Raw genomic sequence first — 116,557 nt, 5'->3', positions numbered from 1 at the left:
CGGCGTTCAGGCACCGTTATAATCGCGGACTATTGCTTCCAGAAGCACCCTGTTGACACTTTGAAGACCAGGCGTTGAATGAATGCACAGCAAAAACTGGAGCCGTTAAGTCTAACCAAAGGGCTCTCCAAAGACCCCCACAGCCCTCAATCCAGGGGTTGCAGGTACCCCCTCCCCTTCAACATCAAACCATTTGGCTGATAAGATGTGTGTATGATATCAAATTATGACAGCCCCCCCTCCCTTCCGGCTCCGGCCAGGTGTCTGTCATAAACGCCCCTCCCTCCCTTGTTCGCACTTAATTTGTCTGATCGTTCAGCCATAACCCCTATCATTTATCTGATAAGCTGCGATGTCTGATCTTTTCAAAATTATGACCTCGGGCCGGAGGTCCAGCCAGGTGTCTGTCATAAACTCCCCTCCTCCTCAAACACGGTTCCCAGGTTTTTCCAGGCGCCTTTCAGGTGTGAATGACCTCTCTTTGCCCTATCCGATCAGAATTTGCACTGAGAGCCGAGAGCCCTGAGATGTTTCACCGGAGACGGTCAGGAGCTGAATGACCCTCCGGACCCCTCAGACCACCAAGAGCGAAGCCCTGCCCCGGGACTCCGGGGCGCACTGACCTGTCCGGTGCGCTTATCCCGCAGGGGGTGCGAAAAGAGCGAATCAGCGACCGTCCCCAGGTAATGAGCTGGGAGCCAATCAGTGCGATGTCGTGGCGAGAAATTACGCTGTTTGTGTGTGTGTTTAATCACTGAAAATCTGAAAAACATTCCAGGCCTCAAACCAACTTTTCCAACAGTTGTAATTATGGTCCAAAATATCCATAACGTTTCTCTCATTAGCCAAACACCTGTTTATCATTTCAGAGAGTCGATGCCTCCGCCCGCCAAGAAGGACCATGATGATATGCCGTGTTAGAAGCCCTGCTGAGGGGCTTGTGGATGAGTAGTGGCATCTACCGTCAGGGATGTCTGGGGGTATGGATTCAGAAGCCTGGCCAACAAGATCAACTTCTACCAGCTCAAGAATGAAGAAACATTCGGTCCCGCAACAGCCACTGCAACCTTAATGTCATCCGACTGGGCTGTGGTGTCGCTGATCGTGATTCCTGAGATCCGAAAGAGCCTGGCAACACACCCATGTTTGGCTCTTCTACCCCGGTGCCGATACTTCCAGCCAAGGCAGGATCACATACAAGCGTGATCGTTTACAGCCTGTGGGAGAGCATAAGGGATGCCCTCGGTAAATGGGTTTTCAGAGCAAGCCAGCAGATCACAAAACGACCAGAACTACAGGACCTGTTCTTATTAGACTTTTTAAATTCACAGTCAGGAGTATTTAACAACGTCCTGAAGCTTCCTCTCCACCTCTGGCTCCAGCATATTGAACCCAGAATGTCCAAAATTGATGAGCTTTTCAATCACGTACAAAGAGAGAAAAATGCCGTTTTTGTCAAGAAAACTGTTACTCTGTAATTAAAGCCACACCTCTCGCCACAGCTCTTGCTTTAACCGTATAAAAGACCCCAGGACTTCATTTCAGAAAGCATCCGACCTGACAACATGGCCTACTTCAATGAGAGCGCTGACAACACACCGAGAGTGAGCCCGCCTGCAGCCGCCGCGGCACCGCAGCCAGAGCCGAAAACAGCCGCTACAGGGCGGGCACACTCTCACCCCTGGGCTGGAACATGGGGTGGTGTCCTTCTGAGATCTCGGACAACGCGATGCCTTTCATGGCGGAGGAGTTCAAGCCGGTGGGGCTATGCGCCCTCCCCGCCGAGATATGCCAGCTACCCCCGGTGGTTCTGGACCTTCTGAAGCTCACCGTGAAATCTGTGGTGAACATTGTTGTACAGAGGCATCGAAGGGATGTCTGTGAGGGCTGCGAAATTGCGCATCCTTCGCAAAGAAGGCACAGCTGCGTCTTCCTGCTGGAGAGACATTTTTTTTTGCGATACTACGACCAGCTGGCCAAAAAGTTCTGGAATGGGCATTTTATGCCCACGCTGTTGGAGGTGATGTGTCTGGAAGGTTTCACCCTAGATGCTTACAGGTTGATGGGAGCTGTCGAGGCCTATCTACATTGAACAAGCTCTTTTTGAAATGGAGTCTTGTGTTGTTGGGGTCAAACGTACCACAGTCGACCAGGTGTGTGTAAAATTGTTTTTCAAAAAGTTGTGTGTAAAATTGTTTTTCAAAAAGTTGTGTGTAAAATTGTTTTTCAAAATGTGTGTATTTTTTTTTCAAAATGTGTGTAAAATTGTTTTTCAAAAAGTTGTGTGTAAAATTGTTTTTCAAAATGTTGTGCGTATTTGTTTTTCAAAATGTTGTGTGTATTTGTTTTTCAAAATGTTGTGTGTATTTGTTTTTGAATTAGTATTAATAGTTGAATATAAATTACACCGTCACATCAAAAATTTTCTCATACTTTATCTGTCATGGCCGGGGAGGAAACGGACGAGGAAGGACTCACATGAAGGACTCCAGAAGCAAACATAACTAAAAAGGGGATTTATTTCAACGGGGAAACACAAATACAAAAACCTTGGAAAGGGAGGCACAGGGAGACGAAGGGCAGGCACAGGGAACACAGGAACATGCGGGCACAAAACATCAACGACGCAACAGAGAACAAAACAAAACTGAGGGCTTAAATACACACTGGGTAATCAGGGCAAGAGGAAACAGCAGGGAACAACAGGTGAGGCAAATGAAACTAATTACACAGGGGAAGCAAAGCTGAACACAAAGCACAGGAAAACCAGACTGTCAAAATAAACAGGAAGTGACAAACCAAGGAACATACTGACTAAACACGGGGAACAGGCACAGACTCAGGACAGAGATGCAGACATATCACAACACTAGGAAATAAACTAACACAAAACGCTGGGCCAACGGCCCAGGACATGACAGTACCCCCCCCTCAAAGGCCGGCTCCCGACGGCCAAAACCAGAAACAAAACCAGAGCAAAACACGGGGATGAGAAAACAAAAAACAACCGGACGAAACAAAAAGCGACGGCACAAGGCCGGAGAGCTCCAATGTCCAAAACAGGGGATCAAAACAAGGAACAGTTCAGGAGCTATGACAAAACAAAACAGCAGCCGGCAAGGGGAAAACAGTCGAAACAAAACCCAGGCGAAGAGGCAAAACAGTTCAGGAGGTCTGCTGGGAAATCCAAGGCGGAAAACAGACAGTTCAGGGGAGTCCATGTGAAAACCAAAACAAAAATACACACAGTTCAAGGAGGTCGACCGCGCTCCCAGCGGCGGCGACGACGAGACAGGCCTGGAGGCCGCCCGCGCTCCCAGCGGCGGCGGCGGCGACGAGGAGCAGGCACTGGAGGCCGACCGCGCTCCCAGCGGCGGCGGCGACGAGGAGGAGTCACTGGAGGCCGACCGCGCTCCCAGCGGCGGCGGCGACGAGGAGGGGTCACTGGAGGCCGACCGCGGGGCATGCGGCGGCGGAGACGGGCGACCCCGGGATCTGGTGGGAACCCTCGGGCGACGTGGAGCGCTCGGACTGAGCAGAGACCCCCACCGGCTCGGACTGAGCGGGGCCCTCTGGCGCGGAGCGCTCGGACTGAGCAGGACCCCCTGGCTCGGACTGAGCGGAGACCCCATCGGCTCGGACTGAGCGGGACCCCCTGGCGCGGAGCGCTCGGACTGAGCGGAGACCCCCTGGCGCGGAGCGCTCGGACTGAGCGGAGACCCCCACCGGCTCGGACTGAGCGGAGACCCCCACCGGCTCGGACTGAGCGGGCCCCTCTGGCGCGGGGCGCTCGGACTGAGCGGAGACCCCCACCGGCTCGGACTGAGCGGGGCCCATGGGCTGAACGGGGCCTACATAGTGAGGCACCGGATGCGTAGGCTGGGACCGCGGAACAGGACACACTGCTGCTTTATTGAGCAGCAGGGGCTGCTCGGGGAATAGCCGGGAGACGACTGGCTGCGTGGAAGCAGGCCGGGAGACGACTGGCTGCGTGGAAGCAGGCCGGGAGACGACTGGCTGCGTGGAAGCAGGCCGGGAGACGACTGGCTGCGTGGAAGCAGGCCGGGAGACGACTGGCTGCGTGGAAGCAGGCCGGGAGACGACTGGCTGCGTGGAAGCAGGCCGGGAGACGACTGGCTGCGTGGAAGCAGGCCAGGAACTAGCTGACACTGGGGACCGAGGAAGAGCTACTGGAACTGACTGAGAGTGGAGTGGACAGGGAGCGACAGGAGCTGGGGCTGACTGAGTGCTAGGGGGGAGCGACAGGAGCTGGGGCTGACTGAGTGCTAGGGGGAGCGACAGGAGCTGGGGCTGACTGAGTGCTAGGGGGAGCGACAGGAGCTGGGGCTGACTGAGTGCTAGGGGGAGCGACAGGGGCTGGGGCAGACTGAGTGCTAGGGGGAGCGACAGGGGCTGGGGCAGACTGAGTGCGAGGGAGAGCGACAGGGGCTGGGGCAGACTGAGTGCGAGGGAGAGCGACAGGGGCTGGGGCAGACTGAGTGCGAGGGAGAGCTACAGGGGCTGGAGCAGACTGAGTGCGAGGGAGAGCTACAGGGGCTGGAGCAGACTGAGTGCGAGACAGCGCTGCTGGCTGCGTGGGAGCAGCCTGAGGGCTAGGGAGATCTGGCTGCGTGGAAACAGAGAGGTGAGAGCTAGCTGACACTGGGGCCTGAGAGGGAGCTGACTGAGAGGGCACTAAAACAGCTGACACTGGGGACCGAGGGAGAGCGACTGGAGCTAGAGCTGACTGAAGGCGAGGGAGAGCGACTGGAGCTAGAGCTGACTGAAGGCGAGAGAGAGCGACTGGAGCTAGAGCTGACTGAAGGCGAGAGAGAGCGACTGGAGCTAGAGCTGACTGAAGGCGAGAGAGAGCGACTGGAGCTAGAGCTGACTGAAGGCGAGAGAGAGCGACTGGAGCTAGAGCTGACTGAAGGCGAGAGAGAGCGACTGGAGCTAGAGCTGACTGAAGGCGAGGGAGAGCGACTGAGGCTGACTGAGACCCTGCTGCTGCAGCTAACACAGAAGACCGATGCGAAGGCTTGGACCTGGCTGCCCCCACCCGCGGAACAGGTACGGGTGCAGAGGTCAGCCCGTCCGTGGCTGCCCCCACCCGCGGAACAGGTACGGGTGCAGAGGTCAGCCCGTCCGTGGCTGCCCCCACCCGCGGAACAGGTACGGGTGCAGAGGTCAGCCCGTCCGTGGCTGCCCCCACCCGCGGAACAGGTACGGGTGCAGGGGAAGCTGGAGCTAAGGGAGCTGGAGCAGGGTGAGCAGAGGGAGCTGGAGCTAACTGAGGGGTCTGAGACTGCGACTGAGGAGGAGCTGGAGCTACAGCTGACTGGGAACACTGCGACTGAGGAGGAGCTGGAGCTACAGCTGACTGGGAACACTGCGACTGAGGAGGAGCTGGAGCTACAGCTGACTGGGAACACTGCGACTGAGGAGGAGCTGGAGCTACAGCTGACTGGGAACACTGCGACTGAGGAGGAGCTGGAGCTACAGCTGACTGGGAACACTGCGACTGAGGAGGAGCTGGAGCTACAGCTGACTGGGAACACTGCGACTGAGGAGGAGCTGACACTGGAGGAACTGACACTGGAGGAACTGACAGAGTGCTAGGGTGAACAGACATTAGGGAAACCGACTGAAGGCTAGAGGGGCCTGAGTACGTCAAAACTGGCCGCGTGGAAGCAGGCCGGGAGACAGAAAGAGCAGACTGCGAGCTAGAGAGAGCAGGAGCTAAGGGCGTTAGAGCTGACTGCGAGGAGACTGACTGCGAGGAGACTGACTGCGAGGAGACTGACTGCGAGGAGACTGACTGCGAGGAGACTGACTGCGAGGAGACTGACTGCGAGGAGACTGACTGCGAGGAGACTGACTGTGAGCTAGGGAGAGGAGCTGACTGCGTGGAAGCAGCCTGAGGCACAGCTGACTGGGGAGACTGAGACACAGCTGACACCGGGCACTGAGAATGCGCTGACACTGGGGACTGAGAATGAGCTGACACTGGGGACTGCTGTAGGTGAAGGGTGGAGGTTAAGAAATCCTGCACTAACCCATGCAGAGAGCCAAATAACCAAGGGTAATCATCGACTAGCCCTTGCAGCTGGGCCGTGAGCTGTTGCTGTTCCTGCTCACATGGGTCAGCCAGAAGGTCCATAACCAGTGAATCCACCCAACAGATAATGGTCTGCTTTGCCACCTCAGGGAGGGGAAAGGCAGGGGGGTGACGGGAATAATTGTCCGCAGGCATAGTAGCGTTGAAGCCAGTGTTACTCACGGAAACGGAGGATTGGGTGTGAAGTGGTGAAGCGGTCCGCGGCGTTATACCGCTCGGGTCTCGGGGTGCCTTCCGCCGTTGCTGCCGGGAACTCCCTCCCTTCCTCGGCAGCCGCGGAGGAGAGGGAGGGATCAGCGAAAGGGGAGGCAGGTGAGTGACGATGACGGGGACTGTTCAAAGACGCCGGGCCCCCCAGCGCTAGACGAGTGCCGTCGAAAAAATTGGAGCCGGAGGGGGTTTTGTAATGGTCGCGTCGTTCTGTCATGGCCGGGGAGGAAACGGACGAGGAAGGACTCACATGAAGGACTCCAGAAGCAAACATAACTAAAAAGGGGATTTATTTCAACGGGGAAACACAAATACAAAAACCTTGGAAAGGGAGGCACAGGGAGACGAAGGGCAGGCACAGGGAACACAGGAACATGCGGGCACAAAACATCAACGACGCAACAGAGAACAAAACAAAACTGAGGGCTTAAGTACACACTGGGTAATCAGGGCAAGAGGAAACAGCAGGGAACAACAGGTGAGGCAAATGAAACTAATTACACAGGGGAAGCAAAGCTGAACACAAAGCACAGGAAAACCAGACTGTCAAAATAAACAGGAAGTGACAAACCAAGGAACATACTGACTAAACACGGGGAACAGGCACAGACTCAGGACAGAGATGCAGACATATCACAACACTAGGAAATAAACTAACACAAAACGCTGGGCCAACGGCCCAGGACATGACATTATCAGCACATTAAAAAGCACAGATGGGCGAAACTACTACACTGAAAAAACTATATTATAATCCCTCACAGCCTGCTAGTTTTGGGGGTGTCGAGAAACTGCTCCGGGGTGCACAGAAGGAATCAGGGGCTTGTTTCATCCTCTCAGGGGAGGATGCTTACACACTGCATAAACCTGCAAGAATTAAATTCCTCAGAAATAGAGTATTTGTTGTGAAGCCGTTGAATCAATGCCAAGCAGATCTCTGTGACATGCAAACTTTAGGGAGGCACAATAAGGGGTTTAAATATCTATTAACAGTTATCGATGTTTTTTTCCAAAAAAAGCATATGCTGCTCCTTTAAAAACAAAAAGAGGTGTTGAGGTGGCTCGTGTTTTTGAAAAAATTTTGGAACAAAGCGGTATTCCAGAGAAGTTACAAACTGATAAGGGGGGTAAATTTTTTAATGCAGCTTTTCAGAAATTGATAAAGAAAAAAGGTATTAATCATTTTTCGACTGCAAGCGAACTCAAAGCATCTGTTGTGGAACGTTTTAACAGAACCCTTAAATCTAAAATGTACAGATATTTTACAGCATTCAACACATTTAGGTATATTGACATCTTACCAGACTTATTGATGAGTTATAACTACAGTTATCATAAATCTATTAAGATGACCCCTGTCATATACAGCTATTGTTATTAAAGAGACGACGTGGACTATAGTCGTGCAGCTTGTCGAACTCACTCTTTATTCTTCCAGTAACACATCTGGATGTACAGCGCATGCTCACCAACAACTCCCGCACTACGGAAGCCTGTTGTGACATCTTACTACATCTCCCCCTTCCAGCAATAAGACACACATGCTTAACATTACATGGATGCTGTACACAAATACTAACCAGTTAGAAAATAACATTTCTGAACACTAGGACGTCGGGGTAGACTGCCCTCAGTCCGCAGTAACGTAGGGATTATTCTGCCCTCAATAGTTACTGTTCCTACCACTAGTATAAATTAATTTAAAGTCTTTTGTCCTTTTAGAGAACAGCTCACAGCTCCAAAATCTGTAATAAGTGAAACTTTATAGTGTACCAGTACAACTTCACTTTAACCCTTTTTTATTTTTCCTCTTTTTTTTTTTTTTAAACAAATCACTCTTCTATAGAAATAATAATAGAACTGTATGGCATGCAACAGGATTTGCCTTGTTAACCCCTGAATTTAGCAGAACAGTAAATTTAACAAATGTCTGAACTCAAGGTCTCACCTCTAAATATGTCAGTGAACCAGAACACATGAAATACAGGACTTTGAGTATCTAAGTGTCTCTGTACCTGAGAGGAATTCTCACTACTCTACCCCTGGATGTAACTTGTGAGCCCTTACATGGAGTGGAACCCTCCACCACTGGGCTCGATTGTCTCTGAGCAGGGCTTCTGGTCGGTTCCACTGGGGAACTGGGTGACCGAAGCTGATCCGATTGATCAATGGACTGTGGGACGGCTTGCACATGTCTCTGATTCCGTCGCAGCTCCATTCTCTGTCTCCACCAAATAGGATCGTGGCTCGTGGCATTTGGTGATGACTCTAGCTGGGGTTTTCCAACCTTTTTCCCATCCAGTTTTATTCTGACATCCTGTCCAGGTTGTAGTATGGGAAGGGGTTGTGCAGAGTGACGGCGGTCATGAAAAAAACGATAAGCTGTCTTTGTCTGGTCGTCCTTCTGCTGAACCTGTTGCCTGTCCACTAGAGTGACTTGCAATTTGTCCTCCAGCATTGGAAGTGTAGTTCTAATCTCTCTTCCAGTCATAAGCAATGCAGGGCTCACACCTGTGGCAGCACTTGGGGTTGCTCTGTAGCACAACAGGGCGAGATGTGGGTCAGGCTGCTTCAGGATGTTTTTAGCGGTTTGAACTGCTCGTTCAGCAGCCCCGTTCGCCTGGGGATAATGGGGGCTAGAGGTCGTGTGCACAAATCCATACTCACGACAGAAGGCCTGGAACTCAGCAGATGAAAACTGAGTTGCATTGTCACTGACCAGTTCCAGTGGTATTCCCCACCTCACAAATATGCCCTTAAGTCGACAGATGACATCATCTGGGTGTGTCGAGAATTTCAGGAGCTTCTTCCCCAGACTAGAACTGCTCCGCTGAGAGGACTGGACCAAACCCTCCACGGATTAATTCGACTTTGAACAGTTCTGCTGGATTCTCCCTGCCTACTGAAGTTGGATGTGACCTTGCTTTAGAATTTCTATCTTTGGACTTTGGACTAAGTCAGAGAAGAGTTCCGAATTAAGAAGTGAGGATTACAGAGAGGACCGAAGGACAGAAAATATCTTTTTGTGGACTTCCCCTTTTTCTCCACTTCACGGAGGCAGTTTAAATGGACTGGACTTTGGGTGTGGTCGCTTCAGCCGAGTGACTCACTTGAATGCAGTCTCTTCAAAAAAGGATTTAAGGACAGAATTGGACAATTTCAAGCCCCTTCTTCATCAAACCCAGCTCATAAGTAACCATTCTGATCAGGATTAAGTGATTGATTTATTCTGATTCTGAAGTTAAGATAGAGTTGATTGCTGACTTTTGAGAATTAATTAGGAATTGATTTTGAGCTAAATGGAAACTGCTTGAGCTGAATCCTGCATAATAAAATTTGACTCTAAAAAGTCAGTATAATTCTTTGAGAATTATTTTCCCTAACGGTATCAATAAGTCCATGCAACAGTAAAATTTTAGACAAGTTAAGCTATAACATCAGGTTCTGTTTTGGACACACTAGTCTCCAGTAATCCACTTCAACATTACTTATGTCCCTTGGGCTCACTGTCCGAGCCGATAAAAGAATCTGGTCGGTAACAAGCGCACTGATCAAAGGGGCTGGCTGCTATAACTAATTGGGCTGTATTCTGGAGTCAGCTGTGTGAGCCTTCTTGACCGACCGCATCAGGATACAGAGGAAGCGGGGCAGATGTTAGGATTATTAGCAGTTAGAGCCAGATGAGCAGCCCCGCCACAGCTTAAGTAGTATCACTGAGTTACAGGAGAGGGTAATACCCCACTGACAGAAGTGATCTGGACCCTATGAAACGGAGTAGCTGTCACAGAGGTAAATACCTGTGGGATCTAACAGGTTCTTTTCCACACACACCGAGGATGAAGATGAAATTTAAAGAGGGAGATTTAGTTAGACTGTCCAAAGTTCACGGTATATTTGACAAGAGATATGAACAAGCATGGACAAGTGAAATCTTTTCTGTGGCAAAATGTATTCCAACTACACCACCTGTCTATAAAATTAAAGATTGTGACGGTGACGACATTACAGGATCATTTTATGAGCAAGAACTACAAAGGATTAAGGTCGGCAAAGACAAACTCTACCAGGTGGAAAAAGTAATAGCTAAACGCAAACAGGGGACTGAGAGATTTGTTCTGGTCAAATGGAGGAACTGGCCTTCAAAATTTAACAGCTGGATTAACCCTCTGGGGTCCGGGGTATATTTGGCCGTTTTTGACTACTTTTGTTTTTACCTTTATAGTTGACCTTAGAAACTGTGTACCTTGCCTTGTTTGGTATCATTCTTTTCAGCACCACCTCATGTGTGTGACTGTATAGTTATTCTTTCATTTTTGCATATTGTATTAACACACTGGACTTAAAATCACATAAAAACATAAAATCCGATTAGAAAAAGATTTGATTTTTTTACTGTAAAAATCAGAAACATGCTTAACGAATTATTTTTAAAACTTAAAATGCAAATATAAGTTGTAAATTTTCAAAACTTGTGTAAAAATATAGTAAATAATCAAATTATATGCAGGTATTCACATTAAAATGCAGGAAAGGCCTCAGGCGTTTTTTCTGTACAACTATTGGCAGAGCAATCAGGACTCACATTAAGCTGCTACACAAATTATTTATGCCACCTCAAAAAACAGTTTCTGTCCTCCACAAGACTGAGGGGCCCATCACAGGCAAAACTTGCCATCAATATTGTCTCTCTTACCACTTTTTCACTTGTTCCTCAGGAGCCAAATGCACCCAAATGCACCATGGTACCGCATAATTTTCTGATTGGTTGAAATGGTGCATTTTTCCACCAATAGGAAAGGTGTTGTCGGGAGTTATTTTGTTTGGTTTTGTTTTTATTAGCTGGCACTTCCTGTTAGCGAAACTCACGTTTTCGCCGTTTATTTCTGCACAAAACGCGCATCAGAGGTGAGGAAACTATAAAGGAAAAAGCATGGCGTAATTCATTGGGCATAACTCTGGTTTTACTTGGCCTATCAACGAAATTTAAAAACTGGTACGTAGTTTGAAGTCTGCTCTTTAAATAAATGTTGAAATGGAGACTCAGCGCAGCAGCGTCCCAACGCTACATCATCTCAAATCGGCGATGTCATTTTCCGTGGACTCCAGAGGGTTAAACAAAAGGATCTTAAAACCAGAGTGAAGGAAGTAAAGTTGTCAGTGGATCCTTGTAAAACCTCAGAATGACTCGGCCAAATCAAAGTTTTTATGTCACATTACCTTCAAATGCAAGTATGGGGGTTTTCAAAAATAATACAAGCTCCAGCTTTAGAGTTGACCTAGTGACACATTTGGATTTAGACGGTGACTGGCAAGTGGCATTAACGGAGATTTCATATTCTAGAACCTGGTTGAATCTACCTGACGATGTTGCATTTTTCAAATGGAGAAAGCGAACAACACCCCACCAAAAACAACCAGCTATTCATAAAGCATATTTACCCAGAGGGTTTTATTCAGACCTCACACAGCTGAGAGCTGAGCTGAAGGTGGTTCTACACAAAATTGACCCAGAGACCAAAATAAGATTTAACCCCTTAGAGAGAAAATTTGAATTTTTAGGTAATAATTTGCTACAGATAAGACCACAGCCCCCACTGTCTTACATGCTTGGTTTACATTCAGGTAGCTGGTGGAAGTTTGACAGCATAGCTCCATACCCAGCGGATATAAACGCTGGTAGTTACCACCTTTATTGTTATTCTGACGTTGTGAGACTGCAACTGGTAGGCAACTCTTATGTTCCTTTATTACGTACAATTAAAGTAGAGGGGGAGTGCTGGGACATTGTAACACAGTGTTACCATAAGCCTGACTATGTGGCTGTTTCTAAAAACCATCTGGAGATGATTCAAATTGAGAGCAAAATGGATCAGAACAAACCGGTGAAGTTTACTTACGGAAAGACAATTGTGAAACTACATTTCAGGCCAGCTAAAAGCTTCTAGTCTTTTCAAAAATGATCACTGATAATAATAATAATAATAATAATAATAATAATAATAATAATAATAGCATATTATCAGGCACAGGCAGGGCATGGTCTGCCAGGATTCACAGGGGCCCCTGCAATGTATGGCAGAGGGTTGGCCTCCATGTTTGCAAAGCTGTTCAGGTTTGTAACCCCCTTTGTAAAAAGAGGTCTCAGTGTGGCTCAGCCCCACCTCAAGACAGCTGTGAAAAATATAGCATCAGATGTCCTCACCAAAGTTGTAGGTCATTTTAATAGACCTGAAAATCAGGAAGGTGCTGGAAAAGCCGTGTTATCCAGATGACTTCTGAAGCGACCTCCGTTGACGCGAGTTGCTGGGTATAAAAATCCTCCAAAGAGGCAGAAGAAACAGAAGAGGAAAACACTTGTAACCAGCAGCCACACCAGCAAGAAGTCTATAAAACAGCCGAAAGACATATTTTAGAATGGCCCTGCTCCATGAAAAATCCGCCGAGTGCACTCTGAGTGAGCTGGATCTTTTCACAGCACCGCTCTCACAGCTATCAGTGGATGAGAAAGCTTACATGGAGGTTAGACCAATTGCGTCACTGTCTGGGGGAGGGCCACTCGAATTCTTTATCCCTGGTAACGGGACTCAGTATATTGATCTGAATGACACCCTGTTGTATCTCAGATTGAAAGTAACTAACGAGGATGGCTCTGCTTTGGAGGCTGATGAACACAATTTTTAGCCAGTGTGATGTCACCTTAGGTGACCGGCTAATCTCGCAGGCCAGTTCGACACATGCTTACTGGGCCATCATTGAGACATTGCTGAATTACTCGGACCATACTCTAAGAAGTCAGTTCAGTGCTGGGCTTTTCATAAAGATACGGCCGGAGCTTTAGACTCCTATGTGGTTAACAACGGTCCTAATAAGGGGTTAGTTAAGAGGGCTACCTATTGTGAGTGTTCAAAGGAGTTTGAAGTCATAGTGCCCCTGCATGCGGATATTTTTTTTGCGAGAGACTGTTGTTAAATTCTGTGGATCTTAAAATAAAACTCACCAGTGCCAGAGACGCTTTTTGTCTGATGGCTCCGCGAGACTCTACCTTCAAGCTGAATATCACAGGAGCCTCCTTGTTTGTAAAGAAAGTCTCTGTTGCACCTGCTGTTAGGATAGGGCATGCTGCAGCTTTATTAAGAGCAAATGCCTTATACCCTCTCTCAAGGATTAACGTAAAGACCTATTCGATCCTTGAAAATTTGAGACTGTGTCATCAGGAGAATTTATTTTTGGGAAGCCTACCAAAGTACCTAGTGCTGGGTTTAGTGGACCATGACGCTTTCACAGGGCGCTATGACCTCTCCCCCTTCAATTTTCAGCATTATGACCTGGAGTACCTGGCTCTGTGTCTTGAAGGCCGGCAAATCCCTGCCAAGGCATTCCAACCTGACTTTACTTTACTTTACAACAGGTTGGTTGCCAGGGAGTATTAGAGCCTTTACACAGCTACTGGCAGAAATCTAAAAGACCTCTCTTTAGCTATTGATAGGGAGGAATTTCTGAATGGGTATACATTATTTTTCTTTAATCTGAGCGCCTCAGAAGACACAGAGGCGCTGTCGACCACATCAGCAGGCAACTTATGGCTGGAAATGCGTTTCAGAAGCCCTCTTGAACAAACTGCAATGCTGATTGTATATGCCTGCTACGATTCCATATTAGAAATTAATGACAAACGTCAAGTCTTGGTTGATTTTTACTAAAAATGAACAATCATCAGCTGGAGAGTATTCTGCACACCCTCATCGGGGATCAGTTCTGTGGAGTCTGGGTGTGTGATGAACTGGCAACCCTGAAAAAGACTTTTAGACGTCCTGCATATTTTGTGGTTAATACAGACCCCCGGCATATGCCAGGAACCCACTGGCTTGCTTTAAGCCTGATGAAGACGGCAGTGCAACTTTTTTTGACTCATTTGGATTTCGACCGGATTATACATTTTATCGTGGCAGTATTTTAAACTTTCTCCAGAGTCATGCAAAGACAATATCATTTCATGAGAGACAGCTTCAGCATGTAAATTCAATTGTATGCGGCAAACATTGCGTTTTCTATCTAACCCAGCGATCACACGGTCTATCATACCATACATGATAGACCATACATGTCTATGTACCACGAAAACCCTGTAAAAAATGATGTCATGGTTGCTAATTTTGTGAAAAGATATAACAGATGTGCAGTGAAATGTCGCTCAGGATCTTTTAATCATACATCGTGCTCTCTGAAAACATTTAACGATTGTTGCTGTGATTTTTAAAAACTCAATAAAGTACTGGTGTCTGAATTTATACTGTGTGTGTGTGTGTCTGTTTTTATATAAAAACAAGCAAAAACAGGTAACTTCAAAACAGCATGTCTTTTATTGAAAATAAATCTTAGCTCATTAAAGGCATACAGCTTTGTTTCATGAAAAAGTTAACCATCATGGTGACAGTAATATTTTCTTTCTCTTCCGAGGCTCTCCATTGGCCGGCTTGTGCAATGTAGAGTCAGAGGGCATAACCCACCTTGGCGACAGTAATGTTTCTTTCTTGCCCCGCGGCCTCCAGGCAGTTTCTGTAATGTCACCCGGGGTGCTGGTGATGTGGCATCAGGCTGTTTCGTATCTGAAATCTCCTGTCTAGCCTGGGTGTTACCCACCACTGAGAGTGGTATTTTTAATTCGGATAATAAATTTAAAAGCTCATGCCACCCTCTGGGTCTCTGTGTATGTTTAACAGCTCGAGCACTGGCTAAAAACTTCATTAAATCCAACATACGACTGCCAGGGACAGCTTCCTTGTTGAGCAACAATTCTCCGTGTGTATTCCAACCGCTCCGGCCATCAGACAGTTTCCGCATAATATATTCTGTGTTTCTCTTGAACCTAGGATTCATGTTCTGTAACACCTCGCTCAGCACATTGTTTTCCTCTGTCTCAGTCTCCGGGGCTCTTGCAGCCAAAGTGTCTCTTTTTGATTCCTCAGGCAACGTCACAGTTATTTGAGTGGTTTCAGGGTCCTTTTGTTTTTGCAAGTTCAAATATCTTTGTAAAAGCAAATTAAACTTTTTAATTTTTTCATCAGGTAATAGGCTATCATCATGCAGTATCTTCTCCATTTCCAGGTCCAGATCATCTTTCGCTTTCTGGCGAATGTTTGTAGCTCCTGAGTGTAGACTTTGTTCATGCAGATGTTTAATCTGATCCTGGGATACTAAGTACATTTTCTGCATTTTTCACTGTAGAGGTGACGTTTACCCCTTAACAGCACCTGTAACCAGGCTTGCTACAATAGGCAGGACTGTTGTAACGGTAAGATAAATCCTCCTTTCTGAGTCAGCAATGCTCGTTTTTGTTTGACACCTTTACTTTTGTCAGCCAGAAGCCTGTTTTTCTTGTGTGCTTTAAGCTTCTCAATTTGACACGCTGTTATAGGTATATTACCCTTCAGAAGGTTAAGGCACACTTCCCCTAAAGAGTGTATGAGCTCATTTGAGCAGCCTGCTAATACAACTGTGCGTTGTCTAGGTGTACATCCTATCAAGGTTTTCATTAGAGGGAGGTTTCTTTTTAGACGACTCGACATATTATTTTTGTTTCGGAATATAAACGCACAGCAACTGGTTTGGTAGCACACTAGACCGTAGTCTAAGGTGGTCTGGACATGAAGGTGTTAAATCAACCAGTAAATAACCGTGAGGGGGCCTCGTAGCATCCTCAAAACTTTCCATAAAAAAGTGTTTCCGCCCAGGGTAAATCTGGCTGGCTAATATATTCATCTGTAACTTGTCACGTGAGTTTTTAAATAACACAAAATAATTACTGTTTAAACTAATTGTTCGGCTATGTCGCCCCTGCAGAAACACATTTTGTGTAATCATTATAACACTCATATTTTTGTGGTGGCGATATTGCGTGAAAACTCTCACAACCTCAGGATGGTTGGCTGCTTGAAAAATGACATCATCCAGGATAATTAGATGTTTCAGGCCAGGTGGAAACAGGTTCTCATCATCAAATGAATCAGGCAAACCCTCAATAAATTCTTTTGTAGATCCACATACAAAGGTTGAAATGAGGTATATATCCACACAATATTTTCAATTCTCTTAAGTCATTACATGCATTGAATTGTCCAACAATGATTTTACAAAAAATGTTTTACCTGACCCACTCGGACCGACAATCAGACATAAAAAAGGTACTTGGAGACGATGCTCAAATTCTACAGTATTAAACATCTTTAATTCAGTACCCAAAAGGCAGTGTGCAACCATCTGCTAGCAAACGGCGTTTGACAAAAACAGCCCTGAACTTTTTCATGAAGGTTGAATTTCTAAGTGAAAAACAGGCTTTATCAAGGACAATATTGTGCTGTGGTACCTGTATAGAATCTGCCTCTTCCTGAGATTTAGCAATGTGTCGCCCTGCAAGAGCTTTTACACTCTCAAAATTCACTTTTTCACAGCATTCTCGTGTCTGGGTTATTCCTTTTGCCTTTAAAACAACTTTCAAATTTTTGGCTTTATACCCGTAACTCTTAGGCCCTGAGGAAACAAAGTCTGTGATGTAATCACCAGAGTCCAGCTCACTTGTTAACTGTCCGAGATATTTCCCGAGTGGGAGAGGAGGATCACCCTCTTTGTTCACATAGATTAAACTATCCGTGTCGAAATAAAGAACTTTTTCCTGTAGTAAATCTAAGTACTTGAATAGTTCTAATCTGCCATAAGCAGTTGTGAAAACAGCCACAAAGATGTTGTCTGTGCGGTTTGGGAGCAGTGTGAAGTTGTTGTCTTGCGTCCACTGCACGAGTGCTATCTGATCACTGACAAACGAGAAATATTTTACATTATATTTCTGTGAAAACATGAGATTGAAAAATTCCTCAGGCTCACGGATTAGTTTGGTTTGAGTTAAATTGTTTCTCTGACCAAACTTCCCCCACAGACTGTTTAAACACAGTTTAGCTATTTGTCTTTTAGCTTGATTAAACTGTATCTTATCAGGGTCCAAAGCAATCCCCTGATTATGCAGATAGTCTTCAATGTAGCTTTTTTTGCTGGCTTCATCAACAGCATCCGGGGGATACCCTGAAGCCTCCTGTTTACCTTTTAAAAATGTTCTTACATAGTCTTTAAACAATGTGTTGCTTTTCCTGTCAAAGTGCCAAACTTTTGTGTTTTTAATTACCTTGTAACCTCTATCGAGGGCCTTGTTAAACTCAGGTGTAACCCACACCCCTGTCAAAGCCCTTTCCTCATCAGTGTGTGTGTACGCAGAGTGCTGTATGTTTTCTTCAGCACATGTTCTGCAGAGCGTAAACACCAACTTTCCTGTCTTGGTTCTGGGTGGTAGTACTGGGAAAAAAAGGCCCCTTGGTGTTTGTACTACAGCTCTTATGAGTCCGAAATAGTTTTTCGGGTCCTGAAAGTCTTTATATATCAGCACGGGGTGCCCCAGAGGGTACAGCTTAGTGGCATTCACATAATGATAGAGAGAGGTGAAATCCACATAATGGATCCTTTCATTTTCAGATGCTGTATATCTTAATCTAGCGGGGCAAGTACGTCCTCCAAAAAGAGCCTCCCGCAGATGCAGAGGTTCTGGTGGGTCATAAGTTTTTAAGAAAGTTTTAACATCAGGATCTGTCTGCATCAGAGCCAGCCAGGTGTGCTCACAAATCACGCTAACTGCAAAACCTGCATTTTTTATCCTCTGTAATCTGTCTGTTGTAGAGGTATTCACATCTGCAAATGACAATCTCAGTATAGAATGGTTTTCATTCTGCTGGGGGAAGCACTTGATACAGCCATGCCAGAAACACCCTAGGAACTCAAAGACCCTGTTACCTCCCTCATCAGAATATCCATCTACATAAAAACCTTCAGCTTGTCTCTCTCCTAGATTCAGGGCATGTTGTATGAAAATTCCCTGCTTATAGGCTTGGTATTCTAGCCATTGGATTGATGACGAAGAGAACGACTTAAACTGACATCTGAAAAGCTCTGGGGATGTTATAGCTAAAGTATTTGCATCCATAAAGTGCGTCTGAAACGTTTTGATGCATGCAGAGGCAATAGTTGACCTTGTGAAGGGGTCAACTCCAGCGACTTCGATAAAGCCTGCTCTGAAAATGCCACACCCCTGAGCAAGTATGTCGACATCGTTTTGGTAGTAAAGAAGTGCTTCTTTGCTAAAGTTGAAAATCTTATTTTCCCTAGTGCCATATCACTTAAAGAAGTCTCTCTGCCCCTGCGCACTCGTTCGCTCGAGGCCATAAGCCGTGGGGGGTGGATACGGTCCTACATATGACAGATTTTCTCTGCTGCTAAATGAGTGAGGGAAATAACCTTTAATTTTATCCTCAAAACCTAGAGCTTTAGGGATTAAGAATAAAGGCATTGGCAGGAAGCTACAGGAATCAATATATTTATGGTTATAATCGGGGTCTGTGAGGCAAATAACTTTTGAGCCTTTCATTATAATAGAAGGTTTCAAGCCTTGTTGTGCCATGACATTTAATATTAAATAGGAATCAAAGCCTTTAGAGTTGTGGGCTAGGAAGACGCAGCCTTTAAAATAAGGTCTCCTAAAGTGTTTAAAAAATGCTTCAACGCAGTTAAAACCAAAGGCGTGCCACTTTTTCCCCTGCAAGGTTTCTGTACATACCAAAAATGGTTTGTGGTATCCATCCTGATCTACAAATGTTTCAAAATCATAATAAACTATTTTATCATTATGCTTCACCTCATTTTCAAGTACTTGAATGTAGCACAGATGGTTGTCACCTTCTGAGGTTTCTGCAGAGCAAATAACACACGTGAGATCCTTACATTTATGAGAATCACCTTTTTTGGACACATAATACACCACCCCACACCGCTTACATTTTTTATAAATTTGGCAGTTACTAACAAGCCTGTCCCCGCTCTGTTTTGGGGCTTTATGACGGACGAGGCAGGCTCTGGACCTGCAAACTCTGTTAGAGTCTGGGCAGGTTTCTGATGTGACGGGCTCAAGGACACAAGCTGGGTGTGCGCAGACTCCGCAATATCCTGAACAGTAGTGAGATGCGAGGTTATTAACGCCTGTGAAACAATGGTCGCATGTATGCTTGGTCCCTAGAAAAGCTTTTAGATTTTTAATTGCATAATAATGATTCTGAAACAGAAACATAAATAAAACTTTATCTCTTTTAGGACCGTTTGTCTGAAACTTCGCCAGTTCCCTGCTATCTCCAAGCCTGTAAAACACCACAATCCTACAATCCAAAGCTGTTTCAAATTTATGAATGTCACTAAAACTCACAGGGTGGTCTTCTGTGAAACCAGCCTTAGCTTGGATTTCCCTGCCTAAAACTTCAGCCTGTGAATCATTTAAGCCTGGTTTAAGCAAATGTGCTATGTTGATCGCAAAACACAGATTATTATTATTGCTGACAACCAGAGGTGGCAAAAGTACTGACATTCTGTACTTAAGTAGAAGTACAAGTACTTATGTTAAAATATACTTTAGTAAAAGTCGAAGTACTTTGGAGGTTCTTTGGAGGATGTTTCTACCTGCTATTTTTGTGTAAAACAAACCGAACCTCATTATATATTATTGTAATAATATAAAATAGTACATGAGAATACAAATGTTATTCCAATCTAAATTTTAATTCTAATGAATGTACTCAGCTTGAATCTGTTATGTAGGACACAAACTGTGAAAGGGAATTTAAACACAGCTCTGTTCTCTGTGTCCTCCATAGTAGAGGGTGACTGTGCCTCCACCTAAACTCCAACATGAGGATACTCAGGGGTTACAGTGGGATTCAGAAGGTGGAGGAACCCTAAGATCAGCTGTAGTGGCTCTGCATGGGGAGAAGAATCACAGCTTTCTATTGTGAGCTGCAGTAAATGATGTTGGTGTGCAGGCTGTGATCAGCTGACCTGCTGCTGCTCTGAGGTTTACTGCTCTGTGTGGATGAACTAAACTCACAAAGATGTAACCCAGTATTTCACAGCTATCTGAGCTGATCTCCATCCCCTACACTGACAGCATACAGGCTGTAGAAATGTTGGATTCCGTGAATGAATCTCAGCATCAGCAGCTTTGATTCAAACTCATCTCTGCTGCACTGATGTAACCTGTAACTCTGACCATGAACACAAACACTGTGCTCCAGTCCAACACAGAGCTTTACTGTAAATACAGTACAACAAACTAACCTATTTATTAAACACTAAACTGCAGCATTTTCATAGAATATTTGAATTACACAAAGTCAGCATACTTCAGTTTATTTTCCAGTCCTTACCTTTAAATCTAACCTCTCTTCTTCCTCTCCTGTCCTCTTTCTCCATCTCTGAGTGAACTTCTCTCTTTTCTCTCCCTGTAATACAGCAGCTCTTCTTTTAGCTAGCAGACACACTGTGTGACAAACTGCACACACTTTGTGTGTTTGCTGATATTTGTTGAGCATTTAGAAACGTTGCATTTCCTGCCACACGTTACTCCCTTCGTGCTCGCTCCTCTTCAGTAGCGCTAGCTAAGCTTACGGACTCGGTCCGGCCCGATTATAGCGCTATAAATGATACATTAATTATATGGGTTTGTGTATTTAATCCCTTTGTACGAGATAAGCCCCGGTGATGGAGGATACGCAGTACGATTGTCTCTTATATGTTATTATTCCTCCATTTAGGCTCAGATCGTTTTATGTTTGAAGGCGCACTGACCGGAAATGCAAACTTCTCTCTGTCGTTAAAAAGTAACGAGTCTGTTTGAAAATGTAAGAAGTAGAAAGTACAGATACTTGCGTAAAAATGTAGGGAGTAAAAGTAAAAAGTAGTCAGAAAAATAAATACTTAAGTAAAGTACAGATACCTGAAAAATCTACTTAAGTACAGTAACGAAGTATTTGTACTTCGTTACTTCCCACCTCTGCTGACAACATATACAAATCGTCTTTTTTTGTGTATGATTTCATTGTCGAGTGTTTTTTTCAAGGCTCTCTTACCACTGCCTCTTGGAGGTCTTACAATTTGTGCGGTCAGGGTCAAAGAAGCATCTGTGGAAACAGCCCAATTTGACTGAACCGCCCTAAGTAACAGCTGCTCAAATTCTGATAAGTTTATATCATCATTGCTTTGGACTCTGATAATTGAGGAGACATTATTCTGGAGCTCTTGCCCTTGTAGCTCTAACTGTACAACATCCCCTCTCTGTACATGTGTTAGAAGTTGACTCACAGCATCGTGAGCTGATTCCATGACACCTTGATAATATAAACCGTAATCCGGAACATTTTCAGGAGCGGGGAAATTTAAAATCTGTCTAATTTGGAGGCTGTTGAATTTAGTACGCGAAACTACATCACTGGACCTACCACCACCACAGCCTTGCTGGGCGCTTGTGCCCGCTGCTTCACCCGGGGCTGTCGAAGAGTTAGAGCCTGCGCATGCTGCAGGCGGCTGAGGTTCAGGAACCGATGGGGGCATGGGGGGGTAGTGTTGCAGGGCTGCCCGGGTGATCTAAACAAAGGTTTTGAGGCCCCGGCTGGTTTAGCATGTCTATCTCAGCTAATAGTTAGACATCATTGCAGCTAAAGCATTGTTAATAGCATCTAAAGACTCATGATTGTCTATGTGATTATGAAGGGTTTCAGGTTGGCTGTTTGTGTTCACCTCAGAATAAAAGTTAGCAGGGGGTAGTTGCAGATGGTTTAATTCATTCACAACCTCATAATAGCATCTAGATTGCATTCATTGCTTTCAGGGCTGAAATGACAAGCTGGTTCTGCATTTTCAGCCTCTAACAGGGCTAAAGCATCATTTAAACCTCTAAAAATAAAATATAAAAATAAAAAAAATCATTGGACATTTTTTTATCTGTTTGTAAATAAACCAACTTAAAACTTTTTTATAAGCACAACCTTATTATTTTATTAAGGTTATAAGCTGCCACATAAGCGAGAACGTTTTACACAAGAGGCTTGTGTGAAGATGTCTTGTTCTGGCAGCCCTCTCCTTCTGCGCGCGCCTCCGTGCACGCCTCCGCGCACGTTGTGCTTCCGTCCTCAGAATCCTCCGTAAATGTTTATGTCTGCACCGGTGTCCAAACCCTAAAGATTTTAAACACCATCAAACTCTATATGCCTGTAATAGTAAACAAACAAGCTTTAAATAATAGTTTTTAAAACTTACTTCGGGCGTAGTCGCGGCTCTCCTCCGTGTAGTGGCTCTCCGCCGGGTCGCTACAGTCGGAATTACCGGAGGTCGACATGCAATTTGCCGTTTACCCACAGATTTGCCCCTCAGTATCTGTTTTTGGAAAACTGTCAGCTTAATAAACTTTGTTGCTGTGCCGAGTCCACATTGCAGCCTTAAAGGGGTCGGTTGCTGGCCGTGAAGGTAGCGGTCCAAATCATCTATGTCTGTAAGGGGTTAAACACTTGTTTTTAAAAAACTTGTTACTGCAAATCTTATTCCACCTCAAAACAAAAACAAAACAAAAAAAAAACTTACCAATATCCTCCCTGACAAGCCCTTCCTCTGAAAGCGTTACAGAGAAAAAACAATTTTTAAATGGTGACTAGTTTTTATTGGAATATGGACGTTAAAAATAAACATACCAATATCAGTGTCCGAAATTGAGCCTATAAGCGTATTGACTGTAACTTCACAAAAAAAAAATGTCAAAAGTATGTTTTTTAAAGGAAGTACAGCCTAAGAAACTAGAAAACGTAGACTCACCGGTGGCATAATCCTCACCCGCCATGACTCCGTTTATGAGCTAAACTAGCTAAACCTGGCTGTTCTTTATACTTCACAATGTGTATTCATTTTAAAAACAAAGGGGGAAGACCTGGGACTGCTTTGATTTTCTTCACACATAGAGGTGTCTAAAAGCATACATTTTTTCTAATTAAGATCAAACCGCGGTCGGAGACGCCAGTCTGACAGACATCAAACACTTTTCTTATCAGTCTTTACTTTAAAGGTCTTGATCGGGAGTTGTAACTTGCAACCAGTGGCGGTCCTAGCCTGTTTGGCGCCCTGGGCGAGCATCCCTGCCGGCGCCCTCCCACCGCTACCCCAACCCCCCATAGCAATCGCGCAGCAGCGTCTACCGCACTACTCCCCTTGGGGGGTAATGAGCACCTGCTGTGTGGTGCATGTAGCTTTCTGCCATGGTCTGACAGACAGCTTTTAACTGAAGGTCTCCCCACCATCACAGGCACACTCAGAATTTCTTCTTTTAGCTCTTCTTTTAGCTAGCAGACACACTGTGTGACAAACTGCACACACTTTGTGTGTTTGCTGATATTTGTTGAGCATTTAGAAACGTTGCATTTCCTGCCACACGTTACTCCCTTCGTGCTCGCTCCTCTTCAGTAGCGCTAGCTAAGCTTACGGACTCGGTCCGGCCCGATTATAGCGCTATAAATGATACATTAATTATATGGGTTTGCGTATTTAATCCCTTTGTACGAGATAAGCCCCGGTGATGGAGGATACGCAGTACGATTGTCTCTTATATGTTATTATTCCTCCATTTAGGCTCAGATCGTTTTATGTTTGAAGGCGCACTGACCGGAAATGCAAACTTCTCTCTGTCGTTAAAAAGTAACGAGTCTGTTTGAAATGAAGGTCTCCCCACCATCACAGGCACACTCAGAATTTCTTTTAAATTTTATTTGAAAAAACATGGAAGAAACTGAAATATTACACAACTTCTGCTTACCTTTATCTTTGCTTATTTCTCCTGTTGTTCTTTTCTCTTTTTCCTAAACTGCACACCTGATGGCTTTGACCTTTTCCTTTCCATCTGCCGTAATTTGCACTAAAGCTGAATAGGTTAAAACCACCACCCATCCACAGGGTTGTCAGATCTGACTGACAGTTGCCAGCCCAACACAACAAAACCTCCATTGAAACTCATGTTAATAGCACCAGGTGTGATATATATTTAACTAGAAGCACTCAGAGAGCGCAAACCTCCGCCAAGGCCATAGGGTCACTGACGCTGTAATATGTGTATCTAAATACTTTGAAATAATCTTTCATCTTTCCCAGACAACAATAACCCCCTATCCTGCAATAGTGTGTTACCTCGACCAGATCGCGGCTCCTAACCGTAGTAGGGAGACCTCTGGTCTCTACTTCGCTTGGCTCGTGGCTGGTAACTAACTTGCTCATCCATGTGGGTCACCTTTAGCAAGGCGGAGAAATGCAGCAAGTCGAAGGATTTTAGCAACAGAACTTTTATTCCTTTTTCCACCGCCACCGAACACACTTTTTCCCTCGCGCTCTTCTCCCACGCTAGCCCGCATACACACACACGGGGCAGAGAAAGTGGGTGGTGTCTCTTAAAGGGGAAGGCTCTGCCTGTATCCCGCAATACTGAAGAATCCTTAAAAAAATTCCTGGATCCAGATCGTGATTTGGATCGCCGCCAAAATTTAATCACTGCTTCCTCTTGTCATTTCCAACCGCTCCACAAAATTTCAGTGACATTCGTTCATAACTTTTGGAGTAATTCTGCTGAAAAGCAGACAGACAAACAAACAACGCGACCGAAAACATAACCTCCTTGGCGGAGGTAAATATACAGAGCTTTGGGTGAGTTGCCTTTATTTATAATTCAGCAGTTACTGTTGGCTGTAACCAGGCCAAAACTGTACAGGCATGAATGAATGAACCCGGCTGACTGTCTCACTCTCACGCCATCACTGCTTCACTTGACTCGCAGGAGAAGGGGGCGGGGCAGCGCTGTGTGTGTGTGACGGTCTAGTGAAGCAGTGACAGCGAGACAGAGAATCCCCCGCCTGCCCCTTTCTTTCTGTTACAACCTGTCTGACCATTGCAGAAAGCTACATGCAATACACAGCAGGCAGAGGGCGCCCATTACCCCACAAGTGGAGTAGTGCGGTAGGCGCTGCTGCGGCGATCGCAATGCATTGGGGGAAGGGGAGCGGTCATGCTGCCCTAGATGAAATGCCGCCCTGGGCGGCTGCCCATGTCGCCCATATCAGAAACCGCCACTGCTTGCAACGCAGTACAATACAGACATGTAAAAAGCATGTGTAAATACATGGAACTCACCTTAACAAAGTCCAACTCAGTCAACGGGTTTTTCCTTTTTAGCCTGGTTGACCCTTTTTCACCGGTTAGGGTTTTTGAATGTGTTTTTTCACCCAACATGTGCCTCTTTTTAAAGCTGCTTCTCCCCCGAAGTCCAGAGCTATACTGAGGGTGATTGGCTCCCAGCTCGTTACCTGCGAACGGTCGCTGATTCGCTCTTTTCGCACCCCCTGCGGGATAAGCGCACCTGCCAGTTCAGTGCGCCCCGGAGTCCCGGGGCGGGGCTTCACTCGCGGTGGTCTGAGGGTCATTCAGCTCCTGACGTCTCCGGGGAAACATCTCAGGGCTCTCGGCTCTCAGCGCAAAATCTGATCGGGAAGTCAAAGAGGAGTCATTCACACCTGAAAGGCGCCTTGAAAAACCTGGGAACCGCGGTTGAGGAGGAGGAGGGGGGGGGGGAGGGGGGGGTTATGACAGACACCTGGCCGGTGTTGTGCCAAAAAGTGATCACTTGCGTGCCGCTGGAACGCGCAACTCCTTAAAGCTACGGCTGCCCTGCGTTCACGCGGTCCGCGGGATCACGCAGCTCCTTAAAGATGCAGCGACTAGCTTAAAACGCCTACCGTACATAACCAGCTGCTCATTTCAGGATTAAACTGACATAAAGTGCAAATAACTACAATTTTATGCTCTTTTTATAAGGCAAAGGTATGTATGTATGTATGGAACTTTAGTGTGTCTTGAAACCGAAAGATGACGTGGTTTACAGTTTACAGCCCAGTAACGAATTACACAATATAATTTATATCTATCGAATAGTATGTTTACTATCTTTGTTTACCTTGGTTCAAAGATTGTAGCTGTTGTAGGTAGGTAAATATATAAAGACGCCATGCGCATCCATACTTATGACTTTGTACTGTTTTTGAAAGCAACAATTGAGAATAAGGAGTTTAACAGCTGCCAAAATCTTATTACAGCTCATAAGCCTCATGTTAGACAGGCTATGCTTCAAACACACCCTCTATAACAGCAGAAATTACTGTAAAGGGACATTACAACTGAAAATATCCCATTTCCAGGCTGCCAGAAAGTGATTGCCTCTCATAACATGGGTCTGGGATCTTGTTTCTCCCTCATATTTGCTTCATGTCATTCAGTAGCATCATGTGAGACAGGTTATACCTCATACACACCCTCTATAACTGCAGAAATTACTGTGAAGAGACATTACAACTGAAAAAAACTGTTTTCCTGCTGCAAAAAGTTGCAGCAGAAACTTTTTGCTAGATAATTACTTTGACCAGTAATTATCTAGCAACCCTTTATATTTTTTATTTGTTTCATGAGTTTTTAGAAATGTTTGTAAAGTAATTTTAACTTGTTCTTCTTCAGAAATGTCAATTGATAACGTGCCACCCATACTATGTCACTACACTGTGTGTGTAGTGACATGCTGAGGGAGAAACATCACTGCACTACACATTAGTGTAGTGCAGTGATGTTATAGTGCAGTTTCTGGATGGGTGCTAGCACTCAACATAAACTAAGGAGCAGAGTGGGTAACAGCTGACAACACGACAAAGAACTGACACAGACTGAGGACTGAAATACAGACACAGGATAAGAGGATCGGGAACAAACACTGTTTATAATTATTAAAAGTAAATTACTGTCCTCTTGTTATAGATGACCTGACTGACCTCTGCCACTATTGTGGCAACCAAGATGGTGACAATCACTGGGTAAATGCTTATGTGTCCTTCTCAGGTTCTGTTTAAGAGATATGATCATTTACATTTACTGTATTTCAGTCCTCAGTCTGTGTCAGTTCTTTGTCGTGTTGTCAGCTGTTACCCACTCTGCTCCTTAGTTTATGTTGAGTGCTGGCACCCATCCAGCCCCAGTTTATTGGTGTTCAGTATTCCTTGTTGTTCCCCTAAATAAACATTGCTAAGTTCACTCCTGCCTTAAGAGTCCTGCATACTGGGTCCAACCTTGCCTGCCACACAGCTCACCATGATGGTTTAGGCCTGTTAGTGTTTTCATTTTTACTTTGATTTATTTTGTGAAATTTGCATTGCCTTGGACTATCAAATACAGTCTTGCTTTATGTTGGCAACTGTGCCTTCTGCGACCAGCAAAAAGAAATGAAGCAAATATGAGGGAGAAACAAGATCCCAGACCCATGTTATGAGAGGCAGTCACTTTCTGGCAGCCTGGAAACGTCCTATTTTCAGTTGTAATGTCCCTTTACAGTAATTTCTGCTGTTATAGAGGGTGTGTTTGAAGCATAGCCTGTCTAACATGAGGCTTATGAGCTGTAATAAGTTTTTGGCAGCTGTTAAACTCCTTATTCTCAATTGTTGCTTTCAAAAACAGTACAAAGTCATAAGTATGGATGCGCATGGCGTCTTTATTTATTTACCTACCTACAACAGCTACAATCTTTGAACCAAGGTAAACAAAGACAGTAAACATACTATTCGATAGATATAAATTATATTGTGTAATTCGTTACTGGGCTGTAAACTGTAAACCACGTCATCTTTCGGTTTCAAGACACACTAAAGTTCCATACATACATACATACATACCTTTGCCTTATAAAAAGAGCATAAAATTGTAGTTATTTGCACTTTATATCAGTTTAATCCTGAAATGAGCAGCTGGTTATGTACGGTAGGCGTTTTAAGCTAGTCGCTGCATCTTTAAGGAGCTGCGTGCTCCCGCGGACCGCGTGAACGCGGGGCAGCCGTAGCTTTAAGTTGCGCGTTCCAGCGGCACGCAATCAATTTCTGGCAGCCGATCACTTTTTGGCACAACACCGGGATTAAACCCTAGTTGCCACTCTTCAGAGAAGATGCAAAGAGGAGAAACACTTGCAATTGGCCACGTTAACCCTTTCTCATAATTGGATTCACCTGTGTATGTAGTGCAAGGGTCAATAAGCTTACAAAACAAATTTTGTTCCAATAATTAGTACTAAAGGTATTCAAATCAATAAAATGACAAGGGCGCCCAAACTTATGCACCTGCCTAATTTTGTTTAAATAATTATTGCACACTTTCTGTAAATCCTATAAACTTCATTTCACTTCTCAAATATCACTGTGTTTGTCTGCTATATGATATATTTAACTGAAATTGCTGATCCAAACAATGAATGATTTATAAAGAAAAATCATGAAAATTATCAGGGGTGCCCAAACTTTTGCATACCACACTATATGCCCAATGCAAAGACTTTTTTTATCCACAGATATCATGACCTGTCACGTAAAAGTAACTCAGGTGTAAATTTGAGGTATTTGTACTTTGAGTTTTTCTATTTTGAACTAGAATTCTAATTCATTATTTTTCTGATGCAGATCCTTTACCTAACATTTCACATATTAAAAACAAATGAACAATACAATCCAACACTGATGTGACCACATCAGTGTTTCTTTTTTTTTTTTAAAGTAAGGGCAGCATGGCTCACAGTTAGAATAACATCTGAAAGACCTAGGTTTGATTCCACCTTGGCCCAGGCCTCTCCCTCTCTCTGTGTGGAGTTTGCATGTTCTCCCCGTGCTTGCGTGGGTTTCCTCTGGGTACTCTGGTTTCCTCCAACATTCCAAAGACATGCACTTACTGGGGTTAGGTTAATTGGCTACACTAAATTGCCCACAGGTGTGAGTGTGAAAGGTTTTGTCTCTCTGTGTTGGCCCTGCAACAGGCTAGCGACCTGTTCAGGGTGTACCCTGCCTCTCGCACTATGACAGCTGAGATAGGATCCAGCCCCCAGCCCCCCCACTACCCTGAACAGGATGAGTGGAAGCGAATGGATGGATGAATTTAAGAATATTACCCATTTCTTTATTTTACTTCTTTATTTGAGATCAAAATGTAGACAAGAATTCAGATACATGTATCGTGCTCCTAAAACTACAATGCTGTTGGTCCATGTTACCAAAGAAGAAGAAAATGTGGACAAAAAAAATTACTCACTGCTTATTTTATTAAACTTAATTAAAAAAAACTGGCATGTGAAGCCATACCCGAAACATGGTAGACATTACTACAGTGCTGTGTAAAACTGTAGGACACGTAAAAGGAACATGGTGACATTTTGGAAGAGGTTTCTGCTTGCCGATTTACTCAAGGCTACATAAGAAAATTTCTGTCCAGATTGGATTTAAGCTAGCCTTGGCACAAACACTGGAAGCAGCTCTTTCTGGAGTGGAAAACTACCTCTGATAATGCAGACTTATCACTATGCACAAAGATCAAAGTAATACTAAACTTCTCTTACAGAAAGACCTGCTATAGGTGACCAAAAACAAGGATGCTTCCTAGTCTGTTCCTTTAAACATAATGATGAATCACAGAGGCTCTCTAATCAAAGCAATAAAAAAACTGGGTGGAGGAAAAGGAGCAGAGTGAGAAAACTACATTAAAAAACCTGGGCAGAAACAAGTTGCAATCATCATCCTAGTGTAGTACAGATGACAAATATAATAAAACACTTAAGACTTATCCTTCTCTTTCTTCTTCTTTTTCTCCTTCTTCTTCTTTTTCTTTTTGGACCTTTTGGTTTTAGGTGATTTTCCCTCATCATCATTACTATCACTGTTCTTATCTTTTTCACTGCCACCTTTTTTCTCCTTGGATGATTTCTTCATAAATTCCTTACCGTGGCTACTAGTGCCCTGCTCCTTGACCCTGATGTTTGGAGGTGGAGGTGGCAGTCCACGGGAGAATGTTATAAGCATTCGCTCCTTCTTCATCTCCTCTTTCATAAAGATGTTTTCTTCCTTGGACTTGACTTGACTTCTGTGGTCGCCCTCCTGGTATTTGCTCCTGTAATCTTCTGTAATCTTCTCTAAGTTCTGTTGGTGGTCTTTGCTGTTCCGGTGGTTTCCCAAATCTCTATGGTTATCACAATCCCTTTGATTGCTCCTGTCTGGGGGGTTAGAGTGTTGATTACTGGAGGGACTGTAATGATGTGGGTGTCCTTTGCTGTCTTTAGCGTGCATGCCCATCTGTTCTTTCTGTGACAAAAACATTGAGAGAGAGAGAGAGGGGGGGGGGGGGGGGGGGGGGGGGTTGTAAATTAAAAAAAGTTTTGCAATGTGAAAACAAACCAGAGGTTGTCCCAAGAGAGCAACTATCACATTTAAATCACCCAGATGAACATGGAAAGTTAATTTAACTAGAAAAAGCATTTCCTGAAGAAAACGCACTGTGAATGCTGCAAGCTGAAAGATTGCGGCTGAAATGCTAAGAAATGCTTCAAAGAGCTGAAACTTTATTTGCTGAATGAGCTTCAACAGCTGAACTGCTGAATTGCTGAATAGCTGAACAGCTGGATAGCTGAAAGGCTTGGCTTTATTTTAAAGCTTAAATGGTGTCTCTAGCTGAATGTATGCTGAAGTTATTCTATTTCAAAGCACAGCTGAACAGCTGGACTGCTGGACAGCTGAACAGCTGAATAGCTGAACTGCTGAACAGCTGAACAGCTGGATAGCTGAGCAGCTGAATAGCTGGACTGCTGAACAGCTGGACTGCTGGACAGCTGGAAAGCTGAACAGCTTAAAGGCTTGGCTTTATTTTAAACCCTAAATGGTGTCTCTAGCTGAAATGCCAGGAAATGCTCCAAAGAGCTTAAATCTGGCTGAAAGAGTTTAAGCTGGTGAATGAATGCTCAATGGAAAATTTTTAAAGTTTGGAGTAAAGTGGGACTTGAACCTGCTCTGTCTGCTTCTTGTGCATTGATGGTCCCCTTTTCTACCACTGAGCCAACAGTAGTGTCACACAAGCAGTGAGGGTTGCAAGCATACATATTGGAGAGTTCTGCCAAGCTGCATGCTTGTAAATGTGCCAATTGAAAACACCTGCCAGGTGCACTGCTTACCTGCTGAGATGCATGCACTCTGTCAAATTTGCCTCTGCACACCTGTCAAATAACTGCTTCTAAGTCAAAAACCGTAGCTCCTATCAAAAATCATTTTTGAACTGTGAGCGTCACAAGGACCTGCTCTAAACACTGGTGTAATTTTTATTTTCCTGGGCTCAAAAGTGTGGCTGTGGCAGCAGTTTAAAAAAGGTGCTCATTTCTGCTTTGGAGAAAATCACCTCTTCATTACTATGGAGGTTAATGAAGGAGTTGGAAGGTACTCTCTGTTTGAACGCTTACAGTTTAAAAAGTGTACATTTGACAGGGTTTAGAGACACATTGTTTGAAAGTAGAGAAGCAGCTCTACATTTTGAGCACAAAATGATGGCTGTAGCGCAAAGAGTGTGGACACAGTGGCAGTTTAAAAATAAATTTTCCACCTGAAAGTTTTGAAGTCTCCCACTCTACTAATCAGGCTCCCACTCTAGCAAACGCAATACACAACCATTATAAACTCTGAAACGGCTGAAAAAACACCTTAAACTTAAACGCTCACTGTGCTGAAACCATAAAAGATTTTGAAACACCAAGTAATAGCTGAATAGCTGAAAGGCTTGGCTTCATTTTAAAGCTTAAATGGTTTTTCTAACTGAAAGTATGCTGAAGTTATTAGCTTTTAAAGTCTGAAAGGATTTGAAAAGGATTTGAAACTTCCCCATTCATTTTGAATGGCAAAAATGAAGATTATAAAAAGTTCAATATCTTAAAAAGTATAAAGGTTACAAAAAAGAAAAGTAAAAGCATAAATCTCCAGAACAGGCTGAACGTTTTGATACCAGAACGGTGTCTGTAGCCCAAACGCTGCTTGAGCTTTTAGTGACCAAAAGTTTTTGGAGTACAAGAGCAATACTGTGAATGCTGCAAAGCATTCACAGTATTGTTCTTGTACTACAAAAACCTTTGTACTCCAAAAACCTTTGGTCGCTAAAAACTCAAGCAGCGTTTGAAAAACCATTTAAACTTTAAAATAAAGCCATGACTTTCAACTATTCAGCTATTACTTTTTGTATTGATATCTTTTATGGTTTTTGAACAATTACAGTTTAAGCATAAGAAGGTTTTTTGCTCTTTTTAGCGTTTATAATGGCTGTGTATTGGGCCGTCTAGAGTGCGCATTCCAAAGGTTAGAGTGAGAGACTTCAAATTCTTCAGCTGAAAAATTTCTCTCTAAACTGCCGCTGTGTCCACACTCTTCACTCTACAGCCATCATTTTATGATCAAAACGTAGAGCCGCTTCTCTACTTTCAAACGTGTCTCTCAGCTCTGAGAAAAGTAAACTTTTTAAACTGTGAGGCTTCAAGCAGAAGGAGCACCCTCCAACTCCTCCATCCGCCTCTATAGTAATTTTCGGGAGGTGATCTTCTCAAAACCAGAATAGAGCCCTTTTTTAAAACTGCTCCCATGACCACATTTTGAAAGCCAGGAAAATAAAAATTATACCACTGTTTAGAGCAGGGCCTTGTGACACTCACAGTTCAAAAACTAGTTTGATAGACGCTACGGTTTTTGATTTATAAGCAGTTGTTCGGGAGGTGCGCCAAGACAAATTCAACAGGGCTTTGCCACAAAGTGCCTGCATTTAAACAGTTACACAGCTGTTTTGAGTTGGCAGAACTAAATGTGTAGCAGCATTCTGATTGGCTCATAATACTTTAAACTGATTGGTGGATTTATCTTCTGCATGCAAGCTGTTCAAAGTTGAGCTGTTTCTTGTTCTTTCATAACTTCAGCACCGTTTATGCTACAGAAACCGTTCTGGTATCTGCTCAGCTTCTTCTGCAGATTTATGCTATTACTTTATGCCATTACGTTTAACAGCTGTTAAGCTGTTTAACAGCTGTTCAGCATTATTAACAGCTGTTCAGCATTATTAACAGCTGTTCAGCATTATTAACACCCGTTCAGCAGTTTAACAGCTGTTCAGCATGTTTAACAGCTGTCCAGCATTTTTAACAGCTGTCCAGCATTATTAACAGCTGTTCAGCATTATTAACACCTGTTTAGCAGTTTAACAGCCGTTCAGCAATTTTAACAGCGTTCAGCTTTTTTTAACAGCTGTTCAGCATTTTTAACAGCTGTTCAGCTTTAAAACAGTCCTTCAGCAGTTCAACAGCTGTTCAGCAGTTCAACAGTTTAGCGCTTCAGCAGTTCAGCAAATCAGCAGTTCATTGAAGCTCATTCAGCAAATAAAGTTTCAGCTGTTTGAAGCATTTCTTGGCATTTCAGCTGCAATATTTCAGCATGCAGCATTCACAGTGCATTTTCTTCAGGAAATGCTTTTTTTAGTTATGAAAATAATATTTTGATTGATTGAAGAAAAGTTTTTTGCTTGTGTATGCTGTAGGTATACAGCAGTAGTCAGATGTTTACCTACACTCATCATGGGCATGCCAAATTTAGGCTTTTAATGCTTTCCTTGAACTGTTCTTTTTCCACCCGGGAAAAAGAGAAGCTCGAAGAAATCATTAGTTCATGCCCATGATGACTGTATGGAGCTGCTCTGACCTCAACCTTTGTTTTTAGGAAGAACATCAGAATTTAAGAAAATTAGTATCGGCAAGTCAAACAGAAATTGGAATCAGCTGAGAAAATTGTAATTGATGCATCTCTGGTGAATAAAATTACAAACATAAGAAAATTTTGATGCAGGGCTGGGCAGTCTGGGATTTTCATACAGTTAAAATGCAAGGATATATATAATCTGTTTTGGTGAGTAATATGAAATATAAACACAATTAACATTAAAACTTTAATTTCAAATGTATAGACATGAAGTTGATGAGTTAATAAATCAAATACAACTAGGGCTGCAACAATTCCTTGGTTAACTCAAATGATTTGATTATAAAAAAAATCCTCAACACAAATTTGTTGCTTCATTTAAACTGCAGCACTCAGATGTCTCAGTGTAAATGGAGCTTTTCACCCACATTAGCAGCATTAAAGTTCTGCCACTGCGATGATCCTTTAACACTGAGTGGATCAGAATTTCAGGTGTTAAATTGTTCTTTACTTCAGCTGTAGCTACCAGAACGGATTTCTATAACCACAGTTTGCTTGTGGGCACCGCCATTAGCACTTGCAATTGTTCGGTACCGGAAAGGGACCCACCCCTAGGGCTGGGCAATATATCGAGTTTTTAAAAAACATCAATATATTTTCATGTGTGATATCAGATGAGCAAATATTGTTTATATTGATATAGTCTATGTCAACACATATGTCTTCAGATTTACTGAGATGGCTAGAATCCTGCAGATGGAATTTTGTTCATTCAGTCTGTCACAGTACTGGATGTACAGGAGTACACACAGGACGAAGCACTTTCAAATAGACTTCACCAGACTGTCTTTTTAACCCCTTAACTGGCAGCAAAAAAATCACCTGACAAAAACTACATAACGCCTTCTGGTTATTATTGGCTCTGAAAAACCCATTTCATAGCCTATTAATCGGCTGCGTCTGGTCCGCGGGCCGAATGAAGTGCATTTATATGGCAGGCTAGACCCGCCCATTTTGACTGACACCTCATTCGGCCAATAATGTTAAGAAATGGGTTTCCCAGAGCCAATAATACTCAGAGGGCGTCACGTAGCTTTGTCAGGTGATTTGGTGCAGCCAGTTACATGATTGGCCGAATGACGTGTCAATAAAAATGGGAGGGTCTAGCCTGCCATATAAAAGGGACTACAAACGGCCCGTCACCGGGCCCTTGCCAGTTAAGGGGCTACAGAATAAGTCAGCCTTTTGCTATTTTTGCTCTGTATTGTTTCTATTTACATTTTAATAGCACAGCTGTGAGTCTTTTTATAGAGGAAAAAAAAGCATTAATTTATTTGAGGAGCATTATTATTTAAATATGCCAATAGTAATATTATAATAATATAATAGTAATATAAAAATAGAGCAATTTCTCATGTATATCTACAGCTGAATGTTAATAAAAATGTCAATGTGACATTTGGGACATGTAGCTTTGACTCAGAAGTGCCTTTTTGTTTATACCTTTTGGGGGGGGGGGATATCGAGATATAAATCGTATATCGCCATTCAGCTAAAAAATATCGAGATATTATGTTTAGTCCATATCGCCCAGCCCTACCCCCAACCAAAGTGATTTTCCAAAATATTTTTATGCTTTAATTCCAGTGTGAAAAACATATTTACATATTTAGGACAACGCTTATGAATAAAAAGCATTACAACATTAAGCTCATGCAGCCAAAGTTTTTCAACAAAAACACTGATAACACAAGAGCAGTTTCATGTGCAGTCTGTCTGCGCCCACGCAAAGACACAGAGCCGTTATCAAGATGGTGAGCTCAGGTGGAACAAAAGGAGAGATTTTTCTGGCATCCAAAGCAACGGCGCTTTTTCTGTAGCTACCATTAAATATTTACTGGGAAGCAGCTGGAGGTCCTTCATCAACTGCCTGATCAGCAAGTGTCAACATGAAGAAAAGAGAACTTTGTCGCAGCTCCTTCAACCACCATTTGTTTCACACAGAGAAAAACTGCAGTACAGAAGTTAAAATATGCAGATGAATTGTTAATATAATAGTTGCAGCCCTAAATATAACTCAAAAAGCTCTAAGCTTGTTCCTTTATACAGGAAGTGAGGCACAATTTCCATCCATATGCAGCGTGTGGCAGCAGTAACTTTTGCGAGTTAAAATTCTGCATGAAGTCTCACAATCAACGTGTATTGCATCTGTTTTCACACCATTTGCAAGTGAGGGAGATATTTGCAAATTGCACCATGAAGCAGAAGCAGCAATAGTAGCAGACAGAAGCAGGGACCTGTTCATGTTAAGTTCATGACTGCTTTAAGGCCAAAGCAGTTGTTGCACACCACTTGCTCAGTTTGTCATATCTGGCTCCCTGTAATCATCGTCTATCAACAAAACAATATTCACGTGGTGCGTGAAATGCTGACTGAAGAACGCTACAATAGCTCTCCACCTGTGGCTGGAACCTGTGTGTAAAACACACACTATGACTATGTAAAAGAGATGGTAGCCAAGTTCAAATCTATTACACTCAATTCTTTTATGCATTTCAAAATAACAGTGTATTATCAGCCTTATCCACAATGAGTTATCTGCAGTGGGTACTCACAATAGAATTACTACGGCGGTGGATAGCTGCATGGTTTTCAGCAGAATTAAAATCTCCAATGAACTCCTCACATTTGTGGCAGTAAAAGCCAATCACTGAAGTCAAAAAACTCAGTCCTGCCAATGGAGAGGAAAAAAATGTAGTTAGAGTGCGGGAGACAGTAAAATGGACAAAAAATAAAGAACAATACATTACCTTCCTCTTTCAACAATTCATCCAGTTCTTTAGCCAAAGACTCCATTTTACTGATTTTGTCAAGTTTCTCTCTCTTCCTTTCCTCACTGTCACCTGCCTGTGAAACACACTGAGTTCAGTGCTCTGGCATTCTTTCTGTATCCAGCTTCATTACACAGATGGTATTTGGAAATTCACCTTATGTTGATCAGATGCTTGAGATATGCCATCACTTTTTGTTCGTTTCTCCTTTGTAGCTTAAGGAACAAAGAATAATGGCAATTAATGATTGACTATGTATTCTCTATCAAAAGTATTAAACAATAAAAACAGATGTGCAAGTCATCAGACCAGGAGACATCAGCTGAGTAAATGGTTGTCACAGAGTTTTGAGTTTGCTGCCATCCCTCAGGCAACAATAATGCTGGCTGTTTTATATGTTTCTTACAGGGTTCACCTAATGAAATTTAAGATGTTTTCATGACCTCTCTCATAGCACAGACACACAAAAAAAAATCTACTTCACAATCACACTGGCACACAAAATAAAAGAATTATTAAAACAAAACTGACACTGTAATCAGACTTTTTGCAGTAGTTACTTGCAAGTAACAACAATAATTCAGTTTATCTTACTAAAGAAACTGGTGGTAGTATTGTTTGTTTTGGTCTTTCCTGAGCAATAAACTTTGAAGATCAAAAATTAAGCCAACATCAGAGTCCGACTAAGTGGAGTTTTTTAAATGCCTCTAGAACCAAGTCAATAGCTACAGACTCCCATGTCAAAATGTCCACCTTCACAGCAGAAATAAACATGTTTATAGACTGCTACAAAAAATGGTTTGGTCTGCACAGGTTAACCTTTATAAGTGCATTTTTTTTAAAAAAGAATATCAAGAAAATGTTTATTTTGTTAGCAATTTATTTCAAAAAAGTAAATTTTTATATATTCTATATTCATTACACAAAGTGAAATAATTGAAGCTGCTTTTGCTAATTTCAACAATTAAGGCTTACAGCTCATGAAACAGAAATCCAGTCTTTCAGACTTTTAGAATATTTCCTGTGATCAACTTAAAAAGGATTTACAATATAGACATGTCCAACTTCAGAAAAGTATGTTCATTTACAATTGTAGTCAGACGTTTACATCCATGTGCATAAATATCATGGTAATTTGGGGCTTTTAATTATTTCTTTGAACTGTTCTTTTTCCAGGGTGGAAAAAAGCATTGGGTGCACAAGTTTGAATTTATTTTGGAAGTATGCATACATCCTCAAATATATACATTGAAATCTTTTAATAAATGGTACTAAAAATTCTGCAATGTCTTTTAACTTAACAAGCCCAAAGGCCCATTGACTCCTCATTAGTGATTACAGCTGGTAGTTTCTCTTCACAAGCATAAAAAGGATATGTTTGACACCGCTCATTACACTAATGAATACACAGAACAACAGGAAAGTCCAAAGAACTCAGTGAAGATCTAAGGAGGAGAACTGTAGATTTAGACAAGTTGGAAGATCTTTTTTAACATTTTTAAACAACTACAGATTGGATTCTGCTCCTTCCTGTTCATTGACCAATAGTAGAGCAGCTGGAGCAAGAAGGCAGCCCTCCTCATTTGCATAATGAGGCAGAAATGCATACTGTAAAGTAAAAAGATTTTATTTTTAATTATGTCAGTTTTGGTCCTCCATATTCCCAAAGCCCTGCCTTCAACCCTGTTGAAAAATTGTGGACTATGCTTAAAACTCAGGTCTGTGCCAGGAAACCACCCAATTTAAAGGAACTCAAGCAATTATAACAAGAAGAGTGGTCAAAGATCCAGCAAAAATTATGGCAGAAGCCTGCTAGTGGGTAATAAAAGCATTTGGTCCAGGTGCAACTTGCTAAGGCACATTTAACCAAATAATATGGGGGTGTATGTATATATTTGAACCTTTATATATAAATTTGACCCTGTATGGATTAGAGAGTGTACCCAATTTTTCTTTTTTCAAGTCATTAAAAGAGGTATGCTGAAAAAGAAAAGTTCATTATAAGCCCAAAATTACCATGGCATTCATGGACATAATAAGTGTATATGTAAACTTATGACCATAACTCTATACATTCTCGATTGTGGGTTTTTCACCACAAATTAAGTCCAGGTTGCTCTAACAGTAAACTTCATGCGTATTTTGAGGTTGGTTGTTTCTCATCTTCCTCCTGACACTATCTCTGTGGGTTTCAGATCAGATGAGTTACCAGTCCAATCAAGAACAGCAATAACATGTTCAGCAAATCATTTTATAGCAGTTTTGTTTTTTTAGTAGTAGTTTTAAAGAAGTTTCTAGCTAGAAGTACTGCAGAAAAAGGAAACCAGCATCTCCATAAAGCTTGTGAGATGGAAGCATGAAGTGCTGTAAATCTCCTGGTAGATAGCTGTGTTGAAATTGTACACAGTGGACGAACAACTACCAACTCCAGCAGATGGCATGGCATCCCAAATTATCACAGACTGTAGAAAATTTATACTGGACTTCATAATACCTTGAGATTCTGTACCTCTTCATTTTTCCTCCAGAGTCTCACGACCTCCGAATGAAATGCAAAATTTAACAGGAAACTGGAAAACTAAGCAACAGCTCAGTTCTTTTTTGTAAGCTGCTTCTGACATCTCTGCTACAGGAGTGACTTAATATTAAGAATCCAAAAGTTGCAGCTCCATTTCCTAAAGATGTCTGTGCATTCTAGCTCTTGATGCACTGACACCAGCCTCAGTCCTCTCCTTGTGAACAGTGTTAATTTTGACTTAGTTTTAGTCAGTCTTTTGACAAAAATGTAATTTAGTTTTAGTCATAATTTAGTCATCTGAATAGTTTTAGTTTTAGTCTAGTTTTAGTTGACTAATTAGCGTAAGAATATAGTGGACTAAATCTAGAGTCAATTCAGTCGACTAAAATATAAAGGGTGTAAAATGTCAATGCTTCTTCTTCAGTTCACTTGAATAAGTCATTATACACACTTACACAAAATTAAACATTTATTAAAAGTTATAGAATATTATTAATGCTTGAAAGACCAATACACACACAAACATTGAATAAACATCTTTATTTACCTGACCTTGGTTATTGAGCATAACAATAAAATATTGAGGAACAGGCCTGCTTAAAAAATTCTCATGCTATTGTGGCCTTCCCAGGTTTAGATCAAATTTCTGCAACTGTGCATTTGATTGGATGGTTTCCTAACTTGTCCTGCCCTGTTACAAAATTAAATCCGCTCTGATTGGATGTTTTCCTAACTTGTCCCTGCCTTTCATAAAATGAAATAAGTTCTGATTGGATGTCGTCCCCGCCAAGCATTTTCGTCTTTTTCATTAGTTGACGAAAGTGTCAAATAATTTCATCATCTTTTTTTATCCTTTTAGGTAGTTTTTATTTAGTTATCAACTCATTTTGTCATGAAAAAAAAGAGTCGTTGACAAAAACTATGATGAAAATAGTTCATCAACAAAATTAACACTGTTTGTGAAGCTCTTCAAAGTTCTTGAAATCACTTAGCAGTCCTCACAGCTGCAGTTATCGCTGCTGCATTTGCATGTTCCTATTAGACTTTTCTCTTCCAACTTCAACTTTCCAATAATATGCTTTGAACAGCCTGCTTTTTCAGCAGTCAATGATTGTCATCTGAACAATTGTCAAGATAGCAGCTTTTCATATGATGTTCCATATGATGTTCTTGCATGTAAATACTGTGACACAGTATTTACAGTGTCTAAACAGTAATGGGTTTTTGAGCTGTTTACCATAATTTTCAAAATTCAAACAGAAAGAATGCTTGAACTATTCTAGGATCTATAATGAATCTAGAATATATTTTCACTTTCTTACTGAATGGCAAATATTTAACACTTTCACAATATTCTAATTGCAAACACTTGTATAGAAGTCAACCATATATACTGTATTTGGGTTTAAACTTTGGATTGGTGGGAGCATGACTGCTTTGAAAATGAATGCCAACAAAGACAGACTGGACAAAATTCCTGTATTATTTGTTTTTATATGTTTGTATGTCAATTATCAGGTATTTCTATCTCTGCAATGCACCCATAGTCCATGGATGCAGCTTGCTAAACAAGCTAGCAACTTAGCACTTTACTCTTTCATCCAAACATAAAATCCAAACAATTTCTGGTTCAAAAACAGAGATGAAGCTGGCTAAAATGCCAAGCTCAAGACCTGAAAATAGTCTATTAATTAGTGCATCATTATATTGGTTATGTTTATTTAAGGTATACAGGACATGATTTGCATTCATTCACAACAGGAAAAATTTACTTTTTCAGTTTTAAACTTTAAAACTCTCTATGTAGTGACTACATGCTACACTGCTGCAGTTGATAATTGAAATAAACATTTAATGACAGAGTGCCATTGAAAATATTAGCAGCTACATGCAGATTCAGATTAAATCTGGCTGCATAAAGTCAATCAAAAACAGTGTAAGGCATGGTTAGTAACATTAAATATATTTAGATAAAATATATAACTTAGCAAGGTGAGTAATGAGGCTGAATTTTTCATTCAACAGAAATTTCTCACCTTTGATCAGAGACTGCAGAGACTCCAGAGCCTGGCGTACATTTGGGTTATTGAGTGCTGGCAGTGCTAAGCTTGCTGCTGTTTTGTCAAAATTGATAAGCGCGGGAGATGGCTCCTTCTGCTCATTCTGCCTCTGCATCTTCACCTTGATCTCATTTGATGAGCCCAAACTTTTTAATATGGCTTTCATTTTCTCATATTCCATGTTGTCCGGATTGGAGTGGACTAAAGTTGAAGAAGCCAACTGCAGAGACTGCTTTGGATCAAGGAAATGTCCAAATCTAGAGAAAAGGGAACTATTCACTTCCTTTAGTTTGGCACTTTCTTTGATCTGAGACGATGCTTCATCCCCATACAAGAAAGATTCTTCATCTTCAAGTTCATTGGCTTTCTGGTCTGAGGACTTTTCTTCACTCTTCCCTTGGAGCCATGAAAAGTCACCACCTACTCTTTCATGTGGAAGCAGCATGCTTTCCCTTTCCAGCAATGATAAACTGTCCCCATCTTCATGTTCCATGTGTGCAGGCTCATCAGATAAACACTCCACTTTTTTGCTCTCCTCTTGGGCCTGTGTGGAAGAAATCACAATTACATACACTGAACATGTAGTTCCTGCATAATTACACTGCTCAGTTCAAAGGTTCAAGATTAAAGAGATCAATAGTTCACCAACGAGCCTTTGCAGGTCAATGTAAGTTTGATTTCAAAACTCAGAATAAAACCCAACCCAAACCAACTGAAAAACATCTAAAGTTCATGCAGTGTTTGGAAGAAACAGTAAATGAACTATTAACTGATGTTTTTCCCCAGAAACAAGAAAATCTTAACATTTAGTTTAAGATTAGCATTCTTTTCTGGACATTATAGTCTCTATTGAAACCTTCCTAAATAAACTATAGCTATTAATAGTTATAACACCTCACATTAAGTCTAAATTGTCTATGTGTTGTATTAGGAAACCTCAATTTATGCTGAACTGGGACAGGGCCGTACTATAATATAAAAGCGATTTGTAAAAAGATGATAAAGTGAATGAAACCAAATCCCTGAAAGAAACAAGACCAAAAAAGAACAAGAGTAAACATCAATGTAGCTTTTCACCACTGGATACAACCCTTGTACATTAAAAGAATAATGTGGAGAATGATGTATAAGATTCTTCTAGATTAAAAATGCTGTTGTCCAAGGAGCAATAGATTCTAAAGGGAGCTAACTGTCGTAAGTTACTGACAGTGGTATAATGTGGGCTAAGTTATGTTTTTGCTGATAAGTGTTTCAGACTAGGGTTTAATCCCGGGACCCGGGATTCCCGGGAAATGCGATCAGAACCATTTCCCGGGAAACGTTAAGACGGGAAACCGGGAAAAAAGTCGTGCAAAAGACAAGAAAGAAAAGAAAGCTTCAGAATGTTAAATTTAAGGAAATATTGAGAGAAGGGTTCGTTTAATCCGAAAAGCATTACTCTTCATTTCAGGCATGTTCAGCCTCCGTTTAAGGCTGTCTTCAGCCTTCATCTCAAGCATTTTAATAGAGGTATTACACAGTTGTACTTTTTTCCTCTTTAATTTGTTGAAATCGTAGGCAATGTGTTTAGGTATTTTGTATTATATAATTTTATATTATTATTAGGGGTGGGACTTTAACGCGTTAATTTCGATTAATTAATTATGGGGAAATTAACGCGTTAACAATTTTAACGCATTTAATCGCACTTTGCACTGTGGAACGTTTCTCAGTGCACGAGTTCCAGGCATACAGATTATATCGACGCACAATGTCCAAATTAGGGGCCGCATCCTGCGAAGGACCCGGCCCACGTCTTTCGGAGACCACGAACACCACAAAGGCCGGAAGTGAGCGGTTAGCCTTCATATCAGCTGCCGTCACCTCTGCGTAGCTCATGTCGCCTAGCAACCGTGAGTGCGAAGCACAGCTGTGTAAAAGCAGCTGGTTAAACAGAGAACGAACTTTTTCTCCTTTTTGTGGTTTAATTTTAAGTCTTTAATTCAAAATAAGCTGTTAAAACAAGCATAACACATTTCAACATCAAGGAATACAGCTGAGAGAATGATTAATTTCCAACTATAACAAGTGAGACATTAATGATGAATAAAACTATCCAGTTATGATGCTTAACTTTAATTTCAGGAGTTTGCTTATCACAGGAGCACTTCCACCCTTCATTGGTCTGTGTAGTAGACTGGTGGGAAAATAAACAAAATTTTGAAGTTTAAGCTTATGTATATTGATTCATTCATCAACTAAACTTAAATTAATATTTCTCATGTCAAATATTGAAATGCGATTTAAATGCGATTAATTTCGATTAATTAATTACAAAGCTTGTAATTAATTCGATTAATTTTTTTAATCGAATCCCACCCCTAATTATTATATATTGTTATATTGCATTATATAGCCTATAAAATATGCCTGCCCTGAACAATAAAGAAACATCTGTTTAACTTCAAGTGTTTCTTTTCCTTGTTTGCAGCCGCTTACTAACAATCATGAATTAGGATACGGCCTAATGTGTGAAGAAAGTATCATGAAATAGATTACTTTAACATATTTCGCTTTTAAAATGGAGTTGAGTAAAATGTATATTTTTTAGGCTATAAGGATTGGCGGCCAGTTTTTCAAAAGACAATTCACAACAAACCTACTTTAACCCTTAGACACGGCGTCATAAATTTGCTGTTGCCAGAATGGAAATGACCAAGTCGTAGTGCATTACTCAAGGCCCTGTGTTATGTCATGTTATAGTGAAGTACGGTAGTTAAATTTTCAATGACAGCGTTCCACTGCTGGAACGGTGTACATTGTGGACAGCGCAAGTAGCTGAGCCTTTATCAATGCTGTGTGGAGATGAACCGTATTGTTTTGCACCAGCAATTGTAAAATAGCTTGGTATAATTCCATGTACAATGCAGGAATATTCGAATTATATTTGTTAAGGGAGTGTTGAGGAACGATACAACACCGCATAGCTCGAGCACTTGAATGCCGAGATGTAGGTTTTATTGCATTAATCAAGCCAACATTGGCCCCTATTGGGCATGACAGGACATAGCTGGAAAGCTACCTCTACAATATCAAAATAGGTTAAGCCCGACACAGGCTACAGAAAGCCTAATTAAAATAAAAAAATTAAAAAAAACTTTTTCCCGGGATTCCCGGGAAATGGCTCGTCTTTTCCCGGGATTTGATTCATGTCATTTTTGGGAAAAATATTAAACCCTATTTCAGACAAATCACTATAGATCTGCATTTTCCTGTTTCATAGAAAACCACACTGGTTTAACTTCCTGTGTAAATGCTGCCTTATGGTAATGAAAACTTTAGCTATATTTTACAGACAATTATTTAAAAAGTACCTTTAAACAATTGTTGTGGTATCTTCTGCATTTAATATTGTTGGAAATTTATTGCTACTTTCATCCATCACCTATACTTTTTCCCTCCATTTGTAATCGATATCTGCCACTATATACAGGTGCTGGTCATAAAATTAGAATATAATGAAAAAGTTGACTTATTTCACCAATTCCATTCAAAAAGTTAAACTTGTATATTATACTCATTCATTATACACAGACTGATATATTTCAGTATATGAAGTTGATTTGGGCAACTGAGAAGGGAGAGAGAAAAAGTACAAGCAGTGCAAGGGGTAAGAAAGTACAACCAGTATAAGGGGAGAAAGTTCAAAGAGGGGAGAGAGTGTATAGACAGTATAAGGGAAGAGAGAGTTCAGAGAGTATAAGGGGCTGTTAGGGGCAATATGGTACAGCCAGTGTATGAAATGTATACAGGTGCTGGTCATAAAAATAGAATATCATGAAAAAGTTGATTTATTTCAGTAATTCCATTCAAAAAGCAAAACTTGGATATTACCATATTTTGCAGACCATAAGCCGCGCTGCATTATAAGGCGCAATATCAATGTACGGGTTTATTTTCATACATAAGGCGCTCCGGGTTATAAGGCACATGATAAAACATATGTAGGGCGAAACAAAAGTGTCAGGTAAGTCGAACTTTATTCAACTCATTCACAATATGACATTGCCTGTAGCCACTAGGTGGCGCTGCGACTGTCAGTAAATATTATATGTATGGGTTTGGGGTAGGTTTGAATGAGAGGCAATCAAAATTTCCTGGCGAATGATCGAAATTCAGGTGCCGTTTACACGAGACCGTTTTCATTTTGAAACGGTGTCGTTTTGATGCGTTTCGGCCTTGTGTTTACACGACAACGGTGTCGTTTTGATGCGTTTCGCCCTTCTGTTTACACGACAACAGAGTGAAAACGATGTGTTTCAGAAACGGGGTCCAGAGTGGAGCGTTTCAGAAACGCACCGGCTTGCGTTTTCGTGTAAACACTTGAAACCGGGGTGATTTGAAAACGCTCGACTCGCACATGCGCACTATGGTTGCGACGGCCAGTTTTTCGCGCACGCGCAAACTGATAAACAGTACTCGCGGATTCACGAGTGCTTCTTATGCTCTTCCTGTGTTTTTACCGTTTTGTAATTCAGCGTTGTGTGCAGCAGCGATCCAACCTCATCATCGGTCCACACAAAACCTCTCACATTGGCCGTTTTTTAAGTAATGAACAATTTGCCGCACTACCTACTGTGTCACTCCACGCATGCGCGTCTTGCGTAAACAAACTGCAAAGAGAAAACCAACGCCAACTTGTGGCCTGGCATGGGAACTACATCGTTTTCATCGTTTCACATGTCCTCGTGTAAACGCGGATCGTTTCTGAAACGCCATCGTGTAAACGAAAGGCTGAAACGCATCAAAACGACACCGTTTCCAGTGAAAATGGCTTCGTGTAAACGGCACCTCAGTGTGGTGTCACAGCCACGCCCTCTCGTGAAAACTCACCATTTTTTAAATTTAGATTCCCCTTGGTGTGTAGATAAGACAAAACAAATATGAAGTTGATAATATCCAAAACCTATGAGTTATTAGAGAAAGTACAAGGGCAAGAAATTGCTAAAATCACCCATTTAATTCAAAGTGGTGGACTTCCTGTTGGGTCTAGGGCATTAGACCCAGTGGTCTTTTTTGTTCATCTGGTAATGTTACATATGTGTACCAAATTTCATACATGCACTTGAAACACAGCAGTTGGAATTGAAATAAAGGTGGCGCTGTAGAGCCATTTTGAAAGGGCGATGCCTGAAACCATTAAAATACTTAAATTTTCACCAGACCTGACAGGTGTGCAAAATTTCATGAGTTTATGAGCATGTTTAGGCCCTCAAAAAAGCAATTCATTTGCCTAAATGTCCAAAGCAATTACAACAGGGCCTTCACACAGGTTGTGCTCGGGCCCTAATAAGCACTTCTGCTTAATGACATTTTAGATGGAATTTGGTCACTTCTTCATATTCAGCAATGAAACAACCAATAATCCTGCTGAAACCTCTGTCCATGGCTGTCACTTTCACACACCACAGCTGTCATGTTTTAGATCAAGTTACATAAAGCACGTCAAAGATTTTTTCAATGCAAGACTGTCTTAATAAAAAAAAAAAAAGAACTTCCATTAACGATTTACCGTATAAATGCTACCAGTCATGCTACTACTTTGAAATTCTTTTTCAACAGGTGGGGTTGGTTGTTGTGTACTTCAGATGGAAAATAATCTGTAATGCTAACTTCTGCTCTACAAAGTTCAAACACCTCTTCTTGTCTGAACTCTTATTGTTGATGTATTATTACAATGCTCACTTGAATATACCAAAACAATCATCTTAAAATGATTTGTGGAATGAATGATAAGCTCTACCTTAATAGAGAGGATGGCATCTTTGAGAGAGGGCAACCGATCTTCCAAATCTTGGCTGCTCATGACCAGCTTCAACCCTTCTAACAGGCTATTCCCTGGCAGACGATTACAGCTCTCAACATTGCTGAGTCCAGGGCTCCTGTTTCTCTTTTTGTCTTTACCTCGGCTCTTTTCACTACTGTTACTTCGCGATTTGGACCGCCTGGCTCGGCTCTTGCTCCGTATATGACTCTTTTTCTCACTTCGACTCTCGCTCCGACTTCTACTGCGAGGCCTGCTTTTGCTTCTAGCTCGACTTTTCCCACAGGCATGGCTTTTGCTTCTTCCCCTGCTTCGGCTGCGCACTCTACTTTTGCTTCGAGCACAACTCTTGGCTCGAGATCTTCCACGGCTTCGACTACGGCTTCGGCTCTTGCTCCTAGCCACATGCTTCTGGAATTCATGATCTGATTTGACGGCTTCTTTCAGAATACTAGCTGACTTTAATGCCTCAGCCAGGTTATATGCCATATTGCCTTTGAGATAGTCTGGCAGAGGTTTATTGGCTGCAATGCATCTTAGGAATTCCTCACCAGCGAGGTCACTGGAAACAAACAAGCATGTGTCTATAAAACTGTGCCACAAACAAGAAATATTTTAATCCTACAAATATGATTTATACACACTTCTTCAATAAATACACACACATACACACCTGTTATCTTGAGGATGATGTTCCACAGAAGGGGGATTCCACTGTGGTACCGGATGTTGTGGTGGTTGAGCAGGAGCAATGATCTGCTGGCTTCCTCCTGAAGCAATTGCTGTACTACGGTCTATGGAGAAGCGGCTACAGTGGGGCTGAGAGCATTCAAAATTCATGTTATAGTGCTGTACAGCTTATAACTTCAAAAGAGTATCTATGGAATTTTCATTCTGTGTGGAATAGTTTCTAAAGATATTTGAAATACACATTTCCGGAATAATTTTTATCTTCAAATGAATATTTTTTGATCAACAGGAACGACAAATGAACTTGTGCAGCTTTGGTTTGTCACACTTTAATAAATGACTGCACTTTGAATGCTTGAGATTTTTTAAAAAAAGATTAAAGCAACAACCATGTAAGTGGTCTAATTATAATAGGCGATTATCAACTAGTTTTACAATTTTTGACAAAATCATACAGCAACTTATGTTGCTGTAGGACCTGTGGCATCTTGCCACAAATTCTTCTACAGAAATCAAAGTGCTTCGAACGGCTATTCATGCAACATTTAAAGACCATCTTCCCTGCCTTCCTGTACCCCTTTCAGTTTGGATATTGGTCAAATCGCTCGACTGATGATGCCATTTCTATAAAAGCTTGTTTCTGCCACAAAAAAAAAAAAAAAAATTGCAGCACGGGCAGCACAGTGGTTACCACTGCTGCCTCACAGTTAAAATAACATCTAGAAGGTCTGGGTTTGATTCTACCTTGGCCCAGGCCTCTCTCTGTGTGGAGTTTGCATGTTCTCCCCGTGCCTGCGTGGATTTCCTCTGGGTACTCCGGTTTCCTCCCACAGTCCAAAGACATGCACTTACTGGGGTTAGGTTAATTGGCTACTCTAAATTGCCCATAGGTGTGAATGTGAGTGTGAAAGGTTGTTTGTCTCTCTGTGTTGGCCCTGCGACAGGCTGGCGACCTGTTCGGGGTGTACCCTGCCTCTCGCCCTATGTGAGCTGGGATAGGATCCAGCCACCCCGCGACCCTGAACAGTTTCAGTGGAAGAGAATGGATGGATGGAGAAAAAAAAAAAGAAAAAAAAAAAAAAATCACATTTAATAACTTGAAATTTCGAGAAAACAACTCGAAATTTCAAGTTAAGTCGAAATTTCGAGTTACACATCTCAAATGTTCGTGTCAATAACTCGAAATTTCAGCTTAGCACTACCAATCAGGAAGCTCCGAGAAAGAGGTCACTTCATTGTTACCCAGAAGCACATGCGCACTAAAAATGGGGTAGCGACAGTATCAGTGAGCTAACAGTTTCTAGCAAACGTGAACAAATTGTTGGTATGCTTTTGACCGTCAACAATCAAAATGTCTTCTAGAGAAAAAAAAGCTGTACAGTGGTTTGCAAAAGTATTCATACTCCTTGAACTTTTCCATATTTTGTCACATTACACAAACATGAACATATTTCACTGGAATTTAATGTGAAAGACCAGCACAAAGTGGTATACAATTGTGAAGTGGAAAGAAAATTATACATGATTCAACTTCTCTGAGTGCAAGCAGAAGTTGCCTGATGACTGCTAATGACTAAAAAGAGTCCACCTGTGTGTAATCTAATCTCAGTACAAATACAGCTGCTCCGTGACGGCCTCAGAGGTTGGTTAAGAGAATATTGGGGATTAAACAGCATCATGAAGTCCAAAGAACACAGCAGACAGGTCAGGAATAAGGTTGTGGAGAAGTTTAAAGCAGGCTTAGGCTATAAAAAGATTTCCCAAGCTTTGAACATCTCATGGAGCACTGTTCAATCCATTATCCGGAAATGGATAGAGTATGACAACTGTAAACCTACCAAGACAAGGCCGTCCACCTAAACTTACAGGCCAAACAAGGAGAGCACTGATCAGAGATGCAGCCACGAGGTCCATGGTGACTCTGGACAAAATGCAGAGATCCACAGCTCAGGTAGGGGAATCTGTCCACAGGACAACTATTAGTCGTGCACTGCACAAATGTGGTCTTTATGGAAGAGTGGCAAGAAGAAAGCCATTGTTAAAAGAAAACCATAAGAAGTCCCATTTGCAGTTTGCCAGAAGCCATGTTGGAGACACAGCAAACATGTGGAACAAGGTGTTTTGGGCAGATGAGACCAAAATTGAACTTTTTGGCCAAAATGCAAAACACTATGTGTGGCGGAGAATTAACACCGCACATCACTCTGAACACACCATCCCCACTGTCAAATATGGTGGTGGCAGCATCATCCTCTGGGGCTGCTTCTCTTCAGCAGGGACAGGGAAGTTGGTCAGAGTCATTGGGAAAATGGATGGAGCTAAATACAGGGCAATCTTGGAAGAAAACCTGTTGGAGTCTGCAAAAGACTTGAGATTGGGGCGGAGGTTCACTTTCCAGCAGGACAACGACCCTAAACATAAAGCCAGGGCTACAATGGAATGGTTTAAAACAAAATATATTCATGTGTTAGAATGACCCAGTCAAAGTCCAGACCTAAACCCAATCGAGAATTTGTGGCAAGATCTGAAAACTGCTGTTCACAAGCGCTCTCCATCTAATCTGACTGAACTTGAGCTGTTTTGCAAAGAAGAATGGGCAAAAATTTCAGTCACTAATTCAATTTTATTTATATAGCACCAAATCACAACAGTCGCCTCAAGGCGCTTTGTATTGCGGGTAAAGACGCTACAATAATACAGAGAAAACCCAGCAGTCAAAACAACCCCCTATGAGCAAGCACTTGGCAACAGTGGGAAGGGAAAAACTCCCTTTTAACAGGAAGAAACCTCCAGCACAACCAGGCTGCACCGAAGTCCAGTTTGGGAGGCCTCCTGCATTAGGCGCAGCTCTGCTTCATACCACCTGGTGGGACTTGCTCTTTAAGTTTGACTATGCCGTGCTGCAACTCCAAATGTTTCTTCAAATTCGATGTAGTGTTTTTGAAGCTAGATAGCACTTTGTCGCCAGCACAGAGTGGACAACTAACCTTGATAGTGTCCGCTAAAGATGACAAACTCAAAATAGTGCCTGTATTTCCAGCTAGAAAACATGCATCTCTCTCCTCCCTCCATTGTTTACGTTTATGGCACTGTTTGCTATTATTGTCCTCATGCTGAAAAGGGGACTTAATTGTTGCATCAGTCAGACATCACTGCCCAAGATACAAGAAGAAAGCAAATATATATCTTTTTACTAAGGAAAATGTCAAAAATAGTAATGCACAGTAACTTGGATAAGTAACTTTAATCTGATTACTGGACTGCAAAAAGTAACACGTTAGATTACACATCCATCCATTGTCTTGCGCTTATCTGGGGCCAGGTCGTGGGGGCAGGAGCCTAAGCAGAGAAGCCCAGGCTTCCCTATCCCCAGCCACCACCACCAGCTCATCCGGGGGGACCCCAAGGCGTTCCCATGCCAGCCGAGAGATATAATCTCCCCAGCGTGTCCTGGGTCTACCACAGGGACTCCTCCCGGTGGGACATGCCCGGAACACCTCACCCAAGAGGCAGCCAGGAGGCATCCTAATTAGATGCCCGAGCCACCTCAACTGGCTTGTTTCAATGAGGAGGAGCAGCGGCTCTACTCTGAGCCCCTCCCGGATGGCTGCACTCCTCACCTTATCTCTAACGGAGAGGCCAGCCACCCTTCAAAGGAAACTCATTTCTGCTGCTTGTATTCGCGATCTTATTCTTTCGGTCACTACCCAAAGCTCGTGACCATAAGTGAGAGTAAGAATGTAGATCGACCGGTAAATCAAGAGCTTCGTTTTTACACTAAGCTCCCTCTTCACCACGACAGACCGGTGCAGCGTCCGCATCACTGCAGAAGCCGCCCCGATCCGTCTGTCGATCTCCCACTCCCTTCTCTCTTTTAATGTCAAGCTCAACCTCTAGGACAAAGATTTTTATATTCTACAACCACAGAGGTAACAACCCTAACACTAGCCAGATTTACACATGAAAACATATAATCTTCATCTATTTGACAATTATAGAGAAAAATTATTTAACTAGATTAATAGACTAAACAGTACTAAACAGCTGTACCTTTCAGGTCTTTTTGGTAGTGCAGGCTGTAAAAAATAAGTGAACCACTGTGGAAATTAAATTTTTAAAGCTACCTGCAGTCACTCTAAATAAAAAAAATAAAACCGGAAGAGCTGAGTCTCAATAAAAGTATGCAAAGCCAGTTCTACTGTGGAAACACCGGTTAATGCAAACACTATCTCGACCACAGTAAAGACAAAATAGAGTTTAAAAATAAAGACAGGACACGGGGGCCTTTTTTTTTTTTTTTTTAATTTGCTTTTTGAAATGTTTTGTACAGTTTGATTTATTTTTTTTTTGACAAGTCATAGCAAAGGAAGACAATGTGATAGATTAAAAAACAAAACAAAAAATACTTATTAATCAGCATATAACATCAAGTAAATTAAACATCTGGGATATCGATCTGGTCAGTTAAGTATCAGAGGGGGTTGTTAATCAGTTTCAGCTGCTTTGGTGTTAATGAAATTAACAACAGGTGCACTAGAGGGGCAACAATGAGACAACCCCCAAAACAGGAATGGTTTTACAGGTGGAACCCATCCGTCCGTCCCATACATCCATCCATTTTCTTCTGCTTAACCAGGGCCGGGTAGTGGGGGCAGCAGCCTAATCAGAGAAGCCCAGACTTCCCTCTCCCCAGCCACCTCCACCAGCTCATCCGGAGGGACCCCAAGGCGTTCCCCCAGACCAGCCAAGAAATCTCTCCATTGTGTCCTGGGTCTTTCACGGGGCCTCCTACTGGTAGGACATGCCTGGAACACCACACCCAAGAGGTGCCCAGGAGACATCTTAGTCAGATGCGCTAGCCAACACATTTGGCTCATTTCAATGTGGAGGAGCAGCAGCTCTACTTTGAGCTCCTCCTGAATGGCTGCACTCCTCACCCTATCTCTAAGGGAGAGGCTAGCTACTCTTCGGAGGAAGCACATTTCTGCTGGTTGTATTCATGATTGCATTCTTTCGGTTACTACCCAAAGCTCATGACCACAGGTGAGGGTAGGAATGTAGACTGACCGGTTAATCACTTTTATGCTCAGCTCCCTCTTCACCGTGACAGACCATCATGCAGCACCTGCATCACTGCAGACACAACTCCGTCTGTCGATATCCCGTTCCTTTCACCCATCACTCATGAGCAAGACCCCGAGATACATAAATTCCTCCACCAGGAGCAGCAACTCATCCCTCAACTGGAATGGACTCCACCCTTTACAACCGTCAACCACTGACATTTTCCCCTCATCTTTTCTGTTTTTCCACTAGTTTTGCATTTAGCTAGAGTTACTCTGTATATACTGGTGGCATGAGGTGCTACCTGGACCCTACAGAGGCTGCACAGGTACTTCAACTCCTCCAGGATGGCACATCATTACGTGCCTTTGCTAGAAGATTTGTTGTGTATCTCAGCACAGTCTCAAGAGCTTGGAAGGGATTCCAGAAGACAGGCAGTTACTCTGGGAGAGCTGGTATATGCCTGTACAAGCAGGAGGAACAGCATGGTGGCCAGAGTGCCCGATGTCCTCTGGTAGGCCCCTGTGCTCACTGCCCAGGGCTAGCTTGGCTAGCACTTGCCATAGGACACCAGAATTGGCAAGTCCACCACTGGTGACCTGTGCATTTCACAGATGAGAACAGGTTCACTCTGAACATGTGACAGACGTGAAAGGGTCTGGAGAAGCCGTGGAGAACATCATGCTGCTTGTAACATCATTCAGCATGACTCATTTGATGGTGGTGGATCGGTGACGGTCTGGGAAGGCATAGCCACGGAGGGACGTACAGACCTCTACAGGCTAGGCAACGGCAACCTGACTGCCATTAGGTGTCAGGATGAAATCCCTGGACCCATTGTCAGACCCTACACTGGTACAGTGGGTCATGGTTTCTTCCTGGTGCATGACAATGCCCGACCGCATATGTTGAGAGTATGCAGGGAGTTTCTGGAGGATTAAGGAATTGATACCAGTGACTGCCCTGCATGATGGAGGAAGATCATTAGGTGCTTGCCCCAATGTTTTCAGGCATACAAGCAGATGAGTACCACTTTGAGTTGCTGCAGTACAATGTCAGCAAAATGGACTAGCCTGCTGAATCTTTTTTTTTTTTTCACTTTGATTTTTAGGGTGTCTGTAGGTTGATCATTTTCATTTCCATCAAACAATAGAGCTTCCTTCCATTTCTAACACATTACCCAGTCCATATCAGTACAGATATCTGGATCTGATGCATTTTTAAATTGATCTTTTCATATTTTTTTTGAGCAGTGTATATGAAAGCTATGAAAATGTGTGAAATCAAAAACTGCCATTTCTTCTGTATTTTACCACTAAAAGTGCTGTACCGCCATTTTATTACCTACTTAGATGACATTCCCAAGCCTATACATGTGTTTTTAAATTTTTAAGTGTTCAATTACATTTTAAAGACGTTTTTTCAACAGGTTCACAGCAAATTAAACTTTAATATCACTATAATATAAATTGACAAAATTAAAACATAATTTCAAAGCGCAGGACTTCATATGTTCATTAATGGTGTAATGTTAACCAAAAAATAATTAAATTCTGCCCTGAAATCAGCCAATGGAATGGCCCACAATCATCGATGTTCTTACAAAGATGAGCAGACTCGTGTCTGCATGCCTCCAATAGACTACTGTGTAAACATTTATCTTGGCAGCTCTGGTAGCTTACTAAAAAAAAACACTGCAAGCAGACTTTAGGCTTCTTGAACCCTCTAATACAGTAATGTGACTGGAGTTTTATAAACTACCAGGATATTTCTTTGGTGAGATTTTTGGCTTTTGTAAAACTAAACTGAAACTGCAAGTAGAATATATACAGTTTCCTCTGCTAAACTTAAACATAACTAATTAAAAAAGGAACAAACATGTCACTGAATGTAACTTCAACAAAGTCAAATTAAAGTGATTAGAAGCCACAGATCCAGTTAATTTTTTTTCATTATGTCCAAAGTATGAATCACCAGATTACTCAGAAGCTTGGTTTTGAATGCTGCTTTGAAAGTCTTTTTGCTCTTCACTGTTAGGCATCTCCATAAACTCAGCCGGGCATCCTCTCTTTCCTATCTGCATTGTCAATTCACTTCACTTCAATTCAACTTATATTAGTGCCAAATCACAAAATACAGTCTCCTCAAGGCACTTTGTATTGTGGGTGAAGACCCTACAATAATACAGAGAAAACCCAACAGTCAAAACGACCCCCTATGAGCAAGCATTTGGCCACAGTGGGAAGGAAAAACTCCTTTTTAACAGGAAGAAACCTCCAGCAGAACCAGGTTCTGGGAGGGGCAGTCATCTGCCGTGGCCGATTGGGGCTGGGGGGAGAGAGACAGGACAAAAGACAAGCTGTGGAAGAGAGACAGAGATTAATAATAATTAATGACTAAATACAGTGTAGTATAAACAAAGTAAATAAGGTGAATGAAAAGAAACAGTGCATTATGAGAACCCACCCCTTAGCATAACTAAGGGGTGGTTCAGGGTCACCTGATCCAGTTCTAACTATAAGCTTGATCATAAAAGAAAGTTTTAGGCCTAATCTTAAAAATAGAGAGGGTGTCTGTCTCCTGAATCCAAGCAGGGAGCTGGTTCCACAGAAGAGGGGCCTGAAAGCAGAAGGCTCTGCCTCCCATTCTACTCTTAAGTATCCTAGGAACCACAAGTAAGCCAGCAGTCTGAGAACGAAGTGCTCTATTTAGGTGACATGGGACAATAAGGTCTTTAGATGGGGCCTGATTATTCAAGACCTTGCACGTGAGGAAAAGGATTTTAAATTCTATTCTAGATTTAACAGGGAGCCAATGATGAGAAGCCAATATGGGAGAAATCTGCTCTCTCTTTCTTGTCCCTGTCAGTATTCTAGCTACAGTATTTTGAATCAGCTGAAGGCTTTTCAGGGAGCTTTTAGGACAGCCTGATAATAATGAATTACAATAGTCCAGCCTAGAAGTAATAAATGCATGAATTCGCTTTTCAGCATCAGTCTTGAGTTTCTAATTGTTTCTAATTTTAGAAATATTGTGCAAATGCAATAAAGCAGTCCTACACATTTGTTTAATATGCACATTGAAGGACATATCCTGGTCAAAAATGACTCCAAGATTTCTCACAGTGTTACTGGAGGCCAAAGTAATGCCATCCATAGTAAGTATCTGGTTTGACACCATGTTTCTAAGATTTGTGGGGCCGAGAACAAGAATTTCAGTTTTATCTGAATTTAGAAGCAGGAAAGTAGAGGTCATCCAGGCCTTTATGTCTTTAAGACATTCCTGCAGTTTAACTAACTGATGTGTCATCTGGCTTCATCGATAAATAAAACTGGGTATCATCTGCATAACAATGAAAATTGATGCAATGCTTTAATAATACTACCTAAGGGAAGCATGTATAGTGTAAATAAAATTGGTCCTAGCACAGTCCCTGCGCTGCGTTGTGTCCTTGGGCGGTGTGTCCTTGGGCAAGACACTTAAACCACATTACCTAACGGTAGCGCCGGTCCCTGGCTGCATGACCGCAGATGCTCGTCTCTGGATGAGTGATCTGGAATGATCATTTCGTTGTGCGCCTTTCGCCTTGTGAGTTGAATCTAATCTAATCTAAAAAATTGGAGTCTATTAGATAAATGGAACCTATGGAATTCTCTGTAATAAAATGTTATGGTCAACAGTATCAGAAGATGCACTGAGGTCCAACAGGACAAGTACAGAAATGAGTCCACTGTCAGAGGCTGCAAGAAGATCATTTGTAACCTTCACTAATGCTGTTTCTGTACTGTGATGAATTCTGAAACCTGACAAACTCTTCAAGTACTGTTCCTCTGTAGATGATCAGTTAGCTGTTTTACAACTACTCTTTCATGAATTTTTGAGAGAAAAGGAAGGTTGGAGATTAGCCTATAATTAACTAAGACAGCTGGGTCAAGTGATGGCTTTTTAAGTAGCAGTTTAATTACAGCCACCTAATAAAGACAGATTGATCATTTTTAAGACTGAAGCATCAATAATTGAAAAGACTTCTTTGAACAAGCAGGAATGGGATTTAATAAGCATGTTGCTGGTTTGGAGGAAGTAACTATTGAAGTTAACTCCAAAAGATCAACAAATACCAGCAGTGCTGAAAGCAGCTGAACATGAAAATAAGTCTTTAAGATGGTTTTGAGTAATTTTTTCTCTAATGTCGAAAATTTTATTTATAAAGTAATTCATAAAGTCACTACTAGTTAAAGTGAAAGGAATACTCAGCTCTATAGAGCTCTGACTCTTTGTCAGCCTGGTTACAGTGCTGAAAACAAACCTGGGGTTGTTCTTATTTTCTTCAATTAATGATGAGTAGTAAGATGTCCTAGCTTTACAGAGGGTTTTTTTATAGGGCAGCAAACTCTTTTTCCAGGCTAAATGAGCATCTTCTAATTTAGTGAGACGCCATTCCCTCTCCAGCTTTCGGGTTATCTGCTTTAAGCTGCGCGCTTGTGAATTATACCACGGAGTCAGGCACTTTTGATTTGAGGCTTTCCTTTTCAGAGGAGCCACAGTATCCAAAGTTGTACGCAGGGGCTTTCAGGGAATACTGTTAAGTCTTCAGTTTCTATGCCATATGTCAGGACAAGATCCAGAGTATGATTAATATGGTGGGTGGGGCTCCTTTACATTTTGAGAGAAGCCAATTGAATCTAATAATAGACTAAATACAGTGCTGAGGCTGTCATTTTCAGCATCTACATGGATGTTAAAATCACCCACTATAATTATTTTATCTGAACTGAGCACTAAATCAGATAAAGAGTCTGAGAAATCAGACAGAAACTGAGTAAGGACCAGGGGGACGGTAGACAATAACAAATAAAACAGGTTTTTGAATTTCCCAATTAGGGTGGGCAAGAGTAAGAGTCAGGCTTTGGAATTAAAACTTTGTCTGGGTCTTTGATTAATTAATAAGCTGGAATGGAAGACTGCGACTACTACTCATCCTCCTCCTCGATCTGTGCTTCGAGCTTTTTGACAGTGTGACTCGGGGGTGTTGATTCATTTAAAGTTATTCATCCTGCTGTAACCAGGTTTCTGTAAGGCAGAATAAATCAATATGTTGATCAATTATTAAATCATTTACTAATAGGGACTCGGAAGAGAGAGAGACCTAATGTTTAATGATCCACATTTAATTGTTTTATTCTTTGGTGCAGTTGAGGAAGCTATATTGTTTATTGTTTTTGAATTTTTATGCTTAAATTGTTTTCTGCTGATTTTAGGTTTATTTTTGGTTGTCTGGGAACAGGCATTTACTCTATGGGGATGGGGTTTTGGGGGGATGGCAGGAGGAGAGAAGCTGCAGAGAGGCATGTAAGACTGCAACACTGCTTCCTGGTCTCAACCCTGGGTAGTCTTACTAAATTTGGCCAGATTTCTAGAAATGAGAGCTGCTCCATCCAAAGTGGGATGGATGCCATCTCTCCTAACAAGACCAGGTTTTCCCCAGAAACTTTCCCAATTATCTATGAAGCCCACGTCATTTTTTGGACACCACTCAGACAGCCAGCAAGTCAAGGAGAACATGAGGCTAAACACGTCGCTCCTGGTCTGATTGGGGCGGGGCCCAGAGAAAACTACAGAGTCCGACATTGTTTTTGCAAAGATACACACCGATTCGATATTAATTTTAGTGACCTTTGACTGGCGAAAAATTAATCCTAAAAATTCACCCGCTGGATTGGAGGATTGAGTGAATTTTCTGTTGTGCTACTTTCTTTCCAAGAATATACATGCTGTGACAAGAATATCTGAATTAGACAAGGAAATAACAGGCTAAATAAATAAAAACAGTTACACATTTCTTTAGAAAAATATAATGAAATAATACAATTAGACCTTTATATCTTTTGCTTATCCAGAAAAGCAAATATGAGGTAATCCAAATCACAGTAGTCATTCAATTTCTTCTATCCATGTGCAAGACTTTTCCTCTTTGTAAACCAAGATTAACGTCCTGCAAAATATGGGAAACAATACAGAGTAAATAAACATTATCAAAGTGCATATTAATAAAAATTTGTCATTGATAACCTGAACAAAAAAAATGGAGTCTTAAACTAATCTTAAAATTCTGCATTCACAAGTCTTTCAGGTCGCATAAGATTAATCTTATAATACTAAAAATAACAGGGTTGCAATCTCCAGGTCCACTGGTTCAACAAAACTCTTGGCAGTGGTAGAACCACACTGTCAGTTAAGTATTCTGCATTTTCACAATTTTAAACTCATCCAAACTAAAGAATCCTAAATGTCTGTGTAGGTTCGCAGTCATCCAGGTCATAGTAGTCTCTGGAGCTTGAAAAGAAAGGGCGACTGGACCTCTTTTTGTTTCTTGAAGAAATTTTACCTTTCATCCAAAGGACTTATTCAGTTCTTGAACCAAAAGGTGGAGAGACTCAGGCCCGTTTACACCTTTTCCAACCGTTTGATGCATTTTGGCCTCCCATTTTACACAGACGTTTCAGAAACGATCTCCGTCTACACAGAGATGCTAGATAAGGTGAAAACGATATAGTTCCCGTTGCCAGGCCACAAGATGGCAGTGTTTTTATTTCTGCAAAGCTTGTTTACACAACATGTGCATGCGTGGAGGGACTCGGTAGGATGAGCGGCAAAGATTTGTTCATTATTTACAAAATGGACAATGTGAGAGGCTTTGTTTGGACTGACGAGGTTGGATTGCTGCTGTACCCAACACTCAATTATAAAACAGCAAAAACACAAGAAAATATCAACTGGGAATTGTGCTACTCGAAGTATGCTGAAACACTCACGAATCCGCCGCTGCAAGTATTGTTCATCTATTAGCATATGCGTGGAAAACTGTGATGGTCGCAACCATAGTGTGCATATGCAAGTGTCCCCGTTTCCAAAAAGCATTATATTCGTCCGCTTACAAAGGTTTCAGAAACGCTCCACTCTGGAGCCCATTTCCAAAACATATCATTTTCACTCTTTTCTCCTTTAAACCTGAAGTCAAAATGCATAAAAATGACACCGTTTCCACTGGAAATGTAGTGTAAATGGCGCCCAGATATTTAAACTCCAGTGGGCATAGCCCCCTGGTGTGACCCACTATTGTTCATGCACATAATCACACGTGCCAAGGCATGTAAGGAGGCATGGTTATTACAATCAGTGGTTTCAGGTGAAACCAATTTGGGACTTCGCCTCATTGTAGCAAGTGACCTATTTAGGTCACCTGAACAAAGGTGTGAATGGACGTTGAGACACCTGGGGAGGGATTAGACTCTTAGCAAGGGAAAGCTGGTGACCTAATCCACCTCCTCTGTTCAATGATGGTTGTTCACAGTGGACATAGATGCTTCTTTTACTCCTCTTTCAAACCATCTGTCTTCCCAGTCCAAAATGTGAACACTTGCATCCTCAAACGAGTGCCCTTTCTCCTTTAGATGCAGATGTACAGCTGAGTCTTGTCCTGTCAAGGTGGCTCTTCTATGTTGTGCCATTCACTGCACTTGACAGCATACACTACGTTGCTTATCTTCAGTTTAGAGGTTTTGTCAAGAAATTCATGTTTGAATATGAAGATTAGTAATCCATCAAAGTAAACTAAAAACTAACTGAAAGCATGCAAAACAAGTTGTTGGTTTGGCTGCATTTTGTTCAGATGGATGTCCAAAAACTTAAGTATATATTCTGCAGTGGTTTGCCAATAAGGCACAACTATCTAAAAAGAAAGTGAATGTGCCTACATTAAGATGCTTTACCAACTTTCCTGTTTAAAGCTTGATAATCTAAGTAGGAACATATCATACTTGGTATAATTCCATGTTTGATCTAATAAAATCTAACAACAGCAAGCATATCCAGTGACCTTTTCAGCTGCTAAATCTACTACTTGGTTCATGCTTTCTAAATACTTATGCTAAGATCACCACCTGACACAAGGAGTGAAATGCACTCCAAATGCTGACTTAGTCTATATAATACAGATATAGCTACAGAACAAGACAGTGGAGTTGGAGTACAACTGCAGGATGGGAGACTCACGGGAGATACAGTAAATCATACTGCTTATTGTCATAAAGTAATTAGCAAATAAAACATGTTTAAGTACTACTATTTACAAACAATCTGGGCTGTTTTCTTTAAAAGTAACAAAGTAAGTGCTTGTGCTAACTCACCTTTGATGATGTGGAGCAGGCAGATAAAATGCTGATCCAAACAGTGCTGACAAATGAACCACAAAGTCTCCAGCTTCTCATTACTGCGTAGCAGTCAGGATTTAACCGCAGAACACTAATGTGAGGTTTGTGACACTATCACTTTCACATGGATGAAAATCACCTGGCGTTAGTGTTGTAATGATAAAGAAAAAGCCACATGCATAAGAAATGGCTCAAAGCTAGCCCTCTCTGGCTTTGTGCCATGTACGAAAAAAATAAATATCAATGAAATACATTAAAGCTAGCCTCAGGGTCATAAATAAGCTGACCCATCCATTTTAGGTTGGTTTTTTTTTCCCTTGTACAGCTTTCCAACAGTACTTTTAATAAAGCACGTAACATCAACTGTTATATTAATGAACAAAACCTGCCCTACAGGTAGCTTTGACAGACCTGTGGCACCTTTTCAAATTCTTCATTCTGTGTTAGTGGTGAGTTGAACGTAGGCTGAATCTGACACATGAAAGAAATGCAAACGGAGAACGTAACCTCGCATTCACAGGTGGATGATGAATACGAAAACCCAAAGGATTGGTATTTATTTTAAAAACATATAGATGTTAATAATCGCTGTACATGTGACAATGTTTGTCCAAAGTTTCGTTCAGAATGAGCAACTCGTTATGGAGTAGATACAGGGGTTGGACAATGAAACTGAAACACCTGTCATTTTAGTGTGGGAGGTTTCATGGCTAAATTGGACCAGCCTGGTGGCCACTCTTCATTAATTGCACATTGCACCAGTAAGAGCAGAGTGTGAAGGTTCAATTAGCAGGATAAGAGCACAGTTTTGCTCAAAATATTGCAATGCACACAACATTATGGGTGACATACCAGAGTTCAAAAGAGGACAAATTGTTGGTGCACATCTTGCTGGCGCATCTGTGACCAAGACAGCAAGTCTTTGTGATGTATCAAGAGCCACGGTATCCAGGGTAATGTCAGCAAACCACCAAGAAGGACGAACCACATCCAACAGGATTAACTGTGGAAGCAAGAGGAAGCTGTCTGAAAGGGATGTTTGGGTGCTAACCCGGATTGTATCCAAAAACATAAAACCACGGCTGCCCAAATCACGGCAGAATTAAATGTGCACCTCAACTCTCCTGTTTCCACCAACACTGTCCATCGAGAGCTCCACAGGGTCAATATACACGGCCGGGCTGCTATAGCCAAACCTTTGGTCACTCGTGCCAATGCCAAACGTTGGTTTCAATGGTGCATGGAGTGCAAATCTTGGACTGTGGACAATGTGAAACATGTATTGTTCTCTGATGAGTCCACCTTTACTGTTTTCCCCACATCCGGGAGAGTTACGGTGTGGCCCAATACTTGTGCTAGATGGGCGCGTCACTCCCAAGGACTACCGAACCATTCTGGAGGACCATGTGCATCCAATGGGTCAAACATTGCATCCTGAAGGCGGTGCCATGTATCAGGATGACAATGCACCAATACACAGCAAGACTGGTGAAAGATTGGTTTGATGAACATGAAAGTGAAGTTGAACATCTCCCATGGCCTGCACAGTCACCAGATCTAAATATTATTGGGCAACTTTGGGGTGTTTTGGAGGAGCAAGTCAGGAAATGTTTTCCTCCACCAGCATCACGTCATGACCTGGTCACTATCCTGCAAGAAGAATGGCTTAAAATCCCTCTGACCACTGTGCAGAACTTGTATATGTCATTCCCATGACGCTGTATTGGCTGAAAAAGAAGGCCCTACACCATACTAATAAATTATTGTGGTCTAAAACCAGTTGTTTTAGTTTCATTGTCCAACCCCTGTTGATACACACAGACATATATACATACATTATGATCATTATAGTTATGTTATGAGTAGCATGATGAGAGCACAACAAATCTAAGGGGGAAAAAAACTGTTGCTTTGTAGACTGCAATCTAGCCTGCACTAATTACTTCTACCTAGAAAGTGAATCAGTAAAAGATGGCAGCACACATTTCCACCATATCCTAGAAAGAAATAAACAGGTGGACTAGCATTTGCACATTTCAACCACTGTGGAAACTAGAGCTGGGCAATATGGACCAAAAGTAATATCTCAATATTTTTTAGCTGTGTGGTAATGACGGTGGTAATGGCGGAGGAGAGTGGCCAAAACGTTTGAAATAAGACTGTTTCTGTGACACAAAATAAACATTTAGAGATGTTTTCAGGGGACAATGTAGATTGTAAACCTCAAATATCTGCTTGATTTACCAAGATATCACTTAATTGCAAAAAGTGCTCATACATTTTCGGAGATGCCCATTCCTGCTGCTCTTCCAGCAGCTCGCCTTGCTAGCTGTCAGATGACCGGCTGATCGAGGGTCACTATACTCGGAGATAACGCCTGACTCTTGACACATCCTTTTCAAACACTCGCTGACTTTTGCCGCTGAGTGGAATTTAAACACAGATATAATTCACTCAGATGATCTCTAACGGCTGATGTTTGGTTTATTTCAGCGTTTCATTTGTTCCTGAGCAAATCGGTTTGGCTGTGATTAAAGTTAAGCATCATAACTAGTTTTTTTTTTTTTTTTTAACTTAATGTTAAGTAAAACTAAAGCTAAAGAGCTGTCAATATATTTGGAAATGAATCATTGACATAGGTGAAGTAGATTAGTTCTACTTGATGTAGAAATTAGGGCTGCAACTAATGACTATTTTGATAGTCGATTAGTCATTGATTATTGAAACGATTAGTTGACTAATCGGATTATGAATCATAAATATGAAATGGCACTTATTTAGCTATCAGCGTTTACATTTAGCATAAGGTTATTTAAAATGTGGTAGTAAGCACATGGAAGATGGATACTTCATTCAAATGTTTTAATCAGGTTTGCTGCTGATACAAATTAAACGGTCCATTTTTCCAACCATAAAAAAATATATAGTACTTTTTCTTCCCTGTAAAACAAAGTTGGCACAGTTTCACCAGTTGCCACCACGTCTAAACATGCCACTGAATGCTATCCGGTTTTTAAGTCTGACGTAATTTCCGGGTCCAAATACTCCTAAATAAACAGCAATGGCATAACCAATGACTGTTCACTATTAAAGATGATTGTAACATACCTTATCAGCTGCAGCCATTTCCGCTTCTCTTTCTCATCGGTAAAATGACAGCTGAGTGTGTTTTTTTTCGAGTCGGATCGGTTAAAACAACCAGAGACACAGCATTGTGACATATTGACCACATGACAGTTTGGACACAAAAATGCATAGACATATATAAGTCTGTGCCGAAAATGGAATTCTGTCATCACTTAACCAGATTGGCATGTGTGAAGCTCACCAGAGATAAACGGACAGGACGACGTCTCACTCCGTTAAAAAAAAACAAAAAAACATCAGTAATAAAAAACGACTATTATCGACAGTTAAATTCGTCATCATCTATTTTTATTGTCGACAATGTCGACTAATCGTAGAAATGTAGTGTTTTAACAGCTTATTTTCAATTAAAACCTGACGTAAAATTAAAGAAAAAAAAGGAGCAACAGTTAGAAGTTAGGTCTCCATTTATACAGCTTCTTTTCCACAGCTATGCTTAGCACTGTCACTGTTGCTAGAGCTATGCTGAGGTGAGGGCGCACAACACAGATTTGAAGGCTAGACCGTCCAATTTCACAGCCGCTCAATTCCGGCCTTTGTGGCCCATAGACATATATCCACGGGTTTCTGGAAGAGCACACGTAGGCTGCCATGACAGACTGCTACTTCCGCTGTACGGTTTTATCCTTCCGGTTACCCAAAGTTAGAGCCAGAGTTAATGACAAAATTCGGTTACTTTGTGCTGTAACGGGCGGCTTTATTAGTTGGAACATTAGTTCGAATTCAACTTGTTCTGTTGTCGGTTGTCACTACATCAGTCTGTACATTTTTTCCAATTATTTTATTCTGTAAATCTGTTCTTTTTCCCCAAAATTATACTACCCAGTTGCACATCCTATTACTATATTTTTTCTTATGTTTTAAGTTTTCCTTTAATGTACAGCCTCTTATTTTTTTACATTATTTTATCTATAGTGTGACACTACAGTATACAGCCTACACAAAGCTTAAACAATGTGTGCCTTCATGTAAACACGTAGCAGCTAGCAAGATGACAGCTGCGTGTCTCCCCGATCCAGTCCAGTGTTTCTGTTTCAGTGATCTGAACACACTGATATCCAGATCAGTGATTTACCTTCCACAGAATAGCTGCCGCATCACTACATGATTTCCCTAATCCATGATACAGGAACAGCTGACTGTCTCCACCACTCCACTTTCCCTTAGCATGACCCATGCTAAGTGCTTAACTTGGCCGATGCTCTGGCTCAGCTCTACAGCTGCTTTAAGGAAAACAGTGTTGCCTTGTTTGTTCAGCATTACTATATTGATTTTATTGCTTTGAAGGTAATCTGGTGCTCTTATAATTACGTGATTCCTCGCCATCAACACCTTCGGAAAAAACAAGGTAACTGATAATGTCGCTGACTTTGAGCCATAATTCATCATTTACACAAGTGACGGGTGAGGCACTGTTACTGAATTGTCCTCGCTGCTTTTTAAAACATCCTTGCAGTGTATCCACCTCCGATATGGTACCATTTAGGCCAGGTAAAAGAAACTGCAGTGTCAAAATGCTTAAATGAACGGCAAGTGTGTAAGCCTGCAACCGTAAACAACAGCGCAAACGGAAGTAAACTACCAGCTTCCGCTATGAATTATGGGTAATGGCGCGAAGTCAGGAATACTGTGGATACAGAGACACCGCATTGAGCGCTGACTCGTACGTCAATGTCGTCGCCATATTGGATGTGGCAAAATTGGCAAACATAATAACATGACAGAGACGCTTCACTCTTTTGTTGCGTAGAAATTTTTGAACTGTTTAACACAATTGAAACCAGATCACATGGGATTACCTTTCACAGTTAAGACTGAAGAATTGCTTTTTTTTTTTTTTTTTTTTAAATTGTATTTGACCATTATAACATTTCGAAAACAGAATTTGCAGACATTGCAGTGATACTATGTAGTCTCGCGGTGCACCTCCAAACAATGAAGTCAATTACTCTGATACAAATAAAGACTGATTAAGATAAAATCCAGACCTTCTGTTTGCTGCTGTCTACATAAGTCTATTTTTGCATTTTGTCCTTCTTGCCCCCTTGTTTTTGTATAATAATAATAATAATAATAATAAATTTAGCTGCAAGTGGCGATAATAGGCCCTCGCGGGCCGCAGAACAGGTTCTGGTTCCGACATGAACTCATGGTTGCCAAAATTTCCAGTTTTAGGCATTTAAATAGCTGCCACATGTGAAATATTGCAATGGATGTATTGCCTACCCATTGGAATGAAATAGAGACCTTTCGGGTATCGCCATGGCAACGGCTTACATATTACAGAAATTTTGTCTGCAGATTTTTGTTCAGGGTGGGGTGAAGAATGCTTGTACCAAATTTCACGCATTTCTGAAAAATTAAAGGGTCATTTTTCAATCACAGAAATGTCACATTTTTTCCCATTGGTATAAAATGGGACATTTCTGTAATTGCCATGGTATTGACTTTTTGATCAGGATGAGGTCAAGAATGTTGAAACCAATTTTCATGCATTTCAGAGAAACAAAGTTTTTGGACCTCCATACAAATACTTGTTTGCTTCTGTAGGGGGGGCGCTATTGCAGCTACAGACTTCTGTCCCTAGTTGTGGGTTCAGGATGGTTCAGAACATAAGTGATTAAATTTTTAGGTTGATCGGACAAGGAATGTGCAAGTGATTGCACAAACAATTTTGCTGCGTTACACAAAAATGAAGGCCAAATTCATCAAGTTCCAATGGCAATACTATTAAATATTCTATACAACACCAAATAACTTTTGATGCCCCGCTTGTCTAGATGATCCTGAGAACATTCATTTTTTTCATTGGGTTAACCTCTTAACTGGCCACTCCAAAATCACCAAAAACGCCTGAAAAAGCATACCCAAATTGAATCAGCTGCTGTTCCTGAACTCTTTGGAGTACATGCAAAAGCTTGGTCTCTTTGTGAAGAAGACAAGCTATATTTTTCATTTTTGCAGTCAAAAATGCTGTAACTGTAATGAGTATGTAGCTATTAAGTTTGGAACACAGAAAAATTAGAAAATTTTTGCCTCACCTAGATTTTTCCTGTTTGTTTTCATGTAACTACACACTGAGTGTAGAAGGTATTGACTGGGAAATATAATGAAGCTGTAGAATGAAGTCTTTTTACTGTGTGTTTCAAATTTCATCAAGATAGCACAAAAACCTACTGTTTTTGTCTGTTGGTGTCCAGGCGTGGTCTTACATGTGCCATTTGGAGACTCCAAGCACCACATGTAGCGACCTTTGTTATACAAACTTCAAATGGCTGTAACTCCTCAATGCTTCAACATACAGTCATCAATGAGGGCTCTAATCAAAAGGAATCCTCTGCTATACACAAATTTACTGATCGTAAAAATTAATTCTAATTATAGACATATAAATCAGAGGTTGCCCTAATTTGTAAAAGAAGGAAAATGTTAGGCCTTCATTCAAAAAAAAAAAAAACCCAGTCTATTTTCAGTGATTCCTTCACACACAAAATAAATAAATTGTATATTGATCAAAAGTTACAGTAAATGTAAACACTACATATACCCATAAAATAAAAAAAACCCCACAATCCTCCCAATAGTCCTTCTCTGATACACAACTTACAACCCCCTCCCAAACAAATACCCCCACCCCCACAAACAAAACTTACACAAAGCATAAAGCTTTTTGTACAACTTTAGGAATTTACTGGTTAAAAAAAGCCCCGAGCCATTGTCCTGTAACAACCTTCCCTGCCCCCAACACTGCTCTTGTAAATTTCCATATGTAAACCACATACACAATATAAGTGGCGCAACAACAGCGTACGGTGACATTTTCTGTGTAATGGTGCATGTCAAGCTCACCATTACATACACATTTACATCTAAACGGCATATAATACGAGGACGAGCTGAAAATAAAAAGTTACACGTACCATGGATCCCGCGGGCCGTTTGTAGTTAATAGGTTTAACGCCTTATGACAAGTTTCTTCAAATATGAGTTGTGCAAAAACCCAGACTTGGTACAATTCCAAGCCAAAATGGCTGACTTCCTGTTTGTTGAGCAGCATATCCATAATATAATTTTTCGATGGTCATCTCATTATGGAGACACCACTCAATGCAGCATCTACATATATATAGCCACGTTTCCATACACAATGACTCAGCGCGGGTCGACTCTCCATTGCAATTGAGGACCATCACAGTGTGGGTGGAGTCGATATAGCAGCGTGGGTAGTAGTGTCTTGACATAATTTGTATGCGGCTCAAAACAAAACAACAATAGATGAGATAGAGGCAACAGCTAATGACAGTTTAATATCATCATCATGCATAAGTCCCTGTACAATGTTTTAATGGATGAAGGTTATCATTAAGTATAATCCTATATCCCCGAACATGTCATTATCAGCTCAGTGTAGTTCAAAAGTGCCACCATTCACAGACTTACGGCAACAATTACCATAAAAACACCATAGTGATACCCTATTTTGGTTGTGAAGTACAGTTTCTCAGCATTCAGAAACCATTTGAATTTTTCCAATAGGACAAATGGTCACATTATTACAGTAATTCAAAATTTCTTTGATTAGCCGCCTGAGGCTCTGTGTTAACCAGCTGTTCGTCAGGTAATGGGTGCTTCCATGGCAATTGCCTGGCAGTATAGGGTTATAATATGTATGCTGTGCGTATGTTTCAAACTACCGCTGCAAACTGTCGGTCTGGGCATTCAACCTGTGCTTTGCGTGTCTCCATTTTCTTGCTGTCAGGTTTTAAAAATTACATGCTTGTTTCTAATGGAGTCACTCTCATAACTCCACTAGTGACGACACTCCCTGTCCAATCAGTGGCATGCTGTTTTTCTGCGTCACATTTTCAGATCTCCAGGTATCGCTTAGAACCTCGGGTGAGTTGAGTATGAAAACAAGGACTGCAACCTTGTCCCTGATTCTAATGGAAATGCCATCAAATCGTGGAGAGTCAAGTCGACCTGTGCTGAGTCGTTCTGTATGGAAATGCGGCTTATGTCTATCCAGTTGTTAAGTGACGACGTAGAATTCCATTTCTGGGTCCAAACTGTCACTTGAGCAATATACCCCCAATGCTGTGTCCCTGGTTGTTTTAACCAATCCAACTTGGGAAAAAAAACAAAACAAAAAAAACACACTCAGCTGTGATTTTTCCAATTAGAAAGAGAAGCGGAAATGGCTGCAGTTGATAAGGTATGTTACAATCATCTTTAATAGTGATCAGTCATTGATTATGCCATTGCTGTTTATATAGGAGCATTTGGACCCGGAAATGAAGTCAGACTTAAAGACCGCCTGACCCGCCTGACCTGCCTGACCTACGTAGCGTGGGTCCTTTGAAGGATGCGGCCCCTGAATTTGGACACAGCTCAAAAGTCACCAACATCACCAAAATAAAGTTGCTAATTTTGTTACTAGTTGCTTTTTTGGGGGAAAAAAAGTTTGTTTTTTTTTTTTTTGGGGGGGGGCTGAAAAGTCGCTAAGTTAGCAACATTGAAACCACAACATATCATTTTATGATGTTAATCTCCTAAACTGCTTATGGATTTATGAGAAAATCTAAAAACGTATCTGTAATTTGTTAAATAGTATCCATGAGGCTAAATATAAGAAATCCCTCAATCACATACATATTTTAAAATTATTTTTAAATAAAGGTTGACTTGCCATGAAATACCCGAATATGGCTGCAGTACACCTCGGATTTAAGGGTGAAGCCAGAAGTGTTAACAGTTTCAGTTTACTGCTTACAGGCCTCGATAGGAGATTTTACATATGTGCCCACAAAAAGTGTCACGGAAGATACAGGCACTTGTATTTGCGCTTATAGTAAGATGATGCTGTGCACCGAGGCCTAGTGCAAAAACTCACACATACTCTCACACACACACACACACAGTTTAGCTGCATCTCAGTGATAAGTGAACTTCTCTGCTAGCGTTATGCTAGCTAACTCGCTTATCCCAATCATGTTACTTGGCCAATAAGCCGGTACTAAACTAGTCTCTGGTACGTACACTGACGAAATGCCCGCTCGGAGGCCTGCTGTGGCGATAATTCAGTGCGGATGCCGGATATGGTCCACAAGGTCTGGGAGGTAAGTGTCCCGGAGGAGGAACGGAGCAGGGCCCTGAGAGTCTAAACGGAGGGCCATGAGGCGGTGGAGGTCCGAAGGGCGGCGGCGGGTGGCGGACGGGCTCATCTCGGCGATACATGTTCGTATTCAAGAGGGCATGCTAACTGCAGTAGCGTTGGCTGAGAGAAGCTCCCTTCAAGCAAACATGCAGGCTTTGCTACACAGCAATGTGTGCAAATCTCCCCGACTGTCGCTACCGCCGGAAGTACAACCAGTATACATCCGGAAAAAATGTTTAAATTTTTTTCAAAAACATTCAAGCGCCAGAGACCAAAATACAGGCAATTCACTAAATGTTTGCCCCATTTATACCTTATAAAGCCTTTCACAGTTTATAAACAGTGATGACGTAGACGTTAACAAGTTCACAAGTCCGCATATTGAGAAACGGCCTGTGTAAATGCAATAACTGCAGTGTTTACAAAGTCTGAGTAATCCTATCGTGATTTCAATATTGACCAAAATAATCGTGATTATGAATTTTTTCCATTATGGACCAGCCCTACTTTAGGGATATTAAAATTTCCATATTTATTTAAATACCCCTGGGTAAAAATATCTTTACATGCTGTAAATGAACTAAAAGTCCTTCAAGCTTTGTCTTGCAAATCAATGCCAAATGCACTAAATATTTTTGCATTGTTATGGATGTATCATAAATGTGTTAATCACTTTTAGTTAGTTATCTAACTAACTGAAAGTGATTAACACATTTCAGTACACAACCATCTGGTTAGTGTACTGACTGTCGTGACCCCAACTTGACACTATCAGTATTTACTGGCTATATAACTGTGAATTGCTGTCAGTGGTGATGAGTGTGTGAATATCAATTAGTAACCTCCAGGGATGAGTCCCAAAATGGCCCCTTGAAGCTGGCATCAAATGCCCAACATTTAAATGCATTTTTACAGCCTACAGTATAAAAACCATTATGGATTACTTTTTATAACAACTGCACAGTGGGTCATAGATTTTCAATCTCATCCATTTAGATGCTGTTAGGGATTAAAGTAGGGGGTATATAGATATATTAAAGTAATTATAGACATGATCAAGATGCTGATGATCAAAGCGAGTATTAGAATGGGAAAGGTGATATAACTTGTATAATGATTGATTTCGTTGTATGTATAATGACAATAAAGTTCTATTCTATTCTAAATGTGGCACAGTTGTTGGTGCCAAACAGGCCGGTTTGAGTATTTCAATAACTGCTGACTGAGATCTTCCTGCACAACCATCTCTAGGGCTTACAGAGAGTGGCCTGAAAAAAGATAAAAATATACAGTGACACTTCAGTTCTCTGGGTAAAAATGCCTTGAAGTCAGAGGAAAATGGCCAGGCTGCTTCAAGCTTGTAGGAAGGGAACAGTAATAAAGTAACCACTTGTTACAACCAAGGTATGCAGAAGAGCATCTGTGAACACATCAAAATTTGAAGCAGCTGGGCTGCAACAGAAGACGACCCACACTGGCTGCCACTCTTGTCAGCTGTGAACAGGAAACTGAGACAACTATATAACTCATACAGGCTCAGTGAAATTGGAAAAACATTGCTTGGTCTGATATCTTGATTTCTGTTTCAGCATTCAGATGTCAGGGTCAAAAGATGCCACAGCCTGAAGTCCAGAAAAAAGTTTGCCTGTTGGATAAGGTGGAATAGGAATTTTGCCTGATGGACATGCAGCCTGCAAATTTGCAGCAACTGCAGCTGCTATCGTCAAACTGGAACAAGACCTAAATGTCTCAAACACCTCGTTCAATCTATGCCTGAAGAATTAAGGCAGTTTTGAAAGCGAAAGGGGGTCCAACCCAGTACTAGAAAGGTGTACCTAATAAAGTTATTATACAGCAGAGTTGTGAATAACTGGCAGTGATGCTGAGATTTTGTGATGAAATGTGCAGATGTGTCTATTTTACAACTAAATTCAAATGAGATCTCTGCAAAAACTAAACTGAGCCTTATATCATTTTACAGTCATGATGAAAATAATCAAGACCACTGAGAAGGTAAGATTCTCATTTCAGATTTTATTGCTCATTCACACATCCATGCAAACCTTTCACATCCATACCTGTATGCACACAAGCTTCCATGAGCAGTACAAGATGGTGTTTTTTTTTTTTTAAATAAGTAACAAAGGAACCTCCAGTCAGATGAACTAAAACAAAATTAAGTGACTGGAAAATTGCTTTTATTTTTTAATTCAAGTAATTCTCATTCATTGAAACTATAAGAATTTCACTAATCCTGTAATATCGGTGTGCATGTCTAATTTCAGGTACATTGGAAGTGTGCAAACACTGAGATGTTGGGGACCTTTTGTTTTCAAAAAGAATGTCCACAAGAAGGGTAATTAAGCAGAGTCCAACTTATCGACTAACCACTTACAGCAGAGCTATCTGACATAGATGAAAATTCAAAAGTCTACATTAGAACTGCCCTGTAGAATGACTAACAGTCTATGGTGAATGGATATTATTTGTATACTTTTATAACTTGCCAACTTGTAACTGTGTTGACAACTTAAGTTCAGGTGATAAGGCATTTTAGATGAGTTCATGAATGACAAGCAGTCGACGTGGACTCTGCTGTGACGCCCCGCACTGTCTTCAACTAGTATAATGTCTGCCTTGATTAAAGCCAGCCTGGCTGTAATGTTGCCCACCATGTTGGAAGAACTGTTCAAACTGTCCTCCTTGGTTAAAATTCTGCCCCCCTCTCCCTCCCCAGCCACCTCCTTGTCCTCCTCCTCCTCCTCTGCCTCCTCTTCCTCTCCCCCCCCGACCTCCTCGGCCCCCACCTCTGTCTTGGTGATGACCTTCGTGGTAGCCACCACTGCCGCCTCCTCCATGGTACCCGGGATCCTGGAAGCCCCCTTGGTGATTTCCTCCATAACCTCCTCTTCCTCCTACCCCCTGATGACCTCCAGCATCCTGATAGTAGCTCTGGTTGTAACTGCTTCTCCCTCCTCCACCTCCACCTTCCCAGCCTCCCTGTACCTTCCCCCCTCTGCCACCTCCTCCTCTACCTCCTCTCTCTCCATGTCCTCCTCCCCCACCTGCATAGCTTCCGCGGCCACCTTGAGAGTTGTGATCGTATCCCCCTCTGCCACCTCCGTGCCCACCGCCACCATAGTGTCCTCCACCTTGGGGAGCATCCTGACGCTTCTGCCAGGTGGGCATCTCTGGAGGTGGGGGCTCGATCTCACATGGCCGGCCTCCCCTGTCTGGCACTCGGCCCATCAGAACCTGAGGAAAAGACACATGCTGAAATGAAACGGCTCCAAGAGACGTGTAAATGAAATGTAAAGATGTAGCCTGCATGTTGCAGCACAAGTACTCACATATTTGTGAGTATTTGTGCTGCTCCGAATGACTGGAACTTGCTTCAGAAAACAATGAAAATGACTATGTTTGTTTCAGTTCCCATTTTTAAGAGCCATTTGAAATCTCTTGTTAAGGATGTTTGTAGATGTTTTACCTAGTGTGGTTAATGTGATTTTATGATTATCATTTGTTTTGTACTATTTTGTAATTCATTGTTCTGTATTGTTTGATTCTCTCTATTCCCTTCCCCTCAAAAGACTTTGTCTTTTGCAAGGCCACAGTTGTAAATAAGAAATTGTTCTTAATCTGTTTGCCTGGTTAAATAAAGGTTTAAACAAAAATAAATAAAATTTGTTGAGACAGACAAACAGTCAAATCAAGACCTTTCGCAATGTAATAAAAACAGACTAGAAGATCATAAGCTCATATGAAAAAGAACAAGTTTAGGTGTCACTACACTGAGCAACCCACCTTGTTGATGGCACAGGCTGTCTTCTCTCTTATCTTGCCACTGCTTGTGCGGAGGATCTTTGAGAAGTCTTGTCGAGCAGCAAGAAGATGAGCAACAGAGACTTTACTTTTGGTGCCAAGAGCAGAACGCAGTGGAGGGTAAACTTTACTTAACTTATCAGCATGTGTCTGCAGAAAGATAAGCACAATAACCAACAATGGGAAAGTAGTTCAATCATATTAGTCATATACCTTAGAGAATATGGTTAAAACACAAGACTGAGTACTAACAATGAAAACACATGTTTTCATTGCACACAGGCAGAATGCACAAACAAGATTGCACATTCTCAGAGTCTGAAAGGAGAATTATTTGGTATTGGGGTGGCTGTACTCAGGTCAGAATATGATCAAGTTTATGGCTACAACAATTTGTTGATCAGCACTCAACTGACAGAAAAGACAAGAGCAATTATTTGGATGGATCCATCCATATAGCATGGCTGTTTAGTCATTTGTTTCTAGTAACATAAATAGTTTTAGGTTGTATCCATTCAGGAAACATCTAGAATATGGCAGGAATTTATCACCGTTTTTGATGTTTTATAGACTAAAAAATAAAGGATTACTTATGTAAAGCTGCTGTTGTTAGCTGTAGCCTAACAAAGTTATAACTTCAAATAAGACAAAAAATAAAAGGCAGAAAAGTTCTAAGTTCTGCTCAAATGGTGGATGCAAGTTTAAATAATGACGATGTACAAGTAATCCCCATGAGCCAAAAGCTCAGGCACAAACTCTCAGGCATATCTGTTTATCCCTACTCTTGGCTCTGTATGACTTCAGTGAGAGCATATGTCACTAATGTTACACACTGTCACTGTGAGTAAAGCAGACCCACCCATCTTGTCAAACCTCCTCTTTGCAGGGGGAAGCCAATCAGAAGAAATATTCCAGACACAGGATGAAGTGATTATGCTAAAGCCAATGACCAACGGTGATAACTGAATTCAACATAAACATCCTTTTTTTTCCCCAGGCAGGCTGCCACGCCCACAGCTGAATAAAATCTGATCAGTTTTAACTTCATGCTTTCAGAGTACATTTGGCTTTTTTTAGTGCATGTCTGGGAAAAGAGCACTGGGACCACAACGGCCCCTCTAAACCCAGAGTGTTCCTGTTTAAAAAGCTCTACATGTGCTTTGCACTGTCAGAGTTAGGAGGATTCCAAGCTGCTGCGTACCTTTGCTCTATCAGACCAACCAAAAGACTGCACTGTCACGTCGAGACGTTTCAATAACATCTTCCTTCTCACTTCATACTCGTTTACTAATGCTTGGTTTATAGCTTCAATTTTTTCCTGAAAAAAATAAATAAATAAAAAATGTGAGAAGAGTCATCACATACTCAGTGTTTCCTTGCTGTTCTGTATTTCTTCATTATTTTTTTTTTTAGCACTTACCAGGTGCACAGGTCCAAGGGCCCTCTTTAACAATGACTCTCCAACATGATTTGGTGGAACTCGGCTGAGGGCTTCTTTCAGCTAAAAGAAAAAATGATGACAGCATGCACAAAGAAAAAATACTTTTACTACAGAAGCCACTTTTCCATGTTTCTGTCTCACAGTTGGTTGTTTCTCTCAGTGTTGTTAGAAGGCAGCTCACTTCCTGTGTGTGCTTATAAAACTTAGATTTTAAAAATGTACACAGCGTAAACTTCTGTGTTTTAGAACATTCCAAAATGAACTTGAGCAATAAACAGAATAAAGAAACAGGTGCCATGACTATACACCTGAAACATTTATAGGGTTTTTTAATGTCATATGTTAAAGAAATTGAAACAGGAGTAAAAACAGTGCTGAGCAGTACTTTCATGTAAATCAACTTATACCAGATGGTGTAGCAGTCTACGTAGCATCCAGTCTGCCTTGAGTCTCAACAAGAGGAAGAGCACCAGCTCATGGGAAGCATCCATGCTTACAAAGCATGAGACCACCTCAGAGCAGCTCTCTACTGCTGGAAACAGCATTTGGAGCTTAATACAATCAATGATGATGCTGCTGATGACAAGGTTTCTTCTAGACTGGTAACAATAACACATTTTAGAAAAAAAAAAAATACCCTGCATGTGATTAGCTCAATTAGAGTTTCATAGCCACCTTTCATACTTAACTGGGGGGGGGGTCTCAGACCAAATAGTGCATTTTCTTTCTTCTTGCTACAGGGTGGGGGGCAGCCTTGCATGAATGCTGGAAGGTCTGACTCTTATAGAAAAGTAACCAGAGTGCCAGCACGCCCAAAAGGCAACAGATTGAGTAAACATCTTAAACATTTATACGGAATTTAGGCCAAAAAATTCCTCTAAAAGTAGACAAGGAGTATGGTGTAAAAGTACAGTGAGGAAACAAATTCAAGTCATCACAATACAGTACTCATGATTTAACCCATTAACTGGCAATGGCCCACCCGCAGGCCGTTTGTAGTGCTTTCCGAATCTGAAGCCTCATGGCGTCACAGTAACGCTGCAGTCCGCCCTTACGATGCTTTTATATGACAGACTAGACCCGCAGAATTTGATTGACACCTCATTTGGCCAGTCATGTTATGACAGACAGACAATAACCAGACAGTGTCATGTGACTTCTCTGGACAAATCCAAAGCCACAGATGTATGGCTAATACATCTGTCAGCTAATTCCTGACACGTGGGTATATGGCGCTATGGGGTGTGTTTTCACATTAATCCATAAACTCCCTGCATAGTCAGTGCGTGAAACTGAGCAAGTAGTAAGAGTGTGTGCGCCGTCGTGCATAAACAGTGTTTACAATACCTTTTCCTCATCAAGAGATTGACAGAATGCATCAAAAACAGGCTATATTTATTCAAAGAAGTGACTAAATGACTCACAAAAGTGGATTATTATTTATTAGAGAATTTTGTCGCTGATTCGACCGATTTTATCGCTGCAAAATGCCACGAACGAACAGCTGTACTCTGAAAGCGAGTCATGTAATGGTGAGCTTGACATGCACCATTACATAGAAAATATCACTGTAAGCTGTTGTTACACCACTTAAATTGTGTGTGTGTGTGTGTGTGTGTGTGTGTGTGTGTGTGTGTGTTTTGCATATGGAAATTTAGAAGAGCAGTGTTGGGGGCAGGGAAGGTGGTTACAGGTCTCGATAAGGCTTTCATGGGAATCTTTATTACGTTTATTACAGCAAGATGAAGAGGACAATGGCTCAGAGCTTTTTTTGACCAGTAAGTGTCTAAAGTTTTACAAAAAGCTTTATGCTTTGTGGTGGGCTTTGTGTAAGTTTGGGAGGGGGTTGTAAGTTGTGTATCAGAGAAGGACTATTGGGAGGATTTTGTTTTTTTATTTTATGTGAATATGCAGTGTTTACATTTACTGTAACTTTTGATCAATATACAATTATTTATTTTGTGTGTGTGAAGGAATCACTGAAAATAGACTAGGGGTTTTTGTTAATGAAGGCCTAACATTTTCCTTCTTTTACAAATTAGGGCAACCTCTGATTTATGTCTATAATTATAATTAATTTGTACTATCAGTAAATTTGTGTGTAGCAGAGGATTCCTCAGGGTAGTATCTTTGATTAGAGCCCTCATTGATGACTGTATGTTGAAGCATTGAGGAGTTACAGCCATTTGAAATTTGTATATCAAAGGCTGGCTCACATGTGCCCCTTGGAGTCTCCAAATGGCACATGTGAGAACATGCCTGAGATCAACACACAAAAACCTTTACAAAATAGTAGGTTTTTGTGATATCTTGATAAAATTTGAAAAACAGGTAGACAAGACTTCATTCTACAACTTCATTATTTTTTCCACTCCACACCTTCTACATTCAGTGAGTAGTTACATAAAAACAAACAGGAAAAATCTAGGCGAGGCAAAAATTGTCTAATGTTTCTGTGTTCAAAACTTAATAGCTACATACTCATTGAAATTACAGCATTTGTGACTGCAAAAATGAAAAATATAGCTTGTCTTCTTCACAAAGAGACCAAGCTTTTCCAGAGTTCAGGAACAGCAGCTGATTTAATTTGGGTATGCTTTTTCAGGCATTTTTGGTGATTTTGGAGTGGCCAGTTAAGGGTTAAAAAAAAAGCACAGCATGATGCAGCTCCACAGTAGCTCTTGTTTAGAGACCGCAAGTCAACTTTAAATACAGGTTTAAACCTATGTCATAAATGCACACCACCTGTGTCTAACTGACCTTCTTCTCAATTCCACTGAAGAACTGGAACATGGTGATGTTGGCTGGAGGCTTGGACATGCCCAGTGCCATGCAGATACCCTTAAGTTCCTGGAACACAGGACTGCTGGACTCCTGGGCTTTCTTCTGAGGCTTGTTAACCAGGATCATCCTTGACGCCTCCAACTCAGAAACTAGAAAGGCTGATACACAAAAGATGGATTTGGGTAAATTCTTATTGCTGGGACAACAAGATCAAGTTTCAGAAAGTAACATTTAAAGCAAATCAACAGCACAAGTGTTTTGCAAGTGAGTGTTAACCACTGGTTAAGGGCCAAACCATATTTTACTGTAAAAAAATTTGTACCACAAGATGGTGAAGCAATAAGCCACCTTCATTTAATTCCTTCTGGAAAATAGCACAGAAAACTGACTAGTAGCTGCTCAGGTCAATCAGTGGTCAATTCATTCCAAAGAGCTTAACACAACATGTGGTGAAAATCAGCACCTATGGCCGTATTCTATTTAGATAGGTCAGCTCCAGTATCCACTAGTGATTTTCTTGCTATCATACTGCTATGTTCATACTGCAAGCTCAATTTAGATTTACTGCTCAGATTTGATTCTTGCCCTGTGACAGACTGGTAACCTGTCCAGAGTGTACTCCACCTTTCATCCTGTGACAGCTCAAACTGACTGAGCTGACCTGCATACACAGGCAAACAACAGCAAAATCATGAAGCCTGTTGATGTGAGTGTTTATAGCAGAATTAATAGGTTTATATGCTGTTGAAGTCAGCAAGTTCAGATAATATAGACAATGATAATATAAACGATAATAGAAACGATGCAAAATTCCAATAACTATTCAGATAGAGCTTGTAGACTGAGGCTACAAACAAAATAAGAAATACAAAAGTGCAGATTTAAGGATCACGTATGAGAGAAATTCAAAGTGTAAGAATTAAAACTAGATGGAGGCACATACTGGAATACTGACTTGTCCATCTCTAAATGCAGTATATTGTTGGTAAAGGTGCCTGACCCACTCCGGGCCAACAGGTAAAACTGACACCAGCTCAGTGGAAGCATTTAAATCAATAGCTTCCACAGGTGTGGGACCTTAAAGCTCTTAAACACGAGTGGAGCTTATTGTGCCTACAGTGTGAGCAGAGTGTACAAGATTAATATCTTTCCTCTCCTATCACCTTTTATTGCCTTCAACTGCAGTCATTTAGATACAGATGGCACATTGATATTAGGTGGGCATTTATGACAACTCGTGTGTGGCTCAATAGTTCACATAATGTGTCACAAATTTTAACTTATTAGCCTGTGTGTCAGTGCAGCTTAAATGGTTTTAGTTGATCTTTAAACATATGTGTGGTTACAAAAAGGCTTTTATCATACTTATAAGCAGCAGGCAGTCTGTACTGTTCAGGAACCTCTGGGTAATGTCTCCAGTGGTGAGAACAGGGTATGGACAGGTGAGCTCTGACAGCAGCCCGCTCATCTCCAGCTGGAAGCCCTCTGCCTCACTTGGGCCTGGAAAGGGTACAAGAACAAAAAAGCACTTTGTGGGATTTAGACCTACAATTTGTTCACATCTCACACAGAGAAGCACTTCATTAAGTAATGCATGATACCCACAATCCTGCACTGAAACTCAAGGCTGGAAATAAGCAAAAGTGGAATAGGTATTCATTTATCTGCTGTGCAACTATTCTACCATTATACATATAGAATTTTTGAGCATCAGGAAGCGCTTGACTTCATAATGAATGAGCAGATATTACAGTTGGTCGCATGGACATTTTCCTCCAGCTTGCAGTAGAGTTTAAGCTCTGACACGATCCAAGCACAGAGCTTGGTAAACTCAGGCAAAGCTGCTCCTCTGCTCACAGCTGATTCCAGAGCTCCTTCCTCCAAAAGAGGGCCTTGGTATCTACAGACAGACAGACACACAGACACAGACACACACACACACACACACACACACAGTTTTTAGACACAACTCTCATGTGGTGACTCCCTTATCAGGACAACATGGCAGCGATGATAAGTAAAAATTAAGCCTGGTTTAATAAGAACACCGAGACCGCAGCATCTGCCAACAGAACCAAAGCACATTCTGAAATCTGGTTATTTAAAGACTACCTGCTTATTGCTACGCTTATGTGGAGCAGAGAAACTGCAAGGAAATACCCAGCGATTATGGAGAAACTACGAGAAATTTCAGCATATAACAAATTAATCATGAATCATCTTCTCTATCCAAGTCCCACTTGTTCAGAAAAATAGTCTGAACTGGTTAATACAAAATAAGCTAACCTGATGTGCATTTGCAGCTGCTATTGACGCAGCTCGTAGCTTTAACATGCCAAATCATTCGGTAGGTCGGTTTACAGGAGTGTGTACACGCATAGCTATGACACCTGTAAGCAGCAATTTTGAATAAATAAATAAACACACAAGGTTAGCTACTACAGCAATGTAGCCGTTCAGCTAAAGCTATATTTGTGTTGCGCTGCTAAAATAAGAAAGAAATGGCAAATCTGCTCACCGCAACGTGACTTTAGCACAGTGTTCCCACAGTGGCACAGAAATCAGTACTTTCACTTACCCTAAGTCTTCCAGAGAGACTAGAATGTCATTCTCCATCCTACTGCACTGCTGTTATCTACCAAATTCACGAAATAGAGGTTTCACATCAGCCAGCTCAGCATACACGTTTAACTTCTTCTACTTCTTTGGATTCATTAACTGCTGTCACGCCACCTTACATGGAGCTTTTCCCGCCACCTACTGGAATGGAGTGCAAACAGTGGGTCAGTCGTTGTCTACTTAAGGCCGTTTCATACCGGATGGGTTTTTTCCCCTGTTGTTTTCATTCATCACACTTTTTGTTTTATTTTTATACACTCACTGCCCACTTTGTTAGGTTTGCATTTGTAGAATTGGACCCTCCTTTGTCTTCAGAGCTGTCGTAATTATTCATGGAATAGATTTAACAAGGTGCTACTAATGTTCTTTGGAGATTTTGGTCCATGTTAACATGATAACATAATGCAGTTTCTGCAGATTTGTAGGCTTCACATCCATGATTCCAATCTCTTGTTTCACCACATCCCACTAGATTGAGATCTTATGACTGTGGATTCCATTTGACTACAGTGAAGTCTGAGATGATTTGAGCTTTATTGTGCTAGAGGCAGCTATCATCAGATGAGTACATGTGGTCATAAGGGGATGCAATTCATCCACACTTTGAAGGGATGCACAGATTGAACTAAAATGGACTGAGGTGATTCTGACGTCTGGAAGAGAATGAAGATGGGTCCAATATGAACTGTTGTGTTTATTGTGTGTCTTTGTTGTGTGTTGTTGGTATTAATCTCCGAATTACATTTGTGATCACAGTAACACCTGGTTTTCTTGAGTAATTCATTGTTCACATCAGTCAGGCTCCACAAAGGACAGTTTTCTGCATACAGTTAATGCGTCAAACTATTCTCCATTGCATATCTCTTGGTCTACCTCTGTTCTAGGTTACAACTAGGTGAGAGTGGGAATTAAGAAATGCCTCTTAACAGGAAGAAACCTCTAGCAAAAACAGGTTCAGTGAGGGGCTGATATCTGACTCAACCAGAATTTTGCCATGCTTCTTTTTGACTTTGCCTATCTGTACATGCCTAATGTCAAGCTTCAGAATGAATTTGAGATGTGACCCTTTCTTAGTGGTCCAGCATGATGTGCAGAACACACTATGGAACTTAATAACCTTTTATAATGTTCATAGTTAGCTTTGCTGATTGGGTTTTGCCTTTCAGTGCTAGAGAAGACTAAGTCAATGAAAATGCGATAAGCAATCAGTTTGACCCTGGCTTTAGTTTGTGTGGTTGTTTCTAGGTCTTGACTATGGAAAAGTCTTGTGTTACCCCATGTTTTTCTTTGCACATTGGACATTTTTCAATTTTAGTAAAGTCCTTGTACCTGACCATTTTTAGAGGAATGTTTTTTGATTGTTTGTTTGCATATTAAGCCTCTTAATACTGAATGAATCATTCAAGAATAAAAAGGCACCTAATTCAAGGGATGAACCAGTATTGTGTCCACGCATAACAGACAACTTAACAGCAGCTAATTTTTAAATTGTATTTTTAGGCACTTTTTTAGGCAGCCTGTTTTAAAAACACAAAATGTCTTCACATTTCTTTAGTTGAATCTATAAAAAATGCAGAACACAGTTCGACAGGCATAAAATAGCATTTATGCACCAACAAGGGGATTCCCAAATAGCTGTTAGCCGAAGCAGATGAACAGTAAAGACCTGACACAGGACTTGCGAGGTGCATATGTCCCTTCAGTAAAAGCATTTGCTTTTGCCTCAGCCAGTAATTGCCTCAGTGGAAAAGTGACTGGCAAGATGCAAGAGAACTATTCCTGAAGACCATTTAAAGAAATGAAAAGAAAGCTTGCCTAAGAAAGTTAAGCCTGTGTTAAAGAATAAATATACCCTACCAAATATTGACTTTTAGCCTTGTTAGGACTGTATAAACTATGCAGGCTGTATTTCCATCTATGTTTACACATTTAAGATAGTGTTTATTTGTCACATGCACAGTTATACACAGTACAATGCACAGTGAAATGTATTTTGTACCTGCAACCATATATACACACACATATAAATAAGAAGAATAAAAATAAAAAAAGTAATTCACACTATACACTATACTCTATATACTATACACTATACACACTTTTATAAATTATAATATTTACATTGTGCAATAATGGTCCAGTTAGGGCTCAGAGTTGAGCAGACGGATGGCTTGTGGGTAAAAACTCTTCTTCAACCTTTCAGTCTTAGCCCTCAGGCAGCGGTAACGCCGGCCTGATGGGAGCAGGGAGAAGAGAGAGTGTCCGGGGTGGCTGGGCTGTTTTAGGATCTTCATGGCCCTCAGCCTGCACTGCTTGGTGTAAATGTCCTGCAGGTTGGGGAGGGTGGTTCTGATGGTCCGTTCAGCTGAACGAACCACCCTTTTTAGGGCCATGAAGTCCTGCTTGGTGCAGTTTCCCATCCAGGTGGTGATGCTCCCACGCATGATGCTCTCGATGGTGCAGGTGTAAAAGTTCCTGAGCACCTTGAGTGGGAGCTTGAAGTCTCTCAGCCGCCTGAGGAGGTAGAGACGCTGTCTGGCCTTCTTCACAGTGATGTTTATGTGATGAGTCCAGGACAGGTCCTGTGAGATGGTCACTCCCAGGTATTTGAAAGTGTCCACTCTTTCCACCTCAGCACCACTGATGACAAGTGGATGGTAGTCCCTCTGCTGCTTCCTGCTGAAGTCCACGATCAGTTCCTTTGTTTTGCTGACGTTGAGCAGGAGGTGGTTCTCCTGGCACCAGTTCTCCAGGCGGGAGACCTCTCTCCTGTAGGCTGTCTCCTCATTGTGAGAGATTAGTCCCACAACAGCAGTGTCGTCAGCAAACTTGATGATGACGTTGGACTCTGACGTGGCCTCGCAGTCATGGGTGTACAGTGAGTACAGCAGAGGGCTGAGCACACAGCCTTGGGGGGATCCAGTGTTGAGGGTGAGGGAGGATGAGGTGAGGTGACCCACTGGTACCACCTGTGGTCTGCTGGTCAGGAAGCTGTGAACCCTGTAATCTACAAACAGCACTCTCACATAGTTCCCCTTACCAGTGTCTATGTGTGAAAGGGTCTTGTGGAGGAGGAAGGATATGGCGACAAACAAATCATTTCAACAAATCATTGCACCTATTTCCCATTTTTCAAGCAAAATATAAAGACTTCAAGTCTCAAGACTTTTACACAGTACTATAGTTCATACCAAGCAGAGACATTTTGAAATAAGTATGAAAATATGATATTGCCCAATGTCTCAACAACTGTGAGATTAGCTGAAAACTGAAATTTGAAACAATTCTGAAAAATATTACTGTAACTCTTTGCTTGTTTACTCCATCCATCCATCCATTCGCTTCCGCTCATCCTGGTAAGGGTCGCGGGGGGGCTGGAGCCTATCCCAGCTGTCACAGGGCGAGAGGCGGGGTACACCCTGAACAGGTCGCCAGCCTGTTGCAGGGTGCTTGTTTACTCTCCCTTCATATCACTGATAAGAGATTGCTCTGTATTGTTCACATTTGAGTCTCGTTTTTATCATATGACTATGTTATGACAGGCAAAAACGTTCTTAATGTTGTGTGTTAGGACAGGACTTTGTTAAGTCAGCTCACCATGTTGTTATTGAGTGGAGTTAAAGCCACAAGCTCCGGACCAATAAGGGTTTCTCAGCTGGAACACGTGATGTGAAAGTTAATGTAGAGTTTGTTTTTGTTCCTCTGGTGTGCTGTGGGGGGAAGGAGGCAGTGTCAGTGTTAAGCTGGGAAGTAGTGCGGTCTTCCTCTTAAAGTAAAATTACGGGCATTTTCACGAGTATTATTTACTGTAGTACTTTTATATGGTGTGTAAAAAAAAAAAAAAAAGGTTTTTGGAAACAGTACAGATGAGTACTGAATGTAATTTCGATGCTTGACTCCGTCTTGACATCAGCGTTAGGTATTTTATTTTGAAAAACACCAGAAGCCTTCTCTTCAAGCGAGTCGTTTTACTTAGGATGAGAAGTCTGAAACTGGTTCTCACAAGAGTTTGGACCATGAGGTAACTGGCACAGGACGAGCTCTTTTCGCTCGCTTTCCTCAGCTGACACAGTGAGAAGAATGTTTTAACGCTCACAGCTTACAACAACCGAAAATAATGTCGAAATGTTGCTATAATGCTCTTATATATTTAATAAGTCAACGGAGCAGTGGGATTTTCTAAAGCCAAAGTGGAATAACGAACACTCCGTAAGAGGTAAGCAACGTTAAAGTTAAGGTACCTGCTCTTTGTGTAACTATTGTGTACGAGTGAAAGCGTGTTTTGGCGATTATATTCCATTTCCAAACTCAAATGTATTTTTTTTTCTGCCGAGAAAAGCCGGCAAACTCACTGTCTCTCAAACAAAGCAGCGCTCTGCACGATGAATCCTGCGGGACGTGTTGTACAGCTTAACCACCACCTGTCGCGCGGCGTTGCCTGTACCCAGTCTACAGAGCCTACGTTCTGATTTCACGCATTTTTAGAAATTATACGGTTTTCAGCGAAAGCACATGGAGCAAACTTTGTTATTTAAGGTGGCCGTAAGTCTCAAGGAGTCGGTCTTCAATCCGGTTTGCACCTCCCCCTCCCCAAAACAAACAAACAAGTAATTTACTTACATTTGCGCTCAGTATAAAGTGGCTCCTAACTACAGCCCACTCTCACCGCTTCAGCGTGAAGCATCACAGTGATATTTCAGCTCATCTTCACAAATCCTCTTGTGTGTATTGTGACTCATTTGCCCCCCCCCCCTTTTTTTGGGGGGGGGGGGGGGGGTGGTGGGGTGGTGGCTTCTGAAGATTTCCAGCTCAGAGGCTGTCATCTTGTCTATTGTTTGCCTGGTAATTGGACTGCTGTTTGAGTTCTAGCACTGTAACCTTCCCCATCATCCTCAGTCTTTAACAGCATATCTGTTTCCTGTCTGTTTCTTTTTCCTGGGAGAAGTTTGATGGGGGGGGGGAGCTAAAGCATTTCCTGGTACCGGCCAAAATCCTGCTTTTCCAATCTTTTCAGAAATCTGCTAATGTGCTTAGTGCTCAGACCCAAAGCAGACTGTTGCTGTACCTCAAACCTGAGTCACAGGGCAGGAATTCAGAGAGTGCTTTGGTTTGTTGCTGGAGTACCACAGGTATAAGAAGATGGATCGTATTGAAAAATAAGTTTTTTGGATTATTAAAAAATACAGGGAAAGGTGGGATTGTGGCCACTGATGAAGTGTTGCCATAATAGAAAACTGCTCTGCATCCAGTTGGGTAATATATTTTTGAAATAGTTCTCTGCACAGACTGGAAAGCAAGTGAAGTGAGGTTCACTTTGAGGAATCAAACCAGTTGGTTCAGGTGTGCTGTCATACCAGTGTGACATACTGCAGTTCTGTAACATCATCAGAACCAGACACCCATCAGTGTGTTGTCAAAATGTTGTTATCCTGACTGAAGGCCGTTTCACACCGGATGCGTTGTGTAGAAACGACACGAAATTCTGAATCTTTCTGATGTGAACTTGTCATGTAACCTACATACACACCGGACGCGTTGCGTTTTTGCAAATAAATCGTCCTCATAAAATGCACTGTGAAAGAAATGAAGTCGACATCAAACGATGATGTAATGAGGTTGTGATGTTTCTAAACAAGAGAAGGAAGAAACAGAGATTCTGGGTTCATCCAGCTCACAAGAAAGCGGCAGAAGGTTGAGTTTTAAGGTTTGATCCCGGAGCTGAAGCTGCATATTTCAGGATATCAGTGAGCTCTTGTTGGCAGAGTTGGGATCACATGTGAGGAGGCAGAGAATAATTTCAGAGAGCTGACTGACCCGGAGCAGTGTGTAAAGGCCTTTTATCTTAAAGGCCTTTACACACCGGACATGTAAATTTAAAAGAAAGTAGTCATTCAAATTTACAAGCATGGAAAACTGATCTGCAAACAGAAATCTCTGAGGATGAATGGAATAACTCATGTCTACTGGCACAACCTCAAACTATTAACACAAGGTTTAGATTACTACAATACAAATGGTTATTTAGAACCTATATCACTCCTGTAAAACTTCACCATTTCAATTCAGATATTTCTGATTTTTGTGCTAAATGTAATATAGATAAGGGTACTCTTTTCCATTGTATGTGGCAATATACAGATCTTTTGGAAGGCGATTACTATGTTTATCTCTCGTCTGAACAGGATGTTCCACAGGACTGCAAACTTTGCTTACGGTACATTTTCCTGATGGTTTTAAGGGATATACAAAGAGAAACAAGCTTGTTAGTTTCTGCCTTCTTCAGGCTAAATATGGGATCACTTTGAACCGGAAGGACACAAAGACCAGAGATGAACCAATGGGTCAATCTAATGTGTAACACCTTGGCGGTGGAAAAACTGACTTGTACAGCTAAAGGGAAGCTTGAAGACTTTAAAGTTATTTGGGTACCCTTCCTACATCTTTTTTAAACACAGTGACATGTGAACTCAATTCTATTGTGACAAAATGAACTCTGGGTTGGTTTTTTTGTTTTTTTGGTGGTGGAAGGGATTAAAGTTTTTTTTTCTTTCCCCCATATTTTTCGTATGTCTATATAACAGAAAAATTCTAATAAAAATATTTGTGGAAAAAAAATCTATTGACAAAGTTGCTACGTTGACAACGCTGCCATGCTGTGGCTTCCTGCAAGATTTGCAGGTGAAGCGGTGAGGGATCTACGAGTATGTAACGCAGCATAGACTATGTCAATATAAGCGATATTGTCTCATCTTATATTGCGTATTAAAATATTGATATTTCAGAAAAATTTGATATATTGCCCAGCCCTATCTGCAACCATAGTGCGCATATACAAGTGCCCCTGTTTTCAAAAAGCAGTGTTTTCGTCTGTTTACACATAAATGGAGGCCTCCACGAAACACGCCACTCTAGAGCCTGTTACCAAAATGCATAGTTTCTCGTGTAAGCAGGAGGCCAAAATGCATCAAAACTCAGCCGTTTACATTTGGAAACAGTTTCGTGTAAATGGGGCCTTAGGGGCCACAGCTGCCAATCAAACTTTTGGTTCAAACTAGGGCTGCAACGATTAGTAAAAATAGTTGATGACGAATTTAATTGTCGATAATAGTCGTCTATTATTACTAGTGATTTTTTTTAAACGTAGTGAGACATCTTCCTTTCCGTCTGTCTCTGGTGATCTTCACACATGTGCTGAAGCTCACCAGCGCATGTGATGACGTAGAATTACATTTCCGGGTCCAAACTGTCACGTGATCAATTTACCGCAATGCTGTGTTCCTGGTTGTTTAACTCAAAAAAAAAAAAAAAAACCACACTCAGCTGTGATTTTACCGATGAGAAAGGGAAGCAGAAATGGCTGCAGTTAATAAGGTATGTTACAATCATCTTTAAAGTGAAAAGTCATTGGTTATACCATTGCTGTTTATTTAGAAGCATTTGGACTCGGAAATGACGTCAGACTTAAAGACTGGATAGCATTCAGCGGCACATTCAGTGATGGGGGATACTAGTGAAACTGTGGCAACTTTGTTTTACAGGGATGAAAAAGTACTATTTTTTATTTATTTATTTTTTTATGGTTGGAAAAATGGACTGTTAAAGTTATATCAGCAGCAAACCTGATAAGTTTTGAATGAAGTATGTGTTTACTACCACATTTTAAATAACCTTATGCTAAATGTAAAAGCTGGTAGCTAAATAAGTGCCATTTCATAATTATGTGATTCATAATCGGTTAGCCGACTAATCGTTTCAATAGTCGATGACTAATCGACTATCAAAATAGTCGTTAGTTGCAGCCCTAGTTCAAACTGAACTAAACTCTGAGTGAATTTGGACATCTCTAAACCCGTGTAGTAAAAATTAATGCAAATAAACATATTGATTTGTTTTTTCCTGATTTGTTTCTTTATGTTCTTTGAAGGACAGACTCAGTTTGAACAACATTTCCCATAAGCTGTGTGGCTGCCACCCCTCATCCCCACATCTTTCATACTGAACAAAAACCCAGGTAATTATGTGTTATTGGACTCCTGGAGCCCTGAATATTCAGATTTTAATATGTTTTACTGAGACTGTACCAGTTAGGCACAGGTTACTCTAGCAACTCTTTCTCATCACTTTTTTGTTTACCATATTTTTCGGACTATAAGGCGGACTTAAAATCCTTAAATTTTCTCAAAATCGGCAGTGCGCCTTATAATCCAGTGCACCTTATGTATCAATTCTTGTTGTGCTTACTGACCTTGAACCCATTTTATGTGGTACACTGCGCTCAAAAATCTTTCAAAATGTTTTAGTGCGACTTTGGCAAAGGACGCTTCAGAAATATCGACATTTTCCAGAGCATACAAAGCGTACGCTTTTTTAGTTGAGCGCTGCGGTCTGATCGCCGATGGCCGAGGCATCCACACCACTGCACCATTGCGTGGTCTGCAGCGATATGGCCTCCAGTCTGGCGGATCAGATCAAAGGCCTCATTAAATTCTCTACTGACGATATTAGATGGGAACAAGCTGTGAGTGCAGCGCAGCAGGTGTGGAAAGCCGCCAAAGCCGCTGGAGATAAATTCAACAAGGACATGGAAGCATTGTTCCAAAAATGGAAACCGTATGCAGTAAACCTCAGAAAACGATGATGGATTTGGCCTATTTTCATCTATGCTGGCCCAAACATTTGTGCATAATCTGGTGATCGGCGGCTGGCACTGTTAACTTTTGTGCAACAAAACTCGTTGCTGGCTGTCTCAAAAATTGCTTGAAGTAGCTAAAGGACGAATCGAGGTTTTTTTTTTTTTTTTAATGTTTTTTCTTTGCTTATCGGTAAATATATTGGTGCACAGGATTTGTGAAGGGCTTATATACAAACTGAAGAAATTACTTGTTTTTACCCTCATAAATAAAAGAATATATTACAGCGTCTGTTAAGACGTTGAAGAAGATGGCGAGAGATTGCCAGCAAAAGTTGCCCTTTCATTAACAATTAAATGGTTGCTGTGTGCCGCAACCAAAACAAAACAGTAACAACAAGACTGACTCGGATAATAACGAGAGGGAACCCGGCATGCTTGATGCCGAAATCGCCCAACTGTTCAACTCGGACACTGAAGATGAATGAGTTGAATAAAGTTCAACTTACGTGACGCTTTTGTTTCATTCTACATATGTTTTATGATGCGTCTTATAACCCGGTCCGCCTTATGTATGAAAGTAGACCCGTTCATTGATAAGGCGCACTGCATTATAAGGCACACTATGGTTACCTATATAATCCAATCTGGATCAAACTTTCTCAGTAAGATGAGCATCCGGCCCGAACACATACATATGGCAATATTTTATGACAATCGCAGCGCAATGTCATGTTTTACACTTTGAGGTTCAGCGCCAAGGTGGTTTAGCAGAACCATCTCAAATTTCCCCTGGAAAGCCTTAAGGAGTTGGGCTTACACTGTTTTCAAAACTGTGAGCATTTGTCAAAGGGCGTGACCCTGACGGGATGGCAAAGGTCAATGTTTCACAGTGAAGACATAAATAGAAGTAAGTCAAAGCCACATTGCCCAATCTGCCTCAAACTTTAGTGTTTTGATAAGCCTCCTGCCCTGAACGCACTGATATGCATAAAGTCCATAAACGTTAGAGCGCCACCTAGTGGCAGCTCAAAACATCATAAAATGGCATGTTTTTTGCGTAGCCCCGGAGCTACATTTTATCTACAGCTCTGAATTTTTTCAGGCTCATGTAACATCCTAAGACATACAAAAAAGTCTCTTGGACCCATACCCGAAACCCTACAGGAAGTCAGCCCATCTTCAATTGAAGGTGTCAATTTTTGTCATTTTCAGACCTGCTATTTGGCAACAGCAGCTGTGATTAGGTGTTGGCTCACAATAACAAGACAGCCTTTTCTGGCTGTAGAAAGTCCTTGACCTGTTAAACCACACTCTCACTATCCTACAGTGAGAGCAAGCATTTTTACATTTATTTTTTATTTTTTGATGGACAGGCAGCACTGTAACCACAACACAGAGGAATCATGTCCTCACTCAGACAACTCAGAACATCAACACTGACTCATGGACTTGTTCTCCATCAGAACTGAAGGCATGGTAAATGGACTAGTTCTTATATAGCGCTTTTCTACTCAGTCAGAGCACTCAAAGCGCTTATACAACATGTTTTACATTCACCCATGCACTCCCATTCATACAAGCACTTCCATGTTTACTAAGCTAAGTGCTTTTAATTAGCTAACATTCACACACATTCATACTCCGACAGGACGGTCGGAGAGCAACTTGGGGTTAAATACATTTCACTGTGCATTGTACTGTGTATAACTGTGCATGTGACAAATAAACACTATCTTATCTTATCTTAAGTATCTTGCCCAAGGATACATTGGCATGTAGCCTGGAGTAGCCAGGAATCGAACCACTGACCTTCCGATCAGTAGGTGACCTGCTCTACCTACTGAGCTACAGCCACCCCAGGCACATAAAGTTTACATCTGGTGCCAACTGTGGAGAATATTTTGAGCTTGAACTGTGATTTAGGTCAGGTGTTGCACCATCAGCACTTTTATTGAGGCACTGCAGAATTTGGTTTGGTGTAATTAGTGTATGTGGTACCAGTGGTGCAGAACAAGTGTTTGATAGCTGACGGTTGTGTGTGTTGTGTGTGTGTGTGTGTGGTGTGTTTACGTAGACTGTGGCTGCAGAGAACTCTCTTCTCAGTCCAGATGTGTGTGTTTGTGCATGTTGGTGATCTCTGTGCTGTGTGGTGGGTTTTTCACAGAATAAATCTGTGCCCTGTGGAGAGGAGACACACCCAGCTTAATGTGAATAGGAGTGCATCTGACTCAGTTTTAGGAGCTAAACATAGGCCTTCTAAGTGGAAGCATTTGCATGGCTGCCAGCATAGCGCATGACCTGCAGGAAATCCCATCAGATTGGGAAAAAGTGCTCAGGAATGACATGCCAACAATGTCTGGAAATTCATTTTCAAACTTTTTTTTTTTTTAAAACTGCTGTTGCAATGCTTCACAACACATCATGGATTTAAAGCACTGGCAGCTATTCTGTGCACTGCAGTTTCATTCCTTTTCATAGATTGTAGGATTTTGTCATTTAAAGGAATGCCTGAAATTGTCTTCTTGATAACATAAATTGGGAAAAAAACCCACATTATTTTGTGAACAGGTCAATGTACTTCTGGAATTGTCTCCTAGCAGCTCTGAACTGGAAAGCACAGGTAGCTGTGGTCATGCTAAGCTGATGCTCGGTGACCTTAAAAGATAGGGAAGTAGAAAAATTCTTAAACAGCTTGAATTTAGTAAAGATATCAGGATTTATGTCTGTATTTATGTGTGTGTGTGTGTGTGTGTGTGTGTGTGTGTGTGTGTGTGTGTGTGTGTGTGTGTGTGTGTGGGCGGAAAAAACATTTTTTTTTTTTTTTCACTAGCCTTGCAAAAATGAGTAAAAATAACAGCACTATGTGTCATGCTTGTGGGTCGGTGGCCCAGGGTTTTTGTTTAGTTCCATTTTGTTGTAATTTTTTGGCTGGTGGCTGTTACTCTTTAGATCCTCAGTTTGTTTTGGTTAGGCTTTCTGTTAGTTTATTTGTTTGTTATTCAGGGTTTATTGTTTGGTTTGGTTGTTTTGTTCCAGTTCCTGTTTTATTTTGTTAGCGTCCTGTTCTGTGTGTGTTGTATTCAGTTTTGCTTCCCCTTGTCTCGTCTGCGTAATTATGGTCAGCTGTTTTCCCACCTGTTGTCACGTCATTAACCCTTATGTATTTATTGTCTGCTCTTGTCTGTCCTTAATACATTTCACTGTGCATTGTACTAGGGTTTAATCCCGGGATCCGGGATTCCCGGGAAATGCGATCAGAACCATTTCCCGTTTCCCGGAAACGTTAGACGGGAAACCGGGAAAAAAGTCACGCGCGTCGATTTGACTTTCAGAAAGAAAAGAAAGTTCAGAATGTTAAATTTAAGGAAATATTGAGAGAAGGGTTCGTTTAATGCGAAAAGCATTACTCTTCATTTCAGGCACGTTCAGCCTCCGTTAAGGCTTCAGCCTTCATCTCAAGCGTTTTAATAGAGGTATTACACAGTTGTACTTTTTCCTCTTTAATTTGTTGAAATCGTAGGCAATGTGTTTACCCTAAGGTATTTGTATTATATAATTTTATATTATTATATATTGTTATATTGCATTATATAGCCTATAAAATATGCCTGCCCTGAACAATAAAGAAATATCTGTTTAACTTCGGGTGTTTCTTTTCCTCGTTTGCAGCCGCTTACTAACAATCATGAATTAGGATACGGGCCTAATGTGTGAAGAAATTATCATGAAATAGATTGCTTTAACATATTTCGCTTTTAAAATGGAGTTGAGTAAAATGTATATTTTTTAGGCTATAAGGATTGGCCAGTTTTTCAATAGACGATTCACAGCGAACCTACTTTAACCCTCAGACACGGTGTTATAAATTTGCTGTTGCCAGAATGGCAATGACCAAGTCGTAGTGCATTACTCAAGGCCCTGTGTTATGCCATATTATAGTGTAGTACGGTAGTTAACTTTTCAATGACTATTACAGCGTTCCACTGGTGGAGATATAGTGCAACAGATGTCGCCACGACAGCGTGGCTGAGCCTTTATCAATGCTGTAGAGATGAACCGTATTGTTTTGCACCAGCAGTTGTAAAATAGCTTGTATAATTCCATGTACAATGGAGGAATATTCGAATTATATTTGTTAAGGGAGTGTTGAGGAACGATACAACACGGCATAGCTGGAAAGCTACCTCTACAATATCACAATAGGTTAAGGCCGACACAGGCTACAGAAGGCCTAATTAAAATAAAAAATAAAATAAACTTTTTCCCGGGATTCCCGGGAAATGGCTCGTCATTTCCCGGGATTTGATTCATGTCATTTTCGGGAAAATATTAAACCCTACATTGTACTGTGTATAACTGTGCATGTGACGAATAACACTATCTTATCCTTTGTCGGGTCCTAAGTGTTTATATGTTTAGGTTAATGTTCGTGCTGAGTGTTTGTATTTTCGAGTCTCTAGTTTTCAAGTCCTTTCCTGTAACTGGCCTGTCAACTTAGTAATTTGTGTTTATTTGTTTAAATAAAGTTGTTGTTTAGTTCAGCTCTTGCCCGCATCCTGCTCTGAGGTCCTCCCTGCCCTGCCTGCAGCACCCAGCTGTGACAGTAGGACCCGACCCGGAAATGGACCTTGTGGACTGCGAATGACAAGTGCGTCAGAAGGTAATTGATTATCACCAAGATGAGGAAATGAGATGGAAGCCTTGGCTCACCCCAGACCGCGCTCTCTGCCTCAGCCCCGAGCCTCGCCACTGTAGCTGATCGCTCCGCCAGCTGCAGCCCCTCCGCCAGCTGCAGCCCCTCCGCCCATTCCGACAGCGATCACGGTGGGCGGCTACTTCTCTTCATTCCCACCGCGGATTATGCTGTCCTTCACCTCGCTGCAGCCTCCGCCAGCTTCTGGGAGAAGGAAGCACGGTGTTCGACAAGGGAATCAGCAGCCTTCGCCTGCCGCAACCATTAATACAGCACAGCCCCAGCTTGGTTTTGCTGTGAGGTCTGTGCAGCCTCTGGACTTGGCTTTAGCTTCTTTGTATAACCCTATATCCCCGAACATAATTGGCTGAGTGTACTTCAAAAGAGCCACTATTCACGGACTTACGGCAACAATTGCTGTAATAACACCACAGTAATACCCTATATTGGTTGTGAAGTGCAGTTTCTCAGCTTTCAGAAACTGTTTGAATTTTTCTGATAGGACAAACAGTCGCATTATTACGGTAATTCAAAGTTCCTTTGATCAGCCCTCTGGCCGGCTCTGTGCTAACCAGCTGTTCGGCTGGTAGCGGCAGGTAACGGTGCTTCAGCGGCGATCGCCCGGCAGTATAGGGTTATAATATGTATGCTGTGTGAGCGTTTCAGATGGCTCTCATGTTGCAAAACTACTGCTGCAAACTGTTGTCTGGGGATTCAGCCGGTGCTTTGTGCCTCCAGTTTCTTGCTGTCAGGTTTTAAAAATGGCACGGTTGATTCTGGTGAAGGAGTTGCTCTCATGCCTCCGATAATGACGACACTCCCTGGCCAATCAGTGGCATGCTGTCCTCCGCGTCACATTTATGTATCGCCTCGTATCGCTCAGAACATCGGGTGAGTGGGTACGAAAAAGTACATGTAAACTTGTACCAGTTACTAATGGAAATGCCGTCAAACCGCGGCGAGTCGAGGCGACCCGTGCCGAGTTGTCCTGTATGGAATTGCGGCTTTAGTATCGGTCCCCTCTGTCCCTTCTGCTCCCTTAGCTCCCTCCTCTGCTCCAGTCCCCTTAGCTCCTCCTTCTGCTCCCTTGGCTCCTTTAGTGTTGGTCCCCCCCTGCAGCTTCAGTGGCTTCAGTCCCTTTAGCCTCAGTCCCCACTCCGGTTCCCTCAGCTCTAGCTTCGCTCGCCTCGGCCCAGTCCCTTTAGCCTTTCAGCTCCCCTCGGCCCCAGTCCCTTCAGTTCCCTCGGCCTCAGTCCCTGTAGCTTCGGGCCCCTCAGCATTAGTCCCCTCCTCAGTTTCGTTCCCCTTTGTTCTCTCTGGTCCCCTCTGCTTCGGACCCTTTAGCTCCCTCAACCTTGGTCCCCTCAGCTACCTCAGAGTCACCCCTGTCAGACCTTGCTTTAAAGCTGCCCACTCTGCACCCGCAGTCGTTAGAGGAGACGGCTGGGTGCCCTGCTCAGTGGTATGGCTCTATCAAGTTTTTTGCCTCTTTTGAGTTTTCTGGCTCCTATGAGTGTCCTGAGCCTTTCGAGTACCCTGAGCCTACCTGCTTTTGTCATCGCCGCCGCTGGGATCGCGGTCAGCCTCCAGCTTCGCCTCATTGCTGCCGCCGCTGGGACCGCGGTCGGCCTCCTGCTTCGCCTTGTCGCCGCCGCCGCTGGGACTGCGGTCAGCCTCCAGAACTGTTCAAAGACCTTATAGTCCCATGTCACCCAAAAAGAGCATTTCATTCTCAGACTGCTGGCCTACCTTTGGTTCCTAGGATACTTAAGAGTAGAATGGGAGGCAGAGGCCCCTCTTCTGTGGAACTAGCTCTCAGTTTGGATTCGGGAGACAGACACCCTCTCTATTTTTAAGATCACGCTTAAAACTTTCCTTTATGGTCAAGCTACAGTTAGGGCTGGAGCAGGTGACCTCGAACCATCCCTTAGTTATGCTGCTATAGGCCAAGACTGCTGGGGGGTTCCCGTAATACACTGTTTCTTTTCATTCACCTTATTTACTTTGTTATACTCCACTCTGTGTTTAATCATTAATTATTATTTATCTCTGGCTCTCTTCCACAGCATGTCTTTTGTCCTGTCTCTCTCCCCTCAGCCCAACTGGTCATGGCAGATGACTGCCCCTCCCTGAGCCTGGTTTTGATTGTGACTGTGTATAGAATGTATATACCCAATTTTATACAATTCTGTGGAACTAAGACTTTTGCTCTCCATATAAACCCAATGCAGTATTTTGGGTGTCGCGGCTGTATCGTGCAAAAAATGAGCATGGGTCTCATTTACTTTCTTGTTCAGGATGATGTCAAGAGTGTTGACACAAATTTTCATGTATTTTAGAGAAACTAATTTTGTGGACGCCATACAAATTTTAATTTGCTTCTGTAGGGGGCGCTCTTGCATCTATAGCCTTGAATCCATAGTTATGGCTTCAGCCTGTGTGTGTACATGAGTGATTACATTTCTAGCTTGATTGGGCAAAGCATGTGTTATACAGTGCACAAACAAGTCTGTGGCGAGAGAAAAACGAAGGTTAAATTCAAAGGCCTGGTGTGACAAGGCTGTTTAATATTTTGTAAAGATTTCCAGAATATTTGATGGACTGTGGAGCCATTTTGGTCTCACTGGGTAAAATGCCCTAGGAGGAGTTCGCTCGACTTTTTTGTACGTCTTAGGATGTTACATGAGTGTGCAAAATTTCAGAGCTGTAGATAAATTGTAGCTCTGGGGCTACCCAAAAAACATGCTATTTTATGATATTTCGAGCTGCCACTAGGTGGCGCTCTAACATTTATGGACTTTATGCATATCAATGTGTTCAGGACAGTAATCTAATCAAACCACTGAAGTTTGAGGCAGATTGGGCAATGTGGCCTTGAGTTACAGCCCTTTTTGTCTTCATGGTGAAACATCAAACTTTGCCATCCCGCCAGGGTCACGCTCTTTGGCAAAAACTCACAGTTTTGAAAACAGTGTAAGCCCAACTCCTTAAGACTTTCCACGGGAAATTTGAGATGGTTCTGCTCAGCCACCGTAGAGCTGGACCTGAAAGTGTAAAACATGACATTTCCTGCTCCCACTAGGTGGCGCTGCGATTGTCATAAAATATTGCCATATGTATGTGTTAAGGGGCAGATACTCATCCTGCCTAGAAAGTTTGATCCAGATTGGAGTATGTAGGTATGAATGAGAGCCAATCAAAATTTCATGACGAATGATCAAATTTCAGCGGGGCATAAGGGCCAGGCCCTCTTGTCAAAAACTCACCGTTTTTTAAATGTAGATTCCCCTTGGTGTGTAGATAAAACACACCAAATCTGAAGTTAATAACTTCTAAAACCTTTGAGTTATTAGAGAAAGTCTGAAGGGTGCAAATCACCAAATTTGCATGTTTGAGTCAAAATGGCCGACTTCCTGTTGGGTTTAGAGTATGGCTCCAAGAGGACTTTTTTGTGCGTCTGGATATGATACATATGTGTAGCAAGTTTCATAAATGTACGTGAAACAGCGGTGGGGCTGGACTTTAGGGGGTGCTACTGAGGCATTTTGGTTGGCTGTTGCCCGATGCCATTAAAAAACTTAAATTTTCACCAGGTGTGATGCATGTGCAAAGTTTCATGAGTTTTTGAATATGACAAAGCCCCCAAAAAGGCAATTCATTTGCCTGAATAAAAAATAAATAAATAAACGGGTGGCGTCGGTGAGTGCCCACTAATTAATATGTCACAGTGCTCTATGTAATGCCTGCAGCCATCAATGAAATTGTAATGATCATAGGATGATGATTATCAGTGTCCTTCTGATTTCATGTCACCACTAGGTGGCGTTATGAGTGTGAAACAAAGCTGATAGATGGGTGTGTCCAGTCTCCCTTACCCTCCCATTAAGCCTGTGAAGTTTGGGACAGACTGGAAAATGTATTTTAGAGATGTGACAATTTGGTGTACTATGCTATATGAGTAAAATCCCACATTCAGAGGGTTGCTACGGCAACACCGTTGAAGATTCTATAAAACCTTGAATAACTTTTGACAGGCTACTTGTGTAGATGATCTGGAGCTTTTTTGGTGTCACTGGATGAAATGCTCTAGTAGAAGATTATTCAAATAGCAGACCCGAAAAAGGCCAAAAATGCTGCAAAAATGACACCTTAATTTGAACATGCCTGGCTTCCTGTAGGGTTTTGAGTATGGGACTTTTTTGTACGTCTTAGGATGTTACATCAGCATGCATAATTTCAGATACACAGTGCAAGCACAGCCCAGGGGCTGATGTTTAGTGTCTTTCTGGGCTTGAAATTGAAAAAAGTCTAATTTCAGAGGGTTGCCACGGCAACACCGTTCAATATTCTACAAAACCATGAATAACTTTTGATGGGCTACTTGTGTAGATGATCTGGAGCCATTTTGGTGTCAGTGGATGAAATGCCCTAGGAGGAGATGAGTCAAATAGCAGATGTGAAAATCGCAAAAATTGACACCTTCAATTGAAGATGGCCGACTTCCTGTAGGGTTTCGGGTATGGGTCCAAGAGACTTTTTGTACATCTTAGGATGTTACATGAGCCTGTACAATTTCAGACATGTAGATAAAATGTAGCTCCGGGGCTGCTCAAAAAACATGGTATTTCGTGATATTTCAAGGTGCCACTAGGTGGCACTCTAACGTTTATGGACTTTATGCATAACAATGTGTTCAGGGCAGGGATGCTTATAACATGACTGAAATTTGAGCCAGATTGGGCAAGTTGGCTTTGAAGTTACAGCCATTTTTGTGTTCATGGCGAATCATCGAACTTTGCCATCCCGCCAGGGTCATGCCCTTTGGCGAAAAGTCACAGTTTTGAAAACAGAGTAAGTCCACCTTCTTAAGGCTTTCCACGTGAAATTTGAGATGGTTCTGCTAAACCACCTTGGAGCCAATTATTATTTTTTTAAATTTTTCTTTTTTTAAAATTTGGAATACTCAACTTAGATAATGTATAAATGAGATGCAATCAAAATTTCATGGCGAATGATCAAAATTCACAGGGGCATAATGACCCTGCCCCCTAGGCAAAAACTCGCCATTTTTTAAGTGTAGATTCCCCTGGGTGTGCAGATTACATATACCAAATATGAAGTTAATAACATACAAAACCTCTGAGTTATTAGAGAAAGTTTGAGGGGTACAAATCGCCAAATTTGCATAATTAATTCAAAATGGCGGACTTCCTGTTGGGTTTAGGGCATGGCTCCAAGAGGATTTTTTGTGCGTCTGGATGTGATACATATGTGTATGACGTTTCACACATGTACGTAAAACACAGCGGTGGGGCTCCTGTTTAGGGGGCGCTAGAGAGCCATTTTGGATGGACCCTTCCCGAAACCATTAACATACTTAAATTTCACACCCAACTGACCTGAAAATGGCTGTCCACCAACGTTCACCATCCAACCTGACAGAACTGGAGAGGCTCTGCAAGGAAGAATGGCAGAGGATCCCCAAATCCAGGTGTGAAAAACTTGTTGCTTCATTCCCAAGAAGACTCATGGCTGTACTAGCTTGAAAGGGTCTTCTACTCAATATTGCGCAAAGGGTCTGAATACTTATGACCATGTGATATTTCAGTTTTTCTTTTTTTAATGAATTTGCAAACATTTCTACATTTCTGTTTTTTTTCTCTCAAGATGGGGTGCTGAGTGTACATTAATGAGAAATAAAATGAACTACTTTGATTTTAGCAAATGGCTGCAATGACTGCCGTGGCTGTAGCTCAGTAGGTGGAGCAGGTCACCTACTGATCAGAAGGTCAGGTTGATTCCTGGCTACTCCAGGCTACATGCCAATGTATCCTTGGGCAAGGTTGCTCTCCGACGCAACCGTCGGAGTATGAATATGTGTGAATGTTAGATAATTAAAGCACTTAGCTTAGTTAATATGGAAGTGCTTGTATGAATGGGTGTGCATGGGTAAATGTAAAATGTGTTGTATAAGCGCTTTGAGTGCTCTGACTGAGTAGAAAAGCGCTATATAAGAGCTAGTCCAATGAAACAAAGTGTGAGCAATTTAAAGGGGTCTGAATACTTTCCATACCCACTGTACCTTAAAAAGTTGAGACAATCTGGAGGCATTTCTGTATGCAAGGAAAAATGCTGAATGCCAGTATTGACTGTCTAAGATTTTGACCTCAGTCAGCACTGTTTAAAAATGGACCTGATTCTATAATAGAACACAGTGCATGGGCTTATAAACCTTCTGTAATCTTTTGGTCACTGAACACATTTTCTCACTGGCAATCTCTCACATATCCTTTCAATGTCCTGATGGATGCTGCCATATCAAGATTTACGTGGAAGTGCATGGCCTTAAAAAGTTTAGCGACACCTCGCAAAAGTACATCTTTTTTTTCCTCCCATGTCCCTTGTGGGGTTCCATAGTTTTAATACTTCCTATTACATTACAATACTAAAGAACCAGGTGAAATTAAATATGAAAAAATATCAACATTTTCTTTGTACGCGTTTGGGGGGGTCTGAAAAAGAGTATGCTTTGGAAAATGTCTATTTGTGAATCATCCCTTAGATTGGTAAATTAACAAATTAAACTATTTATTTTTGTATTTAATTGGGATCTACAGGGGTTGAACAATGAAACTGAAACACCTGTCATTTTAGTGTGGGAGGTTTCATGGCTAAATTGGATGAGCCTGGTGGCCAATCTTTGTTAATTGCACATTGCACCAGTAAGAGCAGAGTGTGAAGGTTCAATTAGCAGGATAAGAGCACAGTTTTGCTCAAAATATTGCAATGCACACAACATTATGGGTGACATACCAGAGTTCAAAAGAGGACAAATTGTTGGTGCATGTCTTGCTGGTGCGTCTGTGACTAAGACAGCAAGTCTTTGTGATGTATCAAGAGCCACGGTATCCAGGGTAATGTCAGCATACCACCAAAAGGACAAACCACATCCAACAGGATTAACTGTGGACGCAAGAGGAAGCTGTCTGAAAGGGATGTTCGGGTGCTAACCTGGATTGTTTCCAAAAAACATAAAACCACGGCTGCCCAAATCACGGCAGAATTAAATGTGCACCTCAACTCTCCTGTTTCCACCAAAACTGTCCGTCGGGAGCTCCACAGGGTCAATATACACGGCCGGGCTGCTATAGCCAAACCTTTGGTCACTCGTGCCAATGCCACACGTCGGTTTCAATGGTGCAAGGAGCGCAAATCTTGGGCTGTGGACAATGTGAAACATGTATTGTTCTCTGATGAGTCCACCTTTACTGTTTTCCCCACATCCGGGAGGGTTACGGTGTGGAGAAGCCCCAAAGAAGCGTACCACTCAGACTGCCGCATGCCCAGAGTGAAGCATGGGGGTGGATCAGTGATGGTTTGGGCTGCCATATCATGGCATTCCCTTGGCCCAATACTTGTGCTAGATGGGCACGTCACTGCCAAGGACTACCGAACCATTCTGGATCACCGTGTGCATCCAGTGGTTCAAACATTGTATCCTGAAGGTGGTGCCATGTATCAGGATGACAATGCACCAATACACACAGCAAGACTGGTGAAAGATTGGTTTGATGAACATGAAAGTGAAGTTGAACATCTCCCATGGCCTGCACAGTCACCAGATCTAAATATTATTGAGCCACTTTGGGGTGTTTTGGAGGAGCGAGTCAGGAAGTTTTCCTCCACCAGCATCACGTCGTGACCTGGCCACTATCCTGCAAGAAGAATGGCTTAAAGTCCCTCTGACCACTGTGCAGGTCTTGTATATGTCATTCCCAAGACGCTGTATTGGCCGCAAAAGGAGGCCCTACACCATACTAATAAATTATTGTGGTCTAAAACCAGGTGTTTCAGTTTCATTGTCCAACCCCTGTATTTCCCTAATATTAAAATGAGTTCTTTGCATATTTGTAACACTTTGATCTTACCTATTTAAGTATAAAAAATGTGCAAAAAAACTAAGAAATCCAGAAAGGGGCCAATCAAGATTCTGTATGGGCAAATGCTTTTTCACAGCACTGTGAAATACTGCAGCGGGAGTGCTAACAGGAACTAGAAAGAGAGAGAACTTTCCTCCCATATTTGGATCTCTCCATGGATTTCTGTTGTCCAGAATTGAAGGTGAAATCTTTCTCCTCACATGCAGAACCTTGATGACCAGGGCCCATCCTGCCTTAAAGAACTCAGTGTAACACATTATCGCAATACAGCCCTTTGCTGTCAGACTGTAGGCTTACTTGTGGTTCCTAGAATTTCTAATGGGAGGCAGAGCCTTCAGCTATCAGGCACCTTTCCTGTGAAGCCAACTCCCAGGTTGGATTTTACTTTTAAGATTAGGCTTAAAACTTTCTATTCTGACTCTGAACCATTTTTTTAGTAATGCTGCTTTCAATTCAGGCTATTGAGCCTCACGGATGGGACTTAGAGAAAGAGAAAGAGCTTTATTTGTCACATACATTTACATGCAGTGAAATTCATTCTCTGCATTTACCCATCACACACATGGAGTATGTAGTACACACAGCACAGCATGGAGCAGGGGGCAGCCAAAGGGCGCCCGGGGAGCAACCTGGGGGGGTGGGCTTGCTCAGGGACCCACAGTGATGCCAGCCCGAGGATTTGAACCAGGGTCCTCTCAGTGATGAACCCTCTTCTTCTCCCCTAGGCCACCACTCCAGACTTAACATGATCTCAGAGTTCTAGCCAGACGTTGATCACCCAGCGCAGTGCTGGGCTGAGAATTTTACCAGTTTGGCTATCTGGTTGTTGGGGAACAATGTGGTATTCCATTTTCGGGTCCCAACTGTCCTGTGTTCAGTATGCCGCAATGCTGTGTCCCTCATTGTTTTAACCAATCTGAATCAAAAAAATACTCAGCTGTCATTTTACAGATGAGAAAGAGAAGAGGAAATGGCTGCAGTTGATAAGGTATGCTACAATCTTGTGTGCTAGTGAAAAGTCACTGGTTCTGCCATTGCTTTTTATTTAGGAGAATTTGGACCTGGAAATGACATCGGCCTTAAATACCAGATTAGTACAGATGCAGCCACCGAAAATGGCCGGCCGATCCGTGACGCGACCTTGGCCGGTCCTTGGCCGATTCGTGGCCGAACCTTGGCCTAAACGCGATCCCCCACTAATGACGTAGGAATTCTGGCCACTGGTGGGAACGCCCCTAAGCAGCATTTGGCGAAAATGGTGGTAATGTCTTTTTATCCACCAGGAGGAGCAGTAATAGTGGAAGCGCATTCATTTACAGTCCGCTGTATACTGTACCAAGGATCCTCACATCATTGAACTGTAATTGTAAGCGGAACTGTCCATTAAAAACAATAGAAAGATGAGATTAAAGCGGTCATTATAGTGGAGCGGTGAGTATTGTCTGGAGGGACGGGCTGGGCTTGAAGTTCAGCCCGTGACCTCGGACAGGCTGTGAGCGCTGCACCGCCAGCGAAACTGGGTAAAAAAAATAATTAAAATAATTCTGATCACCAGCCGGTTTGGCCTGGGAATGACCTGGGAAGCCTAATCCTCTCATCAGTGTCACATTGTTCTTCCAAGTCTTCACAATGTTAAGCTTTTTGTTTGTTTATATTTTCCCTTTTATTTTATAATCAAAACTGCGACCAAAATGACTCCTTCTCAAACTAATAATACCGGCAGTCGTTATTGTATGCTGAGCTAGGGTTAGGGTTAGTAATTGCATAATAAGTGGATTAATATTTACTTCTTTGACTCTCCTCCACCTGCTTCATCAAACCTCAGCAGTAAACATATATGAAGGCAGCAGCTGACACAGTAACAGTGAGCGCAGCACACTGTGCAGTCTAAACTCTGCTCTGATTAATTATAGGAATGTACAGCGAGTCAATCAGGATTGTGAAACGTCAGCTGCAGAGCCTCCATCATCAGAGCCCTGAAAGTAAAATTAATAGGTACTTTCCAATAATATTTTTAAGGATCTCTGTCAGAGACCAGACAGAGCCATGACTCTCAAGAACCAGAGACTGAAATATGGAAAGAAAAAAAAATCCCTATGAGAAATAAATGTGCAACAGTAAATATTTTGTCCAGTGGAAAATAAACGTTTTGAATCAAAAGCTTCGGATATCATCAAACCAGAAAAATAGAACTCATTTTTTTCTTTAATAACACACCTTAGCATGTAGTAATATGACACGTTTCCAAACAACAATACATAGATTTTATTCAATGTTTTGATTGTGGCAGTGAAAACACATGTTGCTGTGCACTGAGACCATGAAGCCCACTTCTCTGAAGCAGCTTCTTCTTCTTCTTGGCATCAAAACAGAGGTGGAGAAATCTACCAAAAGGAGAAAGAACATCTGAGGTGAAACCAGTCAGGACAAATGATTAAATTATATATAGTAGTTCAATACAGCCTCTCAGGTAGCTTGTGTGGGTCAGCTGTTGATTTCAGCTCACTGCTCCTGTCTGTGGACCCGTGGTTTTTATGTTTGTAACCACTTAACTTCCATTCATCTATTTAACTCAGGGAGGAGAAATGTCAGGTTGGTGCAGGCTGGTGAGTTTAGGAGGGAGGTGCGTTTGGTTCTCTGTTGTCATTATCTGAAAGATTTGGTTCACCCTGTGGCTGGGCTGTATCTGGGGTTATGTTGGACCTGTCACACTTAGCAAGTTTCCCAGGTTGGTGTTTATGGTTTAGAACTTCTAGTTCTGGAGCAGCATCTGTGGCTGTGTAGGGTCCCGCTGGTTTTTGCTGTTTCTCCAGATCTGCGTTGGAAATTAGGTTATTGATCTCAGTGCATTCCTAAACAGGCTGAACAAGGTTATATATCGTCACCCTCCTAAAAAATGGTCAAAGACATTTTTAAAATTTTATTTTTGTCCAAATTAAATTTTCAACATTCAGTTCAGTTTTTTGTGTTTTCTGAAAAGCCTGAAAAAAATCAAGGGAGGGTGACGACATGTTTCATGGCTAAATAACATAACTGCTGCAGTCTGATGGTGACAGCAAGATCTGAAGCAGTGGGTGACGAGGAAGAGGAGGAATACAACAATTTGAAGAGATCCCTCAGTCTACAGTCAGCACAATGGCTAAATTAGTGGCTGTTTGAGTTTCCTTCCATCTGCTGTGAACCTGGAAGCACGGAGAACACAAAACATCTCTTCCAAATCTGGGATCTCAATTACAAAATTTGTTCTTATTTAAAGGTGAAATATGTTGTTGTGACCTGGCTTTTATACACCTGGCGGACCCTGGGTCATCAGTGGTAACCCAATTTCCCCACCCCCACACCAATCCCACACACATTCCGATCTACTGGCCCCGCTGTACATAACAAAAGGTGGCCTAATGAGATGTAAACTGCCATTTGGAGGCGCTTGGTAGAAAAAGGAAGTAGTAGTGTGAAAATGCTGGTAGTTCTAGTGGTCCAAGTTGTTTCACCCACTCTACTCTAAGTCTCAGAGTGGGCTTGGTTTGTGGCCTGAACTTGAGTTCAAGCTTCTCCAAACTCCACTGGTGTTGCTCTGCTGTAGCTGGTCCTCCATCTTCTTTCTGTAGGTGTTTTTTCCATCCCTGATTTCCTTTTGTGATTCCTTCTGCACAGCTCTCAGCTCCTCCTTATTTCCTGATCTAAAGGCTCTCTTCTTCTCCTTCAGGAGAGCCTTTGTTTCAGAGCCACAGTTTGTACAACAAGTAATACTCAAGTGAATGTTAAACATGGATTAAAAGAAAAATGAATTCAGCTCAGCTCACAAGAAAACTGCTGGATACTATTCTGGAAATGCCTAATGAATACAAGGCCACTGTGAGCAATGACAAACCTTTAAACATGAGAACCAAAAAGTACACATTAAGATCATTGCTCACCTTTATTTATGAGAGTGTCACTTCTCAAAATGATTGCATGCTGTCAGCTCTCATGGGTGAAGTTTGGCTTTGAGGGTTGGGAAGAAGAAGCTTTCCAGCACCTTTGGATTTCCAATTCAGTTCTGAAAGAGCAAAGACACAAACTAACATGATGTATGAAGCGGAAATGTTTGATTGTTGCTGCAGCACTAAACAGGTTTATAAACTGGTAGCTGATATAGCCTGAAGTATTAAAGATGAACCTCCTCTTCACCAAAAAAAAAAAAGATATTTAGTGCTTCTTATTGCTGTTCTCAACTCTGCTCCCCTCCACTGATAAACAACAACAATGTAAAACATATTAATGAATCAGTAACAAAATTATGGTGTTGAAAGTAAGTAGCCTGATGCTTCTAGATTAGTGACTCCAAAGCAGGCTGAGTCAAACCTGAGATGGAGACTGGGTTTGTTTAAAGCTGAGGACAGTGAATTCAGTCCCTGCTCACTGACAGGATTCCCAGAGTCTGGAAGCTAATACACTGTAAGTAATACACTGTAATACACTGCAAGTTCAGCTCATTCACATGTGCTGGCAGGTTTCATGGATCCTCAGGTTTGTCACAGAGGATAAAAGGCCAGCCAGACTTTCAGTTTATGTGTATAGCGCCAATCACAACAGTCACCTCAAGGCTCTTTCCACAGAAGAAGCTGAAGGCTCTGCATCCCATTCTTACTCTTAAGTATCATAGGAACCACAAGTAAGCCTCCAGTCTGAAGTATAAACAGACTGCTCTTTGTTTAAATAGTGAATATAAGAAACTTGCTAATATAAGGTTTGTTTACAGTGAATATAAAGAAATCACGGGAACCTCCCCAGCAGCCTAGGCCTATAGCAGCATAAACTAAGAGAGGCTTCAGGGTCACCTGATCCAGCAACTGTGTTCAGACCAGTATCATTTTATTTTACATTGTGATAAGCCTGGGTCAGTTCAGTGCCAGATTAAATGAAGCACTGTACTCGCAGATATTGAATATGGATGCACTGAAGCTCATCGGGATATATATTTGGAATTGTGGCTGAAAATAATCATTTTACTTAAGTAGTAGTCCAGAAGCTCATATTTCTGTCATAACATTGTTAATAGTGAACGCTTTCCTACGATATCCGCTAACATTTGCACAAAAGACGGCAAAACCCCGCAATAATCTCTACAAATGCATCTCAGAGTTGGGGATATCAGCGCTCTCTTACACCACATTAATCTAATTTCAAGTGCTATTGAACTCACTGCCCTTAATAATATCACTATATAAACGCTGTCCATTGAAATCCTCTTACCTGAACACTGCAGCATCCGCCGGAATTCAGCGAGCATGGCTTCTGTAGTCCTTCGTCTGTAGTCCTTCTCTGTCAGTGATCCTCCGTTTAGAACGATAACTACCTTCTCGACTGACTACGAGGTGCAGACGGCCCTTGCTGGCCCATATCTACGGGCCTGAAACCGCTAATAAAGTCAGTAATTACCTCATAACATCCGAGCGGTGTGAACTAATGCAATTTACCTGGACAGCAACGGGAATACGCGTGACCATGTCACGGCCGAATGGGGGGTCATGGGTACTGTAGTTCATTTTATTATTCATCGTTGATTCATGGATTTAACACAGAGGAAAAACGGGCTTTCAGACCACGGAACTCACAGAAAAAATTGGACACCGAATATAGCACTAACCATAAACACGTAAATATAAATTTAGGACCTAAAAAGCCCCCACAAATGTCATCGTTACAACCATAAGCAGCACCCCCACATTAAATGAAACAAGGAGAAATTCATGTCAAAAGGAAAAGTGGCGCTTAAGGATCGCAATTAAAGGCATAATTCAGCTTCTGAGCTTCCGGTTTCAAAAGAAAAGGGGGGAAAAAAGGGGGACAGGGCAAAAAAAAAAAAAAAAAAAACTATACTGCAGCTTAGAAGCCGTGCTCAGAGGCACGAACTTTATCCCACTGCATTTCAGGGCAGGTTAGAAGTTGTGCTGAGTAACACGAAAAAAGAGGGAATTCGTGTTCATGAGCACGAATCAATAGATTAAATTTCGTGACTACTGCACGAACTGCCGTGAGACCGGGTTGGCTCAGCGCAGCACCGCTTCTTTTTTAACCTACTGTATTTATTTACTTATTTAGTTAAAAGATGAAGTGAAACAAAGGAAATCTTTTGGTGATTCGCAATGGAAATGTGTGAAAGGTCATACTGACAAAAATTTTAGGCATCTATTTTAGGTTTTCAAAACTTGATACTTCACCAAAACTTTTTTGAATCACAGAACTCAACGTTTTTGTTAAGAAGGCGCCACCTTTTGGTGACAGTCTACAATTGAGGGAAAGGGGTGTGTTCATGCTGTAAAGTAGATACGCCCAGGAGAAGGAGGGGACTTCCAGCCCGACGACAGCCGGACGTCGGCCAGCTGGGAGCTGGACTTCAGCTGGCCGACGTCTGGCTGGATGCGGCAACTTTAGGTGGCTGCATCTGTACCAGCAAGCGGTCATCCAAATTAAAAAAGAAAAGGACTGGGAAATGCAATATAATTGCACCTGAATCTCTTTGAGTTTTTATTTTTTTTTTTTTGGGGGGGGGGGGTGGGGGTCTGGATTTGTGTCTTCTTTCTGTATGTTTCTAATTTTGTGTGTGTGTTGTGTCGCCCCTTCACAGACAGCTCAGCAGACACACAGAGGACCACAACATGTCTACAAGTATCATCAGTCAGCCTTGTAATCACGACAGCAAGGGCAGTTTCTTGAAGGTGTGTGTCACTCAGAAACATCATTCCAAACAGAGTATATATTTTACAGAGCAGCACTTAGCAGAGTTCATTTAAAGAACGGGGCTACAGACACCCCTGGCTTCATTGGGGAGGGGTCAGAAAAGTCAGTTTAAAGGCTAAACCCTGGAGAAGATGAAAAGGAGGATGGGACAGAGGTGTAGTTGCCTGAGTGTAGCTCTGTGATTTGTTTTTCTCTAACGCTTTGTGTGTGTTGTTCTTGTGAAAGTTGTCTGCTTTAAGGAAGAAGTGGCAGTCAACATCACATTCATCAGACCATGAGAAGTTGGGTTCTGGTCAAAAATGACTATGATGTAAAATTTCACATTTGAAAAAGTCATTGCTGAATCATGATCACATTGACTGTCAACTACTATGGTGGTGGTTCCTCCTCCCACCTTTTTTTTTTTTTTTGGGGTGACATCTCACACTTCTAAGTGATACTAACACACCCTACTCAATGTTTCTTTTTCATCAACATTTATTTATTAAGGGAAATTTATATTAGAACTTCATTAAAATTTAAGTCAACTTGCTGAGAAAATCCACAACTAATTTCCTTATTTTATCATATACTTGCAGTAAAAACTCAGAGTGGCACGGTAATGCCAGCGCCAACTGTTGTTTTATGTGTGTAATTACACAAAATGTGAACGTTGTCAGATAAAGTGCAGTGTATTTTCAATTGGATTTATTTGTACAAAAGAAAAGTCTTGCCTCAGTATCTTGTGCTTTATTTTGAAATGTGTTTTGATGAGAGTGGGGTCCTCTAACCTGTAGCAGATTTGTAAGAAGTGTAAATTATTAAAATAATTTCATTGTGACCATAAATTGACAATTCAATTACACAACTTAAAAAAAAAAGTTACTGACTTACAGTTACTTTAAAGTGGAGTTTTCTCTAAAGATGGAACACATAGCAGGGTAGGGTTTCAGTAACTTTATTTAGCATTACTAAATATTTCTACTGAATACTGAGGAGCATGCATTTGTGCAATATTGAGTTACAACTGACCATACCATCAAATTTATGAATAGTTCAGTTATGTCTACAGCCTCATTTCTATCTCCACCTGACTCCTGAAGACTGTAGAAAGAAAATAATTTTCTGTGTTGCTGTGAGTCAGTTGTGAGTCAACACATCTTGAATGTAAATATGACATTCACTTTGTTTTTATTGTCTCTCCTTCATGTCATTCATTAATGGTTGGATCATGTAAAACCTTATAAAGATGAAATAATTGGATCTTACAAACTGCGTATACAGTAAAAATTGACTAAGTCTGATCCAAATGGTCCATGGAATTTCATCCGAGTTGTAAAAAATCCATCTTAAAGGTAAGCTGGATAAAATTGGACTCTAAAAAGTTCTTCATAATATCCGACAGTTTGGGGTATCATATCAAATTTCACTGCAATGGCTTTGTGCTTCATCCCTGGATTTGCTTCCACAAATTTTATTAAAAAAAAAAATAAAATAATATATATATAAATTTTTTTTTTTTGCTTGTAAGTGTGAGATTGTAGCTTATGTTTGACTCCTGTGCTTGCCATGATGAAATAAACAATGAAATAAACTTATTTGCCCAGTGCAGCCAATCCAGACGTCACATGACTGTATAGACACTCAAGTAATCTCCAGATGTTGTTGGTGTATGTAGTTGTACATGAATGAGTCAGTGCATAGAGTTTGCATACATAGTAGTTACTGGAATTGGGTGTGGTGGGAGCTGCAGGAGGGCTTTAGCGCTAAAGTCATCCAACTTCTGAGATCACATTTAATTGGAAATGCATTACAATGGGACCAGATCTTTGATCTGAGGTAGGCAAAAATTTGACTCATATGATCCAATTTAGGTCATGGTTTTATTGGAAATAATAAAACTACACGTTTCAGTTTTTTATTTGTAAAAAATGTTTTGAATCATGTGTAATTTTCTTTCCACTTCACAATTGTATACCACTTTGTGTTGGTCTTTCACATTAAATTCCAGTGAAATATATTTATGTTTGTGGTTGTAATGTGTCAAAATATGGAAAAGTTCAAGAAGTATGAATACTTTTGCAAGCCACTCTATAATTCGGACAAGCTTGAAAGTCAATAGTTGGTATGACATGCTTTATTCTTCAATATAGCCTAAACTCTGGCACATTTTTGTGTAATTTTTTAAGTAGTAGGAATATTTCTCTAGGTTTCTTGAAAGACATTCAAAACTCTTTTGTCTGGGCTCTGTGGAGGCCAATTCATGAGTCATAGCGTTCCATTGTCCATTGTGTAGTTTTCTAGTATGCCCTGAACAGCTGTATGTAGAGTGTGTCTCTTGGCATTAGCTGCTGCCAATCAGATCCTTTCCAGATCATATTGTGTGGTGGATCGAAACCTGTTGGTATTTTTCTGCATTCATAATTCCATCAGTTTTGTCAACATGCTGGCTGAAATGCAGTCCCCAAACCATGACAGAGGCCACTGTGATTTACAGATGGCTGTAGATACACCGCTGTACCTTTCTTCTGATCTCCTCCTTTAATGCTGATGGACAAAAGTTTCAAATTTAGATTTCTCAATCCAAAGGCCAGTTTCCACTGATTTTTTTTTTTTTTTAAATCTTTTTCAGTCCAGTCCTTGTGTAATTTGCCATACCTCAGCCTTTTCTCTGTTTCCCTTAAGAATGGCTTCTTGACAGCCACCCTTCCATTGTGACCATTTCTGATGAGACTTCAGTGAACAGTAGAAGAGCCAGAAGCATCCCTCAGGTCTGGTGTCATGTCTTTTTGGATTTTTTTTTTTCTTTTCAATTTTTGACTTCAGATATTGTGTATATATCTGTATATAGGTATTCATTGTAGTACAGATTTTTTTTTTTTTTTTTTTTTTTTTTTAATTTGAAAGACTATTCTTTTTTTTTTTTTTCCTTTTTTTTGCCTTCCACTTGTCCAGTTTATGACACTGCACACCAAGTTTTTAATCTAATGGCATTTTTGGGAATCAGCTTGTTGGTGCACAGAAACTATTCTCTCTGTCAAACCACGTTACCTTTAGCATTTTTGCTGTAGGAAGGAAGTGATTAGGTTACACTTTAAATTTGGTTCTTTGCCAAGTTGTCTGTTATTTATAGACACAACACTGGTTCATACCTTGAGTTGGGAGCCTTTGTTTTTTGGGGTTTTTTTTATATAAAGCCTGTCATGTCTGGCAGTGTTTGCAAGCAGAATCGTGATCTGAATGTACTGTTGTGCCAAACATATTTATTCTTCCAAGATAAGCTCTATAAGCTTTTCTTGTTAATGTTTGTGTTTTTATTTTATTTATTTATTTGTGTACATATACATTTAATTCCAGTTGACAGGCTGAGGAAAGAGAAGGGGGGGGGGGAGAGAAGACAGAAAAAGAGGACAGAGCACCACTACACTAACCAAAACAATTCAAATGCTGCAACTACAAAAGAAAGAAAAAAGACAACATACCAAAAAACAAAACAAGCAGTACCTGGAAAAATAACTATGTGGAAAAGGCACAACAAAATGAAGCATGGTTGTGTAAGAACAACAATTTCGTTATGCTGTGATTGCGTTAGTGTCTGTGTCTATGTCATGAAATGCACCCGTGGCCGCAAAGAAAAGTGCTTGAATATTTTAAGCTTTCATCAGCTGTGGGTCTGAAGTCAGTATAAAATGAGTGCAGCTTGGCTTTCTCTTAGTGTAGATTTTGCCCTCTTTGGCATCTGGCCAGTCTCCATGCCAAGGACATATATTTTCCTGTTTGAAATGTGAAGGATTATATTTGGTAGTTAAAGCTAGTTTTATTGCCTGTTGAAAATTCAGCATTGACACTGTATGTCGACAGATATGGTCACATAGCTGTTTTGTTTAATATTCATCTGGTTTAGGAAATCCCTTTTTTTTTCTTAAACATTTACAGTTTGTAAGTGCTCATATTTTCAAACAGATTCAAAGTGAATACATTTACTCACAGACTAGCATTACAATAAGTACTTTCGAATTCAAAACAAAGTTCTGATAGAGTTAAAGTTGAGTGGTAATGCAGCTCTCCCAAGGTGGAGTTTGCATGGGGAAAAAAAGCACGTCAGTGTCTGTGGCTTAATTCAGAAAGTATTAGTCTTTTGAAACGTTGGATGTTGTGAACCTCAAATGTGCCTTTTTAAAAAAAAAAATGAATGAGTCAGAATATTTGATTTCCTCTGAAACAGCTGAGCTAAAGGTTTCCTCATTCTGCTGAAGTTGCAGATGTGAGGTTGCCCAACAGAAACTGGGACCAACTGGATTCATTACTGGGAAGTGAAACCAATGACATCACACTGACAAGGCAGACTGAAGGGAAAAAGATGAAACAAAGGTGAAATTTGTGTCAAACTGTTCTCTTAGCTAAACAGTTTTTGTTTTTCTAAAAAAAAAAAAATTTAAGTAGGAAAAAAAAAACAAGAACAAAAAACAGGAAAGAATTTTTTTTTTTTTTTTGGTCAGTTTTGCAAATGCACTCCTTTCATTAGATGTATCCCTGGTTTTTTTCGGTTTGTTTTTTTGTCTGCTGTAAGTGCACCTGTAATAGCTCATTATTGTGAGAGTTGCTGGCTGATCTAAAAGTTTTCCCTCAGTTGGATATGCCTAATATTAAGGCCTTCTTAATAAGGGCTTATTAATAGGTAAGACATGGCTTTTAAGTCCCGAAAAAGATGCTTATGATTTTAAAATTGTTAATAATAGATTTATAATGTTGGATTCATACATGACCACACGTTCATAAGTAACTTGTTTAAAAATGCCTTCATGGATTAAGCCTTGAGATGGTCGAAACATTTTATAATAGCATTCAAAAAAAAGAAACAAACTTCACTCACCTCAGCATTACATAATTTAAATCCAATTTATCTGATTGTCATTCAGACAGAATGCAAATGTTTGCAAGTGTTTGTTTTCAGGTTATTGTAATCCAAACAGAGCTTCATTGAAGCTATGTTCTTGTGGTCTTATGTTCTTGACTAGTGAACAATACAGGCTGTTTGTGGAACCTATATGGAGATGAAGATTTACTAACAGACAGGAAAACACAAATTATTTCCTGTGCAACAACTTGTGTTGGTCAATGGAAAGTGGTTAGGTCAGGCATAGACTATCTCGCAACCACAAACACACACTTGTACTTGTCTTCAAAAAGGATTTTCATGGATAAAATTCTTAAACACGCCCTAATAAAATAAACAAAATATAAACGCAGATTCTAACCTGAGCCATAAAGTCCTTTCTGAATCCTAAAACATCTTTTGAAGGTCAAAATGTCCCCAGTCTCTAAAGAAATGGCCTCTCTCCCAAGAGCCAAAGGTCAGATTGATCCTCAGAAAGTTTATACCACACAAAACTCAGCAGAAACATGTTGATCACGGAGTCTGTCTCTGTCTGTGTAGCTGATCGACTCATTTGCCTGGGAAATTGTCACGCTGAAGAAGGAGATGGGGAAAAACAGTGAGTCTGGAGGAGGAGACCAGAAGACAGAAAATCTTGTGGGGTGAGCTCATACTGTATCTCTATTTAACACCATTCCCAAATTGTGTGTTCGCACATGTGCTTCTATACCTTATTTGATTCATTCTAGAGTAGTTTTCTGTTGCTGCCAGTAGAGGGCACTCCTCACAGGCCTTTAGAGCTTGATATGTGAAAGAATGTATGCTATATGTTGATCACTGAGCTATGTTACGTATGATAAACAGGACTTGTTCGGCAGCATGTTTCCCGCTCTTTTTTTTTTTTTTTTTTTTTTTTTTGACTCCGGTAAAAATGTGCAACTTGCCTGTAAACAAGCAATGCTTGCCCATGGATGTAATTTCAAGAAGGAGGGTTCAGTGTGAATTTCAGTGATTTATTCCTCTGAGAGACAGTTTCTGTAGAATTTAGAAAGTACCTGTTACCTGTTGAGGAAGTGAGAAAGAGGTTGGTAGACAAACACACTGTCACAAAGTCTGTGCTGGAGTTCTTAAAACTAAATTCACAGTATCAGTCATGGCTTTTTTTTTGCTTTTTAAAAATACTTTTAGTGCTACCTACACAGTGTGAAAGTGTGTGTGGGCAACTTAATATGTAGTGAGAGCTGGAGGAATTGTGGGTAATCACAGTAGGAGAATTTTCTGCATTAGTGAATAAAAAATTAAGTTAATGTGTGCACGTCTGTGTGTCTTTGGACTGTGGGAAGAAACCAGTGCAACAAAGAGAGAGTATGCAAACTCCACACAGAAAAGCCCCTAGCAAAAAAAAAAAAAAAAAATCAAACTTCATAAATGTCCTTACTGAGGCAACCACTGCACCACTTTGTGGCCTACAGATTTTCCACAGCAAAGCCCTGTGTAAAATTGAAGAGTTTCTGTTCTGGAAATGTTTGCATCAGCATTCTCAGCATAGACTATACAGTGCTGTGAAAAAAGTATGTACTTCCTGATTTTTATTTTTTATTTTTTTGCATTATTGTAAATTTTAAAAAGAACAGAAAAAAGAACAGAAAAGGCTAAAGTGCCAAGCAAAAACTCCAGGCAAGTGTGCAACATGCCCTTGTGCTATCAGTGTTTATGTTGAAAAACTGGGGGCTGTGTGAGCATAATTTTGTAATGCTTTATATTCACAAGTATTCTTCTAAATACATTTCTACTGCAGGTCTATATTTACTCACAAATCAGGGATTAAAGTATAAAAAATATTTTGACGGGGAAGGGGTCCTTCCGGTACTGGATGGTCACCAGTGCTAATATCTGCGCTCGCTAGCAGTATGTCCGGGAGCTGAAGTAGAGAAAAAAATAACAGCTAAAATTTCCAGCACAGCGTGCACAACACATAAACAAGGCAGAGAGCGGTGGAGGCATGGAAAAACATGTCAGTGATCATCCACTCAGGGAATCTGTTGTAGCAACGGAGAATCTGAGGGGTTGTTTTCTAACTCCTGATCCACTCGATTCTAGTAGGTGGTGGTAATGCAGCTCTAAGCTGGTTTGGTCAACCACAAACCCACAAGAAGAAGAAGACAACGGAGAACTGTAATGCAGCTAATGTGAGCAAAACATTATTTAATGTATCGGATTGCATTTTTTATTTCTTTCCGATATCCGATCCAGTAATTTAGGCCAGTATCGGACCGATACTGAATATCGGCTCGGCGCATCCCTAGTCAGTACTCTAGCTGCAGCATTTTGGATCAGCTGAAGCTAAGCTATTAGCTACTCTTAGCTAGCAAATCCCTAAAAGCACACTAAATGAATAATGTGACTAGCATGGTGGCGCAGTGGTTAGCACTATTGCCTCACAGCACGAAGGTGTGAGTTTGAATCCACCTTGGCCAGGGCCTTTCTGTTTGGTGTTTGCATGTTCTCCATGGTTTTTTTTTTTTTCGGGTACTCTGCTTTCCTCCCACAGTCCAAAGACAAGCAGTTAGTGGAGTTAGGGTAATTGGTGATTCTAAATTGCTCACAGATGTGAATGTGAGTGTAAATGGTTGTCTGTCTCTCAGTGTTAGGCCTGCAACAGGCTGGCACCAGTACAGGGTGTACCCTGTCTCTTGCCCTATGCCCTAGTTTTTCTTTGCCCAAAATTGTCCTTTGAACTCCCTTT

At 41.5% G+C, this 116,557-nt stretch overlaps 3 protein-coding genes and 1 long non-coding RNA gene across 9 annotated transcripts in view; 1 reads left to right on the top strand and 3 right to left on the bottom strand.

Annotated features, from left to right (window-relative positions):
- Positions 1 to 22,158: 22,158 nt before the first annotated feature.
- Positions 22,159 to 25,718, bottom strand: LOC115793648 (uncharacterized). Its single transcript, XR_004021117.1, has 4 exons — positions 25,403 to 25,718; positions 22,823 to 22,849; positions 22,502 to 22,731; positions 22,159 to 22,419 (listed from the first exon to the last, which is right to left on the bottom strand). It is a non-coding gene; the product is annotated as an uncharacterized LOC115793648 (long non-coding RNA).
- Positions 25,719 to 29,260: 3,542 nt separating this feature from the next.
- LOC115792998 (uncharacterized protein DDB_G0287625) lies at positions 29,261 to 70,503 on the bottom strand. The gene is made up of 8 exons (XM_030747684.1): positions 70,185 to 70,503; positions 47,711 to 47,856; positions 47,017 to 47,599; positions 41,211 to 41,778; positions 36,813 to 36,871; positions 36,636 to 36,732; positions 36,441 to 36,556; positions 29,261 to 30,417 (listed from the first exon to the last, which is right to left on the bottom strand). Exons 1-8 carry the CDS (start codon positions 70,380 to 70,382, stop codon positions 29,893 to 29,895), a joined length of 2,292 nt encoding a protein of 763 aa, XP_030603544.1. The 5' UTR covers positions 70,383 to 70,503; the 3' UTR covers positions 29,261 to 29,892.
- Positions 70,504 to 72,321: 1,818 nt separating this feature from the next.
- fam98a (family with sequence similarity 98 member A) lies at positions 72,322 to 81,129 on the bottom strand. Its single transcript, XM_030747685.1, has 8 exons — positions 80,928 to 81,129; positions 80,101 to 80,249; positions 79,715 to 79,849; positions 78,326 to 78,507; positions 75,545 to 75,625; positions 75,326 to 75,442; positions 74,107 to 74,274; positions 72,322 to 73,557 (listed from the first exon to the last, which is right to left on the bottom strand). The coding sequence occupies exons 1-8, from the start codon at positions 80,963 to 80,965 to the stop codon at positions 72,919 to 72,921; spliced, it is 1,509 nt and encodes a 502-aa protein (XP_030603545.1). The 5' UTR covers positions 80,966 to 81,129; the 3' UTR covers positions 72,322 to 72,918.
- Positions 81,130 to 84,943: 3,814 nt separating this feature from the next.
- rin2a (Ras and Rab interactor 2a) overlaps positions 84,944 to 116,557 on the top strand; it is an 87,048-nt gene continuing 55,434 nt past the window's right edge. The window contains exons 1-4 of one of the 6 annotated variants that reach the window (XM_030748198.1): positions 84,944 to 85,184; positions 88,898 to 88,979; positions 108,844 to 108,934; positions 114,373 to 114,473. In XM_030748198.1, coding sequence (XP_030604058.1) covers positions 108,875 to 108,934; positions 114,373 to 114,473 — 161 coding nt within the window. In that variant the 5' untranslated portion in view covers positions 84,944 to 85,184; positions 88,898 to 88,979; positions 108,844 to 108,874. Of the gene's footprint in view, positions 85,185 to 88,892; positions 88,980 to 108,843; positions 108,935 to 111,620; positions 111,707 to 113,191; positions 113,307 to 114,372; positions 114,474 to 116,557 lie in introns of those variants that run through there. The other 5 variants (XM_030748196.1, XM_030748199.1, XM_030748197.1 and 2 more) reach the window with 5 other exon arrangements.

The sequence above is a fragment of the Archocentrus centrarchus genome, chromosome 15 (assembly GCF_007364275.1).
Source record: "Archocentrus centrarchus isolate MPI-CPG fArcCen1 chromosome 15, fArcCen1, whole genome shotgun sequence".
In the NCBI taxonomy this organism is placed as follows: domain Eukaryota; kingdom Metazoa; phylum Chordata; class Actinopteri; order Cichliformes; family Cichlidae; genus Archocentrus; species Archocentrus centrarchus.
The sequence above is the reverse complement of the archived record's forward strand: the minus strand, read 5'-3'. Positions and strand labels throughout refer to the sequence as shown.

Coding starts and splice junctions, on each gene's coding strand:
- fam98a (XM_030747685.1), bottom strand. CDS start 80,965: ATGGAGAATGACATTCTAGTCTCTCTGGAAGACTTAGG. Junction 80,250..80,927: donor GTCTCTCTGGAAGACTTAGG/GTAAGTGAAAGT, acceptor GTCTGTCTGTAG/ATACCAAGGCCCTCTTTTGG. Junction 74,275..75,325: donor GTTGGTCTGATAGAGCAAAG/GTACGCAGCAGC, acceptor ATCTTTCTGCAG/ACACATGCTGATAAGTTAAG.
- LOC115792998 (XM_030747684.1), bottom strand. CDS start 70,382: ATGTATCGCCGAGATGAGCCCGTCCGCCACCCGCCGCCGCCCTTCGGA. Junction 47,857..70,184: donor CGAGCGGGCATTTCGTCAGT/GTACGTACCAGA, acceptor GAATGCTCTCAG/CCCCACTGTAGCCGCTTCTC. Junction 30,418..36,440: donor ACCGCCGTAGTAATTCTATT/GTGAGTACCCAC, acceptor TTTTTGTCACAG/AAAGAACAGATGGGCATGCA.